General features: G+C 46.1%; 1 protein-coding gene across 1 annotated transcript; it reads left to right on the forward strand.

Moving 5' to 3' along the window:
- The first annotated feature begins 30,199 nt into the window (after nt 1–30,199).
- Nucleotides 30,200–91,351, forward strand: LOC141258294 (calpain-8-like). Its single transcript, XM_073673301.1, has 21 exons — nt 30,200–30,569; nt 32,335–32,404; nt 34,354–34,472; nt 40,050–40,183; nt 49,913–50,078; nt 51,054–51,137; nt 51,226–51,311; nt 59,529–59,603; nt 60,552–60,709; nt 60,813–60,988; nt 61,829–61,840; nt 63,078–63,283; nt 63,370–63,406; nt 65,549–65,608; nt 66,182–66,239; nt 71,730–71,794; nt 74,990–75,058; nt 76,443–76,521; nt 76,696–76,812; nt 78,014–78,072; nt 90,269–91,351. The coding sequence occupies exons 1-21, from the start codon at nt 30,333–30,335 to the stop codon at nt 90,290–90,292; spliced, it is 2,091 nt and encodes a 696-aa protein (XP_073529402.1). The 5' UTR covers nt 30,200–30,332; the 3' UTR covers nt 90,293–91,351.
- Nucleotides 91,352–144,179: the final 52,828 nt, after the last annotated feature.

Raw genomic sequence — 144,179 nt, forward strand, 5'->3', positions numbered from 1 at the left:
TATTGCCAGGGGAAAGAGACCATGCCATTCGGGGCGACTCCGAGCCAGCTCATGGCGAGACCAGAAAAGCTCAAGGCCCTCCGGTCTCACGAAGCTGACATCGAAGTAGGAGGTCCCGTAGGGATGGATCAAGGCAAAGATGTCATATGCCGCAAAGCCCATCCCCAGCAGGAGCTCAACCACCTTCGACCTATCAGGACAGGCATCCTTGCTTACCCACTGGAGACGGACCACGTTCCTACGGTTACTCCTCTGCCCCGTTGTCGGCAGAGACCAGACAGTCTCTGCCCCTCTATCTCGGAAGGCTGAAAGACCATGTCTCTCTATCCAGAAAGACAGATCAACCTCCCTCCCCTCTACAGTGATGGAGCTCTCCCCTCTCCTCAGGGCGTCCAGGAGCTGCTGTTGCAAGTCACCATCCCCAGGGCCACCAGACGAGGGCGCACTACTACCCCCAGTACTGACAGCTCCTGAATAGCTTTGGGCTGAAGCCCCTGCCAATGCTGGGGGGGCAGCAGGACCAGCGCCTACTTCCCCCCCACCAACACCAGTGCTGCTCCCACCATTCACTCAACTACTACTCACACCATTTGCAGGACCATTACTCCCATCACTCACTCCACTACTTCTCCCACCATTTGCTGCATCACTACTCCCACCATTCATTACACCACTACCCCCAACATTTGCTACACCACTACTCCCAGCATTCATTCCACCACTACCTCCACTATTTGCTGCATCATCATTCACTGCACCACTACCCCCACCATTTGCTGCATCATCATTCACTGTACCACTACTTCCACCATTCCTACTACTCTCACCATCTGCTCCACCATTACTCCCACCATCTGCTCCACCATTACTCCCATCATTCACTGCACCACTACTTCCATTCCCTTTGCTGGTCACCCCATTACCTCTGCTGTTCTCTGCACCTTCCACAGTCACCTCCATTCCTTCCTCCCTTGTGTCTGGTGTCTCTGCACTCACACCTGCTGGGCCGGGGGAGGGGAGCACTCCCAGAGACTCCTTTCCCTGCAGCACCACACCCGTTTCCCTTTGATTGCTGCTGGCTTTCTGCAGGTCGTCTGCTGGAGCGCCCCGCCCCTCTACTGCAGCATTTCGGTCCTTGTTCTGGCCAGACTGTTTTCTCGGCACCTCTGCCCGCCCCGCACCCACAGACTTTGGGGTCTTAGTGTCCTTTTTGGGCGCTGGGGCACACTGCCCCCCTGTCGCAGCAGTGTGCCCAGTGTTCTTTGTAGATGTGTTTTTCACATCCTTCCCTGCCCCCCCAGCCCCGGTGATAACCGGCTTAGCCGCAGAGGGCAGGGTGGGAAACTCCACAGAACTTCCTATGTCCGGCGCTGTGAGTACCTCCACAGCCTCGCCCCCTGCACTGTTCCCCGCACAGATGGCAGCATCGCCGGACGTCCTCCTCCTCTCCCCACCTTGCCTCTGCCTCGAGCCCACTGCAGAGCCCGTGCCTTTAGGTTTGGTGGGGTTTAAACAGAAGGTGGCAGGCGCAACATCAGACATTGGTGCATACTTGTAACTCACCACCTCCTGTGCAGCTCCTCCGGTCTTCCTCTTCCTCCTCTTGGTCTCCTCCACTGGTTTGTCCTCACCGAAGGAAAACCGCGTCAGGTCCACTGGAGACTCCAGCAGTCGGATCTCCCTCAGCAGTCCTCCTTCCTCCTCCTCCCCCGACACTCCAGCCTCTGCTGTCGGAGTCCTCTGCCCTGCAGGGAGACTACTTGAGCTCCGGCTCTGCCCCTCACTGGCTCCAGCAACTGAGACTCCAGTCACCTCTTCATCCTCCTCCTCCTCTTCACTAAGGACGCTGGCTGGCGGTTCTCCTGAGGTGTTTATCCCCTTCATTTCTGAGAACCGCCGCTGGTTCTTAAACCTCTCCAGGAAGGGACCTGCGCTTTTCTCAATCCCCTCCCGGAGGAGCACTAACCTGACCACCTCGTCTCTGAGGGCTTTAAACCTCTGGGAGGTCGCGGGTCTTTCCTTGTTGGACGCCCGGGTGTTCAGGATCCGGGCCTCCCTCAGCTCCTCTTTCAGCTGGGTTAGTGCTTTGCCGGCGTCCTCGTACTCTCACAACGTGGCGACCACTCGGGAGGAGAAGGAACTCGTGGACTCTCTGGAGCTCATCTCCCCCCAGGATCTTGCTGGGCTCTTGTTCCTGGGGCCTGGGGTGCCCCGGTCTCCCTCTCTGGGCGGGCGGTGAACAGTCTCGGGGTTGGAGCAGGTGGATGTACTCTTCCTCACCCTTCCCGATCTCCTCACTCCCTCCTGGGCCGGTTGTTGAGGCTCCTTCTCCCCCGCCGGCATAGACCGGGGGATAGGAGGCTGGGAAGCCATGCTGGCCTCCCAGTAGGCCTGCCTCTCCCTGGGGAGAAGAGAGGCAGACGACGACCCTCCTCCTGGAAGTGCTGGAGCTCAAGAGGCAGGTGCTACTCTCAGCACCACTCCTCCTGTCCTGTGTATATACACTGCACAGTACCACTTCTCCTGTCCTGTATACATACACTGCACACTACCACTTCTCCTGTCCTGTATATATACACTGCACAGTACCACTTCTCCTGTATATACACTGCACAGTACCACTTCTCCTGTCCTGTACATATGCACTGCACAGTACCACTTCTCCTGTCCTGTATATATACACTGCACAGTACCACTTCTCATGTCCTGTATATATACACACTGCACAGTACCAATCCTCCTGTCCTGTATATATACACTGCACAGTACCACTTCTCCAGTCCTGTATATATACACTGCACAGTACCACTCCTCCTGTCCTGTATATATACACTGCACAGTACCACTTCTCCTGTATATATACACTGCACAGTACTACTTCTCCTGTCCTGTATATATACACTGCACAGAACCACTCCTCCTGTATATATACACTGTACAGTACCACTTCTCCTGTCCTGTATATATGCACTGCACAGTACCACTTCTCCTGTATATACACTGCACAGTACCACTTCTCCTGTCCTATATATATGCACTGCACAGTACCACTTCTCCTGTCCTGTATATATACACTGCACAGTACCACTTCTCCTGTATATATGCACTGCACAGTACCACTTCTCCTGTCCTGTATATATGCACTGCACAGTACCACTTCTTCTGTCCTGTATATATGCACTGCACAGTACCACTTCTCCTGTCCTGTATATATACACTGCACAGTACCACTTCTCCAGTCCTGTATATATACACTGCACAGTACCACTTCTCCAGTCCTGTATATATACACTGCACAGTACCACTTATCCAATCCTGTATATATACACTACACAGTACCACTTCTCCTGTCCTGTATATACACTGCACAGTACCACTTCTCCTGTCCTGTATATATACACTGCACAGTACCACTTCTCCTGTATATATACACTGCACATTACCACTTCTCCAGTCCTGTATATATACACTGCACAGCACCACTCCTCCTGTCCTGTATATATACACTGCACAGTACCACTTCTCCAGTCCTGTATATATACACTGCACAGTACCACTCCTCCTGTCCTGTATATATACACTGCACAGTACCACTTCTCCTGTATATATACACTGCACAGTACCACTTCTCCTGTATATATACACTGCACATTACCACTTCTCCAGTCCTGTATATATACACACACTGCAGAGCACCACTTCTCCAGTCCTGTTGTCGGAGAAGCGTCAATATTGGTTTAGTATTTTCAATATTACTATGGCTAAATAAAAATAAATATTGGAAAACCTGTTTTAAATTGGATTATCCTCAGTTATCCCCTCTCTCTCCTCTGGATAGGGGATAACTGTCCAATTGCTGGAGATCCGACTGTTGGGACCCCAATGATCCCGAGAATCGGAGCTGTGGTCGCCATTCACATGCGGCTCTTCAGATAACTCCTCTTAGGAGAGTGAGGGGCACGACAAAGTAAAGCAGAATTCACTGATCGGGGGTAATGAGTGTTAGGGTACGTGCACACGATCAGTAATGGCTGCGGATTGCACCCAGCGCACTTGCGCTGCGTGCAATGCAGCGGCCAGATGTTACACCATAGTGGAAATCCCATGCCCACTATGCCTCTCCATGCACCTGCGGATCACCTCCAGATTCCGGGACTTTGATTTCCAAATGGAAATTTGAACTCTGGGACCTTGTGGAGTGTGTCAATGACTGCCTTCTGGACATCCGTGATTGTGAAGCCTACTGAAACAGCCTAAGGGACCTTTTTAAAAGTGTAGTAAGCCTTTGCAGTTTTTTTTATTAATTATTCTAATTTACTGAGATAATGACTTTTGTGTTTTCATTGGCTGTAAGACATAATCATCAACATTAACAGAAATAAACACTTGAAATAGATCACTCTGTGTGTAATGACTCTATATAATATAGGAGTTTCACTTTTTGTATTGAAGAACTGAAATAAAATAACTTTTCGATGATATTCTAATTTAATGAGTTGCACCTGTATAAGTATACACACAAAGTACTGCTGAGTGCCTGGAGGGTGCAGGTACAGGTGACAGGAGGGACCAGACTGTGAGGAAGAGTTATGAAAGGAGAAGAGTATATGCAAATTGTCTCTTCAGAGAGGAAGAGGAATTGAACTTTAGCGCCACCTATTGGAAATATCAATCCGAAAAATCAATATCAACTCTTTAAAGAGCCTTGCAATATGACTTGGCTATGTTCACACGTTGTGTTTTTGACATTAAAGAAGCAGCTTATAAAAAGCTTGTTTTGCTGAGTTTTTGCCGTGTTTTCCACTGTGTTTTTGCTGCTTTTTTTTACTACGGTTTTGTCGGTGTACATTTGCCTCGTGTGCATGTTGATAAAGTTTAGTTTAGAAAAAAATAACCTGATTTAACTTCCTCAGGTTTTTACACCCAAAATGCAGCAAAACCTGATACCTGCAAAACGCTGAAAAAACTTACATGCTGCATTTTGCAAAAACACAAGCAGCTCTTTGACAAAACAGTCAGGAGAAAAAAACCAAGATGTGTGCATGAGATTTCTGAACTCTCATGACTGAACTTGGCATTAAAAACGCATCAAAAAAATGCTGCAAAAACGCAACGTGTGAACATAGCCTTAGGCTATGTGCCCACGATGCAGAAATGCTCCGGATTTTTCCTGAGCGTTTCTGCATCTCCCTGGCAGAAAAAACGCATGTGGATTGTACATGCGGATTGTCCATGCGGATTGTACATGCGGATTGTCCATGCGGATTGTCCATGCGGATTGTACATGCGGATTGTACATGCGGATTGTACATGCGGATTGTCCATGCGGATTGTACATGCGGATTGTACATGCGTTTTCCTGCCAGGGACATGCGGATGTGAAGCGTTTTTAGCATGCAATTTCGCATGCGGGTTGACAAGCGCTTTCCAAGAGATTTTAGCATCACTTGGAAAGTGCTTGTCAACTTAGTCACACGATATAAATCCATGCAACCGGCAACCAGCATGCATTTATATAGTGTGACCGTAAAAGAATGGTTAAAAATAAAAAATAAATATTACACTTACCTTCTGATGGCCCCCGGTCTTTTCTCCGGTGCGTCTGGTCTTCCTGGTGTCTTACGGTTGTGTAAAAGGACCTGCTATGACGTTATTTAGTCATGTGACAGGTCACGCGACCGCCGATGTCAGCGGTTCCGTGACCCATCACATGACTAAATGACGTCACGGCAGGTCCTTTTAGACCATCGTGAGCTGCCGGGAAGCCAGGACGCATTGCTGAGGAGACCGGGGGCCATCAGAAGGTAAGTATAATGTATTTTTTTATTTTAATTCTTTTTTTTACATGTACTATGGTACCCGGGTCTGGAGGAGAGTCTCCTCTTCTCCAGACCTGGGTACCATCCGCACATTGAATCGCTTAATATCCACATGTGCACATGTAGTCATGTGGATATTAAGTGATTCAATGCAAGTCAATGGCGGCGAAAACGCCGCGATTACGCAAAATAATTGATGGGGTGCTGCGGATTTTTCCGCAATGATAATCGGCAGCGGAGATTTCCGCAGCATGTGCACAGCACAAGCGGATTATCATTGGGGAACATGGCAGACCTTCTACCAAGCATTTTTTAAGTGTTTCTGCAGCTTAAAAAACACATAGTGGGCAGACAGCCTTAGGGTAAAAGCGAAATCAGAATCTCAGTTTGCAAAAATAGTGTTTCAGGGTATTGCCCCTTATCAATGCAAAGTATGAGATCTGATTTGTCTGGGCGAGAGGCTTTTAGATTAGTGAGGTGAGACTCCAGTTTAAAACCCTAACCATGGCATACAAAGCCATCCACAACCTGTCTCCTCCATATATCTCTGACCTAGTCTCCCGGTACTTACCTACACACAACCTCCGATCCTCATAAGATCTCCTTCTCTACTCCCCTCTTATCTCATTTTCCCAAAATCACATACAAATTTCTCCCGTGCTTCCCCACCTACTCTGGAACTCTCTACCCCAACACATCAGACTCTCGCCTACCGTGGAAACCTTCAAAAGGAACCTGAAGACCCACCTCTTCCGACAAGCCTACAACCTTCAGTAACCCTCGGTCCACCATACCGCTGCACGACCAGCTCTACCCTTACCCTGTATCCTCACCCATCTCTTGTAGACTGTGAGCCCTCGCGGGCAGGATCCTCGCTCCTCCTGTACCAAGCGGTGACTTGTATTGTTCATGATTATTGTACTTGTTTTTTTTATTATGCATACCCCTTGCACATGTATAGAGCCATGGAATAAATGGTGCTATAATAATAAAAATAATAGGCCTGTCTAAAGAGATGTGTTTCTAAAGCATGTTTAAAACTGTTGGAATTAACTGAATTGTCCTGGGTGGTGCATTCGAGAGAACTTGTGCAGCACGAGAGAAATCTTGGAGATAGGATTGTGAGATTCAGATTGCAGTCAGTCTTAGATCTTTAGCAGAATGGGTAGGGTGGCAGACAGAGATGAGGTAAGAGATATAAGGTGGTGCAGAACTGTGGAGAGCTTTATGGTTGAGAGAGATAAGTTGAACTGTGTAGCAGATGGGTAACCAGTGTAATGACTGGCACAGGGTGGAGACATCGGTGTAGCTGCTGGACAGCAATATGATCCTGGCTGCTGCATTCAGGACAGATTGGAGAGGGGAAAGTTTAGTAAGAGGGAGGCAAATCGGTAGAGAGTTGCAGTTCTCCAGGTGGGAATGAATCAGCGACAATAAGGGTGCTTTCACACTTGTTCAAGGACTCCGTTGAGGCGTGTGTCCGAACTCCCCGCAAAATGTGATTTGGATGTATGCGTTAACGGGGCCATAGACTATAGTGATGTAAACAGAGGGAACGTACGCTCTACTGTGCATCATTTTTGGGCGTGTGCACCTACTGGAGGCGGACACCCAGACATAGTAGACTGCATATGTGTGTCCACCTCCAGTAGGCGTATACACCCAAAAATGATGCCTGGCAGAGCGCACTGTGACTCCGTCTGCATCACTGTAGTCAATGGCCCTATTGGCGAATATGCGAGAATCCCATTTTGCGACAGGTTCAGACGTAAGCCCCGACGGAGTCAATGACTGTAGGAGAAAGCGCTATGTGAACCGCGCCTTAGCTGTCAGTAGACCTTTACAGACTGGCAGCACACAGATCACAATGACTTAGCTCTTCACACACAATTCATTTGTGCATTATCAAACACTTGTAAAAGCCTCAGTGAATATCAACCATTAGTATTGCTTTTTGATGTATTTGTTGTGTTTTCCTTTTATACAGAAGCCTATGAGAAAAATGCAAGAAAACATTTGCCATCAAAATGAGTTTCATATTGCGCTATAGACGTCAAAGTAAAATCTCTCAGCCGAGGAAACAAATGCAAACTGAAAGACGATGAGAAATGACACAGAAAACTGTCACAAAGACTGAAGGGGGAACTGCAAGGGTCACCGAAGTTATCAGCATTTATGGTGTCAAACTACTGGGATCAGAGATAACTCCGACCCCAGCAATAAGACTCAGGTGCCAACTTTAAAACACAACTGGCACTCGCCGTAGAGGCGGTCACTTCCTCACCCTCCTTCTAATAATGTCTAAGGGTCTTACAGAAAGACTTCTTGCTCTATTGACTTCAATGGGGAAAAGTGACGGCTGAGCCCTAGAAGAGCGATCTGCACCTATCCAGCATTTATAGCATTTCCTCTGCTTCCCAGCAGAAGTGTTTACCTACAGTCACCACCAGGGGGAGCTCATGCTCTTACGTCTTCCTTTCAGTATAGTGGTGGTTATATTCTGTAGCTCCATATACTGTTGGCTCCCCCTAGTGGTGACTACAGGCAAATGCTAAGTGGAAGCCTGTTTGGATTTTCTATCAAGATGAAACATGACCCCTATATATAACTTCATATATACAGGCATCGGAAATATAAGGTGGGGTGGATCAGATAATCCCTACAGATTATTACATGTAATTCCTCTACAATGCAGGATTTACAATCAGGAACAATAAATGGATGTGAATAGTTGTCAAACTTCAAATAGGAATGTCATGTGGGGGGAGGGGTGATAACAAATATGGTGAAATAGGGGTCATTTCAGAGTCATCACTAGCACCAAAATTGTCAGGATCGTGTCCCTATTAATTTTATCAAAAAGTAAAGATATAGGTCACTGTTATATTAATTATATGTTTCCACTTGCAGTCTCGGAAGGGGCAGAAAGGGTGCAATACCTGCAACATGCCTCTAAGTTCTTCATGAGAAGTCAAATTATGTATTGTATTTATGTAATACATGTATTTTTGGGCAAAAATAATTTTTGCTATTGGGTTTCATTAAAAATCTTGCACTATTTGCTTTCTACAGCCTCTGACTATTGCTTGATGCCGAATGAGTCAACTGAGAATCTGTCAGTGAACTCGTTCTGATGGGCGACTTTACTACTCTTTTATCTGTGTTTTATTCAACTCTTCTCAACAGATTTATGACCACATCAAAGTTAAGCTCTGCTTTGATTTGGTTTGTGGTCTTATATAAATCAGTTGAAAGGAGCTCAATAAAAGACAAAAAAATCCCATCCTCCCCAGAATGAGCTGACTGATGCTTGGATTCTTAACTAATCTCATTCTGCAGCCAGAAATCAGCAGGGAAACAAATGGCCTAAACCAGCCAAATTGTACAAAATTATCACTAAAACACAACTACAAAAAATATTTTTTGCCCCAAATAGAAGAATGTAAGAAAAAAAAACCCTCCCCCACACCTTCCCCTCGAAGAGGTCCATATCCTTTAAAATGTAAAACTATAAAGAGCATTCTGTCACCACTAGAGGGAGCTCACTACATATAGGTTTTTGTACACAGCTCATAATAAATGCCTATGCAGTGAGCTCCCTCTAGTGGTAGTGTGGCGCCCCTGAGGGTTCAGTCGCCACAGGGGTACTGCACCTCACCCAGAGGTGTGGCATCTCCTTCTCAGGTAAGGATGGAGTGCTGCACGGGACCCAAACACCTGCATCTAACACTACACTGCTCCAGGCCGGCTGGAAGGGCATTATGCACTTCTTCTGCTGCCCCATCCCTGGCTGGAGTGGGGGGAACCAAAAGTGAGGGGGAATCATGTAGTGGGTGTGGGTAGAGGACGCAGAACAGGGGAGCACTGTCAGGAGTAGTATAAGAAGGGAAGCCATCATGTGTAGGGGTGGATTCAGTGAGAGAAGAGGAGAGGAGCAGTCTGAGGAGCAGAGTCTCTTTAGGAGCTCAGAGGGATCAGGCCGCAAGAAGGGAACCGGTCCCTGGACTAGCCAAGTTACTTCAGGTCTCGGCTAGAAAACCGGAGGCTTCTGCACTTTCAGGGTGCAGTTGCCACTTTCGCAACTAAGCCGCCGAAAAGGACACCAAGTCAGGTCCGGGAACTTCAAGTTGCCCAGAGGGATCTCAAGGTACCCGTTCGGGACTTTGTGTGGCGAGGCGCAGGGCAGGAGTGAGAGACCCAGCGCGAGAAGTCGGCTAAGAAAGGAACATACAGAAAGGGGTCCCGTTAAGTGCTCTTGAAATACTTGAGGGAGTGCTGAACCCCTGCCTGGTAAACTCAGCGCGACGTGGGAGGCCGACACCTGTACAGTGCCACCTGAAGAACTTCAATAACTGAGTAAACTCTGATGACTGCACCCCACTGTTTGTCAGTTATTTCTACCACGTTATCCCTCCTGCACTACAACGCCCAGCATCACCATCTGCACCTACACTGCCCTGGAGCTGAACTCTGCCTGTGGAGAGCCGCACCAACCAAGCTGCCCTAACATCTGCCCCAGAGGTCTGCAGCAGCGCCGGTACCCATTACCGGGAACCACAGGTGGCGTCACGAGACAAAACTGTTATTCATCCCTTCGAGTAGCAGACCCCCTTTTAAAGAGTGACCCCAGGGTACGGGCCCGGCTGTCGACTGCCGTGACATCCCACAGAAGGTCAAGGCCCGGGTACCGAGTTTCCCCCATAACCCCCTGGGCGAGTCAGTAGCTGCAGGTAAATAAAACTTTATCCCGTAACTCTATGCATGTTGAAAGAAGGGATGCAGATTTGGAACTCTGTATCAGAAAAGTCTAACCTCTATAAAGACATACTTAGATTTAATAAAATGTCATTATAATGTTTCCTACCTGCACAAACCGCAAACCACCAATAATATGTGATAGCACCTGTCCATAGATAGATTTCTGCTGATAACTCCAAGAAAAGGCTCATCTTGGACTTCATGGCGACCAGACCCAAGAGTTATTTTAATACTTCTCTATGGAAAAAAAAATATTTTTTGTGATAATGGCAGGTTACTTGTAACTTTATGTTGCTATTCGAAAACATTACATAGTAAAAAGTTTTGAAACTTTCTAATAAACTTTGTTTCAATTCTTGACAATTTACAAGATCTCTGATTTCTGTCAATGAATTGGATCATTCCTGTAATATACATAATTATTAGGCAATTTGTATTTGTGATTTATTTTATTATTGAACATCTCCAGAGCTGTCGGACAATCCAGAACAAAATGTACAAAATACATTTTTGACATTTCCAAAAACATCTCAGTGACCAATGTAGTAATATAGTAATATGGCCACCCTTCTTCTCAGTAACAGCCATAAGCTCCATCCATGGAATCTGTCTGGTTCTTCATGCTTTTGGGCTGCACCAACCCCAGCCCCAGACACTGATCATAGAGGGGACTGTTCTCCTTCACCAGAAATCTCCTGTGTGAGAAGGGCCACAAGTTCTCACTAGGGTTTAGGTCCAGTGAGGACTGGTTCGGGTCATTATTCTCCATCAGTAAGGCCTATCCTGCCCCGAGCAGTGGAGACTCCGATGCTGTGATGGAGTCTCGTCCTGCAGAACAATCCTGGTTTTCTGAAGTGATGCAGACTTGTTCCTGCTCCACTGCTGGAAGAAAGTGTCTTCTAAACACCGGCAGGAGGTTTGGGAGGAGATTTTTTGAGTCCATCTTCAATCTGAAAATGTCAACGAGCTCATCTTTAATAATCCCAGCCCATAGCAGTGCCCACCTCCACCTTGCTGGAGTCTGAGGGGAAGTGTAGGTCTGTGTCCGGTACTGATCCAGCCATGGCCTATCCATCTGCTCCATCCAGAGTTGCTCTCATCTCATCAGTCTGTGAGAGTGTGAAATGTTAGAACAGCATGAGAGCACTAGGACCCTGTGACTTTTGCCTGGCTGAGCTCAGAGGAGGGGCAGTGCAAGAAACTCTGTGTGTTCTAAGGCCATGTGCCCACGTTGCAGAAATGAAGCAGAAAATTTCTGCTTCATTTCTGCAAGTCCTCTCCCGGAAAAACGCATGTGGAATTCCGCACTCGTTTATCGTGCGTTTATCGCGCGTTTTCCACATGCGGAATTGCCTTGCGGTTTTTATTGCATTGAAATAAGACAATTCCGCTTGCGGAAACGCAAAATTAATGGACATGCTGTGGATTTTTCCACGCATCAAAAACGCTGTGGAAATTTTTTTCCGTAGCATGGGCTTAGAACTTGCGGAATCCCCTTGGGGACCATGGGGGGCGGATTACCTAGCGTTTCACAAGTGTTTACGCTGCGGAAATTCCGCAGCATATACGCTTGAAAAACGCTACGTGGGCACATAGCCTAAGACTGTCTGAGGTGTGAGAGGCCAGACAGGAAGTCTGTGAGAACGGAGCTGCAAGAAGACGCTGTCTTTACACGCTTCCCTGTGGAGTTTGTTTACCCCTTTCTCTGTTTAAGAACAAGTGCTGAGCTGGGGAAAGCCATGTGGCTCTGTGGAGTTTTGTGGAAGTCTATGCTGAGTGGATTAGAGACTTTGTGCTGAGGAATCCATTTCTGTGACGGAGCACGTGGTTGGTGTACTGGATAAGAGTGAGAGACTTCGGGAGGAAAGAAGATTTCTGGTGCCATTTCTACTGAGAGGATATTGACAAGCCTTTGTGAAGAGATCTTCCCAGACCTTAATCTGAGGCTACAGGACTAAAGTCCCCGGCGTGTGGGCTCGGCATCAGCCGACAAGACAAGGAATTTTTGCTGTTTTTGTGAACTTTGTTTTTGTTTTGGCGCCAGAGTTTTCCGGGACTAGCTGCAGCCACCGTGATTCACAGGCCTGTGATAGACTGCATCTGAGGTTAACGGTACCATAACTCTAAGAAACCCGGGTATCCTGATAATAAGGGTGTAAGAGCAATTGATATAGTTTCATTCATTATTATTGTTAATAGTGGTAGGATTGTTTTCAGTGTGCCATCTCAGGGGGTCCCCATATACCGCCCTCACTAGACTGACTTTGTGTTTAGGTAAAATTGTTCCGGATCACTAGAATAATTCACATAAGCTGGAAACCTTGAGATTGGCACATTGACTTCAGCTTTTGCTGATTGCGTGTATTTAATAGAGACAGTGTCCCAGGAAGAACCTGAGACTGATTCATTCAATACTGAATTTTAGTCTAATCCCTGTTTTTAGTAAAGAAGTGTTGTTTATTTCTGTCTCTGTCTCAGTTTGTGACTCACTGGATCTCTTTCGGACCCCCGGTCATTACATTTTTGGCGTAGTCGGCAGGATCCAGTGCTTGTCATGGACGGAGACGAGGGAAGAAATGACTCTTCCGCACTATCAGCCCCCCCGCTGGTAGCGGAACCCCTGGCAGCCGCGACGACTGTGGGAGGATATGTGCCGGTAGGAGCTTTACTCCAGCACATGCCGAAATACGACAGGCGTAACATGCCGTTGCAGGATTGGGCTGAGAGGGTCCAGAGTGTTCTGCGGATGTGCAATCTGGCTCCCGCATTGCGAGCAGAGTTGGCATTAAATGCTCTAGAGGGCGACGCTAGGCGGATGGTGATGGTACGTCCAGAGTCAGAGAGGAGCACGTTAGAGAAAATCTTGGAGCTGTTAGAGGGGGAGTTCAGGATGCCGGGCTCGCGTGGCCCAGCTTCGGTCCTTGTTTTTCAATCAGCCCCAAAGGGAATGTGAGACTTTGATGCAGTACTCAAACACTTTACAGGAAACGTTGAATGAGGTGCAGCGTCTAGACCCAGGGGCCATGGGGGCATTCCGAGAGGTAGACCGCTTACTCCGGGACCAATTCATAACGGGGTTAGCCAATAGACTCCTTCGAGACAAACTGATGGAGATGTCCCGAGCTACCCTGGAATTATCCTTCTGGAAGATTTATCGGGCTGCGGTGGAAAGGGAGGCGGAGTCTACTCTGGTGGCCGAGGGGGCAGTTGACAGTGCACAGCTGGAGGGAGGTCCGGCGCCAGTTTCAGGAGGGGGAGGACTGGTAAACGTTGTACAGGCTCTACGTGCCGAATTGAAGGAGTTAAAGCTGGAGGTGTCTAAACTCAGAGCTGGGCCGGTCCCTACTCCTACGGAAGGGCCACCCGCCCCGTCCTCTGGAATGGTGGTTCCACAGTCTGCCCGGTCGCTCTCCTCGAATTATCCAAGTTCTCGTCCACGAGGAGCGGTCACCTGCTGGAGGTGTGGGCGTCGGGGACACATCTCCCGGTACTGCCGGATGTCTGCAGCCCCGGAGCCTCCTTCACCGGCGTTAAACTCCCAGCCGCTGCCATGAGAGGGCGAGCAGCAGCGGCCCACCCCCCACAAAGCCCTCGATGGGAAGAACAAGATTTGTTCGCATGCAGTCCAGTGCTGGAAGTAGAGTTTGAAGGGCGGAAGATGAGATGTTTGGTTGACACAGGATCCGAATGTACCATAATGCCCTTAGAGATGTACGAAATACACTTCAGTCAACTCGTGGTTCCCGAGGACGGCCGAGTGATAAGGCTTACAGCCGCTAACAATGGCCAACTGACAGTGAAGGGGATCGTGTGGATGCAACTGAAAATGCTTGATCAAGAGCTGGGTCAGAAAGGGATAGTGCTGGTGGACCACCCTCCTAGAAGAGGGATGGAGGTGACGCTCGGAATGAACGTTCTACGAGATTTAAATCATCAGATGTATGCCAGTGAGGGACCCCGATACTGGGCGCGTGCTACCCACCATCGACCCACCCAGAGAATGTTACACCGTCTAGTGCTGAGTTGCGATCTCCTGAAGAGTGCGGTCCCTGGGGGTCGGATGGGCCTGGTCCGAGTGCCATCGCGGACCACGATCTCGCTAGCGCCCCGTCATGAAGAATTCTTCATGCTATCGGTGGGGGCTGCGCAGAGACTGAATGGGCTTGAAGTACTCATCGAGCCAGCCCCAGAGAAGTCATCGTTCACCAAGGCGCATGTGGCCCGGTCTCTGGCGATTGTGAAGAATGGACGGGTGCCAGTCAGATGTATCAACGTTTTAGATGAGGCTGTTACAATTCCTGCTGGGACCATTCTGGCTGAACTGTTCGTGCCAGCAGAAAAGGTGCCTGACAAGACAGTGTTCGAACTTCGCCCAGATGAACAGTCTTCCTGGACATTCACGGTCGAAGTAGGCCAGACCGAATCTCCTACCGAAGAATGGAATGGTCGTGTGATCATGGACCAGATGGGAGTGGATCGGGAGGAACTGACCCCCGTGCAATTGTAGCAGCTGGAGAAGGTCTTGTGGGAACATCAAGAGACCTTTTCGCGACATGCGGAGGATTTCGGTTGTTCCCGGACGATTGAGCATGAGATTCCCACAGGGGATACTCCTCCTATTAGGGAACGTTATCGTCAAATTCCCCCAACGCTCTATCAAGAGGTGAAGCGCATGGTGGCCAGTATGCTTGACAACCAAGTGATCCGAGAAAGCCAGAGCCCCTGGGCGGCCCCTGTGGTCTTGGTGCGGAAGAAGGATGGGACCCTTTGGTTTTGTGTGGACTATCGCAAATTGAATGCTCACACGGTGAGGGACGCATATCCATTACCTCGCATAGAAGAGTCTCTGTCGGCATTGTGTCGGGCCAAATATTTCTCGACATTGGATTTAGCAAGTGGCTATTGGCAGGTACCAATGGCCGAAAAAGATCGAGCCAAGACGGCGTTTGTCCTACCAATGGGGCTCTTTAAATTCAACCGGATGCCCTTCGGGCTCACTAACGCCCCGGGAACTTTTCAACGCCTGATGGAACATTGCTTAGGCGATCTGAATTTTGAATCAGTCCTGATATACCTAGATGACATTGTGGTGTTCGGGACCTCATTTGAAGACCATCTTGAGAAGTTACGTCAAGTTCTCCGGCGGCTCAGTTGTTATAGCCTAAAAATAAAACCAAAGAAGTGCCAACTGTTACAGAGTCAGATTGAGTATTTAGGTCACGTGGTGACTCCGGACGGGGTTCTGCCCGCGACCAGTAAGGTCATGGTTGTGCAGGAGTGGCCACCCCCCCATACCCTGCGAGAGGTTCGGGCCTTCTTAGGTTTAGCGGGGTACTATCGGCGATTTGTACCTAAGTTTTCCCAAATAGTGTGTCCCCTGAATGAGCTCTTGTTATGCACACGCCCGGACTGACTGGCGTGTGCGGGTGTTGTGGTTCCACTGGACCATGGACCGGAGAGTGCCTGGAGGGGCGTGACTAAGTATCTGGCCGATCCGACCAAGGTGGCACGACGGCATACGACGCCAGTGCACCAGGGAGAAACCGGGCAGAGGGACCAGGTGCTACTCCAGGTCAAACTCCGGACACGGGGGTTGACCCACACTGGAATTACTGGAACAGGCAGGTTAGGCTGGCACAGACTGGTGGATGTAAGCAAACACGGCAGGTATGCAGAGGGGTGGATACAGGCGAGTATGCAGGCAGGGAGGTACTGGCCGAAAGGACGGGCTGGAGCACAGAAAGGTTAAGACCCAGTACAGACTGGGTCACAGAACCGCAGATGCGGTAGACAACCACAGCAGAGAGGGAACGCCCAAAGCGGTGGGCAAGAACAGAGCAGGACGGGGCTGCAGGAGCAGCGAGCACAAGCAGGGCAGGACAGGACTGCCGGAGCAGCAGGCAGAAGCAGGGCAGGACAGGACTGCCGGAGCAGCGGGCAGAAGCAGGGCAGGACAGGACTGCCGGAGCAGCGGGCAGAAGCAGGGCAGGACAGGACTGCCGGAGCAGCGGGCAGAAGCAGGGCAGGACAGGACTGCCGGAGCAGCGGGCAGAAGCAGGGCAGGACAGGACTGCCGGAGCAGCGGGCACAAGCAGGGCAGGACAGGACTGCCGGAGCAGCGGGCAGAAGCAGGGCAGGACAGGACTGCCGGAGCAGCGGGCAGAAGCAGGGCAGGACAGGACTGCCGGAGCAGCGGGCACAAGCAGGGCAGGACAGGACTGCCGGAGCAGCGGGCAGAAGCAGGGCAGGACAGGACTGCCGGAGCAGCGGGCAGAAGCAGGGCAGGACAGGACTGCCGGAGCAGCGGGCAGAAGCAGGGCAGGACAGGACTGCCGGAGCAGCGGGCAGAAGCAGGTCAGGACAGGACTGCCGGAGCAGCGGGCAGAAGCAGGGCAGGACAGGACTGCCGGAGCAGTGAGCAAAAGGGTAAGAGCGGAGCAAGGCTGCCGGAGCAGTGAGCAAGGAGTCAGAGCAGGACGGACAGGGCTCTGTTCACACGGAACAGACAGGAAGGGAAAGGCAGAGCCAGATACCCACAGGGTACTTGCAGTGAAGTAGCGAGGGGACCACAAACTCACAAACGGGAGTACAGAGACAACAAGCAGGAGTTAGGTACGAGTTCAGACTCTGCAGAAAAAGGAAAGGAACGGACATAGAGGCAAAACAGGTAAAGGATAGGAGAGAGTTCAGACTGGAACTGAGTGTACGGAAGAGACCGACACTGCAGCGGGATACAGGAGCGGGTCTGGGAATACGGCCCCCAGAGAGGCGGGACGAACAGGCAAGGAGCGTGTTCAGACAGGACAGACAAGATACAGGAACGGATCTAGGTAATCGGCCCCTAGAAGGCGGGAGGAACAGGCTAGGAGCGTGTTCAGACAGGCCTGGAAATACAGCCTCCAGGAAAGGCAGCAGGCAAGAGTACACAGACAGGACTCCGTTCAGACACGGGAACTGATACCGCAAGGCAGGAGACATAGACAGGACTCAGTTCAGACACGGGAACAGATACTGCAAGACAGGAGAAATAGACAGGACTCAGTTCAGACAGGAACAGATACCGCAAGGCAGGGACACAAACAGGACTCTGTTCAGACGGGAACAGATACCGCAAGGCACAGACAGGCAGATCTAGGAATACGGCCCCTAGAAGGCGAAAGAACAGGCAAGAAGCGTGTTCACAAGAACAGACCACAGTTCAGACACAGAACTGGAAAACAGGCAGGAAAACAGGATAGGACCTGGCATGTCAGAGACAAAAAGCCGACTGACAGGACACAATGCTCAGGCGCCATCTTGAGGAAGAAGGTGGTATAAATACCCAAAGATGGACAGCAATAGGCTGAAGGTGCAACAGGGGCGTGTCCGCAGAAGGTACAAGAAACAGGAAGTTCAGCGGGCGTCGCCCTATGCAGCCAAAACAGACAAACAGACAGCAAGGAGGGAAGCCAGAGAGACATTCTGGACTGGAGATCAGGTGCGCGCTCTTGCACAGTGGGAGATGGACCACCATGCAAGGACGCCGCCAGGTATGTTACAGCTCTTAAGAGGGACGGCACAAGGCCCCCAAAATCGCCCCATCCCATGGGGACCCCAGCAGCAAAAGGCATTTGAGGAGGTGAAGGCCGCCCTAACGAGTGCTCCGTTGTTAGCGTGTGCCCGGTTCGACTCCCCTTTCCTGTTATATACCGATGGCAGTCTGCATGGGCTGGGGGCGGTACTAGCACAAGTGCAGGATGGTCAGGAGCGAGTAATCGCCTATGGCAGCAGGTCTTTAAGAGACACTGAACGCAACCCAGCTAACTACAGTTCGTTTCGCCTAGAGCTACTGGTGTGGGCGATGACGGAACGCTTTGCCGAATATTTAATGGGAGCTGAGGTGCTGGTCATGACTGATAATAACCCTCTGGCTCACCTAGAAAACGCTAAGCTGGGAGCGTTGGAGCAGCGATGGGTCGCTCGCCTTGCTAAGTTTAACTATCGAATTAAGTTTCGATCTGGGCGGGAAAACGGAAATGCGGATGCACTCTCAAGGGTGCCCCTTGGGTCCTCGGGGGAAAATGTTGATGACCAGCTTGAGGACACTGAAACCCCTGACTTGGGGCAGGTACCTATCTTCCGAAGTGTGGTACATTCAAGTGGGGTGGCGTCAGGGATGCCGTGTGTTCTGGAAAAAACACCCTCGGATTGGGCGAAGGACCAAAACAATTGCCCTGACATTGCACCAGTGCGCAATTGGGTACAGAAAGGGGTCTGGCTGCGTGCAGAGGAAAAGGCCCAGCTGTCCGTGGAAGGAGTGAAACTACTGCGACAGTGGGATAAGTTGTGCGTGGAACAGGGCCTCTTGTACCGTAAGGTGTACCTGCCATCTGAGCTGCAGCACTGGTACCAGCTAGTAATCCCTATGGGGATGGGTCCGGTGGTCGCTCGCGAGGCGCATAAGAAGGGGGCCCACTTTGGGAGTGAAAAGACACTCCAGTGGCTACAGCGAGTCCTCTAATGTCCTGAATTGGGGAGATGGTGACAGAGGTGTGTCGGGTCTGTGGGCTCAGTAAGAGCCCTGAGCAGCGGGCGCCCACGCAATCTATTAGGACTTCCGCTCCTTTAGAGCTGCTCATGATTGACTATGACCTGATAGGATACTCAACGTCTGGGTATCCCTATTGCTTGGTAATGACAGACCACTTCACCAAGTATGCTGTAGCAGTGCCGACAAGAGATCAGATGGCGGAGTCGGCGGCTGAAGCCGTGTGTCGATGTTTCATTCAGGTGTTTGGGTGTCCGCAAATAATACACTCGGATCAAGGGGCATGTTTCAGGGGGCATTGATGAAGGAGGTGTACCAGCTGTATGGTGTCGCACAGTCGAGAACGACACCTTACCATCCCCAAGGTAACGGAGCTTGTGAGCGCTTTAATCGGACTTTGTTGCAGATGATGAGGAAGTTGGAGGGTAAACAACAGGTACGCTGGCCTGAGTATCTTCCCGAATTGATGTGGGCCTACAATAATAGAGTGCACAGCACTACTGGCTACTCACCACACATGTTGATGTTCGGGAGGCCAGGGCAGGACATTGAGGATTTGAGCATGCCAGATCCCTCCTCCAATCCCCCTCGGACCGCATCAGAATGGGTTTGGGAACACCGGCGGCGATTGAGGGTGGTGTATCAGGTGGTGGGTGATCGACTCCGTCAGGTGACCCATAGGGACACGCGCCCCGTGCAAACCGAGCCTTTCTCCCCGGGGGATAGAGTGTTGGTGAGAATCAAATGACGGTTCGGAAAGCTGAGTGATCGGTGGGAGGCGACTCCGTACCTGGTCAAAAAACGGCTGAGCCCTGAGATTCCAGTCTACGAGGTCGAACCAGTGGGGACAGGGGGACCATCCCGTAATCTTCATCGTAACATGCTACAACGGTGCTGGTTTAAAGATGCCGTCCCCGTTTCCCCGGAACCACAGGCCGTGTCCCGAGGGTGGGCATCCCTAATGCTCTTGAATTTGATGGTGGGTCTGGAGGGAGCAGCCTCATTGGCTCCCATTGAAGAGACTTCTGCTCCCTCGGGAGCCGAGCCTGTTGGAGTGGGTCTCAGGAGCGCTATGCACAAGACGACTTTGAGTGGGGAGGTGTGTCGAGGACGCCAACCTCTAGTGGGGTGGCATGTGAGAGTGTGAAATGTGATAACAGCAGGAGAGCACTAGGACCCTGTGACTTTTGCCTGGCTGAGCTCAGAGGAGGGGCAGTGCAAGAAACTCTGTGTGTTCTAAGAGTGTCTGAGGTGTGAGAGGCCAGACAGGAAGTCTGTGAGAACGGAGCTGCAAGAAGACGCTGTCTTTACACGCTTCCCTGTGGAGTTTGTTTACCCCTTTCTCTGTTTAAGAACAAGTGCTGAGCTGGGGAAAGCCATGTGGCTCTGTGGAGTTTTGTGGAAGTCTATGCTGAGTGGATTAGAGACTTTGTGCTCAGCAATCCATTTCTGTGATGGAGCACGTGGTTGGTGTACTGGATAAGAGTGAGAGACTTCGGTAGGAAAGAAGATTTCTGGTGCCATTTCTACTGAGAGGATATTGACAAGCCTTTGTGAAGAGATCTTCCCAGACCTTAATCTGAGGCTACAGGACTAAAGTCCCCGGCGTGTGGGCTTGGCATCGGCCGACAAGACAAGGAATTTTTGCTGTTTTTGTGAACTTTGTTTTTGTTTTGGCGCCAGAGTTTTCCGGGACTAGCTGCAGCCACCGTGATTCACAGGCCTGTGATAGACTGCATCTGAGGTAAACGGTACCATAACTTTAAGATACCCGGGTATCCTGATAATAAGGGTATAAGAGCAATTGATATAGTTTCATGCATTATTATTGTTAATAGTGGTAGGATTGTATTCAGTGTGCCATCTCAGGGGGTCCCCATATACCGCCCTCACTAGACTGACTTTGTGTTTAGGTAAAATTGTTCCGGATCATTAGAATAATTCACATAAGCTGAAAACTTTGAGATTGGCACATTGACTTCAGCTTTTGCTGATTGCGTGTATTTAGTAGAGACAGTGTCCCAGGCAGACTCTGAGACTGATTCATTCATACTGAATTTTAGTCTAATCCCTGTTTTTAGTAAAGAAAGTGTTGTTTATTTCTGCCTCTGTCTCAGTTTGTGACTCACTGGATCTCTTTCGGACCCCCGGTAATTACAAGTCCATAAAACCTGTGAACAATCTATACCAGATATTTCTTGGCCCAGTCTTGACCCTTCTATGTCTTGCTCAGTGGTGGTCGGGCTTGGCCTCCTCACCTCAGCTGTGTCTCTGAGCATCTTGAACTTCTGTGTCTTGCTCAGTGGTGGTCGGGCTCAGCCTCCTCACCTCGGCCGTGTCTCTGAGCACTGAACACCTTGTACTTCTGGCCTCCAGGGAGGCTGCGGCTCTGGAATATGGCAGCACTGGAGGGGAACGGCTCCTGGTGGCTTCTCTGATTCTTCTTGTTTTGTTTTCTCTTGTTTTTTGCTCCTGGTGATTAATATTATTATTATTATTTGCTGCTCTGTCGCCCCAATATCTGAGAATCTCAGGAGCTGCGTCCTCTGGAGACTGGGAACAATCTGTGACTTCTCAGAATCACATAAATCTCTTTTTTGGTCCATTTTGCCTGATGGATACAACAAGCTGCTAGTTATTCTGTATATCACAGCTGAGTTTCTTACAATCTTTATCAATTCTTTGCTGTCAGATAGAGCCACTCACTATTAAAGTTGCTTCATTTGTTATGGGTCTGCGGCTCCAGGACTTGTAAACGCCTTTCTAGAACTGTTCCTGTTGAAACTGGCAGTTTTACAAGGAGGTGGAAAGTGCGACTCTCCCAGTCCTGGCTTTTATCTCTCCAACAGTAAATGCTTTCAGCTCCTGCGCTGATTCCGGACCAAAAACAGCAAAAAAACAGTCTGTCGCCATTCCTGACATGACTTATTTTAGTAAATACCGGTCTTCCCCAAGAAACAGCAATTCTGGAACATCCTTTCTTATACCCCTGCTTTGTGCCCATGTTATTCCTCCTGAATAAATTGACAAATGGGTGTTACCAATAGAGAGAACATCTACACAGTCTGATCCTGGCCCTTAGCATTCCTCATAGCGAGGGGCCCGAGCGTCTGATATCCCTGATTAATTGCCATTTCAATACTTTTATTGACCGGGTGGGGGAAGGACGTGTTACACAACATTAACGGACCCTTCTTGTAACTCATTGGTTCCTCCAGAGTAGCCGGGTCTGACTAATAAAGGGGACCCCCTCTGTTATGTACACAGGCACTAACAAGGTGGATGGAAAGTTTTACTGCACCCAATAATTTTCCACTACCCACAAGTGTTCAAAGGAAAAATGCAAACACCCCCCCCATCCCTTTAACTTTATGAACCTCTTTGAAGTGACCGCAGGTTTCATAAAATGTTATATAATTACTCCCATCATCTCTTCCCCCACATAAAAAATTCTCAGTCTCACCTTCTCTTGTACAGAGATCAAGATGGTTCAGAATAGGAATCCTGTAAGACCAGCTCCAAACTTCCCAAAAAAGGGTACGTGCACCCCATAAAATGAACAAGTTCCGTCTTATGTCCCTTCTTTTAACCCTGAAGTTGTTAAAAGAAGTGGTATGCTCATTCGTCCCAGCACAGAGCAAAAGATGCCGGCAGTAAAATGACGGCAGAAATGCCGGTGAATCTGCTTTAGGAAAACAAACATTTTCCTGAAACTGATTCACCTGGGAAAACAATATATAAATACAGTAAAATATATATATAAATATATAAGAATAGTCTTAGGATACTGTATGTGCGCACGGAGTATCTAGAGGTGTTTTTGGTGCAGAAACTGAGCAAAAAAATTCCAAAACCTCCTCAAAAACTCAAAACTCCTCAAACACTTGGAGGTTTTGTTCTGAAATCTCGGCATAAAGACTCCATGTGCACATAGCCTTAAGATGGAGCATTTCCTGAAGTGGTGTCCACTAGAAAACTCGAAGCAGAAGATGCTTAAGGAAACCGTTGGCTGTGTTTTTCCAGAAGCTTTTTTTTGGTGTGTATTTGGTTATTTTTGCTCCGGTTCTTGCAGAGGATCAAGAGGATCATGGAAATTGGCTGCAGAAGTGAAAATGGCAACACGATCTGCTGCAGTATTCACCATAGATATCAGTGAATTTGCTGCGGATAGTTTCTGAATATAATACCCTACAAGATGTTGCCCAGAAATGAAAATAAAAATATACTTTAGGTCAGGGGTGGGCAGACTGTGGCTCGCAGGCCACATCCGTCCCTCTGGCTGGTCCAGTCTGGCCAGTGAACAGACATCCGAAGGGCTGAAACAGTGCACTGTGTCCTCCCCGCTCTCCGTCCGCTGCCACCTTCACCGCTATATGCATCCTCGCGATGCAGACGGTGGTGAATAAATTGGTGGAGGAGTGGCAGCCCGCCCTCTATTTCTCCAATCAGCGTGTGACATAGCTGACGTGATGACGTCATTTCATCATGTGGCGCCCCTGCGGGTTCAGTCGCCCCAGAGGTACTGAATCTCACCCAAAGGTGTGGTATCCCACTCTCAGGTAAGGATGGAGTACTGCCCGGGACCCTAACACCGGCATCCAACACTACACTGCTCCAGACCAGCAGGAGGGGCAAGATGCTCTGCTACACGGCTGAGCCCTCTCCCTGGCTGGAGTGGGGGGAACCAAGAGAGGGGGAACCATGTAGTAGGTGGAGGAAGCAGTTCAGGGGAGCACTTGTGAAGGAGGATATAAAAAGAGAAGCCATCTTGTGAAGTCAGAACAGACTGTGAGGTCAGTCAAAGGAGTCCAGTCAGGGAGTTCAGTTCAGAGGAGGAAGGAGAGGGCCTAAGTTGAGAGGCCCAGGCTTGACTGAGGGAAGAGGATGGGAGCAGAGAAAGGCTCCAGGAAGAGAGAGAGGATCCCAGGGGCACGGGCAGTGCGGATGCCACCCGTGCACCCAAATTCACACTGACTAGGAGGGATCAGGTCGCAGAGGGAACCAGCCCCTAAACTAGCGGAGTTTCTTCAAGTCTCAGCTAGATAACCGGAGGGTGCAGCATTTCAGGTACTGCAGCCAGCAGCCACATCTAAATCGCCAAGAAGGTGACTATAGAGGACCCAGGGGACAGAGAAGACATCGCCCGACAAGGCTTGGGACACTGGGTGTGAGGCGCAGGACAGGAGGGCGAGAGCCAGCGCAGGGAGATGACCAGGAGGAACACACAGAAAGGTGTCCTGTTACGTACTCCGGAGGTACATGGGAGTTTGCTGAACCCCTTCTTTGGTAAACACAGAACGGCGTGGGAAGTTACCCTGGCCCTGGTAACTTGGATTCTAAAAATCGTGAATAAAACCCTGAAGACTGCACCCCACTGTCTCTGCGAATTATTACTGCGCCATCATCCCCTGAACAACCCTCCACACCTACTTCATCTATAACATCCCTGCAATGCCCTGGAGTTAAGCTCTACTCTGCTGCATTCACACCAGCTCCAGAGGATCTGCTCCGCAGCGGCGGCTCCACATAGCCGCATACCACAGGAGGCGTCACGAACATTAAACTTTAAAAATTATAATCCCCTGTAATTTCCCCTTTTATTGACCGCCCTGGGACATGGACCGGGTCACTACCACTGTGACATCTCCCCTAGCAACGACCGGCCCGGCACCGAGTACCCCACGGCCCAGGGGGCGCGTCAATCGCGTCAGCTGTGCAAAGCAGAGAGACAGAGCGCCGGAGGAACGTGAGGGAGACGAGTATGTGGTGTGTTCTTTTTTGTGTACACTACATAATGATTGCTACCAGGTATGAAGGTGAGGCAGATGTCCGTGGAATCTAATCAGCATAGGATCAAAGCCTCCTGAAGCCGCATAAAGCTGCTGGGACTTGGCCAAAGACTACAGCGACAATTAGCTACAACTATGGGTGCAACCCGACCGCTCTCTGTGCCCTAAGGCAAAGAGGAAAGAAAGACACAGTTAAGAATGGATCACTGATGGGAGGTTTGAGGAGCTTTCTTGGAGTTTAGAGACAAACTTATGGTCATGGCTAGACTGCTCTCCTGGCAAATTACAGATAGGCCGGTTTAACAGTTGCCCAAACAGTATCACTGGCCTCAAGACGTGGATACTCTTAAAAATAGTTGCAGAGCATAAAGCCATCGGCTCCCAGCTCAGCCACATACTTTGGTGGGCCCCAGGCCCCTTCCAACCTGTGATCTGCCCAAGGCCGGGGAAATGCAAAGACCATCAGGTGGCACAATCACATCACGTCATTGCACCTACTGTGACAGGCCAGAGATTGAAGAATAGAGGAGGAAGAGCGCATCACCACTCCTCGTGGGAACAGGGTGAGGTGAGTTTCAGTTTTTGTTGCCAGATACAAGAAGACTCAAATTGGGAAGGATTGTATGGGAACATTACTATTTTTACACAAAGGGGGGCACTATTACTATATGGAGGCACAGAGGGGAGAGTATTACTATTACATGGAGGCAAGGAGAGACGTTATTACTATGTGCAGGCACAAAAAGGGCACTATTACTATGTGGAGGCTCAGAGGAGGAATTACTATTATGTGGAGGCACAGAGACACATTATTAATGTGTGGAGGCACAGAGGGGAACATTATTACTATGTGGAGGCACACAGTGGGGCTTTATTACAAGATGGAGGCACAACTGTATTACTATGAGATAGTATAGAGGGACATTATTATTCTATTGAGACAGCGGGAGCATTATTTATATATAGAGGCACATAGGAGGCATTATTACTATATGGAGGTACACAGAGGACATTATTATTATTATATGGAGGCACAGAAAAGGTAGTGTCTGTCATGGATTAATGTCATTATTACTGTCTGTTATGGATGGAAGTGTGGCACCCCAGGGGTCTGGTTGCCTCAGTAATAGAAATATTATGCCTGAGAGCAAGTGGGAGGTTTCTCTGGTCAGGAGCCCTTTAGCATGCAACACTTCCTGCCTAGACCTGGGAGGGGAGGAATCTGCCCTTATTAACTGGGTCTGGGGCGGGATTAGTGAGTTGAGTCAGAGCCTGGAGACAGTTCCAGACACAGGGAGAGTTACAGCAGGAGCTCTGTAGGAGCAGTAGCTGAAGACCAGGGGCTGGAGCTGAGCAGAGCTCGCCCTGGCAAAAGAATCTGATAACCGGACACCGGAGTCCGAGGCTGTGGGGACTGATATCCACCCAGCAGCAGAAACCAGCCGGCAGGGGATTCCAGGTCCTCTGGCCATAGAAGCCCGGAGGCTCAGTCACAAGGAAGGGACCAGCACCGCCATCCAGGAGCGGAGGCTAACAGAAGGCCCCAAGTCACCAGCCATACGGGTGAGCACCACACGGTATACTCAGAGACGTGGGCTACTCCTACCCGCTTACAGCAAGGTAGCCAGAAAGAGTGCAGATAGACGGGGAGGCCTACAACTCCACCTGGCCAGGGGAACTCCTGTTTGCTCGCAGACTGACCAGGCCCCTTATGCTAGCCAGTACTCCCGGGAGGGTCTGCCTTAATATCACCAGTAAAGACCCTGAACTGCACTGCAAAGACTCTGAGTCGTTCCTGCTCATCGCCGCACCAGCACTACTAGTGCTGGGATGCCCACGCACCATCACTCCCATCATCCACATTCCCTGCCCTGAGGCCATACTCCTCCCGTGGGGAGTTATCCCATCTTTTGCTGCGCACACCACACCAGCCTCAGCGGACTGCCTCGCAGCGGCGGTACACCCTGACCGCAATCCACGGGTGGCGTAGTCGGACAATTAACCTAAAACCCCTAAAAGGCTGCCATCGGCCTGACCACCCTGAGCCACGGGACCGGGTCGCCGCCACGGAGACTACAACCCCCAGAGACCCGGCTCCGGGTAACCCACACACGTCCACACTAGGCCCAGGGGGCGCGTCAGAAGAAGTGGTCATGGTGGTCTGAGCAGAATGGAGAATAAAAGGAAAAGTGAATTATTATAATCAGTGAGACATCACCTGGGTCTATCTGTGCTTTATACACGTATATAGTGTATCTATCATTATATTGTCATTCTATGGTGGTAAACCTGGTCTTAGTTCAGTGTTTTTTGCTAGCGTTCATTATGATGGTATTTCATCACGATTGTATATGCTGGTAACATTCAAAACTCTATTTGAAACTTTCCACTCTCTCCTAAGACCTAAAGTACAGACCCCCATCACCAACCTCAGCGCTGATGATTTGGCCACTTCTTTCCAAGAAAAAAAACAACTATATCCATCAGGATATTTTCGCACAATCGCCTCAGAGCCTGGATCCCCTTCCATCTCATACCTCCAGTTCACTTTCCACCTTTGGATCTGTTATGAAAGAAGAAGTTACCAGACTCCTCGCTTCTTCTCGTCCTACTATCTTCACCAGTGACCCTATTCCCTCACATCTCCTTCATTCCCTCTTTCCTGCTGTCACTACCTACCTAACTAAAATATTTTACCTCTCTCTTTCTTCTGGTAACTTTCGCCCTTTATTTAAAACTCCGTCATAACCCCTATACTAAAAAAAAAAACATCTTTGGACCAGAACTACGCTGCTACCTACAGACTGATCTCTAATCTTCCTTTCATCTCTAAACTCCTGGAACGCTTGGTCTGCTCCCATTTCATCCACTATCTCTCAGATAACTCTTTTCTTAACCCTTTACAATCTGGTTTCCACTCTTTACACTCTACTGAAACTGCCCTCACTAAAGTCTCTAATGATCTAATAACAGATAAATCTAATGGTCACTACTCCCTGCTGATTCTCCTGGATCTCTCTGCAGCATTCGACACTGGATCACCAGCTCCTCCTCACTATGCTCCACTCTATTGGCCTCAAGGACACCGCTCTCTCCTGGTTCTCCTCCTACCTCTCTGACCGCTCCTTCACTGTATCTTTTGCCGGCTCCTCTTCCCCTCAGTCCTAGGCCCCCTTCTCTTCTCTCTATACACTGTCCCTATTTTCACAAACCATCAGCAGATTTGGTTTCCAGTATCATCTATATGTTGATGACACCAAATTATACACTTCTTCCCCTGACATCACTCCCACCTTAATACAAAATACTTGTGATTGTTTTTCTGCTGTCTTTAACATCATGTCCTCCCTCTATCTGAAACGGAAATTCTCCAAAACTGAACTTCTCGTGTTTCCTCTCTCTAGTAACATACCTATCCTCGATATTGGAATTACCTTGGGTGGTTCAACCATAACTCCCCAGCAGCGCGCTCACTGTCTTGGGGATATATTTGACACAGTACTTTCCTTTATTCCCTACATACGATTACTCACTCATGTTACCTGCATCTTAAAAACATCTCCAGAATCCGACCTTTTCTCACCTTTGAAACTGCAAAAAATTCCTACTGTCGCTTTTATTCATTTATTATTCATTCTCGTCTGGGCTACTGCAACTCTCTACTCATCGGTCTCCCTCTTACCACACTTTTTCCTCTCCAATCCATCCTGAATGCAGCAGACGGGGTCATATTTCTGTCTAGCTGCTACACCGATGCCTCCACCTTATACCAATCATTGCACTGGTTACCCATCCGATACAGCATACAATACAAACTAATCTCTCTCACCAACAAAGCTCTCTACATTTTGCACCACCACACATCTCCTCCCTCATCTCTGTCTATCACCCGTCCCGTGCTCTCCTTTCTGCCACTCATCTAAGGCTAACATCGTCTATAATCTGAACTTTGCCCCTCCGTCAGCAAGACTTCTCTTGTGCTGCGAAACATTTCTGGAATGCCCTACCTGACTTATTCATAGGCTCCACATTTTTATGTGTGCTTTAAAAGCATATCTCTTTAGACAGGGCTCTCACCTCACTTCACTAGCCTAACTCTCCCCTGTTCCCTTTTGCTAATATGTTCTTAGAATTTGCTCTCTCCTATTCATCTGTGTCCGACTCCACACCCTCCATGCACCCAATAGCACTTGGTGACTGCACCTAGCCAGACCCTATCTGATGACCGGATCATGCAGCTTTATATGAAAACCCTTATTTATTAGAATGATGGCTGGATCATACATAACAAGCACGTTCTACCTATTGTGCCCCTCTATATCCTTATAGATTGTAAGCTTGTGAGCAGGACCCTCACTACTCCTGTAACTGATAGACTATGTGTTACTTTGTGATGTCTTTATTGTCTGTACATGTCCCCACTAAATTGTAAAGTGCTGCGGAATATGTTGGCGCTATGTAAATTAAATTATTATTATTATGGTCTGGCGGTATTATTTTATCTGTCTCTAATATTGAAGTATTCATCATCATGGTAATATTGATCTTTGTACTGTGATTATCTTATTGACTAGCATAGTGGAATTATTCCATGACTATATGGTGGTATTATGTAGTCATAGTGTGGAAGTATTATTTATCCTTGTATGGCGGTATTATTTTATTATTTGTCTCTAATATTGCAGTATTCATAATCATGGTAGTATTAGTCTTTGTACTATGATTATCTTAATAATCAGTATGGTGGAATTATTCGATCACAATGCGGTGGTATTAAGTAGTCATAGTGTGGCGGTATTATTTATCCTCGTATGGCGGCATTATTGGTTATATTGGTCTTGGTCTACTGGATTAATTCAGGACCATTACGATAAAAAAGAGGTCTGATTTTGAAATTGCATTTAAATTAGTTACTTTATATTTCCTCCAGTGTCAGGCAGGGTCATATTTGTAATAGAGACCCCCATCTATGAAAGCAGGTAGGGGACAGCATGGGCTTCTGTGCTTTTAATTGCCAGGGCTGAAATTTAAGTCTCAGCCTATGGACGAGAGAAGATACCATCAGGTTAGAAGGTGGAGATGGGAGCGGAGATTACATACTGGGCTCATTCTCATTTCTGCACTTCCATTGTATATCCGCAACAGCTTACGATTTGCAGGATTGGGGACAACACGCTACTAAAGCAAGAAATGTCCTTTAGAAATCAGTTTTTCTTCATAGTAGTGACCTTCCCTCTCCTGCAGATATGTGGATATGTGACAATGACGTTACTACTACATTTACACACCCTATACCCTGCTAGTCAGGAATTCCTCCAGCTGTTTCCTCCTCCCCTATGTCCTCGGGTAATTCCTTACACCTGGTTTACTGACAATATACAGATATATTTAGATCTTCTCTATAGTCTTCAGTCTCCTTACACACAGAACCTCGGTACTATGGCAGGTGTAGCTGCTAAACTGGCCAAGGACAGGGCCACCGCTTTAGGTGTTGGGGCCAATAAGACCCCAAAGAAATACTTAAACCAAGACTTTGAGGAGCTGAGGGCGCAATGCTTGGCCTCTAGGAAGCTATTTGAGGACCCCACATTTCCTGCCACTTGGTCATCTCTCGGATTCAAGGACCTGGGTCCCAACTCGGAGAAAGTTCAAGGACTTGAATGGAAAAGACCTTCGGTGAGTAAACACTGATAAGTTTTTACTATGGAGTATTCTACTATATTGACCTCTCTTTATTTTATTGTGTACATTCATTGTATTTCCCAAGTATAATCTATTTCTTATGTGTGACTTTGTCTAAGGCTACACTGTATGTGCACACAGAGTTTTCAGAGGAGAAACTGAGTGAAAACTCTAAGTTTTTGAGGAATTTTGAGATTTGGAGGAGGATTTGGAGATTTTCCACTTAGTGGCTATATGTACACACAAAGTTTTTCTAGGAGGTTCTGGAGCAGAAACCAAGAAGAAAATGAGAGTAATCTCTTCAAATCCTCCTCAAAAATGCAAAACTTCTCAGACTTGTAGGTTCTACTCAGTTTCCTCGTGAAAAACACAGCAAAAAGACTCCATGTGCACATTTCTGCTTCTAAAACTCCTTGAAATGCTCTATGCATATAGCCTTAGGGTATGTGCACACGACATCTTGCAATCTGCCCGAAATGCGGTGCAGAATCACCCTATAAAATGAACATAGTGCTGTATGCATGTGTTCCGTCTCATGTAACTTCTTTTAACTGCTTCAAGGTTCAGATACTCAGAAGCAGTTAAAGGATGTATCGTTCATTCTTCAAGCTCTGTATTGAGTAGAAACTCCACGTTTTTGAGGAGTTTTGACATTTGGATGAGGATTTGCAGAGTTTCCGCTCAGTTTACTCTCATTATCTGCAACAAAAACGTCTGTGTACACATAGCCACGAAGCGAAAACTGAGCAGCAACTCTCCAAATCCTCCTGAAAAACTTAGACATTCTGCGCTCCGTTTCTGCTCTGAAAACACAGCAAAAGGACTGTGCACTTAGCTGGTCCAAGTTTTTCGTGGAATTTTGAGTTTTTGAGGAGGATTTGGAGAGTTTTCGGTCAGTAGTTATTTGCACACTGAGTATTTTTGGGAATTTTTGAAGCAGAAAATCTCCAAATTCTCCTGAAAAACTCAGTTTTCGATCCAAAAACTCAGGATGCTCAAAGACACTAAGTACACCCCCAAAAAAACCCCATGTGCACATAGCCTCAGCATGCTGGGAGTAGCTTTGAGACTACCGCTCTGGAGACTCATGTAGATCACAGGTTGCACCAGATCTTGGCAGTTGCCCACCAGGGGCTCCAGATTGGCGTTCTCCAATCTATGGCTATTCTCAGCTTGCCCTGTGATCGCTCTGCTGTCAGGCCATGCTGGGAATTTCAATTTTGCAACATTTGGGGTACGATGGGTTACCGGTCACTGCTGTGGATCCACCTGCAGCTCGTTGGCCACCTCCATGGTGCTCTCAAGCTGATGACAGTTGAAGATACTATTGTATATGCTGTCACCAAGACCGTCCATTTCTTCCTATAGACAAATAGTATTATTAAAGAGGTTTTCATTGTTGACCTATCCTTAGGAAAGGTCATCAATGTCTGATTGGTCCTGATCTGACACCCGGCACCCCCACCGATCAGTTCTTACCAACGACGGCCGCTGGCCGAAACTGCACGATTGCGGAGCTGGTCCGTCTTCTGATAGTGGCCATTGCAGGGTACTACACATCCGCCTCCTATTCAAATCAATAGAAGGCGGATGAGTAGTACCCTGCTGCTGCCATTATCAGAAGACGGAGCAGCTCCGCAAGTGAGCATTTCCGTGATCTAAAGGAAACTGTCAGGATGAAGCTCCTCCATCTGATGGGCTACCGGATATAGAAAGTTGTAATAAGATAATCCTCTCTTATAATATTAATCTCTTACAGGAAATAAAACCCAAACCACAGTTTATTAATGAAGGCGCGAATCGCGCAGATGTCCGGCAGGGATTGTTAGGTAAGTCGTGTTCTTCACATTAAAGACTTTCACTTCCTGCACCCAACATATCTCATTATGTGTATGTGTATATATGTGTGTATATATATATATATTTCCAGTGACTACCTCTTGAAGCTCATCAAGAGAATGCCAAGAGTGTGCAAAGCAGTCATAAAAGCAAAAGGTGGCTACTTTGAAGAACCTAGAATATAAGACATATTTTCAGTTGTTTCACACTTTTTTGTTAAGTATATAATTCCACATGTGTTAATTCATAGTTTTGATGCCTTCAGTGTGAATGTACAATTTTCAGTCAAGAAAATACAGAAATATCTTTAAATGAGAAGGTGTGTCCAAACTTTTGGTCTGTACTGTATATATGTATATATATATATATATATATATATATATATATATATATATATATATATGAGATGGGGGTATAGCGGTGACTGGAAATTTTATATTTCCCTTTTATTTGTGTTATAATTTCATTTTAATCATTATCTTAATATATAACTAATTAAAGGAAAACCACTTAGAAATGACTGATGAATGTAACACATATAGAGCTCCTCAGTGTTGTTATTTTTCAGCATATTCTCCATGATCCTGAAGCATTCAGTGTAGAAGAAATCCTGCAGAGAACTCAGGGGTTAATTTCCTGATGATTAGTTCTTGTGGGTGGAGCTTATTAGAACAGAGGGAGGAGGCTGCTGCTGCAGTCAGTTATCCCACAGCCACAGGACAGTGAGCAGGAACTCTTGTTAAACACAAAGGATTTCCATTATATATTTGTTAGTTTTAAAATGTGTGCATTTTCTGTGTTTAGTGTTCCCGTAACAGTCTCCTTCTCAGGTCGTTGACATTTAAAGGGATTGTGTTATGCTTGTACCTTTGGACTTCATTCGTTAGGAATTATTCTATACGAGGGCAATAATGGATTTTGTTTCTTGTTTTTCTTTTTTTAAATATCGCAGCTATTTATTTTTTTCATTGTAAAAATTTACCTAGCGGCAGCCATATTGGAGACCCTTTTTTTTTTGTTTTGTTTGTATAGATCATGCAGCACGGTATGTGCTTTATGAACGACACAGTGGAAGTTAATTGACAGAAATGTTGTAGACTGTAATGGTCTCCACAAATTGATGGAGGACTACCCCGCCACCACCAAAAATAGTGATGTGTGACGGGAGCTGCATACATTATCTGTGTGTATCACAATAATATCCAAGTGTACAGAAGAAACGCAGCTGCTTTAAATGATGATGAAATAACTATGCTCATTTTGTCCAAGTCTATACGGCAAAGCAGACCCAATAAAAAGCTGATATGTAATATTCTGATAATTAATTCCCTTAAAGTCCCTGATGTTTGGAACTATTTTCTCCATCATTGGCTATGATGGGCGGCTTTAAAGGTTTGATGTGACCCCATGGAATTAATATTTGAGAGGTGAAAGGTACTAAAACTAAAATTAACTGTGGTGAATGGATATGATTAGTGATGAGCGAGCATGCTCGATACTCGAGATTTAAGAGCATGCTCGGGTGTCTTCCGAGTATCTTCAGCGTGCTGGGGGTGTTATGTTTAAGTCAATCAGTGTGCATGATTTGCGACTGTTTGACAGCTTTAACACATGTGAGGAATGCATAACAGTCGAAAATCATGAGCACTGAGTGCCGAAAACATAACACCCGAGCACTCTGAAGATACTCGGCGAGCACCCAAGCATGCTCGCTTAAAGGGTTAACAGAACATACTCGCTCATCACTAATCGCAAATCATGCACACAGATTGACTAAAACATAACACCCGAGCACGCTGAAGATACTCGGAAAACACCCGAGCATGCTCGTAAATCTCGAGTAACGAGCATGCTCGCTCATCACTAGATATGATACATTATGCTCTGTATATCTGATGTCTTTGAAACTCTGCTCCATAAAAGAAGATTTTCTGTATAGGTGACTGCTGGTTTCTCTGCTCCATCGCATCTCTGACTCTGAATGAGGACTGTCTCTGCCACGTTGTCCCCGTGGATCAGAGCTTTGACACCAACTATGCAGGAATATTTCACTTTAAGGTAACATACCATGTATTGTATTTGGTTCTGCTTTAGCCCTCCCGTGTAAAAGTGGTCATCCCATTGATCAGTCGATCTGGGTCGGGGTCTATCTACTCTAGCAGCTGTTGGTCACTAGGTGAATGATAGACCACTGTTAGTAATGGAGAGGTGGGCATACAGTATCTCACAAAAGTGAGTACACCCCTTACATTTTTGTAAATATTTTATTATATCTTTTCAAGGGACAACACTGAAGATATGACACTTTGATACAATGTGAAGTAGTCCATTTACAGCTTGTATAACAGTGTAAATTTGGGGTGCACCCTAAATAACTCAGCACACAGCCATTAATGTCTAAACTGCTGCTAACAAAAGTGAGTACACCCCTAAGTGAAAATGGCCAAATTGTGCCCAATTAGCCATTTTCCGCCCCTGGTGTCTTGTGACTCATTAGTGTTACAAGATCTCAGGTGTGAATTGGGAGCAGGTGTGTAAAATTTGGTGTTATCGCTCTCACTGGTCACTGGAAGTTCAACATGGCACCTCATGGCAAAGAACTCTCTGAGGATCTGAAAAGAAAGAATTGTTGCTCTACAAAAAGATGGCCGAGGCTATAAGAAGATTGCCAACACCCTGAACCTGAGCTGCAGCACGGTGGTCAAGACCATACAGCGGTGTAACAATACCGGTTCCAATCAGAACTGGCCTTGTCATGGTCGACCGAAGGAGTTGAGTGTATTTGCTCAGCGTCACATCCAGAGGTTGTCTTTTCAAAATAGATGTATGAGTGTTGCCAGCATTGCTGCAGAGGTAAAGGAGTGGTTGGTCAGCCCAGAGCTGCAACCAACCACCAGAAATTTCAGGGCCCCATACTGGCAAAATTTTGGGCCCCCTTGAGACTCCGCCCCCACCCCTCGAACCTTTCACAGTCCCACCGCCCAGTCTTGGAGAACTCCACTTCTGCACCACGTCCTCACCAATCACACATTAACAGTTCACATTAAAAACCAGATCACATACATAGCCAGCTGTTTTTGTTTTGGCTACAAGATTTTTTAAGCTGCCATCACAACAAGGAGACTCTTCTGGCCGGGCCCTACTCTACTCTAACCTATTAAACATTTCTTAAAATATCCAGTACTCTTTTTTAGGTATATTTTTCTTTTTTTTTTTTAAGGGAGTGTGTCACATAATTTTTTAAAAATGACCATTAATATCACATACAAGGGACAAATATCGTCACACTATGGCCGGACCACATATTACCACCACATAGTGACCTAATAATACCACATACAAGGAATAAATACTGACATACCATGACCAGACCACATATTGCAACCACATTGTGACCAAATAATACCATATATAAGGAATAAAGACTAGACCACATATTACCACCACAGTGACTGAATGATACCACATAAAAGGAACAAATACCTCCATACTGTGACAAGACCACATATTGCCACCACATAGTGACCGAATACTACAATACTGATCATTAATAAAAAACCCCCCACAATACTAATATTACCATAAGTGCCATTATTCACAGGAGCTCTGTACATAGTATACGGTGTATAGTGTCAGTGTACAGGTAATATTGTGATCACCAGTGATATTATACACAGGAGCTCTGTATATAGTGTATAGTGTACAGATAACACAGGGATCATCAGTGATATTATACACACGAGCTCTGTATATAGTGTCAGTGACTCGCCCCCTGGGCCGTGGGGCACTCGGATCCGGGCAGTAGGGGAACGATGGGAGTAGTAGTGGCAACCCGGTTCCGTGGCTCAGGGTGGTCAGGCCAGTGGTAGTTCGTTATGTGCTGATGATTATGTCCGACTACGCCACCCGTGGATTGCGATTATTAGGAACCGCCGCTGCATGCAGACTGCTGGGGCTGATGAGGTGTGCAGCTAGGGTAGTGTGACTCCCCACGGGAAGAGTGCGGCCCCAGGGCAGTATAATGGATGTTGGGAGTGATGGTAGTGAGAGTCCCAGTGCTGATAGTGCTGGAGGAGCAAGGAGCACGCAGACAACAGGTTGCAGTCCAGGGTCTGTACTAGAACAGGTAAATTGACCCACAAACAGTCCCAGCTAGGAGGGGACCTGGATGTCTGAGAGCAACGGGGAAATTGGCCCTGGTCAGGGTGAGGGTGTAGGCCTACCGTGCTTTCTGTGCTCCTTCAGGCTATCTCCTCGTTATAGGGTAACAGCCCACGTTTCCGAGCTTTCCGTGTATTCTCGCCTGTATGGCCTGCGACGTGGGTTCCTTTCTGCTCCCAGCCTTGTACGGCTTTGCTGGTCCCTTCTGTTGTGGCAGGGCCTCCAGGCTTCTTAGGCCAAGGAATATACAGTCCCCTGCGGACTGGTTATCTGCTGGAGAATGTGGAATCCTCCCAGCCAAAGTCTGGTAAATTAAGTCCGTTATCTGCCAAGACAGGCTCTCTTCGCCTCTTGTCTCTGGCTTGTGGCTCTCCTCCTGCCACACTTCCTCTTAGGTGCAATACAACTGTCCCTCTCTGCTCTGGGACCTGAATCCTGAGACAGGTCGTCCAGCTCTCTCTAACCCTGCCCCCAGTACCAGCTTTTATAGGGGCAGCCTGCTCCCCCTACTGTCCTGAGACAGGAGGTACTGCATGCTAATGTTCCCCTGACTAGAGAACCTCCCCCTTGCTCTCAGACACAGCTTTATTACATTTTGTGGCATCCAGGCCAGGGTGACACATCAGCGTACAGGTAATACAGTGATGACCAGAGACATTATACACAGGGGCTTTGTATATAGTGTCAGTGTACAGATAATACAGGGATCATGAGTGATATTATACACACGAGCTCTGTATATAGTGTCAGTGTACAGGTAATACAGTGATGACCAGAGACATTATACACAGGGGCTCTGTATATAGTGTCAGTGTACAGATAATACAGGGATCATCAGTGATATTATACACAGGAGCTTTGTATATAGTGTACAGGTAATACAGTGATCACCAATGACATTATACACAGGAGCTCTGTACATAGTATACAGTGTATAGTGTACAGATAGCACACTGAGTCACCAGTGACATCTCTAGTTGAAGTCCTTCATCTTCGCTTTTCTCCTTCATCCAGCACAGACCGCCATCACTTCTTCCAGCCAGAACTCGTCTCTACATAAAATAACACAGTTATCTAGAGCACATTCTCCGACTTCTACACTACACAGCTGAATACAGACGTGCACCCACCATTAATATGTAATTAATTATACAACACACCACTCCAAATATAAATTGTAATCCACCACTGTGCCCCCACTAACTGTAAAAAGCCACTTTCCCCACCTAATAAATATATACAGTAAATTAATTAGAACCTGTACTCTTTCCCCCAATTGATTACAAGTTACACTCCGTCATCCTCAACACCCCCCATTCTCCTGATTCATTATATTTACATGCCCCCTCCACCCCAATTAATTTTGTCATGTCCTCTCTCTCCCATCCCCCCTTCATCATCAGTTACTTTCTCCACCCTAATTCATCATCATTTGTTGTCCCTCACCCTCAATTCATTTGCTTTTCCCACCCCCACCTTCAATTTGTCATTTGCTGTCCCCTGTCCCCCACCCTCAAGTCAACATTATTTGAGCTCCACCACCCTCAATTCATTATTTGCTCTCCCCATCCCCACTTTGTCATTTGCTTTTCCACCCTCCACTACCAATTCATCATTAGCTCTCCCCACCCCCACTCTCAGTTCATCATTAACTCTCCCCACCCCCCCACTCCCAATTCATCATGTGCTCTCCCCAACCCCCACTCATCATGTGCTCCCTCCACTCCCAGTTCATCATTAGCTCCCACTCCCCAGTTCATCATTAGCTCCCCCTCCACTCCCAGTTCATCATTAGCTCCCCCCCACTCCTTGTTCATTTTTAGCCCCCCCCCCACTCCCAGTTCATCATGTACTGTCCCCCAAGACCATTTAATTCTATAAAAAAATAAAGTTTTAATACTTACCTCTTATACAATCCCTGTAGCTCCACTTTTGACCTGGCAGCATCCTTGCGCTGGATGCCGACGAGTACACGATGAGTTTTGACAGTCGTGCAGCTCCAAGGCTCCCTGCACGGTGGAGATGGCTGAGCATGCAGGCACACAGCAGCAGCACACGAAACACTGAGGCCCTGTGAGCAGAAGCATAAGAGCAAGGGGGCCCTGGACCGGGCCTGGGCCCCTGTTCTTTACTGCTGTTTACCGGGCCCCATACAACAGTAAGAGCAGTAATGCCCTGATGGCATCCCTGGGTCAGCCTGTCAGTGCTCAGACCATACACATTGCTGCAGAGGTAAAGGCGTGGTGGGTCAGCCTGTCAGTGCTCAGACCATGTGCCACACACTACATCACATTGGTCTAAATGGCTGTTGTCCCAGAAGGAAGCCTCTTCTAAAGATGATGCACAAGAAAGCCCACAGTTTGCTGAAGACAAGCAGACTAAGGACATGTGTTACTGGAACTATGTCCAGTGGTCGGATGAGATCAAGATAAACTTATTTGGTTCAAATGGTGTCAAGCATCTGTGGCGGCAACCAGGTGAGGAGCACAAAGACAGATGTGTCCTGCCTACAGTCAAGCATGGTGGTGGGAGTATCATGGTTTGGAGCTGCATAAGTGCTGCTGGCTGTGGGGAACTACAGTTCATCGAGGTAACCATGAATGCCAACATGTACTGTGACATACTGAAACAAAGCATGATCCCCTCCTTTAAGAAACTGGGCGGCAGGGCAGTATTCCAACATAACGACCTCAAACACACCTCTAAGATGCCTTGCTAAAGAAAACTGAGGGGAAAGGTGGACTGTAGAAGCATGTCTCCAGACCTAAACGGAAGATGGAGGAGCGCAAGGTCTCTAACATTCACCAGCTCCGTGATGTCATCATGGAGGAGGGAAGAGGATTCCAGTGCAACCTGTGAAGCTCTTGTGACCTCCAGGCCCAAAAGAGTTAAGGCAATGCTTAAACATGATGGTGGCTGCACAATTTGGCCATTTTCACTTAGGGGTGTACTCACTTTTGTTGCCAGCGGTTTAGACATTAATAGCTGTGTGAGTTATTTAGAGGGCACATCAAATCTACACTGTTATACAAGCTGTACACTGACTACTTCACATTGCATCAAAGTGTCATATTTTCAGTGTTGTCCCATGAAAAGGTATAATAAAATATTTACAAAAATGTGAGGGGTGTACTCACTTTTGTGAGATACTGTAAATCTCTATGGGGGCTACGATAATTGCAGACTAAGTGGGTCCTGTTATTGAGAAATCCCCCCCAACCACCTGTCGAAACAGATACCATGTAACAATTGATTTTTTGGTTCTAGAGTCCATGTGCTTGAGTGACACTGATGATCTTTTCGTCATAGTTACATGAAATAATCCCATAATATAACACTTGTTGCCACAACAAGACGATCAAATATAAGATTCTTGTTCTTTGCATTGATGACGACTCCGTGACTCATAGATCAAGTGTAAGATTAGCACATTCTCTTGTATAATAACCGATAACCTGTTCTTTCCCCCCGCAGTTCTGGCAGTACGGTGAGTGGGTGGATGTAGTTGTGGATGATCGGCTTCCTACAAAGAAAAGTAAGCTGCTGTTTGTCAAGTCTACCACTGCTAATGAGTTCTGGAGCGCCCTCCTGGAGAAGGCCTACGCCAAGTAAGAACCTAAAATAATCACCTCTTGTGAATTCTACCATACACATTGATAGAGATAGTATAACATCCCTATCTGTACCTAGAGCATTAACGGGGAGACCGTACTACCTGTAACTACATCATTCCCAGTGAGTGACAGGGAGGCAGTACTATCTGTGCCTACTTCATTTAAAGTGAGAGAAAGGGAGGCAGTACTACCTGTACCTACATCATATACGGGGAGTAAGAGGCAGTATTATCTGAACCTATATCATTTACAGTACAAAATAAGGAGGCAGTGCCATCATTACCTACATAATTCATAGGACAAATTTGTCTAAAAAAACTGTACTACCCACTGGAGCTACATTTGTGATGAGAGTCATTAAAGTTGCACTGTTTGTATCTACCAGTAAGGAGAAACAGGGAGGCAGTACTATCTGTGCCTACATCACTTACAGGGAGGCTGTACTATCTGTGCCTACATCACTTACAGGGAGGCAGTACTATCTGTGCCTATGACGCGCCCCTGGGCCTGCTGTGTCGCGCAGCGTCTCGCGCACGGGGGCTTACCCGGAACCGGATCAGATGAGGGTTGTAGTCTCCGAGTGGCGGGGACGCGGTCCGTGCCCAGGGAGTCAACTCAGTGTGTGGCAGTCTTGATAGATGTTATTTGAGTGTCGACTACGCCACCCGTTGATTTGCAGCTATGGAGCTGCCGCTGCAGGGCAGACCGCTGAGGCCGGTGTAGAATTGTGCAGCGTGATAGTATAACCCCCAACGGGAGGGGTATGGCCTCAGGGCAGCCGACGTGGAAGATGAGGGTAGCAGGAACCACTCAGAGACGGTGCGGTGTAATTCAGGGTCTTTACTGGTAACAACGATAGACCCTCCCGGAGTACTTGCTAGCGAACGGGGCCTGGTCAGTCCTTGAGCAGATGGGATCTCCCCTGGCCAGGCGGAGTTGTAGGCCTCCCAAACTGACTGTACTCTTCTGGCTACCTTGCTAGAGGCGGGTATAAGTAGCCCACGTCCCTGAGTGTACCGTGTGGTGCTCACCCGTATGGCCGGTGACTCGGGGCCTTCTAATGGCTTCCGCTCCACGATGGCGGTGCTGGTCCCACGCGTGTGACCGTGCCTTCGGGTTTCTGGGCCTGAGGACCTGAAATCCCCTGCTGGTCGGCTTCTGCTGCTGGGTAAGAGTTAGTCCCCACAGCCTCGGACGCCGGGTCCGGTAAGAAAGCTTCTCAGTCAGGGCGAGCTCTGCAGCTGCCAGCCCCTGACTTGTAGTAGTATTGCTCCCACTGAGCTTCTGCTGTTTCTTCCTGTGACTGTTTCTTGTCTCTACTCTCCTTGACTGACTAACCCTGCTTCAGCCCCGGGTTTATATAGGGGAAGGTCTTCCCCTCCCAAGACTGGGCAGGAGGTGTGGCATGCACAGGATCCCTGGCCAAGAGACCTCCCACCTGCTCTCAGACATAACATTGCTTGTTACTGTGGAAACCAGACCCCTGGGGTGCCACATTCCCCCCTAGTGAAATTTAGTACTCCGGGACTAAACATATTTTAGAAAAACATAACAAGATATAACAATAACAATACAATAAAGAAACACATAAAGGTGGTCACGGCATGTCCGTAACCGGGTGCAGTCTTTGAAGAAACAAAGGTGTCCATTTCACCAAAACAGGGAGACGTAACCAGGTAGGGGTCTGTCCTACCCCGAGTCCTTAACAGTCTCTAGTCCATCCTGGGTTACGCTCCAACTAATTGTACAAGGATTCCCGGTAGATCCACCAAGGATTCCTAAAAATAACTAGAAACACAAAATTATACACAAGCAACAATACACAGGTAAACATAAATAAAACAATTTATACACTTTAAATCCTCCAGCGTGCGGGTAACTGGCCTCTAGTGGCCCTAGTGGACCTACGGAGCTGACTGCCTAGCCCTGAACTACAGGGTGTAGGAGCTGTCAAGGTCAAACTGGGCAGCTGTCTACCGGCTCTTTGGCTCACTAGGGATATGGCAGGCTTACTGCAAGCAGAGGGTTGATCCTCCTGGGTTGCGGGTGTGGGGTCTTCTGCCTCCTGGACCGGCTGTTCTTCCAGCTCTACCTGTTGCTCCGTAGGTGCTTGGGATGCTGGTTGGAGGAAGGTGAGTACGGGTACCACAACTGCACCATTGACTTGAGTCCAAGACCGAGGGAAGTCCCCGAGCACAGTACTAACCATATCTTCCCTTTCCTCTACGGGTCGATGGTCTTCTTGTTCCTCCTCAGGGTTCCTCAGTTGTTCGGGACACTTCTTCAGGTGGTCCCGGGATACAATGGCTGTGGTTTCCCCTCCGTCTTTACTGATGGTACAAACCTTCGGGTTTTCGTGGCTTGAGGGCAGTACGGTGTACGGGTCCTTCTCCCACTGGTCGTCCAACTTGTGGAGCCGTCTCTTCCTCTTCAAGACCTGCTCTCCGGGTACCAGGGGAACAGCGGGAGCATACTGGTTGTAAGTTTTCTCTTGTCTTTCCCTAGCCTGACAGAGACTTCGCTCCACGCTCTCCTGTACTCTCCGGTACTGCTGCTGCCTCTCTGTGTCCCAGTCTGTTTCTGGTGAAGTGTCCTCGGGTGTCAGGACTCCCATTTCCAGGTCAACAGGTAACTTACCAGGTCTTGCCCTCATTAGGTAAGCCGGGGTACAGTTGGTGGAACCTACCGGGATGTGGTTGTATAGGTCCACCAGATCGGGCAACTTCTCAGGCCACAGACTGCGTTCTTCCAGGGGCAACGTTTTTAGAAGATCCATTACCACCTGGTTCATTTTCTCACAAAGTCCATTAGTTTCCGGATGGTAGGGTGTCGTCCTTATCTTCCGGCAGCCATACAGATTGCAGAATTCCTGGAAGACCTCCGCTTCAAAGGCAGGTCCCTGGTCCGTCAGCACTTGGTCCGGGTACCCGTGTGGATGGCAGAAGTGCTGCTGGAAGGCTCTAGCTGCTGTTTGAGCCATTAAGTCCTTGACGGGGACGACAACCAAGAACCGGGAGTAATGATCCACGATGGTTAACGCATAGACGTAGCCACTTCTGCTTGGGGTCAGTTTTACATGATCCAAGGCTACCAGTTCCAACGGTTGCCGGGTGACGATGGACTGCAGGGGAGTCTTCTGGCTGGCACGGTCCTTCCTTCTCAGGTTGCACGGGCCACAGTCTCTGCACCACTTCTCGATGGTTCCCCTCATGCCTACCCAGTGGAACCGCTCGCGCAGCAGGAACTCCAGCTTCTTCCACCCGAAGTGTCCAGCTCCGTCGTGGTATGCCTCCATCACCATGGCTGCGTCTCTTCGTGGCACCACCACTTGCCAGAGTAATTCATGCGTCCGGGAGTTAACCATTCGGCGGCACAACTTCCCTTTGTAAAGGAACAGTCGACTCTTCTCTGCCCATAGTTGTTTGGCTTCCTCCGGAGCGTCTGGTTCAAGGCGAGCCTCCGGCCGAGTCAGCATCTCCTTCACCAGTCGGACGGCAGGGTCGCTGTCTTGCGTTTCCGCCCAGTTGTAGTGGGGTAAGGGGTTCAACGTAGCAGCCTGCTCACTCCTTACCCGGTGGGAATACTGGATAGTCCCATGACGGTGGAACGCAGGGAGTTCAACTTCTTCCAGTCCCTCCGGATCTTCTCCTCCGTCCGGCAGGTTGGGCATCCTGGACAGGGCGTCCGCATTGGTATTGGAGCGTCCTGCCCGGTATTTGATTGTGAACTCGTAGTTGGACAGACGGGCCATCCACCTCTGCTCCAGGGCACCGAGTCTTGCCGTGTCCAGGTGTGTCAACGGGTTGTTATCCGTGTATACGGTGAACCGGGAAGAAGCGAGGTAATGCTTAAAGCGCTCGGTGACTGCCCATACTACGGCCAGGAACTCCAGCTTAAATGAGCTGTAATTCTCGGGGTTCCTTTCGGTGGGTCGCAGTTTTCGGCTGGCGTAGGCGATTACTCGTTCCTTCCCCTGCTGGATCTGGGACAGTACGGCTCCTAGCCCGATGTTACTGGCGTCGGTGTAGAGGATAAAGGGCTGGCTATAATCCGGGTACGCCAGGATTTCGTCCCCCGTGAGGGCCATCTTCAGCTGGCGGAAGGACTCTTCTTCCAGCTCCTCCCATTTGAAGGGCGGCTTCTGGTTCTTGGCCTTCCGGGACTGGCCTATCAGGAGGTCCTGCATAGGTGCTGCCTTTTTGGTGAAACCGGGAATAAACCTTCGGTAGTAGCCTACCAACCCGAGGAACTGCCGCACTTCTTTTACGCTGGAGGGGCTTGGCCATTCCTTAATTGCGGTGATCTTATCAGGGTCGGGAGCCACTCCGTCAGCGCTCACCACGTGTCCCAGGTACTGCACCTTTGGTTTCAGGAGGTGACACTTGGAGGGTTTCACCTTTAGGCCGTAACTCGCCAGAGCTTCGAACACTTCCGCCAGGTGTTTCAGGTGGTCCTCATACGTCTTGGAATATACGATGACATCGTCCAGGTACAACAGGACCGTCTCGAAGTTTCTGTGGCCCAGACAACACTCCATTAGTCGTTGGAAGGTTCCTGGTGCGTTGCAGAGTCCGAACGGCATGCAGGTGAACTCGCTAAGTCCCATCGGGGTGGTGAATGCGGTCTTCTCCCGGTCCGCCTCTGCTACAGGAACCTGCCAGTACCCGCTAGTGAGATCCAAGGTAGAGAAGAAGTTAGCAGATCTTAAAGCAGCCAATGACTCCTCTATCCTTGGTAAGGGGTACGCATCCTTGTGTGTGATACGGTTGATTTTCCGGTAATCTACACACATCCTCATGGTGTTGTCTTTTTTTCTGACTAAGACTAGTGGAGCTGCCCAGGGGCTACAGCTATCCCTAATCACCCCAGCCTCCTTCATGTCTCTAAGCATCCCCTTGGCGTGTTGGTAGTGGGCAGGGGGTACGGGTCGATACCTCTCTTTTATAGGAGGATGGTCTCCCGTGGGGATGTGGTGTTCTACCCCCTTGACTCGCCCGAAGTCTAACGGGTGTTTACTGAACACTCTCTCGTACTCTTGAACCACCCGATAGACTCCTTGTTTCTGGTGTGCGGGAGTGGAGTCAGTACCCAGATGTAGTTGCTGACACCAGTCCTCCATGTTTTTCTTAGAGCCGTTACCTTCCTCCGGGTGAGATGGAGGCAAGGGTTCCACAGATTGTATAGAATTTTGGTTAATGGTATATAATTTGGCTAGCGTGGCATACCGGGGCAGGTACACTTCCCTCTCCCCGATATTTATTATGCGAACGGGCACCCTCCCATGGCGTACATCAACCACCCCCCGTGCTGTCAAAATGGTGGGCCTACTGTCCGAGTAAACTGGTTCTACCATTGCCTGGTAATCCCTACCTCTCAGACCAATAGCTGCCCGGCACCAAATCATCATTTCACTTTTTGGGGGCATGGCAATAGGAAAAGGGTCACACATTCTTACGCTACCAATCTCACCACCGGAGAGTTCCACCTGTTGCCGTCGCATCAGTGCCCGGATCTCTTTCTGGAGCACCCGCTGCTCGCCGGAGCTGGCGTTCTTGGCAACCTGCTGTAAAAGGAAAATCACCTCTGCAAGACAATTTTCAATTACATTAGTTCCTAGAGTTATTTTTGGGTGACTCTCATGTTTGTCAATATCTACAATGATCAGTCCCTGTGCTGCCAGTTCGACTCTACCGATTTTGATGGTCACCTCTTTAAATCCGATCTGTGGCACGGGCTGGCCATTGCTGGCGATGATACTCAAGTCGTCGTCAGGGTAGCGGGTAATATCCGAGTCATTCCAGTACTGCTTAAAGAGCACGTACGGGATGGTGGTGACCTGTGACCCGGTGTCCAGTAGGGCACTCATGGGAATGCCATCCAGTACCACAGGCAAGACTGGACGTCCTCCCACATATCTGTCGCGCCAGTTCGATGGGCCTGGTGATCTTTTTCCTGGGGGTTGGCCCTCTACCCCAGGTTGTGCCCGTTTAAAGAACAGTACCTTGCCATATGTCCGGGTTGATTGCAGCGGCGGCAGATGGGTCGTCCGTCCTCGCTGTATCGGTCACTGGGTCTTCCTCTGGCCGGTGGAGTCCTCCTTGGTCGACGCCACGGGATGTCCTCCGGTCCGGATGCCAGCTGGATCTTCCCTGGGGTGGAAGCCTGTAAAGACTGCACAGTTCGGGTTAGCGCAGCAACGCTCTTAGCTAGCTCTTGGACCTGATGGTGTAGGTCTGGAGCCGGGTCATTGTCCAAAGCCTGCGCATCAGCTCCCACAGGCCCTGCCGACAAAGGCGCCGCCTCCTGGTGGTAAGTGATAGCAGGGCGCCTGTGGGTCACAACGCCACCCGGTGCCGGTTCTCGGAGCACCCGGATGGCTCTGTCCTTGAACTGTGCAAAGCCCAGATGGGGATCCTGTAAGGCCATTGCCCGCAACTGGGTTCGGTGGGTATTACAATATAGTCCCTCTATAAACTGTTCGGTCAACAGCCTGTCCTCGTTTCCCACTCCATCAGGGTCGGTCTGCTTAATGGCCCTCAGGGCCTCTTGTAGGTTTAGTGCATAGTCCCTTATACTCTCATGCGCTCGCTGCTTGCACCCGTAGAATCTAAGCTTAATCTCGGCTGAGGTGCGGGTATCAAAGGTGTCCTTCAGCCGGGTTAGTATCCCTGCGACAGTCTTCCTCCCAGGTGGCCAGGATTTTACTTCCCTTTTGGCTGCCCCGGTTAGTTGGGCCACCAGGATGCTCACTTTTTGCTCTTCTGTGAGGGGGTACACCTGGAAGAGGCTATCCAGCTTTTCTCTAAAGTCATGCAGGGTATGTGACTCCCCTGAGTACTGGGGTAGCCAAGCTGCTCCCGGGATATAGGGCATGGTGAAGGGCATAACTGCAGCAGCGGTAGCGCTGGCGGGGGTTGAGGCAGTGAAGCTCTCCTCCGTATCCGACATCTTCCTCCCCCCTAGTGGACCGTGGCCTACCTTGCGATGATCCTCTTCCGTAGGCCGCGGTCCCGCAGTGGATGGTTGAGGACCTTCCGTCGCGCTCCTGTGACGTCGGCGTCTGCTGGGCTCCTTCCAGGACCTTACGCAACGTCCGGACGTGAGGCGGGGCTTCAGTTCTCGCGCGCTTTCGGAGTCCACGCCCCTCTTCTTCCCGCGCGGCGTCCTCAAGATGGCGTTCAATGGCGGGAAAACTCCACGGATGGCGGGAAGAAGGCAGAAGATGGCGCCGGATGGCGGGAAACTTCACCGATGGCGGGAAGAAGGCTGAAGATGGCGCCGGATGGCGGGAATCTTCACCACAGGTAAGTTTGAAAAGTCTCTTTTTCAGGCACGCAGTACCCGGTGGTTGCGGGCACGAAATCCTGCCGACTACGCCAAAGTTGACGCGCCCCTGGGCCTGCTGTGTCGCGCAGCGTCTCGCGCACGGGGGCTTACCCGGAACCGGATCAGATGAGGGTTGTAGTCTCCGAGTGGCGGGGACCCGGTCCGTGCCCAGGGAGTCAACTCAGTGTGTGGCAGTCTTGATAGATGTTATTTGAGTGTCGACTACGCCACCCGTTGATTTGCAGCTATGGAGCTGCCGCTGCAGGGCAGACCGCTGAGGCCGGTGTAGAATTGTGCAGCGTGATAGTATAACCCCCAACGGGAGGGGTATGGCCTCAGGGCAGCCGACGTGGAAGATGAGGGTAGCAGGAACCACTCAGAGACGGTGCGGTGTAATTCAGGGTCTTTACTGGTAACAACGATAGACCCTCCCGGAGTACTTGCTAGCGAACGGGGCCTGGTCAGTCCTTGAGCAGATGGGATCTCCCCTGGCCAGGCGGAGTTGTAGGCCTCCCAAACTGACTGTACTCTTCTGGCTACCTTGCTAGAGGCGGGTATAAGTAGCCCACGTCCCTGAGTGTACCGTGTGGTGCTCACCCGTATGGCCGGTGACTCGGGGCCTTCTAATAGCTTCCGCTCCACGATGGCGGTGCTGGTCCCACGCGTGTGACCGTGCCTTCGGGTTTCTGGGCCTGAGGACCTGAAATCCCCTGCCGGTCGGCTTCTGCTGCTGGGTAAGAGTTAGTCCCCACAGCCTCGGACGCCGGGTCCGGTAAGAAAGCTTCTCAGTCAGGGCGAGCTCTGCAGCTGCCAGCCCCTGACTTGTAGTAGTATTGCTCCCACTGAGCTTCTGCTGTTTCTTCCTGTGACTGTTTCTTGTCTCTACTCTCCTTGACTGACTAACCCTGCTTCAGCCCCGGGTTTATATAGGGGAAGGTCTTCCCCTCCCAAGACTGGGCAGGAGGTGTGGCATGCACAGGATCCCTGGCCAAGAGACCTCCCACCTGCTCTCAGACATAACATTGCTTGTTACTGTGGAAACCAGACCCCTGGGGTGCCACACCTACATCACTTACAGGGAGGCAGTACTATCTGTGCCTACATCACTTACAGGGAGGCAATACTATCTGTGTCTACATCACTTACAGGGAGGCAGTACTATCTGTGCCTATGTCACAAAGTCAGTACTATTTATACTGTACCTACGTCAAGAGAAAGGGAGGCAGTATGATCTGGACCCACATTACTTACAGAGCGAGAGAGAGGGAAGCAGTATTCAATATATACATCTTTTAAGAGAAGATATAAAAAGGTAGTACCATCTTTACCTACACAATTTTACAGAGAAAATCTGAGATGCTGCTACCTACTGGAGCTAAGCTTATAATATCTACTGATGGGGAGTAAAAGGGAACCAGTACTATCTGTGCTTACATCATTTTCTGAAAATAGCCCTGAAGCAGTACTATCTGAACCTACATATTTTACAGGGAGGCAGTACTATCTATACCTACATCATATAGAAAAGAGACAGGGAAGAAGTATTATCTACACAGTGAGTGACAGGGAGGCAGTACTATCTGTACCTACATCATTTACAGAGAGAGAAAGGAAAGCAGTATTACTTGTACCAAGTACATAAATTACAGCTAGAGAAAGTGAATACTATCTGCACCTACATCATGTGCAAGGAGAGACAGAGAGGCAGTACTATCTATACCTACATCATTTACAAAAAGAAATGGGGAAACTGTACTATCTGTACCTACATAAATCACAGTGAGATACTGTGCTATCCACTGGAGCTGCATTTATAACTAGAGTCATTGACGTAGCGCTGTTTGAATCTACATCACTAGTAGAGAGAAACAGGGATGTAGTACTATCTGTGCCTACATTATTTATAGGAAGAAGCAGACAGGCATTACTATTTGAACCTACATCATGCACAGGGAGAAACAAGGAGGCAGTACTATCTGTGCCTACATTATTTATAGGAAGAAGCAGACAGGTAGTACTATTTGAACCTACATCATGTACAGGGAGGCAGGGGACTTTCTATACCTACATTATTTACAGGAAGAGACAAGGAGGCAGTACTATCTGTACCTAGATCATGTACAGGGAGGCACTATAGGCAGATATATGGGCAGGTACAATATGGGATGCTATCATTTACAGGGAAAGGTTGATAGATTGTTGCACCTTAGCTGGTACAATCATTTACATTGAGGCAGTATTATATTTACCTGTATTTTTAACAATGCCAGGGGATCACCACATTACACGGAGAGTGAATATATCCCCCAGCATATAGAAAAGCAGCAAAAGCACAAGGAGCCTTGGGTGGGGTGGGGCGTAAGGACATAGTTCCTTTTTAATGTGTGTCTGTTGCAGGCTGAATGGGTCATATGAAGCACTCGCTGGCGGTGTGCCATTAGAGGCTCTGGAGGACTTCACCGGTGGGATTGGTGAACTCTATTATTTCGATAGCGCCCCACAGAATTTGTTTCAGATCATCCAGAGAGCCTTAGGGAAGAGATCGCTGCTGACGTGTAGCACCGTAAGTCTCCTGGGATTTGTCAGGGCTGGAAATTCTAGGAAAAGCTTGCCATACCTGTTGATTTTAATTGTATGGCAGTATTATAAGGCTATTGTATGGCAGTCTTATTAGATGACTTTATATATAGTAGTATATTTCAGCACTGTATGGTTGCTTTATTTCGGCACCATATGGTGATGTTTACATTACGTAGCATTACGTAGCATTGTTACTGTGCAGGCGGTATATATATATATTTTTTTTTCGAGGGTATGGTGGTTATAGCATTGTATGGCATTATTATTTTGTCAGCTGTATAATGGTGTATACATTGCAGTTTCAGGACTAATTTTCATTCACATAAAACAATGTTTTGGTCCACTAAAAAATATATTTTTTTTTTACCCCTATTTATAATTATTTAACATGTTCAACATTGCATGGGCAAACATAACATGAATTTACTAGTAACCTTGCAGTTCAGGAGAAATTATCAAGATAAAGAGATAATTTCTGTCACCACCAGGGGGAGCTCCCTGCATACAGATTTATTATTGACTTCAATATGAGCTACAGAAAATCTTCATGCAGTGAGCTCCCTCTAGTGGCAGCTGCAGGCGCCTAAAAAAAATATTGGTTTTGTGAATGAAAGCAGATAGTTTAGATCCTATCAATAGAACCGCAATCAACATTGTAATTCTGTACGTTAACCCCTTCATCACCCTTGGCGGACAGAAATATTGTCAGTGGCGTAACTGTAAGCCCAAAATAGGTCAAAGGGACCTATTTGGGCACGTCTAGGCTCCTGAGCCTGGGTGCGACTGAAACCCTCTACCCACTATAGTTGCTGTACATCCTTGGATATTGAGTATTAAGTAATGAGCCTTAAAGAGGAAAGGAAAATTGCTTTCTGTGTCTTGGCCACCAACTCATTTGTAAACAATAAAATCGCATATAGCTAATGAACAGACCTGATATATTTATCATTTATCACAGAAATCTGACACTGGAACAGGAGAAATAGTCGTCAGCACCAATGTGGTCAAGAACCATGCTTATTCCCTGACCGGGGCTGAAGAGGTAACATCTAGATGTAGAAAAAAGGACTTTTCTGTCACTTTTAAACCTTCAGATAAATGGATAGTGGATTGTCACTTGTCATGAACAGATTCCCTATCATGGCGATACAGTCCAAATTGTCAGAGTGAGAAACCCATGGGGTCATAAAGAATGGAACGGAGCATGGAGTGATAGGTAAGTTGGGCACACTGCATTTACGGCCTTTTCTTGCCAGATAACTCCTTCTCCAGATTTGAGTAAAGCAGACAGTACTATCTGTGCTTATGTTAATTTATAGAGCAAGAAGATGAATGTGTAACACGGGTTTAGATGCAGTGACACAGAAACACAGAGCAGCCAATACAGAGTTAATAAACAGGGGAGGTTTATGATAACAGAGTCAATCTCCACGCAATGAGTAACAGGGGAAAATATGGGGAAAAACAAGGGAAGTAGCAGGTAAAAGTCTATAACTGACAGTTCACAGTTTAACTAGATGTAGCAGAGTCGAACCGGTTGTAATCGACAGTTTTTACACTTAGCTGACTCTTATCCTCCACAAGGCAGTTGCCAGCTGATGCCGGTGTTGCTTTCTTCAGGCTTCCCCGCCCAAACAATGCTCCGTCTTCTGGCGGCAGCGGGCGGTCTATGGTTTTATTCGCTGAGCCCCTAGTCAATAACACAGCACCTCACGTGCTCGGCTCCTCAGACACTGCGTCTCTTTTCCCTCTAGTCGGCTTGACATCTCCGGTCCACTGCACTCTTATCTTGCTCCAAGTACTGGAGCCAGGAGCCTGGACCCTCTCACACTGCTCTCCTGAGTGGGACTCTCCTGCCGCTTTCCCGTGCGGGACTCTCCTGACGCTTTCCCACGCAAAAGTCCTCGTCTCCCCCTCTCTCTAGCCACGCCACCAGTTTCCCGGTCACCTGACCTCCCAGCTCTCACTCTGGACACGCCCCCAGCTTCCCAGTCACCTGACTCCTGTGCTCGCAGTCCGTCTTCCCCCTGCAACCAGGGGTCCGGCCCCGGCAGTTCCGGATCCCTTGTTCTGAAAGTACTTACACCCCGGTCTTCCCCCTCACACTCCCGCTCTCCTTTAACTCGCCATTTCACAGGCGAGAGTTCCTTCACCAAACGTTCACATTCTTTGACTTCCTGGACGATACGTTGCCATATGAATTGATCTTGTTCGTAACGGTGAGGAGGCACTCCTGCTGTTGTCCGTTCTGACCGGCCTAACTTGGTTTGACCGATGGGGAGTGCAGGGTCACTCGCATTCCCAATCTCCGCCTGCCCGGTGACTTCAACCGATGTTGTTTCCTTGCCGCCTGCACTGGGGACTGCAAGTAATCGAGTGCTGGGGCTCGGAGGTAGAATCAACAATTCTTCTTCATCCACATCGTGGCTTGGGGCAACTGTGACAGGACCCTCTCTAGAAGCAGGTGATTCTTCTCCATCCTCGTCATCTTTAGACAGACAGGGTCGCAGCATACTACGATGAACCACTCTGGTAGGGACTCCTTCAGCCCCCTCGGGTTGAACTTCATACACAGGTCCTTCAGAGCCAATCCTGCACTTCACTCGGTGCAGGGTCCGTTCCCACCGCCTACTCAATTTGCCCCGGGGCCGCCTGTCCCGCACCAACACCCGCTCCCTGGGCCTCAGAGCTGTCCTTCGAAGAGGCAATGTCTCATGATGTTTGAGCTCCTGAAACTTTTGTTGTACCAACCGTCGGAGGGTCTGCAGTCGATGCCAATGTTCCCGGACCCAGGAAGACATCCCCATCCGTGGGTAGTCCTCCTCGGGGTCCAGCTCTAACTCAGTAATCTCTCGCCCCTTTCGCCCGAACAGCAAGGTATAAGGAGTGAACCCCGTCGTACTATTCACTCGGTTGTTGTAGACCCACACCAGGTCGACCACGAACTCAGGCCATCGTACCTTCCGATCTTCCTCCAACGTGCGGAGCATTTGGATTAGTGTCCGATTAAAACGTTCACAGGCCCCATTTCCTTGAGGGTGGAAAGGAGTAGTCCGTGACTTCTCAATCTTGTACAACCGGTGCAGCTCTTCCATCACCCGGCCTTGGAAGCAGGCGCCTTGATCGGAATGGATCCTCTTTGGGCAGCCGCACACCTGAATGAAGTCTTGGGAGATGACCTGCGCAGCTGACTCGGCGGTCTTGTCTCTGCTCGGGGTCACTACCGCAAACTTTGTGAAGTGGTCTGTCATTACCAGGCAATGTTCATACCCGAGATGCGCCGGTCCAACAGTCAAATAGTCGATCATCAGCACCTCCAAGGGGGCAGAAGTCACAATGGATTGTCTGGGGACCCGTTGCTTCGGGGGCTTAACCAGCTCACAGCTCCGACATCTTCAACAAGTGTCTTCTATTGTTGCTCGCAGTCGGGGATGATACACCAGTCTCTGCAACCACTGAACCGCCTTCTCTGGTCCGAAGTGAGCCCCTCGTTCATGAGCCTCCTTAGCCACTACTCTGACCAACTTCTCTGGGATCACCACTTGCCAGGTGGTCCCGAACTCTTGCAGTAGCTGCACCCGTCGGTACAGCAGCCCGTCTCGCAAACACAGTCTCTCCCATTGTCCCAGCATTTTCAGTGCTCCCAGGGACAGGGTACTCCTCTCTTCTCGACTGGGGACTTGCCGCAAAGCCACCATTGACGTAATTGAGCAACTTCTCTGTCAGTCTGTTGAAGTCTGATCCAGTCATCTCTTGGCCGCCCTAGCACTTGTTCTTCCGACGTCTCTCCGATCTGTGCCTGCGCCACGGCCAGCGGTCCCACGAAACTTCGGAAGCTAGGGGTCTCATCCGCCTTCAAATCTTCATCGCGGTCATGATCAGGTCGTTCATATGTCACTCTGGAGAGGGCGTCGGCATGAGTATTCTTTGCCTTAGGCCGGTAGGCGATCTTATACCGGTACCTGGCCACCGCTGCTCCAGGGCCCCCAATTTCGCATTCTCCAGGTCGGCCAGCGGGTTGTTATCTGTTCTCACCAGTACTTCGGACCCAGACAAATACTCTGCAAACTTTTCAGGCATTTCCCAAACCAGAGCCAGCAACTCTAATTTGAAAGAGCTGTAATTATCTGGGTTCCTCTCGGAGTTGTGAAGGTAGCGGCTGGCGTACGCAATGACGCGCTCTTTCCCCTCCTGTACTTGGGATAACACGGCTCCCAGACCATGTAGGCTCCCATCAGTGTGGAGTATGAATGGTTGGGAGAAATCCGCATAGGCAAGTATTGGGGCCTCGGTCAGGGCCATTTTTAGGGCACGGAAGGCCTCTTCCTGGCTGCTTCCCCACCGAATCTCCTGATTCTTGGAACCTGCCGGCACTCCCTTAAGTAGCTCCAGCAATGGGTTGGCTATGCGAGTGAAGTTCTTCACGAATCTTCGGTAGTACCCGGCAAGTCCCAGGAAGGCCCGAATGTCCTTCACTGTCTTTGGGGTAGGCCACGACTGTACGGCCGTCACCTTTTCCTGGGTGGGTCTGACTCCTTCACCGGACACAGTATGACCGAGATATTCGATCTGTTTGCGGAATAGGTGTCACTTCTGGGGTTTCACCTTTAGGCCATGACTCTGTAGGCGACTCAGTACTTGCTCCAGTCGCTGGAGGTGCTCCTCGAAGGTGGCGGCATAGACAATTATGTCGTCAAGGTAAATCAGTGTCGCCTCGAAGTTCAAATCGCCCAGGCACCTTTCAATCAGACGCTGGAACATCCCGGGGGCGTTAGTCAGGCCGAAGGGCATCCGATTGAATTCGAACAGTCCCATGGGTAATATGAACGCTATCTTCGCACGGTCATGTTCGGCCACGGGCACCTGCCAGTACCCACTGGCCAGATCCAAGGAGGAGAAGTATCTTGCCTTCCCTAAGGTCGACAGGGACTCTTCGATTCGGGGTAGTGGGTAAGAATCCCATACTGTACAGGCATTCAGTCATCTATAGTCCACACAGAACCGCAGGTTCCCATCTTTCTTCCGGACCAGGATAATCGGGGCTGCCCACGGACTCTGACTCTCCCGTATCACACCATTCTGTAACATATGGACTAGCATCTCCTTAACCTCTTTATACATCTGGGCAGGTATCTGCCGGTATCTCTCCCGCACTGGGGCAGCGCTCCCCATGGGAATCTCGTGGGTAATGGCTTCGGTGCAACCAAAATCATCCTCATGGCGAGCAAAGACTTCCTGGTACCGCTCCAGTACCTCCTCAAACTGCTGCACCTGTCGAGGTGTAAGTCCCTTCAGTTCAGCCCGCATTCGTTCTAGCATTCTTCGTCCCCCCTTCGCACTAGCCCGGTGGGATTCCGGCGGCACGGTAACCGCCAGAGTCCAGGGGTCTCCTCGTACTTCTCTGGCATTCCCAGAATCTGGGCTATTTCCGCCCTGGGAGGGAGTGTGAGATCATCTTCTCCCAGATTAACACACCGCACTATAACATTGCCACCCTGAACGGTGGCCAGTGTCTGAGCCACCAAGAGTCCGGGGGGTACTTTGTCCATCGATGTTGGTTCTATCTGAACTTCGACCCCCTTAAGAGGTGTGCAGGCCCGTGCGGATAACGTGAGTACAGTTTGTCCGGGCGGTAAGGTGAGCACCGTAACTGATGGTACTATTATTTTCCCCAGGATCTTCCCTTCACTCGACGTCTCCTGAGCCTGGGCAGCTTGGATTAGTTGTTGAAAGACCCTCCTTTGGGGGGTTTGCGGGTCCCACTGGTCTAGAAGAATCTCCTTCAGCTCACTAAGCAGAATTTGCCCGATCTCTTTCAGCACATTCATTCCGAGGGTCACCGGGGGTCTACTTCCGGTTCCCCCTGTGACCAGAACGACTCCTTTTTTTCCCACATCTTTTCCACACACTCGGATCTTCATCCACACCACCCCTGCGACCGGGATGGGTAATTGATTAGCCGTCGTGAGTCTAATTACTGGTCCCCATTCAGGCTGCGCTATCTCTGGAAATAGCTGTTGAAAGTAATCTTCTGTCATCGTAGTCACCTGGGATCCCGTGTCAATCAGGCAGTGAACAGCCCGACCGTTTATTTCGGCCCAGACAGTCGGGCTGGTGGAAACCAGATCCTTGGGACTTCCTCTTTTTCTTTCCCCTTCCTCAGACTCCGGGCTGTGTCCCCCAAACATGGAGCCCACTAGTTTAACGGCTGCCGTGACGGGGGCCGCCCTCGGCTAGCACAGCCCCTGGCGTAATGTCCTGCGCCTCCACACTTCCAGAACGTCGTGTTTCTGTCTGTGTAGGGCAGCCTCACTCCTCTACGGAACTCTCCTGCAGGGGGGGGGCCTGAATTCAATTCTTTCCATAACTGGAGCAATCGATCTGGGTATCTCTGGTGTCAGGGCAGGGGTCTTCTTGAGACTGACCATTCATCCCGCATCTCCTGTATCTCCTTTCGCATCTCTCGAGCCCATTCCGGTTCAGCTGCAGGTGGGGTGGGTACCTCGTTACTCCGGACCATCCCTGCCAGGGCCATCACCCCCATCTCCTGCTCTCTCACACGTGCCTCTGCCCCCACTTCTAGAAAAGTCATACGTGGGTTGGCGCGCAGGCGTTCCCTGAGGCCTGCTTCAGCTGCACATCCCTGAGGCCTGCCACAAACTGGTCCCTTAAGATCACGTCAGGGGGCCCATTCCCGAATTCCCCATGTCATCTTTTCTAGTGATATAGGCATGCACCCACTGTAAGGCATTAACATACTGCATCACAGTTTCCCCCTCCTGCTGCACTTGGTGAAACAGTCGTATCCTCAGCTCTCCTACATTGGTGGGATCCCCATGCATCTCCTACAGTATCCGCACCACTTTTTCTACAGTATCCCGGTCATGGAGAGGGCGGTACATCACGGATTGTCGGGCTCGCCGTCCAGGGCCAGTAAGGCTATTTCGGCTTGCATAGCTGGGGTCATCGGATGCATACGTAACATACTCCTAACTCTCTGAATCGAGTCCCACAGCATCATATTGTCCCCGGTGAACTTTGGGAGATTGCTGAGCATGGCCCCCAGCGACAAGCTAGATTTAGGGGCTCCCAGGATGGACTGCTCTGCAGTGTCTGTGTCTAACGACTGCATCCTGCCGACTATGCCAAATGTAACACGGGTACTTTAGATGCAGTGACACAGAAACACAGAGCAGCCAATACAGGGTTAATAAACAGGGGATGTTTATGATAACAGGGTCAATCTCCACGCAGGGAGTAACAGGGGAAAATATGGGGAAAAACAAGGGAAGTAGTAGGTAAAAGTCTATAACTGACAGTTCACAGTTTAACTAGATGTAGCGGTGTCGAACCAGTTGTAATCGACAGTTTTTACACTTAGCTGACTCTTATCCTCCACAAGGCAGTTGCCAGCTGATGCCGGTGTTGCTTTCTTCAGGCTTCCGCGCCCAAACAATGCTCCGTCTTCTGGCGGCAGCGGGCGGTCTCCGGTTTTACCCGCTGAGCCCCTAGTTCATAACACAGCACCTCACGTGCTCGGTTCCTCAGACCCTGCATCTCTTTTCCCTCTAGTCGGCTTGACATCTCCAGTCCACTGCACTCGGATCTTGCTCCAAGTACTGGAGCCAGGAGCCTGGACCCTCTCACACTGCTCCCCTGAGCGGGACTCTCCTGCAGCTTTCCCACGCAAAAGTCCTCGTCTCCCCCTCTCTCTAGCCATGCCACCAGTTTCCCAGTCACCTGACCTCCCAGCTCTCACTCTGGACACGCCCCCAGCTTCCCAGTTACCTGACTCCTGTGCTCGCAGTCTGTCTTCCCCCTGCAACCAGAGGTCCGGCCCCGGCAGTTCCGGATCCCTTGTTCTGAAAGTACTTACACCCCGGTCTTCCCCCTTACAAATGCGCTAGTATTTTTGCCTACCTCACTTGCAGGAAGAGACAACCAGGCAGTACTTTCTTTATCTGCATAATTTACAGGAAGAGACAGGGATGCAGTACTACATTTATCTACAAAATTTACAGGAAGAGGAAGGGATGCAGTACTATCTGTACCTACTCCATTTACAGGAAGACAGGGAGGCAGTACTATCTGTACCTACACATGTGGACAAAATTGTTAGTACCCTTCTTGTAAAGTAAGAAAAACCCACAATGGTCGCTAAAATAACTTTTTACTGAGTAAAGTAATTTCAGTTTAAATCTACTAAATATCAACTAATGAAAATAAAACTGTGCTTTTGAATTGTGGTTCAACAGAAAAATAATAATAAAAAAATGAATAAAAATGGCCTGGAAAAAAAGATTGAATAGATTGATAATTTGATGATAGGGACATGTTAAACTAAGGTGTGTCTTTTAATTAGCATCACAGATGTCAGTGACTGTTGCCTAATTACAGGGTGAAAAGTAGTCATTGTGCTGTTTGGTATCATGGTGTGCACCATGATACAAAATAGACCAAAGAAATCTATGCAGAGAGGTGTCTCCGGAGTTGTTTCATTAGTTTATTTTTTAAAATGTTTCTGCTGAGTCACAATTCAAGCAGAAAAATCAGATTTTCATTAGTTGATATTCAGTAAAATTAAATAAAAAAATAATTTTGTCAGTTTCAAATTATTTCAGAGACCATTGTAGGTTTTCTTGTTTTTAACAGAAGGTACCAACAGTTTTGTCCATGTCTGTACCTACATCATTTACATGGAGAGACAGGTAGACAGTACTATCTGTACCCACATAATTTACATGAAGAGATAAGGAGACAGTACTATCTGTACCCACATAATTTACATGGAGAGATAAAGTGACAGCACTATCTGTACCCACATAATTTACATGAAGAGATAAGGAGACAGCACTATCTGTACCCACATAATTTACATGAAGAGATAAGGAGACAGTACTATCTGTACCCACATAATTTACATGGAGAGATAAGGAGACAGTACTATCTGTACCCACATAATTTATGTGGAGAGATAAGGAGATAGCACTATCTGTGCATGCATCATTTACAGGGAGAGAGAGGGAGGCAGTATAATCTGAACCTAGATAATTTCGGTGCAGAGACAGGTAGACAGCACTATCTGTACTCACATAATTTACGTGGAGACAGGGTGGCAGGATTTGTTTTCCACTCAATAGTTATCCTACATTATTGTTTAAAAAAAACATTTAAATAATTTTCAAAGAAGTTTGGAAGAGCGGGAAAGGTGGCACTCTCTGTCCCATAAAACGCTTTTTATTTAGCAGTCTATTAAAACATGAATGCAGGAGGATGCAGGTAGAGTAGACGAACGATGGCCGTTTTGGGCACAATGGCACTTTAACGGGTCTTTAACGGGTTTGGACCGTTTCGAAACTTCATGCACGTCTTACATTCCCGGGGCAATCACTGAGGCTGAATTTGTATAAACTCGGCTTCTGTCATCTCACAGAGCACCAGAATGGGATGACGTTGACCCAAGAGTAAAGGCGGATCTTAAAACTGATTGTGATGATGGAGAAACCTGGTGAGTAAATTGTTTTGAGTTATGAGCGGTGCAAAAATGTACAAAACCTACGGAAGATGCCACAAAAACCAAATAATATATGTTCTTGGTTCTGATTGCTCAAGTGGTGGTGATTTTTATTATACTCACACCCTTCATATTGTCTGGTCTCATTGAAACAATTCTGCATTAAGCTTACAGCTATCCTGATATGACTACTGGGGGGATGTAGAGAGAGAGGGGAAGGTCTGCTGTGAGTACTGGGGAGGAGGAATCCCAGCTGTGACTACTTGAGACAGGGTCAGAGACCTCCTGTGACTACTAGTAAAATAAAGGGTCCAGCAATGAGTAGTGGGCGAGGGGAAAGCTCAGCTGTGACCATTGGGGGAGGGTTGAAAAAGGAAGTGCTGTTGTGAATAATGGGAGAACAGAAAAAGCTCTGCAGTGACTACAGGGAAAAAGGGGTAGATGCCCTTTGTTACTAAGGAGAAATTATTCTCCCTGTTGAGGGTACTGGGGGGAAGGGGAAAAGAAGAGAGTCCCTTCGTGAGACCTAAGGGAGAATGAAGGACCCTGCTATGAATATTGGGGAAAAAAGAAGCCCAGATATGACCACATGGGGGGGGGGAGGGAGATGGCCTTCTGTGACTAGTAGGGGAATGTGGGGCCCTGTGATGAATATTGAAGAGATGAGAAAGAGCAGCTATGGCCAATGCGGCAAGGGGGTAGATGCCCCTCTGTGATCACTGAAGGAATGAGGGTCCCTGCTGTGATTACTAGGGAGGTAAGAAGCCCAGCTTCAACTACTGGGGAAAAGTGAAGTGGCCCCACTGTAACTACAAGGGAATGAGGGGTCCTGCTGGTAATACTGAGCAAAGGAGACACGGGTGTGGTTACTGGGGAAGAGGGGCTACTGTCATCACTACAAACCTCTGGACGGATTTATTATATTTTCTGCACTTTTTTCAGGATGCCGTTTTCTTCCTTTCTGGTCGAATTTTTTCGAGTAGAAATATGTCATCTTAATCTGGACAACGTGAGCTGCAAAGAAAAACATAAGTGGTGCCAAACAGAATTCACAGGAAACTGGACGGCCGGATGCACCGCCGGAGGGTGCAGGGGAAACCGTAAGAGATGCCTTATTCTGGGTCACCGAGTGCCAGATTAAAGGGATTTTGGGGGCATATGCAGATCTTTCTCAGCCTTATAATATCTTTCTTTCACAAACAGCAACTTTTTGGACCAATCCTCAATTCCTGATCACATTGGAGGAACCTGACCAGGATGGCGCAGAGGGCACGGGCACATCCTTGTGCACGGTCATTGTGAGCCTGATGCAAAAGGAACGAAGACGGAAAAAAGCAGAGGGCGGCAATTTATATAATATTGGCTTCTATATATACCAGGTCAGAAGGATTATACGGGTATTCGACCACAGACAGTTGCACATAGTTTGCCCTCTGCTGGCCCCCACAGCTGCCTATAATGGGGTACCCAAACGCCTAATCTCTAAACTGATCCCAGAGACATGATAACATTTTAGCTTCCTGCAGCCACCACTAGGGGGAGCTAACCGAATACAGGTTGATTAAAGGGATATTCCATCTTTAAAAGTTATTCTGTGGATAGATGACAGCTTGTTGATCAGTGGGGGTCTGACTGCTAGGAATTCCACAAAATCCCAAGCACATGGCTCAGGAATGTGTCTATGGCCTTCACATATGTGCCACCCACTCCATTTTTCAAGGGACTCTCGGAGAAAGTGTTGTACTCTGCAGTTCCATTACTGGAGTGGTAACACGCGGGTATTTCTAAGCCTTTGATCAGTTGGGGTCCGAGTGGTCAGACTCCCGCCTATTCTCTGAATAGATCATCTCTTTTAATGATGGAACAACCCTTTAAGTTCAATGGGAGCTGGTGTAAGTAAGGATGACCTGAGGTGGCATTTGCACCTGGGTGTTAGAGAAGGTCCAAAAGTCACTAAAGAATATGTCAGTATTATATATTTACGGTAGGTGGGGGCCATATTGCAGATTTTGCATTGGGACTGCATGAAATGATGCTTTATGGGTCATTTTGGGAGTGAAACATCCAAATACTTGTCCGATAAACTAAGTCAAGTTCCCAAGTTGTAGCTGCATCTAGAATGTCATCATTTCTTGCCTTGCATAGAAGAAGCCTGTGCACCATGTATAAGATAGGACACTGCTTGGAGATTTATGATTTCTTCATCTTTTCTCTTGCAGATCCCCAAGGAGGTACGATTGATAACGGAAGACCCGGCGCTCCGGGCACACGTGTCTCCCCATCCTTTCCTCTTTCCCCCTCTATATATGCAGACTATCGGATTGGTGTTATTTCTACTCACTGCAGGCACAATGTCTGAAATTGATTGGTGTTAGAGGGGTGTGCATACTTTTCCATTCTAAGGATTGGTGGAGGTCCCAACAGTTGGACACTAGTGATGAGCGAGTATGTTCGGTTAACCCTTTCGGCGACTATGCTCGGGCGAATACCGAGTATCTTCAGCGTGCTCGGTGATATGTTTGAATCACTCCCGTAGGCATGATTTACGACTGTTTGACAGCTTTAATACATGTAAGAAACAAGCATTCCTCACATATATTAAAGCTGTCAAACAGTTGCAAATCATGCACACGGGAGTGATTCAAACATATCACCGAGCACGCTGAAGATACTCGATGCTCGCCCGAGCATACTCGCCGAAGGGGTTAACCGAACATACTCACTCATAACTATTGGACACCCATCACAAAATTATGGGATAACTTTTAGGCTTATTTTGCACACGGCCCGAGTACCTACCGCGTTCAACGGACCGGCTGACCTGAACTCAACAGTCTCATATATGTCTATGAGTATGGGTTAGGAGACCCGTGGCCTGTCCGGACATCTATGCTCAGGCCATGAATCTCGAAGTCACTGATTGACTGGGTTTCATAGGAGATCATCAGTTATGCAATATATAACCATACTGTGATGTTGCAGTATATGGTACGATATCTGGTTAATGTTCCCTAATTGGGGTTTCCAGGTGTTTTCGTCCGATTCATCAATTGGGACTTTTTAAAAATTCGCAATTGAGGAATCTGAAATGAATATGTATGGGAAAAAATACGTGACACGAAATGTCTTCCGGTTCTCTTCCGGAGTGATTTTATGTACATCAGCTATTTTGGCGCAAATTCAGCAAAACTTGAGACTTTTTACGATATAAAAAGTTGCAAAAAATGTCAAAGACAAAAATAAAGAACATTTGTTTTTGCACAAAATTCATGAACCTTGCGCCCAATTTAAAGAATTTGACAAAGTAAAAAAAAAAAGTCAAACACAACAAGACAAAAAAAAAAGAAAAGTGACTTAAAATAAAATGCAAATGATGAATCCGGCCCCAGACTGAGGAAGATGTGGCTACAACTTATGTAGAGGGACCATATGTCTGCAATAATCTGTATTATCAATGGTTCCTTTAAGACTTCATTCAGTGTTCAAATGGGGAAAGATTTCTTCAAGAAGTACAAGGACGTTGCTCGTACGGACAACTACAAGAACCTCCGCGAGGTGTCCAAGCGTTTCCAGCTCCCGATAGGAAAATACCTGATTGTCCCTGCAACCTTCTATCCGGCTCAGGAGGCAGATTTCTGCCTGCGCGTCTTCACGGAGAGAGATGCCGAAGCTCTGTAAGACCCCTTTTTTTTTTATCAATGTATTATTTTTTTTTTACTAATATTTGTGTTTTTTAATATATTTATTTCTTTTATTTTAGAGAAATTGGCAACGTGGTGGACGCTAATGTCATTGAGGTAAAGGTGAAGTCAAAATAATTCTTGTTTGTTTAAAGTGGATGTCCACTACTAAGATCTTAATGACCTCTCCTAAAGATAGGAGAAAGATAGATTAATATCCAATCAAATGAGGTCCAACCCCTGATACATCGATGCTCTCATCAATCAGCGGAATACACACAGTGTACTGAGCTGAAATAGAACAGCTCCATACACCATCTAGTGGCCGTTCTTGGGTACTGTGGCTCAACTGCTATTGAAATTAATGCAGTCTTAGCTGCAATACGATGAATGGCCACTACACAGTATATGGCGCTGTTCTGTATCGGCTCTGTACACTGTTGTCATCCAGCAACCGTGGGAGCTGCTAACAGTTGATTGGTTGGGGTGTTAAGCAGAGGTGTATCTAGGTTTTCTGCCACCTGGGGCAAGAATTCAGGTTGGTGCCCCCCACCCGCCACTTAGTCACGTGCCAACGAGCTGCTCTCCCTAATTATCTCAATGTTCAGTGAAAAACTGAGAGAAGCAGGAAGAGAAGCTCGTTGTCACGTGAGCGTAAGTATGAAGTGGACATGTGATGACTGATGGAACCTGCAAGCAGAGCTGAATCCTGACAGTGAGGATATTACACGCTGTTAGGATTGGCTACAAGGCTTCATTTTATAATTAAAGGGCTTGTCTATGTTTGAGATGAAAGTCTGCAGTCACTACGTATGTGACTGCAGGCTTCTGAATTCTCACAATGCATGCACTGCACACTTTTAGGATTCTCCCTTGCGGGTGGCACGAGTGGACTTTCAAGTCAGCACAAGTATGCGATCTGTATACTTCTGGCCACGTTCCGACTAGATGTGTCCGGCCTTGCTCAATTCATTTTCATTGAGTGAGGCCATGCATGTCTAGTCAGCATGTGACCGCATGTATGTAAATCGCCACCACCAGAGAATCCTGACAGTGTGCAGTCCGCACTGTGAGAATTCAGAAGTCTGCAGTCACATAGAATGATTGCAGACTCATCACAACCTTGGACAACATCTTTAATACTCCTAACATAAATAAAAATATGAGAATTAGTCAGTATCATAAATAACATTCACATCCAGGTACCTGATAGATGACGTTGTCTCTGGAGTCGTTCTCTTTCTTTTCTTCTTCATCTTGTCCAGACTCCATTATGACTTTTCTCATCCACAGCCGTCTCTACAGATTTCCATCTTCTCCGGTCTTCTGCAGCACATCCCGACATGATGCCCTTAAAAATAGCAGATTCATTATAATGCTCCTGAATAAAAATATCTGACCTACACCGAGCCCCTAAATAAATAATTGTCCCCTACCTATATTCCCTGCACAAAATATAACCCACACTCTCCCTCTTATGGTACATGCTCTCCACACTGTCCTCTCCTTTCCATACTTGGCCCCCTCTTCACACTGTGTCCCCCCTATAGGGCCCAGTCTCTATACTGTGCCCCCTCATCACACTCCCCCTCCTTAGCATACTGTCCCCTCCTGACTGTGCCCTTACACTGTCCCCCCATGCAACCCCCCCACTACTCAGTCTTTATTCTGTGCCCACTCACACTTTTCTTCCCCCTCACTACTCAGTCTTTATTCTGTGCCCACTCACACTTTTCTTCCCCCCATATTGTCTCCTCACACTATTCCCCTCAATAGTCTCACACATTTCCTCCTCCCTCCTCATGCTGTCTCCTCTCATGGCCCCCTTGCTAGCCATACTGTCTCCTCACATATTTACCCTCACGCTCTCCATACTTCCTCCTCACACATCCCCCTGACTCCGCATACTGTGTCTGCACACATTCCATCACCCTCGATCCCCATACTGTGCCCGCATACATTTTTCCCCTCACTACTCATACTGTGTCTGCACTCATCTCCCCACTTACCATACTATGTCTGCAACCACCCCCCCACTCGCTCCCTATACTGTGTCTGCATACATTCCTCAGCTTGACAGCCGGCTCAGAGAACGGTCGATTCCCTGTCGGGGAGACTCCTGGGACCACCGCATTAAAACTCAGTGTGATTGCTACCTCTCTCCCTCAACAGCTACACTCCTGTCCTTGAGTCTTTTGTCTATTACAAGTTAAACATCAGTAATGTTTTCTACTAATTCTTCTTTTCTGCCTTTACAAGCCCTTGAGTGTAAGCCCCCATGCAGAATGTCAGAACGGAGCAGCTGAGCCTTGTGAAGAGGTAACCACTATTTATTGTAATAAGCCAATATCATACAGGGGTAATATGGACACATAGTATGCATATTATTGTATAAATATCCAGACGTCCTGCAAATCTATTGATATAGATCACCAACATTCTGCATCTTCCACTAGAGGCGCAGAATTCATAAAGATGAATTCAGATTTCACCTAGTGCAATACTCCATTTATATATAGTTGTATGTAACGAGCACATCCTAGCAGTGGCTGCATAAAACTGTGTAGTGAGCTCCCCTAGTGGTAATAGTATAAATCTGTATGTAGTGAGCTCCCCCTAGTGTTGTCTGTATAAATCTGTATGTTCCTATCTCGCCCTAGTGATGGCTACAGGCAACAAGATTTATATAATGTTTTAAATAATAGTAAAAAAACACCTACTGCTATACAGATGTGTTATAAAAGCTAATCAGAATAATGAATGTTAGACAAATGGAATTTTGGACCTAAAAGCATAAATATGGATATTAATGTTAATGCATGCAGAGTAAGCTAGTGGGGTCTATTCTGAATCACACCAATATTAACACCCATTTTCTCCACATATTCCTAGAAATCTGAATTAAATGCAGAGGATCTAAAAAGTGTCCTAAACAAGTTATTGTCCAATCGTAAGTTATTTTCTTTAACCCCTTTAACCCTTTTACCCCCGAAGGCTGTTTGCACGTTAATGACCAGGCCAATTTTTACAATTTTGACCACTGTCACTTTATGAGGCAATAACTTTGGATTCCACTAATTCTGAGATTATTTTTTCGTGACATATTGTACTTCATGATACTGGTAAAATTTCTTCGATATGACTTGGGTTTATTTGTGAAAAAATCGGAAATTTGGCAAAAATTTTGAAAATTTTGCAATTTTCAAAATTTGAATTTTCAAGCCCTTAAATCAGAGAGATACAGTGGGTACGGAAAGTATTCAGACCCCTGTAAATTTTTCACTCTTTGTTTCATTGCAGTCATTTGGCAAATTCTAAAAAATTCATTTTTTTTCTCATTAATGTACACTCTGCACCCCATCTTGACTGAAAAAAAACAAAAATGTAGAAATTTTTGCAAATTTATTAAAAAAGAAAAACTGAAATATCACATGGTCATAAGTATTCAGACCATTTGCTCAGTATTGAGTAGAAGCACCCTTTTGAGCTAGTAAAGTCAGGAGTCTTCTTAGGAATGATGCAACAAGTTTTTCACACCTGGATTTGGGGATCCTCTGCCATTCTTCCTTGCAGATCCTCTCCAGTTCCGTCAGATTGGATGGTGAACGTTGGTGGACAGCCATTTTCAGGTCTCTCCAGAGATGCTCAATTGGGTTTAGGTCAGGGCTCTGGCTGGGCGAGTCAAGAATGGTCGCAGAGTTGTTGTGAAGCCACTCCTTTGTTATTTTAGCTGTGTGCTTAGGGTCATTGTCTTGTTGGAAGGTGAACCTTTGACCAAGTCTGATGTCCAGAGCACTCGAAAAGATTTTCCTCCAGGATATCTCTGTACTTGGCCGCATTCATGTTTCCTTCAATTGCAGCCGGACATCCTGTTCCTGCATCTGAAAAACACCCCCATAGCATGATGCTGCCACCACCATGTTTCACTGTTGGGATTGTATTGGGTAGGAGATGAGCAGTGCCTGGTTTTCTCTACACATACCGCTTAGAATTATCACCAAAAGGTTCTATTTTCCTCTCATCAGACCAGGGAATCTTATTTCTCATAGTCTGGGAGATCCTTCATGTGTTTTTGAGCAAACTCTATGCGGGCTTTCACATGTCTTGCACTGAGAAGAGGCTTCCGTCGGGCCACTCTGCCATAAAGGCCAACTGGTGGAGGGCTGTAGTGATAGTTGACTTTGTTGAACTTTCTCCAATCTCCCTACTGCATCTCTGGAGCTCAGCCACAGTGATCTTGGGGTTCTTCTTTACCTCTCTCACCAAGGCTCTTCTCCCACGATTGCTCAGTTTGCCTGAATGGCCAGGTCTAGGAAGATTTCTGGTGGTCCCAAATTTCTTCCATTTATAGATTATGGAGGCCACTGTGCTCTTTTGAACCTTGAGTACTGCAGAAATTCTTTTATAACCTTGACCAGATCTGTGCCTTGCCACAATTCTGCCTCTGAGCTCCTTGGGCAGTTCCTTTGAGCTCATAAGTCCCATTTTGTCTGACATGCACTGTTAGCTGAGAGGTCTTATATAGACAGGTGTGTGCCTTTCCAAGTCAAGTCCTATCAGTTTAATTAAACACAGCTGGACTCCAATGAAGGAGTAGGCGCATTTCAAGGAGCATCACAAGGAAATGGACAGCATGTGACTTTAATATGAGTGTCTGAGCAAAGGGTCTGAATACTTATGACCATGTGATATTTCAGTTTTTCTTTTTTAATAAATTTGCAAAAAAATTCTACATTTCTGGTTTTCTTCAGTCAAGATGGGGTGCAGAGTGTACATTAATGAGAAAAAAAATAAACTTTTTAGAATTTACCAAATGGCTTCAATGAAACAAAGATTGAAAAATTTAAAGGGGTCTGAATATTTTCCGTACCCACTGTATGTCACACAAAATAGTTAATAAATAACATTTAAAGCATGTCTACTTTACATCAGCACAATTTTGGAACCAACATTTTTTTTCGAGCACATGAAAAAGATATTCTCCAGCGATGGATAAAATGAAAAGCAATGCTTCCTTTATTAAATCCAGGTTAAGACTCATAGGAATCGAAACGCATCGATTTGACTGATGTAAATCGTCACTGGAGTGAATATATGGCGGCACAATGTTACGGATCAGGGTGGTGGAACCTCTGTGCTGCGGTTCAAGGAGGGACCAGAGGTGCATAACTAGGTATCAACTCGGACTGACCAAGGTCGCACGGCGGCTCAATCTACTCCGTGAACCAGGGAAGGATCGAGCAGAGGGACCAGGTGTTACTCTGGACCAGTCCTTGTATGAGAGCAGGTGACTCCCACGGGTCAGAAGGCAGGGACTGACCGGTACAGCAGATGAGCACGGCAGGCAGGCTGACGGGTGATCCGGGAAGACGGACTAGCAGACACCACGGGTAACTGGCAGGAGCCTCCAGGTAGGCTGGCTGGTAGGCACGGCAGGTAACTGGTACGTTCTCCGGGTAGGCAGGCGAGCCTGGCCCATAGACAGACTGGCTGGTTTGGACCATAGGCAGACCGTCGGGCTGGAGAGTGTACTTGGCTGGCAGAGACAGGTAGTCAGGCTGGCGGACTGGACTGGTAGTCAGGCTGGTGGACTGGACTGGTAGTCAGACTAGCCGCGGGACCTGAGGGCTGAAGCAGAGTTAGAACACAGAGCTACAACCTTACACGGACACCTCCATTTTGGAGGAGGTGCCTTTTATATGAGAGGTCCTCTGGCCATTGGCCGGGGACTCCTTAGGACGGCGCGTGCGGCCCCTTTAAGAGGGAGGGAGCACGCGCGCCCTAAGCACAGTCCTCGGGAAGCTGCGTGCGCCGGCAGCAGCAGCAACAGGAGGGCCGGAAGACGCCGGGCCAGGAGCGCGGCGTTAAGGGGGACGGCGTCTCTGCCTGTCAGGGGGCAGAGACGCCGATGCTACACACAACTTGTCTATCTCGGACTTACTTTCTTATTTTAACCTGGATTTAATAAAGGAAGCATTGCTTTTAATTTTATTCATCGCTGGAGAATATCTTTTTCGTGTGCTCGCTATACATCGACCCGAGGGCGGCTCCCTGCGAAGATTTGGTGGACTTAATGTTGGTGAGCTGACTCTCCCTTTTCCTTTCCCTGCTTTGTAACTTTTTTTTGTTAGGAAGTTAGAAGGGTAAAAAGTTGACCAGCGATTTCTCATTTTTCCAACAAAATTTACAAAACCATTTTTTTAGGGACCACATCACATTTGAAGTGATTTTGAGGGGTCTTTATGACAGAAAATACCCCAAAGTGACACCATTCTAAAAACTGCACCCCTCAAGGTGCTCAAAACCACATTCAAGAACTTTATTAACCCTTCAGGTTCTTCACAGGAATTTTTGGAATGTGGAAGAAAACAATAAACATTTAACTTTTTTCACAAAAATGTTACTTTGAACCCCAATTTTTTATTTTCGCAAGGGTAACAAGAAAAAATGGACCCCAAAATTTGTTGTGCAATTTCTCCTGAGTAAACCGATACTTCATATATGGAGGAAAAGCACAGCTTGGGCGCACGACAGGGTTCGGAAGGGAAGGAGCGCCATTTGACTTTGTGAATGTAAAATTTGCTTGAATAATTAGCGGACGCTATGTCGCCTTTGGAAAACCCCTAATGTGTCTAAACGGTGGAAACCCCCCACAAGTGACACCATTTTGGAAACTAGACCCCTCAGGGAACTTATCTAGATGTATAGTGAGCACCTTGAACCCCCAGGTGCTTCACAGACGTTTATAATATTTAGCCGTAAAAATAAAATTTTCACATTTTTCCCACAAAAATGTTTTTCAGCCCCCAATTTTGTATTTTCATAAGGGTAACAGGAGAAATTGCACCATGCAATTTGTTTTGCAATTTCTCCTGAGTACGCCGATACCCAAAATGTGGCAAAAATACAGTATTTGGGCGCATGGCAGGGTTCAGAAGGTAAGGAGCACTGTGTGACTTTTTGAACGCAAAATTGGCTGGAATCGAGAGCGGAAGCCATGTCGCGTTTGGAGAGCCCCTGATGTGCCTAAACAGTGGAAACCCCCCACAAGTGACCCCATTTTGGAAACTAGACACCTCAAGGATTTTATCAAGGGGTATAGTGAACATTTTGAACCCAGAGGTACGACACAGAATTTGATAACATTAGGTCATCATATTGAATAAGTTGTCATTAGTCTTGAACGCAAGTGCTCGCTACTTGAGTTTGCATCGGGTACTCGGGTATGCACCATGTATTGCGGATGCTCGAGTCCCTGCCTCGCATGTTTCACAGTTGTTAGACAGTTTTTTTTTTATGCCGTTCCACGTGTGATAAAATTGTAAGGTAGCTTTATTTTTCAGTCAGTATGTTTACAGCGGTACCACATTTATATAGTTTTTTTATGTTTTGGCACTTTTACACAATAAATACTATTTTATAGAAAAAATAATTTTTTTTGCATCGCTTTATTCTGATAGCTATAACTTTTTTATTTTTCGGCTGATGAAGCTGTATGGCGGCTTGTTTTTTGCGGGACATTTTTATTTACATTCGTCTTTTTGATCGCATTTTATTCAATTTTTTGTTTGGCGGTATGATGATAAAGCATAGTTTTTTGCTTCATTTTTCATTTTTTTTACCGTGTTCATTAAAGGGGTTAACTAGTGGGACAGTTTTACAGGTCAGGTCGTTACGGATGCGGTGATACCAAATATGTGTACTTTTTATTATTATTATTTTTTTTTCATTATAATATTTATTTACGGGTACAGTATATTTTTATTTTTTTGGATTATTTTTTCATTTTTTAAAAAATGTTTTTACAATTTTTTTTCTATTTCACTTTCTGAGACTTTTTTTTTTTTTTTGTAACTTTTACAGTTTGTCCCACTATGGGACTTTCAGTTTTTGCGGGCTGATTGCTTGCACAGCATAAGGATGCAGCATCATTCCCTATGCTGTGCAGGCTGCAGCCCTTGGACACACAAGCTAGGTAGATTGTGCTCAGTGTACAATCTATCTAACATGCTGATGCCTGGTGACCCAGATGTCATCATGACGACATCGGGTCACCATCGCAACTATCCGGACCCGGCATACACAGCGCAGGACGCCAGAGAAAAGGTAAGAGGTGCTCTCTTACCAGTGCCTGCACCGGAAATGCTGCGATCGACTTCGTTCGCTGCATTTTGGGGGTTAATGTGCCGGGAGTGGTGAGACCCCGCTCCTGGCACATAGTACCGAGTGTCAGTGACAATCAGTGGACACCCAGCAGCAATCGTGCCAGCACAGCCTCTGTGCGGGCGCGATCGCCAGGGCATAATAATACGTATCTGGTCCAATAGGCCCAGGGCGCAGGTACATATTATCTATCTATCTATCTATCTATCATCTATCTATCTATCTATCTATCTATCTATCTATCTATCTATCTAATCCTATCATCCCACTGTTGCAGGTGATGACATCAAGTCAGATATCTTCAGTCTGAAAACCTGTAAAGAAATGATCAATCTCCTGGATGTATCCTTCGATAATTGCATTAAATATTCAGTAACTACCTATTAATACTGTGTATTTCAGCTTCAAAGGGATTAACAGTCTTCCCCTTTGGTGTCTGTTTTTTTTTCCCTCAGTTGTCTTCCCTTAAAGTGATGTACCTAACACAGACAGCAGGGGGAGCACACTGTCACATTAGCCTCTCTGATGTGTGCAGTTTTGGGATTCGTTATCACCAGCCGTGTGTTCAGAGGTCCATCTCCAACTATCCGATACGCTCCTGGAATCACGACAAACTATTTCCCGATGTTCCATTTTTTTTAAAATATTTATATTGCGGGAACTTTGTGTGTAATTGGAGGGGGGACGAGGCTCATCATGACAGAAAGCTTGGCCACCATGCCGCAGATTATAAATCTCTCTTTGCTGTACACCACATGAGGTTATCGCATATGCAGTGAGCTCCCCCTATTGGTGGCTACCTGTAGCCAGATATACTCTATATCATTTAAATCATACCCATCAGCTCTGATAGAGAAGGGGGCTGGTTTAGTAAATGGTCTGAGTCAAAGAGACAGCCCTCTATAGACATCGCTGGAACACTGAGAGGGTGAGGCAGCTCCCTGCCATGATGGTGCATTACCGGTCAGGGTGCTTTCACATTGCGTTTTGTCACCCGGTGGCCCCGTCAGGGCTTATGTCCGAACCCTGATTCGGACATATGCGCCAATGAGCCATACGTAGTAGACTTTGTCTGAGTGTCTGCCTCTAGTAGGTGTATACGCCCGAAAATGATGCATGGTAGAGCAGAGCACACTGCACTCTGCCGGCAACATTATAGTCTATGGCCCCATCAGTGCATACGCTCGAATCCTGTTTAGCGGGAGGGTTCGGACATAAGCCCCAACTGGACCAACGGACGAGTGGCAAAACGCAATGTGAAAACACCCTTACAGAAAATTCTACAAGCTTCCAGAACTACATGACCAGATATGTGAAAGCTGGTGTATATTAACTGAGTACAGTGGTGTGAAAAAATGTTTGCCCCCTTCCTGATTTATTATTCCTTTGCATGTTTGTCACTTAAATGTTTCAGATCAGAAAACAAATTTAAATATTAGACAAAGGTAACACAAATAAACACATGAAGTTTTTAAATGAAGGTTATTATTATTAAGGGGAAAAGAAATCCAAACCTACAGGGCCCTGTGTGAAAAAGTGATTGCCCTCTAAACCTAATAACTGGTTGGGCCCTTAGCAGCAACAACTGCAATCAAGCGTTTGCAATAACTGGCATTGAGTCTTTTACAAGGCTCTGTAGGAATTTAGGCCGCTCATCTTTGCAAAATTGTTGTAATTCAGCCACATTGGAGGGTTTCCAAGTGTGAACCGCCTTTTTAAGGTCTTGCCACAGCATCTCAATCAGATTAAGGTCAGGACTTTGACTAGGCCACTCCAAAATCTTAATTTTGTTTTTCTTAAGCCATTCAGAGGTGGACTTGCTGGTGTGTTTTGGATCATTGTCCTGCTGCATAACCCAAGTACGCTTCAGCTTGAGGTCACGATCAGATGGCCGGACGTTCTCCTTTTTTGGTAGACAGCAGAATTCACGGTTCCATTTACTACAGCAAGTCATCCAGGTCCTGGAGCAGCAAAACAGACCCAGACCTTCACACTACCACCACCATATTTTACTGTCGGTATGATGTTCCTTTTCTGAAATGCTGTGTTACTTCTACGCCAGATGTAATGGGACATACACATTCCAAAAAGTTCAACTTTTGTCTCGTCAGTCCACATAGTATTCTCCCAAAAGTCTTGGCGATCATCAAGATGTTTTCTGGCATCACTGAGACGAGCCTTTATGTTCTTTTTGCTCAGCAGTGGTGTTAATCTTGGAACTCTGCCATGCATGCCATTTTTGCCTAGTCTCTTTCTTATGGTGGAATCATGAACACTGACCTTAACTGAGGCAAGTGAGGCCTGCAGTTCTTTGGATGTTGTTGTGACCTCTTGGATGAGTCGTAACTGCGCTCTTGGGGTAATTTTGGTCGGCCGGCCACTCTTGGAAAGGTTTACCACTGTTCCATGTTTTCACCATTTGTGAAATGGCTTTATGACCTTTTCCAGACTTATAGATCTTAATTACTTTGTTTCTCATTTGTTCCTGAATTTCTTTGGGTTGCAGCATGATGTCTAGCTTTGAGGATCTTTTGGTCTACTTCACTTTGTCAGGCTGGTCCTATTTTAGTGATTTCTTGATTGAGAACAGGCGTGGCAGTAATCAGGCCTGTGTGTGGCTAGGGCAATTGTACTCAGCTTCCCAAAGATGTGATAAACCACAGTTAATTCATGTTTTAAGGAGGGGGGGCAATCACTTTTTCACACAGGGCCCTGTAGGTTTGGATTTCTTTTTCCTTTAATAATAAAGACCTTCATTTAAAAACTGCATTTTGTGTTTACTTGTGTTATCTTTGTCTAATATTTTTTAAATTTGTTTTGTAATCTGAAACATTTAAGTGTGACAACCATGCAAAAGAATAAGGAATCAGGAAGGGGGAAAACACTTTTTCACACCACTATATTGTAAGGCGGCGGTGTTCACACCGTGCAGTAACTGAGGCAGTGACCCAAGCAAGTCCAACATAAGCAGCTTTTATTCAGCAAAACTTACAGGTAAACAGAAAGTTCTCCGGTTTGCAGACGGGTTAACACAAGTCCATGACAATGTTTGCCGTGGGCAACGACCGCGCCGGGCCGCTCAGAGCCTGATGGGTGCAGAGCCTTCCCAGGCGTGGGTTCAGCTACACACAGGCCCGCCGAGCTTTCCTGCTATGCTCCTAGCAGGTCCCAACACTGAACAACACTAATCCTTAATGCAGGGTTTTTAAAGGACTTGTGGCAAGAGCCACTGGAAAACCCGGGTTGGAGGGAGGAGGCCGCCCCACTGCCTTCCTGTAGCCTCCTCCAAGAAATTAAGGCCCTGCCATTCTGGCGGATATATAACGTCCCTCGTATGCGATCCCAGTCACTGCCTCACAATATATATATATTAATATTAACTTTTTCTGGCCTCTGACATAAGTTATTTGCAATTGCCATTGCAATTGTTGGAATACAAAAGTGAAAGTTTGTGCCTTGGTGTCTCTGTGATCGCCTTGCTCATTCACCACGGGGGGGCGACCAGACATGAAGACAACCTTAACTCTGGAATCACAGGTGGACAACACCGGGACACTGAGCAGCAAAGAGTATAACATCCTGTGGAGGAAGCTCGAGCGCTACATGGTATTTCTATACTGTTAAGTCTTTATGTGGCCGAGAATTCAAGTTGTCTTATCAGGAATACAAGGACAACCTCCTCAATCATCTGATTATTGTGGATCCAACTCCTACCATCCATGAGAGTGGGCAGGCATGTAATTGTCGAGTTATGTCCCTAAGACATGGGACTTAGGAGCTGACTGATATAAATTATAAAGGGATGTCCCAAGCGGAAGACCCCTTGTATGACATCCATATTCCCTAATGAAACATATGGGCATGTCCTAATATTTTATAAGGGGGAATCTCCTCCCCCATTAATGGTAATACAATAGTTCTCATGACCATCCTTAAGTTCATTCGATCTTTAAAGAAGACGTTGTCACCCCATCAAATGTGGCCAGTTTTTGCCCGCATTTTATCCTTGCTGCTTCCTTGACTATTTTTTTTTCCCTTAAAAATCCACCATACGGTTCCAGAGATATAGGCCTTTTTATTTAGTGATATAAATAAAAATGTTTTTTTTTTTCAAGGGGCATGGCACCCATATTTTCTGGGGGCATGTCTTTAGGTTGTCAGCAACGCCCCATTGTAAAGACTATAAAAAATAGCGTTTTGTCCCCAATAAATAAATAGGCCTATATCTTTGGATCAGTATAGAGGATTTTAAAGGAAAAAGAAACAACGTAACACTAGGGAGCAGCGGGAATAAAACAAGAGCAAATACTGTAAAACTTTTGACCTGGCGACGGGTCCTCTTTAAGAACCTCGCTCACATTGTATGAAAGTCAGCTGAACCTGCTGTTTTTGGGATAGGCCAACCATCAGATGTGTATGGGGGTCCCCAACTCTCCCCCAACAGAAGATGTTGGGGGAGAGAAGGATCGGTTGTTGGAATTTTGGCTCCTGATCCTTTATTTCTCGGAGAAATAAGAGTCTGGCAGCGGTTTTCTCCTCTCTCCCTGTTGAAAACACATTAACGCTTCTCAAAGCACTTTTGTATATGGGGAGTCGGGAATGAGAGCTTTCTGCCAACAGTAATCTTACGTGACTTGCCAGTTTTAGTACCGCCCTATTGTCCAGTGACAATCTGTCCATAGTTACGTGACTGCTGTGATCGGCATCACCGGATATTTTCCCAGTAAGTAGGACCCAATACACAGGGGCAACATAACATTGTGATGTTATGATGATGTGATGATGACGATGTGATGATTTTGTCCTCTTTGATGTCACCTGCCATTACTTATGATGAAAAAAAATAAAATTTTTACAAAATTTTTGCAACTAACCATTGGGCACCAAACCCTCATTCTGTTACTTTGGCTATCTTGTTACTAAAACTAAAAATAAAATAGATAGCACCAACCTATTCTAGTTGTAAGTTTACTAGTAATTTGTATCACAGAAAATCTTCCTGGAAGCCGACGTCAACTTCTCCGGAACCATCGATGCCCATGAAATGCGGAGCGCCCTACACAAAGCAGGTGACTGCAAAACTTTGTGAAATAATAAAAAGATGAAGGAACAAACTGAGTAATGCCGAGAGCAGGGCCCGAGGGTGTGGGGGCAAGCGAATGAAGAACAGCTAGAGAGAATCATACACCGACTGTAGAGCTCCAGATACATTGATGACAACATAATCCAGGATTTCTTTTTAGGTTTTAACCTTAATAACCGGATTCAGGAAGTTATTGTCCAGCGTTGCGTCTCCGGTGAACTGACTATCAACTTTGAAGACTTCATTGCATGCATGATCCGCTTGGAGACCTTGTTTAGTAAGTAGTGACACCATCGGTGACGTAACTAGAGTCCGATGGGCCCCGGTGCAAAATTTGGACCTGCCCCTCAAGTTGGTCAGATGTATGGACCCTTGTAGAGTTCTAAATCCTACAAGGACATACGTGTTGCCGTCCCCCCGTTATGTAGTAATGTCCCCCATCATGGGCCCTTTCAATGTACCTCATCCTGGTATGTATGCCCCTCATTCTGGGCCCTTTCCTGGTATATATGTCCCCCATCCTGGAATGTATGACACCCATCCTGAAATATATGTCTACCATCCTGGGCCCACCCTGGTATATGTATGCCCCTGATCCTGGTATATATGTGCTGCATCCTAGTATATATGTCCCCCATCCTGGTATATATGTCCCTGTTCTGCTGCTGTTCTTTAACACATAAAAACTATAAATGATTCTACTCGCCTTCCCCCATTCCCCCGCTGTGCGGCGTCCTCTTCTGAAGTCGGCAGCTGACGTCAGCGTGCAAGTGATGGGCAGTGCATGGCGTCACTGCCATGCGCAGCCAGTGACTTGCATGCCAACGTCAGCTGCCGACCTCTGATTGGCCAGTGGTGTGTATTGCCATGCAGGGACCCGGCTGGTCTCTGCCCTGCAATGCATTTCGGCTGGATGTGTGTCCTTGGCTCAAATCCAGCCGAAATATGTGCTGGCGTCAGGGGCCCCCTCCATCTCCGGATGCACACTCTGCAACTGTGAATGTTACATTCCTGGACACCATGTTATTCATGTCTTCATTGCATTTTCATTACGGTTTTTACCTTCATGTTTATTGCGATTTTTTTTTTTCCGCTGCTGTTCTTTACTCTTTTTTTTGGTGCGTAATGTTTTAAATAACTGCTTCATTTTGGAAACTTCTTGTTACATAGTACAATAAAACCTTATTGACAAAGTCATGTGCAAATTACATACCTTCATATTGCTTTTTCGCTAGTGGAAACACACTAAAAACGCATATGTGTTATTCATCTGCGATTTTTTTCTCATCACATTGGACAGTAAAAAAAAATCTCTTAAGCAGCCCAGATGTCAGCGATAAATGATGAAAATTAGACATAATATTGCATTTTTATTTAATTTCTATGAAGCCTTTACCTCAGGTAGCTGCAGACTGGCATTGAGTATCATCACCTTTTTATTATGATTTTAATTTTTTACTGTTTTCCTTTCTCTTCAGAAATGTTTAACATCCTGGACACTGATAAGGATGGAGACATCAGTCTATCGTTATCTGAGGTAATTTTATGCATTTAGGGTCATTTTATAAACATTACTTCTTACATGTTTTGGCCACATACAAAAATTTTTTTTCAAAACATTTTCTTTAATGCCCTTTTGCCTTAGCTTTCATTTTTTTTGTCCCCATCTTCCAAGAGCCACAACTTTTCTTTCTCTTCCATTGTCATAGCCTTATAAGCACTTGGACTTTTACAATTCCAAATTTGTTTTGTATTTGGAGATTGAAAATAAAATGGGGGTTTTAAATTTTTTTCCTTTTTTTTCACTTTTCAACAGTTTTTGTCTCCTTGTTTTTCACATTTTAATTAGTCCCCTAGACTTGAGCCTGGTGTAAGTGTCATAACTTGATCATAGGTGAAATACACTGCACTACTTCTGTACTGCAGTGTATTGTAGATTTACAGTGGGTACGGAAAGTATTCAGACCCCTTTAAATTTTTCACACTGTTTCATTGCAGCCATTTGGTAAATTCTAAAAAGTTAATTTTTTTTCTCATTAATGTACACTCTGCACCCCATCTTGACTGAAAAAAAACAGAAATGTAGAAATGTTTGCAAATTTATTAAAGAAAAACTGAAATATCACATGGTCATAAGTATTCAGACCCTTTGCTCAGTATTGAGTAGAAGCACCCTTTTGAGCTAGTACAGCCATGAGTCTTCTTGGGAATGATGCAACAAGTTTCTCACACCTGGATTTGGGGATCCTCTGCCATTCTTCCTTGCAGATCATCTCCAGTTCTATCAGGTTGGATGATGAACGTTGGTGGACAGCCATTTTCAGGTCTCTTCAGAGATGCTCAATTGGGTTTAGGTCAGGGCTCTGGCTGGGCCAGTCAAGAATGGTCACAGAGTTGTTCTGAAGCCACTCCTTTGACCCTAAGCACACAGCTAATATAACATTGTCTTGTTGGAAGGTGAACCTTCGACCAAGTCTGAGGTCCAGAGCACTCTGGAAGAGGTTTCATCAAGGATATCTCTGTACTTAGCTGCAGTCATGTTTCCTTCAATTGCAACCAGTCGTCCTGTCCCTGCAGCTGAAAAACACCCACATAGCATGATGCTGCCACCACCATGTTTCACTGTTGGGAATGTATTGGGAAGGTAATGAGCAGTGCCTGGTTTTCTCCACACATATCACTTAGAGTTATCATCAAAAGTTCTATCTTCGTCTCATCAGACCAGAGAATCTTAATTCTCATAGTCTGGGAGTCATGTGTTTTTGAGCAAACTCTATGCGGGCTTTCATATGTCTTGCACTGAGGAGAGGCTTCCGTCGGGCCACTCTGCCATAAATTCTTGACTGGTGGAGGGCTGCAGTGATAGTTGACTTTGTGGAACTTTCTCCCATCTCCCTACTGCATCTCTGGAGCTCAGCCACAGTGATCTTGGGGTTCTTCTTTACCTTTCTCACCAAGGCTCTTCTCCCACGATTGCTCAGTTTGGCTGGACGGCCAGATCTAGGAAGACTTCTGGTGGTCCCAAACTTCTTCCATTTAAGCATTATGGAGGCCACTGTGCTCTTAGGAACCTTGAGTAATGCAGAAATTCTTTTGTAACCTTGGACGGATCTCTGCCTTGACACAATTCTGTCTCTGAGCTCCTTGGGCAGTTCCTTTTGAGCTCATGATTCTTATTTGGTCTGACGTGCACTGTGAGCTGTGAGGTCTTATATAGACAGGTGTGTGCCTTTCCAAACCAAGTCCTATCAGTTTAATTAAACACAGCTGGACTCCAATGAAGGAGTAGAACCATCTCAAGGAGGATCACAAGGATATGGACAGCATGTGACTGTGCAGAGTGTAGTTTAATGAGAAAAAAATGAACTTTTTAGAATTTACCAAATGGCTGCAATGAAACAAAGAGTGAAAAATTTAAAGGGGTCTGAATACTTTCCGTACCCACTGTAGGTAGCTCTTATAAAGCTTTGCCAGTGCTTCATAGGAGGACAAAGTTGGTAGATATTAGGTCACTAGCTGTGATGAAAGCACATTGTCACCCTGTTATCATGTCAGAAAAACATGGCGGGAAGTGGTATTGCCATTTAGCCCCATTCACTTCAGTGGGGCTTAGCTGCAATACCAGATAATACCTGTGGAAAGATGTGGCACTGTTGTTGGAAAAAAACAGCCATGTCTTTTTAATTTTGGCCAAAAATAGGACCCACTTTTTTTAGTTAGAAATTGTGTCACTGTTGTCCACTGTCCAAAGGCCACAGCCACACGTTCAGTATTTGGTCAACTTTTTACATCAGTGTTTGGGAGGGGCTGGTGAGGACCCAGCGGTCATGGTGCACATTGGCACAAATGACAAAGTTAGAGGTAGGTGGAAGATCCTTAAAGATGATTTCAGGGAATTAGGCTGCAAGCTTAAAGCAAGGACCTCCAAGGTGGTATTCTCTGAAATACTACCTGTGCCATGCCAGAGAGGCAATGGGAGATTAGGGAGATAAATAAGTGGCTCAGGAACTGGTGTAAGAAGGAGGGGTTTGGGTTCCTGGAGAACTGGTCTGACTTCTCAGTTTTCTACAGATTCTACGCTAGGGACGGGCTGCACTTCAATGGGGAGGGTGCAGCTGTGCTGGGAGAGAAAATGGCTAGAAGGTTGGAGGAGTGTTTAAACTAGGGATTGGGGGGGGAGGTATTTATTTTATAGGTGGGGAAGATAGTGCAGATAGTGATCTGGGCACAAATAAAGAAATTGGGGGTGGGGTTAGAACAGTCAATATAGTAAAAAGGAATAGAGGTACATAGAGATACATAAAATGCATGTACACTAATAGCAGAAGCCTCACCAACAAAATGGAGGAATTAGAATTAATTTTGTTGGAAAATAATTATGACATGGTGGGGATATCTGAGACATAGCTGGACGAGAGCCATGACTGGGCAGTTAATTTACAGGGCTATAGTCTGTTCAGAAATGACCGTACAAAACAAGCAAGGGGGGAGGTGTGTGTTTATATGTGAAATCATCCTTAAAACCCTTGCGTGAGAATATATGTGACTCTAATGAAAATGTAGAGTCCCTGTGGGTGGAGATAAGGGAAGGGGGAAAAAAATAATAAATAATAAATAACTGATAGGGGTTTGTTATAAGTCTCCAAGAATAATGGAAGCAGCGGAGAATATCCTCATAAAGCAAATAGATGAAGCAGCGACTCAAGGAGAAGTCATTATTATGTAGGACTTCAACTACCCTGAAATACATTGAGGAACAGAAACCTGTAGTTCAAGCAAAGGTAATAGGTTTTTGACAACTATGAGAGACAATTACCTTTCACAACTGGTTCAGGACCCAACAAGAAGGGGGGCACTGCTAGACCTAATATTATCCAACAGGCCAGACCGCATATCAAATATACGAGTTGGGGGTCACTTGGGTAATAGTGATCACAAAATAATACGTTTTCATGTAACCTTTAATAAGATGTGTAGTAGAGGGGTTACAAGGACACTAAACTTCAGGAAGGTAAATTTCCTACGGTTGAGAGATGATCTTAGTGCAATAAACTGGGACAATATCCTGAAACATAAAACTACACAAAGCAAATGGGAGACATTTATTAGCATCCTGAATAGGACCTGTGCACAATATATACCCTATGGGAATAAACATGCTAGAAATAGGAGGAAACCACTATGGCTAAATAGAGCTGTAATGGGTGCAATAAGTGACAAAAAAAGCATTTAGAGAACTAAAGCAAGTAGGTAGAGATGAGGCATTAAATAAATATAGAAAATTAAATAAATTCTGTAAAAAACAAATCAAGGCAGCAAAGATTGAGACAGAGTCTCATTGCCAGAGAAAGTAAAAATAACCCCAAAATATTCTTTAACTACATAAATAGTAAAAAACTAAAAAATTATAGTGTTGGACCCGTTAAAAATAGTCTGGTTGAAATGGTGGATGAGGGTGAGGAAAAAGCCAATATGCTAAATGATTTTTTTTCAACAGTATTTACACAAGAAAATCACATGACAGAAAACATGATAACAAAAATTCTCCATTAAATGTCACTTGCTTAACCCAGCAGGAAGTACGGCGGCGTCTAAAAATCACTAAAGTTGACAAATCCCCGGGCCGGATGGAATACACCCGCGAGTACTGCAGGAATTAAGTAACGTCATAGATAGACCATTATTTTTAATCTTTAAAGATTCCATAATAACAGGGTCTGTACCAAAGGACTGGCGTATAGCAAATGTGGTGCCAATATTCAAAAAGGGGACAATAACTGAACTTGGAAATTATAGGCCAGTAAGCTTAACCTCTACTGTGGGTAAAATCCTGGAGGGTTTCCTAAGAGATGCTATAATAGAGTATCTGAAGAAGAATAACTTCATGACCCAATATCAACATGAGTTTACGAAGGACCGTTCCTTTCAAAGTAATCTGATCAGTTTTTATGAAGAGGTAAGTTCCGGACTGGACCAAGGAAATGCAGTGGATGTTGTGTATATGGACTTTTCAAAAGCTTTTGATACGGTTCCACACAAAAGGTTGATACATAAAATGAGAAGAATGGGGATAGGGGAAAATATATGCATGTGGGTTAAGAACTGGCTCAGTGATAGGAAACAAAGGGTGGTTATTAATGGAAAACACTCAGACTGGGTCTCAGTTAACAGTGGGGTACCACAGGGGTACCACAGGGGTCAGTATTGGGACCGCTTCTTTTTAACATATTTATTAATGACCTTGTAGGGGGCATACAGAGCAGTATTTCAATATTTGCAGATGACACTAAACTCTGCAGGGTAATCAATACAGAGGAGGACAATTTTATATTACAGGAGGATCTATGTAAACTAGAAGCTTGGGCTGATAAATGGCAAATGAGCTTTAATGGATATAAATGTAAGGTAATGCACTTGGGCAGAGGAAATAAAATATATAATTATATGCTTAATTGTTAAACACTGGGCAAAACTGTCACTGAAAAAGACCTGGGTGTATTGGTGGATGACAAGCTCACGTTTAGTGGCCAGTGTCAGGCAGCTGCTGCAAAGGCAAATAAAATAATGGGATGCATTAAAAGAGGTATAGATGCTCATGAGGAGAACATAATTTTACCTCTATACAAGTCATTAGTGCGACCACACTTAGAATACTGTGTACAGTTCTGGTCTCCGGTGTATAAGAAAGACATAGCTGAACTAGAGCGGGTGCAGAGAAGAGCGACCAAGGTTATTAGAGGACTGGGGGGTCTGCAATACCAAGACCGGTTATTACACTTGGGGTTATTTACTGTGGAAAAAAGAAGGCTTAGGGGTGATCTTATTACTATGTACAAGTATATGAGGGGACAGTACAAAGACCTTTCTACTGATCTTTTTACTCTGAGGCCAGAGACGGGGACAAGGGGGCATCTTCTATGTCTGGAGGAAAGAAGGTTTAACCGGTTCCCGACCGCCCACTGTACATAAACGTCGGCGCTTGCTGGGCTCTGTGCAGTGCCGACGTTTAAAAACGGTGGGTGGTCCCGCAGCGCTCAGGACCCCCAGGGTCCTGCTAGCGCTGCAGTACCGGTTCAGAGCGATAGCTCTGACATGTGGCATCAGGTCTCGATGATGTCAGCGTCACACCAGCCAATCAGAGAGATCACCAGGGAAGTTTGTTTTAGCAACAAACTTTCCCGGGCGATCTGGCTGATAAATACATTTTCTCCTCCGATCTCAGTGAGAGAGCAGAGGAGAAACACTGTGACAAGAGCTGTGTCAGCCTTGCCACTGGGAAAGTGAAAAAAAAAATCAAAAAGAAAGTAAGGTTAGGGTTAGTGAGTCTGTCAGATTAGTCAGTCCTGTCAGATCAGTCAGTCCTGTCAGTCAGTCAGTCCTGTCAGATCAGTCAGTCCTGTCAGTCAGTCAGCCCTGTCAGATCAGTCAGTCCTGTCAGATCATTCAGTCCTGTCAGTCAGTCCTGTCAGATCAGTCTGTCCTGTCAGATCAGTCAGCCCTGTCAGATCAGTCAGCCCTGTCAGATCAGTCAGTCCTGTCAGTCAGTCAGTCCTGTCAGTCAGTCAGTCCTGTCAGATAAGTCAGTCCTGTCAGTCCGTGAGTCCGGTCAGTCAGTGAGTCCGGTCAGTCCAGTCCGGTCCTGTCCGTTCAGTCCGGTCCGTTCAGTCCAGTTAAAAAATATAAAAATAAAATGGCCCGTCAGACTTATACTGCAGAAGAGGTGTATGCCCTGCTGTGTTCTGATAGTGATGACAGTGCAATCTCAGATGGAGATATGGATTTTGAGGGCTTTAGTAGCGGTGACACTGAGAGCTCAGAAATGAGCAGTGATTCTTGTCCATCCTCAAGCCCAAGGACCAGTACAGCAATAGGGGCAAATAGCGCTACTGGAGAAACGTCTCCAAATCAGAGAACACTGCCCAGTACAAGCGCTGTCCCTGCTACTAGTGAATTGGCGCACGCCAGTGTACAAGGGGTTTTGCCACATGATCTAGCATTTCCCAGATGGGAGGCTTCGGATTCGGCTGCTCCATTCAGCCCTGATTTCAACGCCATTCCTGGTATAAATGTGGAGGTGGAAGATTTTGGACCAATTCATTTTTTTAATTTGTTTTTTACAGACAGCTTGCTAGAGCATATTGTCATGCAAACAAATTTATATGCATCCCAATTCATAAGCCAGAATCCCCGATCTTACTATGCTAGGGCAAATTTATGGACACGAACTAATGTCCCGGAAATAAAACAATTTTTAGGACTTACATTTGCCATGGGGCTTGTTAAAAAACGAGCATTCGATCCTACTGGTCCAACCACCCTGTTCAAGCCACCCCTATGTTTTCAGTCGTTCTGCCTAGGACCCGTTATGAAATGCTCATGCGGTTTTGGCATTTTAACGACAATAGTCAATGCCTGCCCAGAAATGCCCCAGAACATGACAGGTTATATAAAATTAGACCCATCATTGAAAATTTGTCAGAAAAATTCTTAAGGCTCTACACCCCAACACAAAATATTTCTATAGATGAGTCCCTTGTAAAATTCAAAGGAAGACTGCACCTCAAGCAATTTATCCCATCTAAAAGGGCAAGGTTTGGAATAAAGATCTATAAAATGTGCGAAAGTTCAACCGGATACACATCCGCTTTTCGCATATACGAGGGGAAAGATAGCCAACTAAACCCACCAGGATGCCTTACTTATCTGGGGACATCTGGAAAAATTGTTTGGGAGCTGATAAGTCCATTTTTTCAAAAAGGCTACAATCTATATGTGGACAATTATTACACCAGCATACCCCTATTTAAAAGTCTGGTTGAACACAACATCGGGGCTTGTGGGACCATTCGTAAAAACCGTCAGGGGTTTCCACAACCATTGGTCAACCAAAAGTTCCAAAAGGGGCAGTCAGGGGCTGTACGCAACGGAGAGCTGCTTGCCCTGAAATATAGGGATAAGAGGGATATTTTTGTCCTCAGCTCGATCCACACAGATGCCACAAGGGCCATTGTAGAACTAGGATCCACCACTCCGAAGCAAAAACCTGTGTCAGTCATTGACTACAACAAACACATGGGGGGTGTGGACCTTGCAGACCAGGTTCTACAGCCATACCAGGTATCAAGAAAGTCCTATACCTGGTATAAAAAGTTGGTTATTTATTTGTTTCAGGTGGCCACATACAATTCTTTTGTGTTGTACAAAAAAGCAGGAAATTCAGATCATTTTCTTGATTATCAATAAAAGGTAATTGAAAATCTTGTCTTTCAAAGTGTTAGCCCCGCTCATCCATTAGAATCTGAGGATGTGAAAAGACTCACTGAGCGACATTTTATTGCACTTATTCCAGCAACGGAAACAAGAAGGAACCCCCAGAAAAGATGTCGTGTATGTACTAAGACAGGAATGAGGCGTGATACCCGCTACTATTGCCCACAATGCCCATCATTGCCAGCCTTATGCGTCACTGACTGCTTTAAAATCTTCCACACAGAACCACGTTTTTAAACTGTAAAAATGTATCCCAATTTGTCATTCAAACATTTGGTTCATTTAGTGAATGACACATTCGAGTAGAGCTCACTTAATTTTCAGGGGGGGTTCTCCAGAATCTAAACCTTCCATTGCGTGCTTGTTTCTGGAAATCATCCATTGAGTTAAAATGGTCACTAAACCCATAGATGAATTCCCAGAGGGGTGTCAACATGGCGTCCGCTATCGATTCCAGCCAAATTTCCATTCCAAAAGTCAAATGGCGCTCCTTACCTTCCGAGCCATGCCGTGCGCCCAAACAGTGGTTTTGCACCACATATGGGGTATCAGCGTGCTCAGGAGAAATTGCACAACACATTTTGGGGTCCATTTTTTCTGGCTGCCCTTGTGAAAATTAAAAATTTGAGGCTAAAGTAGCAGTTTTGTGTTAAAAATGTGTTTTTTTATTTTCACACTTCAACATTATAAAATTCTGTGAAGCCCCTGGGGGTTCAAGGTGCTTACCACACATCTAGATAAGTTCCTTGAGGGGTCTAGTTTCCAAAATGGGGTCACTTGTTGGGGGTTTCCACTGTTTAGGCATCTCAGGGGCTCTCCAAATGCAACATGGCGTCCGCTATCGATTCCAGCCAAATTTCCATTCCAAAAGTCAAATGGCGCTCCTTACCTTCCGAGCCATGCCGTGCGCCCAAACAGTGGTTTTGCACCACATATGGGGTATCAGCGTGCTCAGGAGAAATTGCACAACACATTTTGCGGTCCACTTTTTCTGGCTGCCCTTGTGAAAATTAAAAATTTGAGGCTAAAGTAGCAGTTTTGTGTTAAAAATGTGTTTTTTTATTTTCACACTTCAACATTATAAAATTCTGTGAAGCCCCTGGGGGTTCAAGGTGCTCACCACACATCTAGATAAGTTCCTTGAGGGGTCTAGTTTCCAAAATGGGGTCACTTGTTGGGGGTTTCCACTGTTTAGGCACCTCAGGGGCTCTCCAAATGCAACATGGCGTCCGCTATCCATTCCAGTCAAATTTCCATTCCAAAAGTCAAATGGCGCTCCTTACCTTCCAAGCCATGCCGTGCGCCCAAACAGTGGCTTTGCACCACATATGGGATATCAGGGTGCACAGGAGAAATTGCACAACACATTTTGGGGTCCATTTTTTCTGGCTGCCCTTGTGAAAATTAAAAATTTGAGGTTAAAATAGCAGTTTTGTGAAAAAAAGTTAAATGTTCATTGTTTTCTTCCACATTCCAAAAATTCCTGTGAAGCACCTGAAGGGTTAATAAACTTCTTGAATGTGGTTTTGAGCACCTTGAGGGGTAACGTTTTTAGAATGGTATCACTTTTGGGTATTTTCTGTCATAAAGGCCCCTCAAAGTCACTTCAAATAAGATGTGGTCCCTAAAAAAATGTTTTTGTAAATTTTGTTGTAAAAATGAGAAATCGCTGGTCAACTTTTAACCCTTAGAACTTCCTAACAAAAAAAAATGTTGGTTCCAAAATTGTGCTGATGTGAAGTAGACATGTGGGAAATGTTATTTATTAACTATTTTGTGTGACATATCTCTCTGATTTAAGGGCATGAAAATTCAAAGTTTGAAAATTGCAAAATTTTCAAAATTTTCACCAAATTTCCGATTTTTTCACAAATAAACACAAGTGATATCGAAGAAATTTTACCAGTATCATGAAGTACAATATGTCACAAAAAAACATTCTCAGAATCAGGGGAATCCGTTGACGCATTCCAGAGTAATTACCTCATAAAGTGACAGTGGTCATAATTGAAAAAATTGGCCCGGTCACGAAGGCAAAAACAGGCTCTGGTGCGAAGTGGTTAATCATAATCACAGACGGGGATTCTTTACTGTAAGAGCAGTGAGACTATGAAACTCTCTGCCGCATGATGTTGTAATGAGTGATTCACTACTAAAATTTAAGAAGGGCATGGATGCCTTTCTTGAAAAGTATAATATTACAGGTTATATATACTAGATCCTTGATAGGGCATTGATCCGAGGAACTAGTCTGATTGTCGTATGGAGTCAGGAAGGAATTTTTTCCCCCAATGTGGAGCTTAGTGTTTGCCACATGTTTTTTTTTTGGCTTCCTCTGGATCAACATGTTAGGCTATGGGTTGAACTAGATGGACTTAGTCTTCCTTCAACCTTAAAAACTATGTTACTATTGTAAGCCAAAACCAGGAGAGGAACAATCAGGAAAAGTATAATAGAAACACATCACCACTTCTGCATTTATCATCCACTCCTGGTTTTGGCTTACAAATACAGTACAGACCAAAAGTTTGGACACACCTTCTCATTTAAAGTTTTTTCTGTATTTTCATGACTTTGAAAATTGTACATTCACACTGAAGGCATCAAAACTATGAATTAACACATGTGGAATTATATACTTAACAAAAAAGTGTGAAACAACTGAAAATATGTCTTATATTCTAGGTTCTTCAAAGTAGCCACCTTTTGCTTTGATGACTGCTTTGCACACTCTTGGCATTCTCTTGATGAGCTTCAAGAGGTAGTCACCGGAAATGGTTTTCACTTCACAGGTGTGCCCTGTCAGGTTTAATAAGTGGGATTTCTTGCCTTATAAATGGGGTTGGGACCATCAGTTGTGTTGTGCAGAAGTCAGGTGGATACACAGCTGATAGTCCTACTGAATAGACTGTTAGAATTTGTATTATGGCAAGAAAAAAGCAGCTAAGTAAAGAAAAACGAGTAGCCAACATTAAGAAATGAAGGTCAGTCAGTCCGAAAAATTGGGCAAACTTTGAAAGTGTCCCCAAGTGCAGTTGCAAAAACCATCAAGCGCTACAAAGAAACTGGCTCACATGAGGACCGCCCCAGGAAAGGAAGACCAAGAGTCACCTCTGCTTCTGAGGATAAGTTTATCCGAGTCACCAGCCTCAGAAATCGCAGGTTAACAGCAGCTCAGATTAGAGACCAGGTCAATGCCACACAGAGTTCTAGCAGCAGACACATCTCTTCAACAACTGTTAAGAGGAGACTTTGTGCAGCAGGCCTTCATGGTAAAATAGCTGCTAGGAAACCACTGCTAAGGACAGGCAACAAGCAGAATAGACTTGTTTGGGCTAAAGAACACAAGGAATGGACATTAGACCAGTGGAAATCTGTGCTTTGGTCTGATGAGTCCAAATTTGAGATCTTTGGTTCCAACCACCGTCTCTTTGTGCGACGCAGAAAAGGTGAATGGATGGACTCTACATGCCTGGTTCCCACTGTGAAGCATGGAGGAGGAGGTATGATGGTGTGGGGGTGCTTTTCTGGTGACACTGTTGGGGGTTTATTCAAAATTGAAGGCATACTGAACCAGCATGGCTACCACAGCATCTTGCAGCGGCATGCTATTCCATCCGGTTTGCGTTTAGTTGGACCATCATTTATTTTTCAACAGAACAATGACCCCAACCACACCTCCAGGCTGTGTAAGGGCTATTTGACCAAGAAGTAGAGTGATGGGGTGCTACGCCAGATGACCTGACCTCCACAGTCACCAGACCTGAACCCAATCGAGATGGTTTGGGGTGAGCTTGACCGCAGAGTGAAGGCAAAAGGGCCAACAAGTGCTAAGCATCTCTGGGAACTCCTTCAAGATTGTTGGAAGATCATTTCCGGTGACTACCTCTTGAAGCTCATCAAGAGAATGCCAAGAGTGTGCAAAGCAGTCATCAAAGCAAAAGGTGGCTACTTTGAAGAACCTAGATTATAAGACATATTTTCAGTTGTTTCACACTTTTTTGTTAAGTATATAATTCCACATGTGTTAATTCATAGTTTTGATGCCTTCAGTGTGAATGTACAATTTTCATAGTCATGAAAATACAGAAAAATCTTTAAATGAGAAGGTGTGTCCAAACTTTTGGTCTGTACTGTACATAGGTGTAAAATACTGACCAAACTACTGCCGTGTGAACGTGGCCATAGGCTGTGACCGGTATTCAAGTAAATGATTAGCTGCAATACCAGACATAGCCTAAGAACAAGAGTGGTGCTGTTTAGGCCTATATTAGTGGATAATAATGGCTTAGTTCTACAAGATTTTTACCAGTGAGTGGAAGAAATATCATATTTCCTTCATGACTAATGTAATGTCTAATTACTAATGTAATGTCATGGATGAACCACACGAGGCAATGTCTTTATTGCAAGAAATTACTGCCCCCGACCATTGACTGTTATCGTCTCTTTTTTCTCGACAGTGGATCTGTACTGGACTGATTTGAAGGAGAAAGGGGAAAAAAAGCATGAAGAATTTCAATCTCTCAGACATAGGGCCCCATCCACACACAAATACAGCTACACATGTAGAAATACAGGAGTACCCACTAGAGATGAGCGAATCTTTAACAATTCTGATTTACTAGCTGAACTGAACTTGTCCTGGAAATTAAAAGTGCTCCAAATTCTCCAAGGATGTTTATAGAACTGAGGTCTCCTAGCATGGTATTCAACCCCTTTCAAGCTCTTTAACGCAAACATAACCTTAGTAATGATCGTAATCGGTAACGCAGCGACTCTCCTATAAATTAAATCTGCATTATTCTTTTTCCTCAACCACTAATCTTCACTGCTGTGCTGTCACACTATCTGTACAGTTTCTCCAGTGTTTTATAGCTTTCTCTCCCTATTTCTATGGCTATGCTTCAAGCTGTGACGTCCTCTCACTATCCAGATTCACCAGAAAATGGCTGCTGCACTCCTTGCCTCTGCTTTTATACAGGCTGTGGTAGTCTGTCCTGATTGACTGTGTTATATCATGTGATGTCATAGCTGTAAAGTATTATGGGTAAGCATGCCCAGCCACACCTGAGGTCCTGTGATCCTTCTCTCGCTGATGCAATCTTCTGCAAAGTGTAAAATTGTGGCCGACTTAGTTGATTCACGCAAAGCCAATATTAAATTGTTTAAATTTGATGGGTTCAGAAAATTTTTAAAAATACAACAATAATTTGATTCGCTTCTCTCTAGCACACACATACACCATGTCGCACGGACACTCGAAGAAGCAGTCATCTGCACAAAAATTGTCCTGCGGGGTCTACAGAAATAAACTGCAGAACTCCCTCCTATTATGTTCCGTCTGTTATATTGGTGTCTTATGTGGCTTTCAGCCCTTCTGTCACCTCCAGGCAACAGGATGTGACTTCTTCCTTTGCACCCCTTATATCTACCCCCTGGGCAGCAGAGACCTGTGATATAACCGCATAATATACTGTAGTGTGACACATCTGTATGTTATAAAGCTGTCCAAATATTTCAATAAATGCGTAGCATGGTCTGTATCTATTATGAAGATGAAACAATCACTTATTATTGAATATTCCCTTAAAGGGAAGCGGTTATGTTTTAAAGGACTCCTTTGAGGAATTTTTTTTACTTAAATGCCTGTATTTTGGGCTAAAGATAATTTTTGTAATGGGGAGTCATTACAAATTTGCAATCATTTGGCCTCTACATATCACGGTACACGAGTTGTAATTCTTATTTCTCTTGATATAATCCATTCCCAAAAGAGATCGTACAGCTATGTCCTATGCCAGTAATGGGTGTATGGAGCCAGCTCAGGAGTTGTGCCCACTAGAGATGAGCAAACCGGAACTGCAAAGTTCGGGGTTCGTACTAGACATCTAGTGTCTGGTGCTGAACTTCGCACATGGAGAGAGAAAGAGAGAGTGAGAGATTTTCCAGCTCCAAAGTCGGGTCTCCATTGATTTCAATGGGGTTCAAGTACAGTTCTGGTACACAAACCAAGCTTTGGACTAAAGTTAGGTCGGGTACCAGAACCCAAACATCCACGGGTCCGCTCATCTCTAGTGCCCACTCCATACAGCCTTCTGAAGACTCCCATTGACGCCATAATGGGGCTCCTATGATTCACAGCTTGTGGCTCTTAGGATAGGTCATCAATGTGTGGTCGGCTGGGGTCTGACACCTGGCACCCCTGCCGATCAGCTGTCATCGGTGGTGGCAGCGGCCAGTTGGAAGTACTCACTTGCCAAGCTGCTCCATATTCTGGTAGTGGCCGATGCAGGGTACTGCACATACACCTCCTATTCAAATCAATAGGAGGCGGATGTGTAGTACCCTGCAGCGGTAACTATCAGAAGACGGAGCAGCGCTGCAAGTGAATACTTCCGGGCGGCTGCTGCCGACACCAATAACAGCTGATTGGCGGGGGTGCCGGCTTTTGGACCCCGGCCGATCACAAATGAATGACTTAACCCTAAGGATAGATCATTAATGTTAAAGTAGTCTTTAAGTATTGCATAGAATAGTGCAATTGATAAAGCAATTGCGGGTTCATGACTAGTGATCAGCGAGTACTAAAATGCTCGGGTCGAGCAAATTGGAATGCTCGAGTGCTCGGTCCGAGTAACAAGCCCAATGTAAGTCTATGGGAAACTCGAGCATTTTTCCAGCGGCCCTCCCGGCGGTCTGCAGAGGGCCTAAAAATTGCCCAAATCGATGGGAACGGTGTTCACATGACATGGGAACAGCATGGGGAAGACCCCTGGAAGCAGCTCTGACATCCAGGTCAATGCTGTCAACAACGTTGTCAGAGGTATTAAGCCACTTTTATGGACTCACAATAAAACATACAAAACCAAAACCAAAATGGATTTTCCTGGGAAATATGTTAAGGAACATCCTCTCCAGGGTAATGACTTGTATATAAGGCAAAATAAATATGCAAAAACAAAAATGTTCCTCCACACCTTGGGCTATGATCACTCGTAGCGTTTTTGATGTGTTTGTACACTTTTGCATTGCTTTCAACGATGAAAAATGTCATTTTAACATTTTACTACCTTATCTGGCCATGTGGTGTGTGAGACATGATCAGACACATCCTGTTTCATTTATGAAGGAGGAACTCTGAAAGTCACAAACACTATTTTTAGAGGGCCATCAGATGGCCCTTACTATTCTTAAAGGGCCAGCAGTCGGCTATGCTTTGTTTTTTCCCATTATTGAAGAGTGGGTCTCCTATACTGTTATTGCATATGCAGTGACTGCAAGGGCTGCCAAAAATTTGGACGCACCCCGATACCCCGTGGAAGAGGCATAGAGGAGGATCTCAGTAAAAAAAAATGTTCCCATTATAAAGAAGTGGGTCTCCTACAATGGTAATCCCCAAGCAGTGACTGCAAGGGCTGCCAAAATTTGGGAAAGCCCCCAATAACAATTTAAAGACACATAGAGCTGGGCCACAGTAACGACATGTTCCCATTAGAAAGGAGAGGGTCTGCCATACAGTTATAGGGTATGTAGTGAGTCCAACAGCTACCAAAATGTAGGAAAAACCCCACTAACAATTTAAAGACACAGAGCTGAGTCACAGTAATGACATATTCCCATTGAAAAGGAGTGGGTCTCCCATACTGTTTGCCTATGCAGTGAATGCAACAGCTGCCAAAAATTTGGAGGAACTCCAATGCCCCTTGTAAGAGACGTAGAGGTCGGAGCGCCTCATGAAAACAATGTTCCCATTATTAGGAAGTGGGTCTCCCATACTGTTAGCCTATGCAGTGAATGCAATGACTGCTAACAATTTGGAGGCACTCCAATGTCCCTTGCAAGAGACGTAAATATGGTGATATTGTAGATATGGTGGTGATATGGTGGTTGAGGATGAGGAGAAGGAGGAGGACAAGAGCAAATAGACAAAATCAGGAAGCATATACCCATGTCTGGGTGTGAAGATAGAGGTGCATGTTAGACCTCCCAAAAAAAAGACACTGTATTTGAATTTATGTTACGCTGCTATCATTCGGTGGTGTTGCGAAGTTTCCCAATCCAGCCCTTGTTCATTTTTATAAGAGTCAGCCTGTAAGCATTTTCAGTTGACAGGCGGATGCGCCTATCGGTTATAATTCCACCAGCGGTACTAACAACCCGCTCTGACAAAACGCTATCAGCGGGGCAGGCCAGGACCTCCAAGGTGTAGAGAGCCAGTTCATGCCACGTGTCAAGCTTGGATACCCAATAATTATAAGACACAGAGGAATCATGGAGGACGTTAGTACGGTCGGCAGGGTACTCCCTTGTCATCTTCTGAAACTTTTCCCTCCTTGTGAGAGTACCCCGCACCTCACGGCCTGTGCGATGGGAGGGTCTGAGAAAACTGTCCCAGAACTTTGACAGTGTTCCCCTGACTCTGCTGGATTGCATTTGTGTCTCTCTCGCCTGTACTCCTTGGTTGTCCAACGAACTGTGACCTCTGCCGCCAGCGTTTTCAGATGGGAATTTTTTTAATAATTCCACAACAAGGGCATTCTGGTTCTGCCCCATTTTATTAGGCCTGTCTGGCTTGGGAATAAGAGACAGAAAGTAGCATGGGTCTAGAAGTGTCACCAACCAGTAATAACTGTCACCCAAAATTTGGAGAACGCAAGGGTCACGGGAAAGGCAGCGTAATAGAAACTCAGCCATGTATGCCAGACTGCTAACAGGCAAGACTTACGTGTACTCACCAAGAGGAAAACTGACCATGCTCTCCTCCTCATCCTCCTCCTCCTCCCTGTCCTCAGCCCATCCATGCTGAACAGACGGTATGACAGTTGTGCAGGTAGTACCACCTATAGCGCAGGAAACTAGCTCCTGTTTTTCCTCCTCCTCTTCCTCATTGTCATAAAATCCACGTTGGGATGAGATGAATCTGGGCTGTGTGGAATCACCCTGTATGGTTCCTTGCTCCATCTCATCGTGCTACGTCTGCAATGCATCCTCTTTAATTGTGAGCAGAGAGCGTTTCAGAAGACAGAGAAGACGAATGGTGATGCTAATTATGGCGTCATCGCCGCTCACCATCTTGATGGAGTCCTCAAAGTTTTGGAGGATGGTACAGATGTCTGACATCCATGTCCACTCCTGAGGTCTTATGTGTGGAGTCTGACCTGAATACCGACAGCCTTGTCGATTCTGGTAGTCAACAACTGCCCTCTTTTGCTCACAAATCCTCCCCAACATCTGCAATGTAGAGTTCCAATGCGTGGGGACATCGCACACCAGTCGGTGAGCTGGAAGGTGCAAACGCTGCTGAAGCACGACAAGGGTGGCAGAAGATGTAGCTGACCTTATAAGATGGGCACACATGCAGCGTACTTTGACAAGCAGATCCAGCAGATCCGGGGAGGTTTTGAGAAACCGCTGAACCACGATGTTAAGCACATGGGCCAGGCATGGTACGTGTGTGAGCTCACCTCGCTTCAGAGCCGCCACTGTCACAGATGACCATGCCTGGCTGTAGGGTCAGCGGTGTCAGCCACAGATCTGCCTGCTCTATCAGAGCTGTCCACAACTCTTCAGCGTTGTGCGGTTTTTCACCTAAGCATATTAGCTTCAGCACAGCCTGTTGCCGCTTGGCCGAGGCAGTGCTTCCAGCTTGTGATTGATGTAGTCATTTTGGAGATGGAGGCTGAAGAGGAGGAGGAGGTGCAGGAACTGTAGAATGTGTGTGCAACCATGACTGACCCAGGGCCCGCAATCCTCGGCGTTGGAAGGACGTGTACTGTCCCAAGGTCTGACTGGGTCCTGGCTTCCACTATATTAGCCCAGTGCGCCGTCAGCGAGATGTACCGTTCCTGCCCACAAGCACTTGTTCACGCATCCGTGGTTAGATGGACTTTTCCAGTAATTGCGTTGTTGATGGCACGGCTAATGTGGGACACATGCTCGTATAATGCGGGGACGGCACACTGGGAGAAATAGTGGCAGCTGGGGACCGAGTACCAAGGGACAGCCGCCGCCATCAGGTTGCGGAAAGCTTACATCTCCACGAGCCTAAAAGGCACCATTTCGAGCGCAAGCATTCGTGAATTTAGTAATGTGGCCGGTGCGGCGTTGGCTGCTTGCTGGTGGTGCTAGTTGACAGTGTGCAACGACAGGTGCAGAGCAGGAGGCATCTTCGCAAACACCGTGGACAGGGGATTGGCTTGCATGCACAACAGTGGAAGATGCAGTGTTGTCACCCACAGACACTGTTTCTGGACCCTGAGGTTTGGCCCACTTAGTCGGGTGCTTTGCTGCCATGTGCCTGATCATGCTGGTGGTGGTCAGGCTGCTAGTTTTCCTACCCCTGCTGATGCTGGCCTAGCAGGTGGTGCAAATGGCCTTTTTGGGGTTATTGGCAGGGTCTTTAAACAACAACCAGACTAGGGAAGACCTAACAGTTGTACTGGCAACTTCCATCGTGTTGGCGTTATGGGGAATGCCTTCCCTCCTTCTGTCTAAGACCACTACACTGCTTCTTCCTGACTGTTGTGGTGCTATGACTCCCTCCCCATGTGTGCTGCTGTCCTCACTCTGCATGTCCCCCTGCCAGGTTGGGTCAGTTACTATATCATCCACCACCTCATTTTCCACTTCTGCACCCTGGTCCTCCTCCTGACTTACTGTCAATTGTGTCTCATCATCATCATCCACTTCTTGCGACAGTAATTGCACTTTCCCACCGTCGCCTTCATGTGACAGTGGCAGCGCAAATATTTGGTCATCACTACACGTGTTCTCCTCTTGACTTCGTTGAAGCTGGCCGGTCAAGAGGCCCGAATTTACAAATGGAAAAGTGAACAGCTCTTCTGTGTGTCCAAGTGTAGGATCAGTTGTCTCCGGGCACTCGGCATGGTGGGAGGAAGGAGGATCAGGGTGAGGAATATGTGGTCCAGACTCACGGCTACTGAGACTTGGCCGTGTGGAAGACAGGGTGGTGGTGGTGGTGGCAAAGTGACTGAAAGCATTATCTGCTATCCAACCAACAACCTTTTGACACTGCTCTGGGTTCAATAGTGGTGTGCTGCGGTCCCCTAGTAATTGGTACAGGAAGCTCGAGCGACAAGATGTGGGTGTTTGTTGTGGCACAATTTCAGCTTGCCCACGGCCACGTCCTCGGCCTCTGCATGCATCATCACCATCACGTCCACTTTCCCGTCCCTTGCCACGCACCTTGCCCATTTTAAATGGACGACAATATTTTCCATGTTCACGACAAATGGCTGATTTTGGAGTGCAGTTGTATGTGATATGTCTGACAGAGAATCACGGTTTTAAATAGCAGGCCTGTAATTTACTAATACTATTCTTCACAGAGACCTAGTGCGAAAAGCTTAACCAACACACTGCAACAGAATGGAAGGCAGAAATGGCTAATTTTGGAACGCTGTTATATGTGATATGTCTGACAGAGATCCACGGTTTTAAATAGCAGGCCTGTAGTTTACTAATGCTATTCTTCACAGAGACCTAGTGTGAATAGCTTGACCGACACACTGCAACAGAATGGAAGGCAGAAATAGCTGATTTTGGAACGCTGTTATATGTGATATGTCTGATAGAGAACCATGGTTTTAAATAGCAGGCCTGTAATTTACTAATACTATTCTTCACAGAGACCTGTGTGAATAGCTTGACCGACACACTGTAACAAAATGGAAGGCAGAAATAGCTGATTTTGGAACACTGTTATTTGTGATATGTCTGACAGAGAACCATGGTTTTAAATAGCAGGCCTGTAATTTATTATTACTATTCTTCACAGAGACCTAGTGTGAATAGCTTGACCGACACACTGCAACAGAATGGAAGGCAGAAATGGCTGATTTTGGAATGCTTCTATATGTGATACGTCTGACAGAGAACCATGGTTTTAAATAGCAGGCCTGTAGTTTACTAATACTATTCTTCACAGAGACCTAGTGTGAATAGCTTGACCGACACACTGCAATGAAATGGAAGGCAGAAATGACTGATTTTAGAACGCTGTTATATGTGATACGCCTGACAGAACACCACGGTTTTAAATAGCAGGCCTGTAATATACTAATACTATTCTTCACAGAGACCTAATGGGAATAGCTTGACCGACACACTGCAATGAAATGGAAGGCAAAAATGGCTGATTTTGGAATGCTTTTATATGTGATATGTCTGACAGAGAACCACGGTTTTAAATAGCAGGCCTGTAATTTACTAATGCTATTCTTCACAGAGACCTAGTGTGAATAGCTTGACCGACACACTGCAACAGAATGGAAAAGGAAGCCAATATTTTCCTCATTCAGTTCAAATTTCTGGATTTTTATTACTGAAATATGGAACAGATTTGGCTGTATTCTGCAGTGCTAACAAGAAAATGGAGTGAAAAATAGTGTACTCTGGGTTACTTTTTAAGCAAATAAACAGGATTAAGATAAAAAAATTTTTTGCCCTGGTCCCTGATATATGAGGCTATGTCTACAAATATCTGTAAGAACAGCAGCAGCAGGAACGTGCTATGAACCCTCTTGCACTATATGCACTGCAGTCTGCCACATACACTGCCTGCCTGCCTAACTCCTGCTATCACCACTGAATATATGCAGCTGGATTAGTCCTCAGAAGGACTGTTAGTTCAGATGGATATATAGACATGCTGTGGAATGCTTTTACTAACTATAAACAAGCAAATCTCTCCCTGACTCAGCAGCAGCTCTCCCTACCCTGCCTGTTTTCAGGGTCGATTGTGACAAGCATAGCGGTGCCATGTCTTATATAGACCTGATGACGCTATGCATCCAGCCAATCACTGTAATGCCCACAACCAACATGGCTACGACATTACAGTGCGTGGCAACCAATCCCTGCATGTTCATTGGCTCTCTAAAGAGCACCAAACATGCAGGGCACAGACCCGAGTTCCGGCCCGAGCAACCCGGAAATACTCGCCAAGCTTGTTGAGTACCGTGATGCTCGGGCAAGTACTGAGCAGTGGTGAGCACGTTCGCTCATTACTACAACCCCTGGCAAAAATTATGGAATCACCAGGCTCGGAGGATGTTCATTCAGTTGTTTAATGTTGTTGTAAAAAAGCAGATCACAGACATGGCACAAAACTAAAGTCATTTCAAATGGCAACTTTAGGGCTTTAAGAAACACTAAAATAAATCAAGATTAAAAATGTGGTACTCAGTAAGGGTAATTTTTTTCAGACCAAGCAGAGGGAAAAAATTATGGAATCACTCAATTCTGAGGAATAAATTATGGAATCACCCTGTAAATTTTCATTTCCAAAACTATCACCTGCATAAAATTAGATCTGCTCATTAGTCTGCATCTAAAAAGGAGTGATCACACCTTGGAGAGCTGTTGCACCAAGTGGACTGACATGAATCATGGCTCCAACATGAGAGATATCAATTGAAGTAAAGGAGAGGATTATCAAACTCTTAAAATAAGATAAATTATCAAGCAATGTTGCAAAAGATGTTGGTTGTTCACAGTCAGCTGTGTCTAAAATCTGGACCAAATACAAACAACAATGGAAGGTTGTTAAAGGCAAACAAACTGGTAGACCAAGGAAGACATTAAAGCGTCAAGACCGGAAATTTAAAGCAATATGTCTCCAAAACAGGAAATGCACAACAAAACAAATGAGGGACGAATGGGAGGAAACTGGAGTCAATGTCTGTGACCAAACTGTAAGAAATCGCCTAAAGGAAATGGGATTTACATACAGAAAAGATAAACAAAAGCCATCATTAACACCTAAACAGGAAAAAACAAGGTTACAATGGGCTAAGGAAAAGCAATCGTGGACTGTGGATGACTGGATGAAAGTCATATTCAGTGATGAATCGCAAATCTTCATTGGGCAAGGTGATGATGCTGGAACTTTTGTTTGGTGCCGTTCCAATGAGATTTATAAAGATGACTGCATGAAGAGAACATGCAAATGTCCACAGTCATTGATGATATGGGGCTGCATGTCAGGTAAAGGCACTGGGGAGATGGCTGTCATTACATCTTCAATAAATGCCCAAGTTTACATTGATATTTTGGACAGTTTTCTTATCCCATTAATTGAAAGGATGTTTGGGGATGACGACATCATTTTTCAAGATGATAATGCATCCTGCCATAGAGCAAAAACTGTGAAAACATTCCTTGAAAGAAGACGCAGAAGGTCAATGTCATGGCCTGCAAATAGTCCGGATCTCAATCCAATTGAAAATCTTTGGTGGAAGTTGAAGAAAATGGTCCATGACAAGGCTCCAACCTGCAAAGCAAAGCTGATCTGGCAACAGCAATCAGAGAAAGTTGGAGCCAGATTGATGAACACTACTGTTTGTCACTCATTGAGTCCATGCCTCAGAGACTGCAAGCTGTTATTAAAGCCAGAGGTGCTGCAACAAAATACTAGTGATGTATTGGAGTGTTCTTTTGTGTGTTTGTTTTTCATGATTCCATAATTTTTTCCTCAGAATTGAGTGATTCCATAATTTTTTCCCTCTGCTTGGTCTGAAAAAATTACCCTTACTGAGTACCACATTTTTTATCTTGATTTCCTTTAGTGTTTCTTAAAATTGCCATTTGAAATGACTTTAGTTTTGTGCCATGTCTGTGATCTGCTTTTTTTCAACAACATTAAACAACTGAATGAACATCCTCCGAGCGCGGTGATTCCATAATTTTTGCCAGGGGTTGTATTCATGACCCATCTGGGGATTAAACTGATAGATAACAAATAAAAAAACTAAAACAACTATATATATATATATATATATATATATATATATATACATACAGTTAGGTCCATATATATTTGGACAGAGACAACATTTTTCTAATTTTGGTTCTAGACATTACCACAATGAATTTTAAACAAAACAATTCAGATACAGTTGAAGTTCAGACTTTCAGCTTTCATTTGAGGGTATCCACATTAAAATTGGATGAAGGGTTTAGGAGTTTCAGCTCCTTAACATGTGCCACCCTGTTTTTAAAGGGACCAAAAGTAATTGGACAGATTAAATAATTGTAAATAAAATGTTCATTTCTAGTACTTGGTTGAAAACCCTTTGTTGGCAATGACTGCCTGAAGTCTTGAACTCATGGACATCACCAGATGCTGTGTTTCCTCCTTTTTGATGCTCTGCAGGCCTTCACTGCGGTGGTTTTCAGTTGCTGTTTGTTTGTGGGCCTTTCTGTCTGAAGTTTAGTCTTTAACAAGTGAAATGCATGCTCAATTGGGTTGATATCAGGTGACTGACTTGGCCATTCAAGAATATTCCACTTCTTTGCTTTAATAAACTCCTGGGTTGCTTTGGCTTTATGTTTTGGGTCATTGTCCATCTGTAGTATGAAACGACGACCAATCAGTTTGGCTGCATTTGGCTGGATCTGATCACACAGTATGGCTCTGAATACATCAGAATTCATTCGGCTGCTTCTGTCCTGCATCACATCATCAATAAACACTAGTGACCCAGTGCCACTGGCAGTCATGCATGCCCAAGCCATCACACTGCCTCCGCCGTGTTTTACAGATGATGTGGTATGCTTTGGATCATGAGCTGTACCACGCCTTCGCCATACTTTTCTCTTTCCATCATTCTGGTAGAGGTTGATCTTGGTTTCATCTGTCCAAAGAATGTTCTTCCAGAACTGTGCTGGCTTTTTTAGATGTTTTTTAGCAAAGTCCAGCCTAGCCTTTTTATTCTTGATGCTTATGAGTGGCTTGCACCGTGCAGTGAACCCTCTGTATTTACTTTCATGCAGTCTTCTCTTTATGGAAGATTTGGATATTGATACGCCTACCTCCTGGAGAGTGTTGTTCACTTGGTTGGCTGTTGTGAAGGGGTCTCTCCTCACCATGGAGATTATTCTGCGATTAACCACCACTGTTGTCTTCCGTGGGTGCCCAGGTCTTTTTGCATTGATGAGTTCACCAGTGCTTTCTTTCTTTCTCAGGATGTACCAAGCTGTAGATTTTGCCACTCCTAATATTGTAGCAATTTCTCGGATGGGTTTTTTCTGTTTTTGCAGCTTAAGGATGGCTTGTTTCACCTGCATGGAGAGCTCCTTTGACCGCATGTTTACTTCACAGCAAAACCTTCCAAATGCAAGCACCACACCTCAAATCAACTCCAGGCCTTTTATCTGCTTAATTGAGAAAGACATACCGAAGGGATTGCCCACACCTGTCCATGAAATAGCCTTGGAGTCAATTGTCCAATTACTTTTGGTCCCTTTAAAAACAGGGTGGCATATGATAAGGAGCTGAATGAAACTCTTAAACCCTTCATCCAATTATAATGTGGATACCCTCAAATGAAAGCTGAAAGTCTGAACTTCAACTGCATCTGAATTGTTTTGTTTAAAATTCATTGTGGTAATGTCTAGAACCAAAATTAGAAAAATGTTGTCTCTGTCCAAATATATATGGACCTAACTGTATATATATATATATATACATATATATATATATATATATATATTTATATATATATATATCTATATATATATATATATATATATATATACAGTACAGACCAAAAGTTTGGACACACCTTCTCATTTAAAGATTTTTCTGTATTTTCATGACTATGAAAATTGTACATTCACACTGAAGGCATCAAAACTATGAATTAACAAATGTGGAAATATATACTTAACAAAAAAGTGTGAAACAACTGAAAATATGTCCTATATTCTAGGTTCTTCAAATTAGCCACCTTTTGCTTTGATGACTGCTTTGCACACTCTTGGCATTCTCTTGATGAGCTTCAAGAGGTAGTCACCGATAATGGTCTTCCAACAATCTTGAAGGAGTTCCCAGAGATGCTTAGCACTTGTTGGCCCTTTTGCCTTCACTCTGCGGTCCAGCTCACCCCAAACCATCTCGATTGGGTTCAGGTCTGATGACTGTGGAGGCCAGGTCATCTGGCATAGCACCCCATTACTCTCCTCCTTGGTCAAATAGCCCTTACACAGCCTGTAGGTGTGTTTGGGGTCATTGTCCTGTTGAAAAATAAATGATGGTCCAACTAAACGCAAACCAGATGCAATAGCAGACCGCTGCAAGATGCTGCGGTAGCCATGCTGGTTCAGTATGCCTTCAATTTTGAACAATATTGGAATCTGAGAGTCCTCAGTGGTTGATACCTTTTAATGGCTAACTGAAAAGATGGTAAACATAGCAAGCTTTCGAGACAGCTCAGGTCTCTTCTTCAGGCTAATAATGACACCAAATCTGAAAAGACATACATATATACATATGGTCAAAAAAAGAGGAAAAAAAAAAAATCAGTGCTATGTGCTGTCGTAAATACGACAGGTGACGTAAAGCAGAGTCAGGCTAGGGAGGGGGAGAGGAGCTGGGAAAGTGAAAGCAAGATTCTAAGATAGGTGGAACAAATTGTATTATTGGTATATGGTTAGTAACCTGTGGAGATCTGAAAATACTTAAGTGAGTTGTGGAAAATGATAAATCAAAGCAAGAGAGTTCACATACATGTCAAAAGTTCGTTGTCCTCAAAATGGAGTCTCTTGGAGATGTGATATCACCAGTTGTCCTTTAAATTTATATAACAACACATGAATATATGATATCCCTAAATGCCCATTTATTTTGTATAAAAGCTCATGAATCCATGTGATACATTTAATCCTGTTTTGAATGTGTCAAAGGTTGTTATCAGTTTGTATTCCCAAATTCTTCTCTCTCTCCGAGATTTGAAGTTGCTTTTTAAGATGAGCAGATTCATATCTTTTAATCTGTTGTCAGGGCTGGAAAATTGCTTTGCTACAGGTAGGTGCATATGCTTTTCTTTTCTTGTGTGGCGATGAGAATTCATTCTTGTTCTGAATTTCTGCCCAGTCTCCCCTATGTACATGCCACCTGTAGGACATCTGGTACATATAATTAAATACACCACATTGCTTGTGATGCAACTGAAGTTACCTGGGATCTTGTAGTCCTGATCTGTCCCAGGAATCTTTATCTTGTCTGTTGTCATTATAGATGGACAGGTTTTGCACCTGTTCTGGTTGCAGGGAAAGGTTCCTGTAACTGCTGGAGAGGACAGGGCGCTTCTGACAATGATGCTTTTTAGATTCGGAGGTTGTCTAAAACACAAGAGTGGGGGATCCGGAAATATTGATTTTAGTCGGGCATCTTTTTGTAGGAGTGATTGCAGTATCCGTGCAGCTCCTCTTAGCACCTCCAGACTAGGGTTGTAGGTGACTACGAGAGGAACCCGGTTGTTGTCTTCTCTAGTTTTGTAGAGTAGGAGATGATTCCTTGATATTCTGGTGGCTCTTGTAATCTGGTTCTCAATTGCTCTTGGATGGTAGCCCTGGTTCAAAAAAGTCTTTCTGAGGTCCTCAAGGTGATTGTCTCTATCTGTAGGGTTGGAACATATCCGATTGTATCTGATAGCCTGGCTATACACAATAGAGTTTTTTATGTGCTTTGGATGGAAACTGTCCCATCGGAGGTATGTTGGACGGTCAATTGGTTTCCGGTACAGAGATGTCTCTATGTCATTGTTCCGTAGCTTGATGATGGTATCCAGAAAGCTGATTTCAGTGCGTGAGTAGTTGAGTGTTAAGTTGATGGTGGGATGAAACTGATTAAAGTGTTCATGGAACGTCTTCAGCTGCTGCTCAGACTCCGTCCAGATAATTAAAATGTCATCGATATAGCGGTAGTAGGCCTGAGGTCTGATAGGACAAGAGGATAAAAAGTCACCTTCAAGCTTGGCCATGAAAAGATTTGCATATTGTGGTGCCATTTTGCTTCCCATTGCTGTGCCGGTCTCCTGTAGATATATGTTGTCATCAAACGTGAAGTAGTTGTCGGTAAGGATGAAATTAGTACGTTTCACCACAGAGTCAGCATCAATTTCTGTGTTTTCCAGGAAGGTTCTGCAGGCATTCAATCCATCCTCGTGTGGGATGTTACTGTACAGAGATTCCACACAATAAAAGAAAAGCATATGCACCTACCTGTAGCAAAGCACTTTTCCAGCCCTGACCACAGTTTAACAGATATGAATCTGCTCATCTTAAAAAGCAACTTCAAATCTCGGAGAGAGAGAAGAATTTGGGAATACAAACTGATAACAACCTTTGACACATTCAAAACAGGATTAAATGTATCACATGGATTCATGAGCTTTTATACAAAATAAATGGGCATTTGGGGATATCATATATTCATGTGTTGTTATATAAATTTAAAGGACAACTGGTGATATCACATCTCCAAGAGACTCCATTTTGAGGACAACGAACTTTTGACATGTATGTGAACTCTCTTGCTTTGATTTATCGCTTTCCACAACTCACTTAAGTATTTTCAGATCTCCACAGGTTACTAACCATATACCAATAAAACAATTTGTTCCGCCTATCTTAGAATCTTGCTTTCACTTTCCCAGCTCCTCTCCCCCTCCCTAGCCTGACTCTGCTTTATGTCACCTGTCCTATTTACGACAGCACATAGCGCTGATTTTTTTTTTTTTTTTTTTTTTTTCCCTCTTTTTTTGCCTATGTATATATGTATGTCTTTTCAGATTTGGTGTCATTATTAGCCTGAAGAAGAGACCTGAGCTGTCTCGAAAGCTTGCTATGTTTACCATCTTTTCAGTTAGCCATTAAAAGGTATCAACCACTGAGGACTCTCAGATTCCAATATTGTTCTATCTACTGGCTAACACGGTACAAATATTCTTTACCTTTTCAATTTTGAATAAATCCCCAACAGTGTCACCAGCAAAGCACCCCCACACCATCACACCTCCTCCTCCATGCTTCACGGTGGGAACCAGGCATGTAGAGTCCATCCGTTCACCTTTTCTGCGTCGCACAAAGACACGTTGGTTGGAACCAAAGATCTCAAATTTGGACTCATCAGACCAAAGCACAGATTTCCACTGGTCTAATGTCCATTCCTTGTGTTCTTTAGCCCAAACAAGTCTCTTCTGCTTGTTGCCTGTCCTTAGCAGTGGTTTCGTAGCAGCTATTTTACCATGAAGGCCTGCTGCACAAAGTCTCCGTTTAACAGTTGTTGTAGAGATGTGTCTGCTGCTAGAACTCTGTGTGGCATTGACCTGGTCTCTAATCTGAGCTGCTGTTAACCTGCGATTTCTGAGGCTGGTGACTCGGATAATATCCTCAGAAACAGAGGTGACTCTTGGTCTTCCTTTCCTGGGGCGGTCCTCATGTGAGCCAGTTTCTTTGTAGCGCTTGATGGTTTTTGCAACTGCACTTGGGGACACTTTCAAAGTTTTCCCAATTTTTCGCACTGACTGACCTTAATTTCTTAAAGTAATGATGGTCACTCGTTTTTCTTTACTTAGCTGCTTTTTTCTTGCCATAATACCAATTCTAACAGTCTATTCAGTAGGACTATCAGCTCTGTATCCACCAGACTTCGGCACAACACAACTGATGGTCCCAACCCCATTTATAAGACAAGAAATCCCACTTATTAAACCTGACAGGGCACTCCTGTGAAGTGAAAACCATTTCCGGTGACTACCTCTTGAAACTCATCAAGAGAATGCCAAGAGTGTGCAAAGCAGTCATCAAAGCAAAAGGTGGCTACTTTGAAGAACCTAGAATGTAAGACATATTTTCAGTTGTTTCACACTTTTTTGTTAAGTATATAATTCCACATGTGTTAATTCATAGTTTTGATGCCTTCAGTGTGAATGTACAATTTTCAAAGTCATGAAAATACAGAAAAATCTTTATATATATAGTGCAGACCAAAAGTTTGGACACACCTTCTCATATAAAGATTCCTCTGTATTTTCATGAGTATGAAAATTGTACATTCACACTGAAGGCATCAAAACTATGAATTAACACATGTGGAGCAAAAAATGGTTTTCACTTCACAGATGTGCCCTGTCAGGTTTAATAAGTGGGATTTCTTGCCTTATAAATGGGGTTGGGACCATCAGTTGTGTTGTGCAGAAGTCTGGTGGATACACAGCTGATAGTCCTTCTGAATAGACTGTTAGCTGCTTTTTTCTTGACATAATACAAATTCTAAGTAAAGAAAAGTGAGTGGCCATCATTACTTTAAGAAATGAAGGTCAGTCAGTGCGAAAAATTGGGAAAACTTTGAAAGTGTCCCCAAGTGCAGTTGCAAAAACCATCAAGCGCTACAAAGAAACTGGCTCACATGTGGACCACCTCTTGAAGCTCATCAAGAGAATGCCAAGAATGTGCAAAGCAGTCATCAAAGCAAAAGGTGGCTACTTTGAAGAACCTAGAATATAAGACATATTTTCAGTTGTTTCACACTTTTTTGTTAAGTATATAATTCCACATGTGTTAATTCATAGTTTTGATGCCTTCAGTGTGAATGTACAATTTTCATAGTCATGAAAATACAGAAAAATCTTTAAATGAGAAGGTGTGTCCAAACTTTTGGTCTGTACTGTATTGCTAGATACTGGGAATTTGTACATAACACCTCTGTGAGGGTACTTGTGAAAAATAAAACCTGGATTCTTTTTTTTTCATAACGCATTCAATATGGGAAAGGGTGACGTTAAGAAACGTGGATGTCGATGTGGTGGTGCCCGCCAAGGCCGTGTGACAGATCAAAAGGTGACTGTATCTCATTCTATTCATGTCAAAATTTGGTCAGCGCACTACACCACTGTCGAATCCAGACAAGTGTGAGGAAGTTGTGGAATGAATGGCAGACAAAGGCTCCATATCTTGGCAAGCAGCACCACCAAGTCTTCCGCACAATCCAGTCTGAGTAGCCAAGAGGCTGGGCCTCACAATCCTCAACCTGGTCCTCCTTCCTCCCCCCATCAAGAGTCCCAGGAGACATATGACCCCAACCCTGGCCAATCCGAGGAACTGTTTATGTTCCCTTGTAATTATTCAGGCCTCTCAATGTGCACCATTAAAGAGGGCCATGAGAAGGTGGAGTGCAGTGATGCACAAAAATGTGAGCACCCACGACCATGAGAAAGCCATGTTGGTGAAGGTAAATTCATGTCTGAAGAGGTGGAAGATAATCAAGACGCACAATTGCCATCAGATCAGCCTAAAATTGCAACTCAGAAGGAGGATCAGATTGATGAATTGGAAGATGACGTTGTCGATGATGAGTCCACTGATCCAACTTGGCACAGTGGCACGCGTAGCGAGCACAGCAGTGCAGAGAGGGATGGATCCGTAGCACGAAAGCAGGCAAGAAGAGGTAGTGGTTTCACCAGAGGGTGAACTCGGTCAACTGTTCCACAGAGCCCCCCCACTCGGCTAGATAACAGGCCAAGTGTATGTTGTTCCCCTCTATGGCAGTTTTTTTCTGAAAGCCATTCAGACAAAAAAACTGTAATTTGCAGAATCTGCCATATCAAGCTGAGAAAAGGCAAGAACACTGCCAACCTGAGCATCACCAGCATGCAGAAGCACATGGCAGCCAAGCACTCCAGTAGGTGGGTGGAACGCCTGGGTACAAAATCTGTGTCTGAGGGTGAAACCACTGCTCCTTCCTCTGTGTTACGGCCTTCCCAATCTGCTGTCCAGGCAGCAGGCGCTGTTGCCTCCTACCCACAACCTGCGGTTGCACAGACACAACAGTCAGCAACCACATCCAGTTCGTGGTCCCAGCACAGCATTCAGTTGTCCCTGCCCCAGACGTTTCACAGGAAACAGAAATATTCACCCACCCACAGGCCCAAATGCTAAACGCCCACATTGCCAGATTACTGTTAGAACCTTGCTGTTAGGTTTTTTTTCCTTTGCTGGTCACATGACCTTGTTGGCCTATTTAGTCCTGCTCCGCCCTTCTGGCTTTGCTGGACTTCATTGTATATCTACTTTCTAGCTAGCCTGTGCTCTGTATCTAACTCTGTTAGTTTGCTTGGTCTACGGACCTCTATGTTCTATCTATTTTGTTTGTTCGTCTGTCTGCTACTTTTTCTGTTAGGAGGTGTCCCATATTCCTCCCAGTCCTTAGTACTTGTAGGGATTCCCTCCCCACATCTATAGGTCTTCGTACAGACTAGATTAGGACTTTAGCAGGTCTGATCGCAGGATCAGGTTCCCTGTTACATCGTAGGGATTCAGCTGAGTCCTATAGTAGGGACAGATCTCCTCTCTTTCCTTAGCTTTGGTAGCAGAACATAACAGTAAGTCCAGCCAGCAAATTCTCTAAGGAAAGATTTTTCTGTTCCATCATGGTGTCGGTTCAGGATTTGGCTCATCGCCTGCAGGGACTCTCTCTGGAGGTGGCTGAGCTCCGTCAGCACGTGAGTAACTGTCCTGGAGCACATTTCTTGGAGCCTAAGGTATGTTTGCCGGATTTATTTTTTGGTGAACACCGAGAATTTTTTTCATTTAAAAATGCTTGCTTATTGTATTTTCGTTTGAGACCTAAGTCCTCTGGGGATGAATCCCAGCGCGTAGGGTTCATAATGTCACTTTTGCGCAAAGAGCCTCAGGAGTGGGCCTTTTCTTTGCAACCTAGTGATTCATGCTTCAGATCAGTGGATAGTTTTTTTTCTGCTTTGGGACTATTATATGATGATCCTGACCGTGTCGCATCAGCTGAGACTGAGTTGAGACGTCTAAAACAAGGATCGGGTAATGTGGAAAAATATTGTACACATTTTCGTCGTTGGTCCACTCAAACAGGGTGGAACGATTCTGCTCTGAAAAGTCTATTTCTTGCTGGGCTCAGTGAAAGGGTTAAAGACCTGCTAATTGCTTATCCTACACCTGAAGATTTGCAACAGGCTATGCAATTAGCTATACGGGTGGATAGAAGACTGCGTGCTAGGGTTAATGAGAGCAAATCCTCTGCTATGTCAGTTTCTGGTTATGATAATGTGTGTACTAACAGTGGTGAACCGATGGAGATTGGATCGGTGGCACCTCACTCTCAAGAAAAAGACCGTCGTTTTTCGCATGGCTTGTGTTTCTATTGCGGAAAATCTGGTCATTTGATTAAAGGCTGTGAGCTTCGTATGAAGAAAGAAAAAAAAATGGTCAGTCACGCCCGTATTGCCTGTTTAAATTCCAAGGGTATATTTTTAGCTGCTTCCACGATTGCTCAGGAAAAATTTATGGAATTTTGGGTTTTTGTTGATTGCGGGTCTACACTGAATGTAATTGATGGGGGATTCGTGGAAAAACTCAATTTAAAACCTGAACCTTTGTCATTCCCCATTGCTGTGGTTTCTGTGGATGGCTCCCCTTTGAAGAATATTACTCTCAAGGTCAGTGAATTTCCTCTCACTATTAATGGTGTTCACCATGAGAAATTGGATTTGGTAGTGTTGAATAACTTGCCTTCTCCAGTAATATTGGGTTTGCCCTGGTTAAAATTTCACAATCCTGTACTGGATTGGTCTACCAGTGAAATTAAATCCTGGAGCCATAAATGTTATGACAAGTGTTGTAACGGGCGTATTGCAGCTTTGGATAGGGGAGAATTGCCTGTTCCTATTCAGGATTTTTGGAGAGTTTTTTCTGAGAAGGAATCGCAGGTTTTGCCTCCCCATAGAGACTATGATTGTTCTATTGAATTTGTCCCTGGAGCGACTCTTCCTAAGAGTCGTTTATTTAACCTTACTATTCCTGAGAGGAAGGCTTTGGAGGAATACATACAGACAAGCTTGGCCGCCGGTCACATTAGGCCCTCTAAGTCTCCTGTGGCGGTTGGATTTTTTTTTGTAAAAAAAAAGGACGGCGGTTTGCGTCCTTGTCTGGATTTTCGTGAGATTAACAAAATTACGGTACGCAATCCTTACCCACTGCCATTGATTCCTGATCTGTTTAACCAGTTATTGGGGGCCAAGTGGTTCTCTAAAATTGACCTTAAGGGGGCATACAATCTGTTGCGCATGAAGGAGGGTGACGAATGGAAGACTGCTTTTAACACTCCTGTGGGTCATTTTGAGAATCTGGTTATGCCTTTTGGTCTTACTAATGCTCCTGCATTTTTTCAGAATCTGATTAATGACATCCTTAGACCTTTGATCGGTAAAAATGTGGTTGTGTATTTGGATGACATTTTGATTTATTCGCCGGATCTGGAGTCTCATTGGCGGAGCGTGCGTGAGGTATTACAGTTATTAATGGACAATTCGCTTTTTGCTAAGCTGGAGAAATGTGAGTTCGCTGTACAGAGAATTAGTTTTTTGGGCTACATTATCTCCAGCAAAGGTTTTGAGATGGATCCGGTTAAGGTTCAGGCTGTGCAGGAATGGCCTAGGCCTATTGGTTTGAAATCGATACAGAGGTTTTTGGGTTTCGCCAATTACTATAGAAAGTTCATAAAAAATTTTTCTAGTATTGTCAAACCTCTGACTGATCTCACCAGGAAAGGTGCTGATGCGGTTCAGTGGTCTTCTGAGGCCATTGAAGCTTTTGTGTATCTCAAGGAGAGGTTCACCTCTGCTCCCATCCTTATGCAGCCTGATGTTACTAGGCCGTTTTTGGTTGAGGTTGATGCTTCCTCTGTGGGGGTTGGCGCAGTATTGTCTCAGGATAACGGGGATGGATTACATCCCTGTGCCTTTTTTTCAAAAAAATTTTCGGAGACTGAATTGAATTACGATATTGGTAATCGGGAATTATTGGCTATTAAACTCGCATTTGAACACTGGCGCCACTTCTTGGAAGGTGCGGAATTTCCCGTTCAGGTTCTTACGGATCATAAAAATCTGATATATCTTGATGCTGCCAAGCGCCTGAATGCCCGTCAGGCTAGGTGGGCACTGTTTTTCTCGCGGTTTAATTTCTCCGTTACTTACATCCCTGGTACTAAGAATGTTAAGGCGGATGCCTTGTCTCGCAGTTTTTCTCCCATAGTCGGTGCTGAGAAAGAGGAAAACATTTTACAAGAAGGTGTTGTGATAGCTGCTTTAGACTCCGTTTTGGAAGATGAGATTCTTAAAGCTCAGGAGAATGCCCCATCTAACACTCCTCATGGGAGGTTGTTTGTGCCTGAGACCTTTAGGAGAGATTTGTTTGTTGAGTGTCACGAATCTCGGTTGGCAGGTCATCCCGGAATCTCTGAGACCAAGAGACTGGTGGGTCGCAGTTTTTGGTGGCCTGGATGGCAGAAGGAAGTCATTAAGTGGGTGCGCCAATGTACTATATGTGCTAGATCTAAGTCCTCACATACTCCTGCTGCGGGGTTGCTTTGTCCTTTGGAGGTCCCCAGTGCTCCTTGGACACATTTGGCTATGGACTTTATAACTGACCTTCCCCCCTCTGAGGGTTTTACTGTCATCTGGGTGGTCGTGGACCGTTTTAGCAAGATGTGTCACTTGGTTCCCTTCGTCAAACTGCCCTGCGCTAAAACTCTCGCTAAGGCCTTTGTCAAGGAAATTGTCAGACTTCATGGCGTTCCTACTGACATTGTTTCTGATAGGGGTCCTCAGTTCGTGGCTCGTTTTTGGCGTGCCTTTTGTGACAGGTTGGGAATTCATTTGTCGTTTTCGTCCGGATATCATCCTGAATCTAATGGCCAGACAGAAAGGAAAAACCAGGATGTTGAGCAGTTCTTGCGTTGTTTTGTGGCAGACAATCAAGAGGGGTGGTCTGAGTTTCTGCCACTTGCCGAATTTGCTCTGAACAATCATACATCTTCTTCTGCTGGTTGTTCGCCTTTTTTTTGTTGTTCTGGGAGACATCCGTCGTTTGGGTCGTTCTCCAAGTTGGGATCTGCCGTGCCTGAGGAGGAGAATTTTTCCGGTGATTTGGAAAGAGTTTGGACGGATGTGCGTGGTAATCTTCAGGAGGCCAACAGAAAATCTAAAGACTACTTTGATAGGAAAAAACAGGAGGTTTTGTTCGCTGTTGGTGACATGGTTTGGTTGTCCTCTAGGAATCTGCGGTTGAGGATTCCTTCTAAGAAATTGGGTCCCAAGTTTGTAGGGCCCTTTAAGGTGCTTCAGGTTGTCAACCAATCTGCTGTTAGGTTGGAGGTTCCTACCTCCTGGAGAATTAATCCGGTCTTTCATGTCTCTCTGTTAAAAAAAGCTGTTGTGTCGGATGGTGACGCCTCTGCCTCTGTTCCTCCGGTGGTGGAGGACGGGGAATATGAAATTTCTCGCATCCTTGACTCTAGACGGTATAGAGGTAGTTTGCAGTATCTTGTGGCCTGGAAAGGTTTCGGACCCGAGGATAACTCTTGGGTGAGGTCAGATGATGTTTCCGCGTCCAGACTTATCAGAGCGTTTCACAGGAGATTTCCTGATAAGCCTGGTCCTAGGGGATCCGGAGGATCCTCTTAGAAGGGGGGGGTACTGTTAGAACCTTGCTGTTAGGTTTTTTTTCCTTTGCTGGTCACATGACCTTGTTGGCCTATTTAGTCCTGCTCCGCCCTTCTGGCTTTGCTGGACTTCATTGTATATCTACTTTCTAGCTAGCCTGTGCTCTGTATCTAACTCTGTTAGTTTGCTTGGTCTACGGACCTCTATGTTCTATCTATTTTGTTTGTTCGTCTGTCTGCTACTTTTTCTGTTAGGAGGTGTCCCATATTCCTCCCAGTCCTTAGTACTTGTAGGGATTCCCTCCCCACATCTATAGGTCTTCGTACAGACTAGATTAGGACTTTAGCAGGTCTGATCGCAGGATCAGGTTCCCTGTTACATCGTAGGGATTCAGCTGAGTCCTATAGTAGGGACAGATCTCCTCTCTTTCCTTAGCTTTGGTAGCAGAACATAACAATTACTAGCCCTGGAAATGTTGCCATTTTGGCGTGTGGGAACTGAGTTTTTCCGCGACCTCTTGGCGATGGCAGCCCAACGGTACTCAATTCCCAGTCGCCACTATTTTTCCCGGTGTGCCGTCCCCGCATTACAGAAGCACGTTTTACACAATATCAGCCAATGCAGTCACAGGGAAGGTCCACCTAACCACAGACACGTGGACAAGTTATTGTGGACAGGGATTCTACATTTCTCTGACGGCACACTGGGTGAACCTGGTGGAGTCTGGGACATTTTCAGAGGGCCAGCAAGTGACATTAAACCTGAGTTTGAAAAGGTCCTTCAAGTGGCCCTGTATTATACATTTGGGAGAGCTCTCACTCCTACATTTGGGAGGTCCCTCCCTCATTCAAAATTGTTAGCTAGATAGTGGAATACATATTCCCTAGCACTTTACAATGCCAGCTAAAACATGCCTATTTAAATTTTGTGCTTCGTCTGCCACCACCACCACCACGTCCACCGCCATGTCATTATGCAGCCCTCGCCTCACACTTCCAGTGGGCCAGCACAAAACCTGAGTTTTGTGAGTTCCACAGTTCATTTTGGCCACCGGATCCCAATGGAGCCACTGTCATAGCTGGTGAAGCCACTGTAAGGTGAATATAATACAGGAGTTGGGGGGAGCTGTATGATCAATGTCAGTAAATTGGATTCTACCAGACACCAAAAGCATTTGAATTAAATTCTAAATACAGTGTATACAAGGGAGGGCCTGTATTGTGGTCAGTCTGTCAGGCCTGAAACCCATGTCAGGAACATGTACAAGCCTCGTTTTACTTTAAAGCAGCCTCCTCAAGGGAAAGAGACAGGAGTGCCATTGACCAATCTGCACAAGCCTAAGCACTTCTTCTAGAAACTACCCAACCAGGCAGAATGTATCTTTTGCATGGCTTTGAGCAACAACGAAGTAATTGCAGGATATGACCCAGAGAGTGACGAGGTCTGTGGAGTGTATTACTCAGGTGACAGGCGGTGCTACAGAGCTCAGGTAAAGGCCTTAGCGTGGCAATGACCATGTTCCAATATGTGTAAGGCTGGGCCTGAATAAGTCTGTGGAGCGTATTAACCCAGTCTCTTAGACCTGCTTGAAATGCACAGAACTGGCCAATACCCCACCACCATTTTTTTTTTACCAATATTTAGAAATTTTAAGGGAAGCAGCAGTTTAATAAAGAGACACAAGTCTCATTTATGAGCCTGGAAAATCCAGGAATGGTCTATGTCCAGCACCGGACAATGTAAAGTGCTAACGAATATGTATGCCCTATCTAACTAACAATTTGGGAAGAGACATATATGCTGACAAGGGAAAACTGAACACTGCGCTGGGACCAAAAAGTGGACGAGGTTGCTGAATGTTCTTACTGTATGTGCAACTGCAGGTTGTGGGCAAGAGGCATCAGCGCCTGCTTCCTGGACAGCAGATTGGGACGGCTGTAACACAGGGGAAGGGCCAGTGGTTTCACCCTCAGACACAGATTTTGTACCCAGGCGTTCCGCCCACCTACTGGGGTGCTGCGTATGTCAGAAGTATATGGCGTATGCTAACAGAGGTATTCTGTCGACTTTCCCTTTATAAAGAGATGTGTGTGTAAGATTTTCGACCTAGCAGCATATATATATACAGTTATATGAAAAAGTTTGGGCCCCCCTATTAATCTTAAGCATAATGGTTTATAAAAATTGGTATTTTTGCAACAGCTATTTCAGTTTGATATATGTAATAACTGTTTGAGACAGTAATGTTTCTGCCTTGAAATGAGGTTTATTGTACTAACAGAAAATGTGCAATCTGCATTCAAACAAAATTTGACAGGTGCATAAGTATGGGCACCTCACCAGAAAAGTGACATTAATATTTAGTAGATCCTCCTTTTGCAAAAATAACAGCCTCTAGTCGCTTCCTGTAGCTTTTAATGAGTTCCTGGATCCTGGATGAAGTTATTTTTGACCATTCCTCTTTACAAAACAATTCCAGTTCAGTTAAGTTTGATGGTCGCCGAGCAGCCCTCTTCAAATGATCCCACAGATGTTCAATGATATTCAGGTCTGGGGACTGGGATGGCCATTCCAGAACATTGTAATTGTTCCTCTGCATGAATGCCTGAGTAGATTTGGAGCGGTGTTTTGGATCATTGTCTTGCTGAAAGATCCATCCCCTGCGTAACTTCAACTTTATCACTGATTCTTGAACATTATTGTCAAGAATCTGCTGATACTGAGTGGAATCCATGCGTCCCTCAACTTTAACAAGATTCCCGGTGCCGGCATTGGCCACACAGCCCCAAAGCATGATGGAACCTCCACCAAATTTTACTGTGGGTAGCAAGTGTTTTTCTTGGAATGCTGTGTTTTTTTACCGCCATGCATAACGCCTTTTTGTATGACCAAACAACTCAATCTTGGTTTCATCAGTCCACAGGACCTTCTTCCAAAAAGAAATTGGCTTCTCCAAATGTGCTTTTGCATACCTCAGCCGACTCTGTTTGTGGCGTGCTTGCAGAAGCGGCTTCTTTCGCATCACTCTCCCATACAGCTTCTCCTTGTGCAAAGTACGTTGTATAGTTGACCGATGCACAGTGACACCATCTGCAACAAGTTGATGCTGCAGCTCTCTGGAGGTGGTCTGAGGATTGTCCTTGACTGATCTCACCATTCTTCTTCTCTGCCTTTCTGATGTTTTTCTTGGCCTGCCACTTCTGGCCTTAACAAGAACTGTCCCTGTGTTCTTCCATTTCCTTACTATGTTCCTCACAGTGGAAACTGACAGGTTAAATCTCTGAGACAGCTTTTTGTATCCTTCCCCTGAACAACTATGTTGAATAATCTTTGTTTTCAGATCATTTGACAGTTGTTTTGAGGAGCCCATGATGCCACTCTTCAGAGGAGATTCAAACAGGAGAACAACTTGCAAGTGGCCACTTTAAGTAGCTTTTCTCATGATTGCATACACCTGGCTATGAAGTTCAAAGCTCAATGAGGTTACAAAACCAAAAAAAATGCTTTAGTAAGTCAGTAAAAAGTAGGTAGGAGTATTTAAAACAAGAAAATGATAAGGGTGCCCATACTTATGCACCTGTCAATTTTGTTTGAATGCAGATTGCACATTTTCTGTTAGTACACTAAACCTCATTTCCAGGCAGAAACATGATTGTGTCCAACAGTTATTACATATATCAAACTGAAATAGCTGTTGCAAAAACACCAATTTTAAGAAAACATTAAGCTTAAGATTAATAGGGGTGCCCAAACTTTTTCATATAACTGTATATATATAGAGAGAGAGAGAGAGAGAGAGAGAGAGAGAGAGAGAGAGAGAGAGAGAGAGAGAGAGAGAGAGAGAGAGAGAGAGAGAGAGAGAGAGAGAGAGAGAGAGAAAGAGAGAGCATGTTTCATTACTCATGTTATTATTCTGTGTAAGGCTGAAACCTGAAGAAGTGGGTGAAGCATATTAATGCATTGATGTTCCACAATATCCAAGTGCAGACCAAAAATCAACATCAGGCTCCCAGATACACACTGAAAAATGAGAAGTGAGAAGGGCAACCCAATAAAAAAATTATAATAATATAATATATAGAGATTGGGAGTAGAAATATGACCATTGCACAATGTGCAAAGGTTTCCAAAAATTACCCATTACCTCTTTATCATGCACGCTGAAAGAGACTGTGATGGGGACCTAACAATAAATTTTGCAGTTATTATAATTGCTAGAGATAGGTAGTACAAGTTTCACCATTTCACAATGTACAAAGGTTTACAAATTTAAAAACATTACCCACTTGTGGTATACATATAAGACCACTAAGTACTTGTTGCAGAAGCAGGAGGAGTAGGACGTCATTTCCAGAACAAAATGGGTTTGGATGGTAAGGGATGGACGTTAAGATAACTTCCAAAAAAGAACATTTCGGTAGCATTTACGTTGGGTTGCTGTCATCTGTAGGGCTTACAAAGTCGGAGGAAATCCAGCCCTTGTTCAATTTTAGAAGAGTCAGCCTGTCTGCATTTTCCGTTGACAGGTGTGTGTGTGTGTAGCGCCCCGGGGGCTCGGTCGCTACAGAGGTATTGCACCTCTGCCAGAGGTGTGATATTCCACTCCCAGGTAAGGATAGAGTATGGACCAGGGCTCAGGTAGCTGCATACATCACACACACCCCATTTCCGGGGGACAGTTCAACGGTGCTCCCATTAGACAGTAATGCAGGCACGGCAGACCATGTCCCTGGCTGGAGTGCGGAGGGGGGAGGAAAACCCGGTGATGTAGGAGCAGGAGGGGACGGTTCCTGAGCGTAGGTAGGAGCTCATTGGTTGCTGGTCACCTGAGCTCACACACTAAGGGAAGTATAAAAGGTGGGCACCATCTTAGATCTGGGTGGAGTCGAGTACAGTCAGTGGGAGAAGAAGACAGGGAGCGGAGGCTCTGTAGGAGCTCTGCTCAGGAGTGGGCCTAGAGAAGAGGCCGAGGAAGGAGGAGGAGAAGGAACAGTAAAGAAGGAGAAGAGACAGAGAAACAGTAGGGCTCAGGAACAAGAAGGTGGAAGGGACCCTAAGAACACATGAGAATACCGGGTGAAGGGTCAGGCAGATTAAGGGTACCGGATCCCAAGTTGGTGGAGGAGAAAGTACCCTCAGCCAAAGACCGGAGGTTGTGATCATTTATTGGTGCGACACCTCATCAAACCTGCTAGGAAGGCACCATATAGGACAGCGGGGAACGGGGCCCACGTTTACCCGCGCAGATCCGCGGCAGCTGGACAAAAGTTGGTCACTGGTGGGGCAGGCCAGAGAAGGGATAGTAGCAGGTCCTGTGCCATGTTCCTGAACTGCCTGGGAGTTGACCGAGCCCCTCACCTGGTGGACGCAGCACTGCTCGGGCAGTCACTACTGGTGCCGCAGTGACCCGGAGTATATGAACTGTGAGTAAAAGACATTGGACTGCAGTACGTTGTCTGTGTGCTCCTTGCTCCTCCAGCACTAACGGTATTGGGACTCACTTCACCATCACCCCCAACATCCACTACATTGCCCTGAGGCTACACTCCTCCCGTGGGGAGTTATACTAACTCGGCTGCACACACCATCAGCCTCGGGGGACTGCCTTGCAGCGGCGGTTCATAATAACCGCAATCCATGGGTGGCGTAGTCGGACATCATTTAAAACATCTAAAGGACTGCCACTGGTCTGACCACCCTGAGCCACGGGACCGGGTCGCCACTACTACCCCCATCGTCTCCCTATTGCCCGATTCCGAGTGCCCCAAGGCCCAGGGGGCGAGTAATGTGCCTATCTGTTATGATTGCACCGGCCGAACTAAATACCCACTCAGACAACACACTTGCGGCAGAGCATGGCAGCACCTCCAAGGCTTACAAGGAGAGGTTAGGCCAAGTGTGCAGCTTGGACAACCAACAGTTAAAGGACACTGAAGAATCAAGAAGGACGCTGGTATGGTCACTTAAGTACTCCTTCACCATCTTGGTCAACTTCTCCCTCCTTGTCATACTTACACCCACAGATAGCTCTTGCTGATGTGACAGTTTCATGAAAATGTCCCAGTTGGTGGACATTCCCACCCCCTGAGTTACACCTGATGTGCGTGTCCCTCCCTTGTAATCTTTGTGGGTGAAAAGAGCCGGTACCTCTACCAGCAGCGTTGTCTGAGGGTAAGCTTTTCAGCAACTCTTCAACAACGGCCCTCTTGTATGCATGCACTGAATATGGCACTTCTGCCTCCGACATGAGAGAAGGAAATTTCTCTTTGTAACCAGGGGAGGAGTCCTGAGGAGACAATTTGCATATTCTCACTGCATTTTGGGATAAGTGAAGAGTCTCCGCGAGCTCAAAGAACACTGGATTTTGGCCATTGGAGCTGAAAGGAGGACATCGGTGAACCAGGGGAGGAGTCCTGAGGAGACAATTTGCATATTTTTTCACTGCATTTTGGGATAAGTGAAGAGTCTCCGCGAGCTCAAAGAACACTGGATTTTGGCCGTTGGAGCTGAAAGGAGGACATTGGTGAACCAGGGGAGGAGTCAATTGCATATTCTCACTGCATTTTGGGATAAGTGAAGAGTCTCCGCGAGCTCAAAGAACACTGGATTTTGGCCGTTGGAGCTGAAAAGAGGACATCGGTGAACCAGGGGAGGAATCCTGAGGAGAAAATTTGCATACTCTCACTGCATTTTGACATAAGTGAAGAGTCTCTGCGAGCTCAAAGAACACTGGATTTTGGCCGTTGGAGCTGAAAGGAGGACATTGGTGAACCGCGCGCCAGTAGGCGCGCGAATTTTGGAGCATTTTTCACTGTTTTTATAACATATCAACAGTAAGAACATGGGAGAGTCCAGGAGCCATTTGATGAGCTGCATATCCTGCTACATGTTCACAGACTTGCCAGTGGAAAAGCCAAACTTCACATGCCAGAAATGCAAGCTTGTGTCCCTGTTGGAGGAAAAGTTGCAAAATCTAGAAGAGAGGTTAACTATCTTGAAAATCATTAAGAAAGGTGAAGAGTTCTTAGACAGAGCAGAATTATCTCTTCATGATACAGAAAGAGAAGAAATTCAAACTGCACCAGACAAAACAGAGGAATGGAAGCATGTGACCCAGAGAAGCTGGAGGATCGAGAGGCAGTCAGCACCCATACTGCTCAGGAATAGTGTTGAGCCACCCCCGTAGTGTTCGAGTTCGGTTCGGTTCGTCGAACACCCGTGTGTTCGCCGAACTGTTCGTCGAACTGTTCGTCGAACACCTTCGAACACCGTTAAAACCAATGGCAGGCAAACAAAAACACATAGAAACACATAGAAAACACCTTCAAAGGTGTCCAAAAGCTGACAAACTGCTCAGAAGACACAACTAACACATGGAAAAGTGACAAGTACATATAGTCATGTGAAAAGAAAAGAGGTGGAGGAGTAAAAGGAGGGGGAGACACAGATATAGGCATGTCATGCCCTTCTAAAATCCAAAAAGTGAGAAGCCGACACGCTCAGTCCGCTCCTGCCCGTGCCACCTCCGTGTCGCCGGGTTTGTGCCAGAGCCGCGGTGAACCCTGACGGCCAGCCCCCCTCTCCCAATACTGGTGCCTGTCCGCTGGTGGGTCGAGCGAGCCCCCCTGTGGTGGAGGCAGCTCTAAGCTTTTTAATTTAAATTGTCTCTCTAATTTGAATAAATACACTTTAAATCCATTTACAAGGATCTATTGGAGGGCAAGTCTCATGCCAGCAGCTGCGTAATTCCAGCTCCAGTAGCGTCCACTAAAGCTGCTGCAGTTAAAAAGCTTTTATAAGGATCGAGCTCGGCTGTCCACCGCAAGGCATCCTACTGCCAGTCCGAGCCCCTATGCCTTGGGGTGCCTCCTGATGCTCTTCACTGAGTATCCCGTGGTCCCGAAGCATTTCCTTTGAAAAAATGAAGTGTCCAAACTACAGGTGATGTAGCTTGCTTAACAGCCGGGATAATCCGCTGACTAGCAGACCCTGCTACTAGGCACAAAGTATTTCCTGGGCTAGATGCAGTTAAAAATTTGTAATTAGATACTCTCGTTGGATGCTGAGAAAGCATTCCATAGAGTCTCCTGGCACGCCATATATGATTCTCTTAAAAAGCTTGGGGTAGGGGTCTAGGGGACCCTTTTATAGCCAAAATCACGGCCCTGTATCGCAATACGTCACCTAGGCTGAAGATAAATGGAACTGTAGCACCCTGAGGGCTCGGTTGCTACAGAGGTATTGCACCTCACCCAGAGGTGTGATATCTCACTCTCAGGTAAGGATGTAGTGTGGATCAGGACCCGACACCTGCATGCATTACACCACATTGCCGTGGGGCAGGGCGACCAATATGCCCCTGAGATGGGCACGACAGTCCCTGTCCCTGGCTGGAGTGGGGGGAGGGAACACTGAGGAAGGGGAACCCTGTAGTGCAGGAGCAGGGAGGAAGCAGTTCCTGGGTGCATTAAGAAGGGAGTATAAAAGGTGGGCACCATCTTAGTTCAGTGCAGAGAAGTCTGAGCAGAAGTGACAGGGAGCAGGGGCTCTGCATGAGCTCTGCTCCGGAGGCGGGCCTAGTAACAGAGGCCCAGGCCTGGAAGAGGGAGAAGGAAGGAAGAGGAGCGGAGAAGGCTCCAGGAACGAGGAACGAAGGGATCTCAGGGGTGCGGACGGGCGAGTCGCCACCGCACGCCCGAATCCACCTGCGTGGAGGGGTCAGGCCAAAGGGGGAGACCGGTCCCCGAAACTAGTGGAGGCAGGAAACGACCCTCAGCTAGAAACAGGAGGCTGTGACATTTTATGTGGCGCAGCCCCTCGCTACACCCGCTAGGAAGGCACCACATAGGGTCAGGGAAACTGGCGCCAAGTTTACCAAGAGGAGGCCCGAGGCAGCCGGACAGAAGGGTTGGTAAGAAAGGCCAGACAAAGGACACACAAAGGGGGTCCTGTGAAGCACTCCAAAGTTATCTGGGAGTTGTCTGAGCCCCTCACCTGGTGAGCACAGTACGACGTGGGCAGCCGTTACCTGCAGACGTGGTCTGGATAATAAGAACTGTGAGTAAAGGCCCTGGACTGCATCACTGACTCCGTGTCATTACTGCTGCTGCCCTGCACCATCACCCCCATCCTCCTCATACACTGCACTGAGGCTATACTCCTCCCGTGGGGAGTTATGCTACGCTCTGCTGCACCCACAACACCAGCCTCAGCGGTCTGCCCTGGAGCGGCGGTTCACTCTGACCGCAATCCACGGGTGGCGTAGTCGGACATTTAAACATCAAAACCACATAAATAGTTCCGCCACTGGTTTGACCGCCCTGAGCCACGGAACCGGGTTGCCGCCACGGAGACTACAACCACCAGCATCCACCAAAAAGGGTCCGGTCCGGGTGTCCCAAGGCCCAGGGGGCGCGTCAGAACATTTTCATCACCTTTCACAATCACCAATGGGACAAGGCAGGGATGTTCTCTGTCCCCTCTCTTATACATCCTAGTGACGGAGCACCTGCTCTCATCAATTCGCCATAACCCCAATATTAGGTGGATTGAGGTGGGAGGCACCGAGTACAAGTGCTCTCTATTTGCTGATGATGTCCTAGTATATATCACTCAATCACATATATCCATCCATGCTGTTATGGCTGAAATAGATCACTTTGTTACATGGTCAAATTTTAAAATCAATGCAGCGAAGTCTGAGGCCCTCGATGTCTCCCTCCCCAAATCCATATAGGATTCCATCCAGTCCAACTTTCCCTTTGCCTGGCCCTCACAGGGTATCAAATACTTAGGAATTCCTATTCATAGAGACCTCTCCCATCTATGTTATCTTAATTTTGGGCCCTTTATTGAACAACTCCATACAGACCACGGTTGGCAAGTTAGAACTGTAAGATTCACTACGTGAACCACTGGTGTTTTGTGGAAAAGCACATGTACACTGTGTTCCAAATTATTATGCAAAAAGTGTTTAGGAGTGATAAGGGAAGAATTTGTTTGTTTGTCAGTTAAACTCATTGATGGTGATGTGTGTCAGGGCTCTTTATATCACTGTAAGCAATTGCAGACACCTGTGCTAATTAGTTTGGCAGGTGTGTCCAATGAAAGGCAAGACTACTTAAGAAGGCTGTCTCACATTATTAAGCAGCCTACATTTTCTGCCAAAATGGGAAAGAAAAAGGATGTGTCGGCTGCTGAGAAGCAACAAATTGTGGAGTGTTTAGGTCAAGGCATGACTACAATCAACATTGTGCGATGATCAGGATGAAGTGTCTTGGCAATCAAGAAGTATGTAGCTGATTCACAGTACACACGTGTGCGTGCTGATAAATGGGCAAATTGAGGACTCTTTCCTACAGGCAATTACGTCAGGTTGAAAGAGCAGCGGCAAAAAAGCCTTGTCATAGCAGCAGACAAGTTTTTGAAGCTGCTTGCGCCTCCAACGTCCCCCGAACAACAAGATGCAGGGTCCTTCAGAGGTTTGCAGCTGTGCATACGCCATCCTGTCGACCTCCTCTATCCACTTCACACAAGCAGAAACGGCTCCAGTGGGCCAAACATTACATGAAGACTGATTTCAAAACTGTTTTGTTCACGGATGAGTGCCGTGCAGCGCTCGATGGTCCAGATGGATGGAGTGGAGGATGGCTGGTTGATGGACACCCCACGCAAACACGGCTACAGCGCCAACAAGGAGGAGGTGGAGTAATGTTTTGGGCTGGAATCATGGGGAGAGAGATTGTCGGCCCCTTTAGGATCCCTGAAGGCGCTAAAGATGAACTCCATAATGTATGTGGATTTTCTCAAACAGCACTTCCTGCCATGGTTCAAGAAGAAGAACCGTGTATTTCACAGCAAGATCATTTTTCTGCATGATAATGCACCATCTCATGCTGCACATAAAACATCTGCATCTCTGGCTGATATGGGCATAAAAGGGGACAAACTTATGGTGTGACCCCCCATGCTCCCCTGACCTCTACCCCATTCAGAACCTTTGGAGCATCATTAAAAGGAGTGTCTATGATGGCGGGAGGCAGTTCACATCTAAGCAACAGCTCTGGGAGGGTATTCTGTCCTCATGCATAACAATTGAAGCAGAAACCATCCAAAACCTGACAAATTCAATGGACGAAAGAGTTCAGAAGCTCCTTTCGAACAAGGGGTCCTATGTGAAAATGTAACATCACCTAGAATAAAGTTTTGAGTTGAAAACTGTTTGATTTCAGTTTCTAACAACCTGCTAATGCTTATAATTTCAAAAATGACTATTTTTTTGGTCTTTATTAAAATGAAAAGGTTGATCGAAAAGTTTGGGGGATCTAAGAGTGTGGCAACCCAGTAGTCATGATTACTTCGAATTCTGACAATATGAGGGTCATGCTGCAGGTAGTGCAGCAAGAAGGCACTTATGTGTCTTGCGCATCTCGGAGCCCCAAAATTATTTTCCGGGCTAGATGCAGCTAAAAATTATTATTAATTTTAAATCTGGTGAAGCTTTAGTATAGATGGCCTAATAGGATCAGAGCTGCACACTGCTACAAAGCCCAAATTATTTTCCAGTCAAGATACAGATAAACATGATTAGTAATTTTAAATCTGGTGGAGCTTATTATAGATGGCCTAATAGAATCAGTGCTGCACACTGCTACAAAGCCCAAATTATTTTCCAGCCAAGATACAGATAAACATGATTAGTAATTTGAAAGCTTAAAACGGTTGGTAGGGTGATTTTAACCAATCATCAAGCTTTTACTCTCCCCAGGATGACACAGGGGTAGAAAAGTCGTTTCGGATCCATGATTTGTTCATCTTTATGAACGTGAGTCTGTCTACATTATCAGTGGAGAGCCGCGTGCGCTTATCTGTCAGCACACCACCAGCAGCGCTGAACACACGTTCAGACAGAACGCTGGCTGCGGGGCATGACAAGATCTCCAAGGCGTAAGTGGCTAGCTCCGGCCATTTATCCAGATTGGAAGCCCAAAAAGAGCAAGGGTCCAGTGACACAGTCGTGGCTTCAATGTTTACTTGGAGATACTCCTGTACCATCGTCTCTAGGCGTTGACTATGTGTCAGACTTCTTGTCTCCTGTGGCCTTGCAAAGGATGGGCTAAAAAAGTGGTGAAATGATTCCGCAAAATTGATGTTACCAGCAGATACTGTGGTTCTGTTACGGTTTGAGTGCTGAACACTTGACGGTCCCACGGTTGGCAAGTTGGAACTGTGAAATTCACTACGTGCACCACTGGTATTTTGTGGAAAAGCACATGTAAGATTCTGCAACAGTCTCTGCTGATACTCCTGCATGCGTGCATCCCTTTCTATGGCAGGAATAATTTCTGCAAATTTACTTTTGTACCGGGGATCTAACAGTGTGGCAACCCAGTAGTCAGGATTATTTCTAATTCTCACAATTCGAGGGTCATGTTGCAGGTAGTGCAGCAAGAAGGCACTCATGTGTGTTGCGCATCCAGGAGCACCAAGTCCCTGTTGTGTTGGTGGCGAGGTAACAATCATGCTTCCTTCCTCTGTCCTCTCCCCCCAACCTCGCACAACAGAAATGTGATCAAGGTCTCCCTCATCTGATGAGTCTTCCATCAGTTCGTCCTCCACTTCTTCCTGGGCTCCTGCACCTTCCTCACTAGTTTGGCTGCTACCATGCGCCCTGGTAAAACCATCTCCCCCACCCTCACATGCCTGCCGCCTTGGTGCTGCCGACCGTCTGGACCTTGCAGATGTTAGCCCTTCCGCATACAACTCCTCCTCCTCTACTTCCTCCACCTCCTCTTGTGCCACCACCTGACTCCGAATTCTGTTTAACATGTGCTCCAGCATGTAAATCACCGGAATAGTCATGCTGATAATGGCATCGTCAGCACTAAACATCTTCGTCGCCATTTCAAAACTGTGCAGAAGGGTGCATAGGTCCCTGATCTGAGACCACTCCTCCAGCGTGATTTGCCCCACCTCTGGATCTCGTTGGCCCAGGCTATATGTCAGAACGTATTGCACCAGGGCTTGTCGGTGCTGCCACAGTCGCTGCAACATGTGCAGAGTTGAATTCCACCGGGTAGGCACATCGCATTTTAGCCGGTGAAGTGGCAGGCCCAACGACTTCTGTAGAGATGTAAGTCGCTGAGCTGCGGGATGCGAACGGCGAAAGTGAGCACACAGCGACCGTGCCCTCTGCAGAAGGCCATCTAGTCTGGGATAGTGGGCTAAAAATTGCTGGACAACCAGGTTCAACACGTGAGCCATACAAGGCACGTGTGTGACATTGTCCCGGCGAAGGGCCGCACCCAGGTTTGCAGCATTGTCGCACACGGCCTTCCCTGGTTTCAGGTCCAGTGGAGACAACCATTCATGAAATTGGTTCTCCAGAGCTGACCACAACTCCTCAGCTGTGTGACTCACATTTCCCAGACATTTCAATGTAAAAACCGCCTGATGACGTTGAGCCCTACTGCCAGCATAGTAAGGAGGTGTGCAGGATCCCTTCTGCGCAGTTAGAAAGCTTGTGGCATGACCAGACAGGCTTTGGGTGCAGGTGGAAGACCGAGAGGAGGTTGAGGAGGCAGAAGCAGTGGAGGAACTTTGACATAAAGAGGATTGATGCACAACTCGTGGGGACGGCAAGACTTGGATAGCAGCCCCTTGTCCTGCTGTCACCATAGTTACCCAGTGCCCAGTCAGCGACATGTAACGCCCCTGTCCATGCCTACTCATCCAAGTGTCTGTGGTGAAATGCACCCTGTCACACACAGAGTTTCTCAAAGAAGCGGTGATGTTGTGTGCGACATGCTGGTGGAGCGCAGGCACACCTTTCTTTGAGAAGTAGTGCCGACTGGGCATCTGGTACTGGGGCACTGCGACGGACATAAGGTCTCGAAAATCCTCTGTGTCCACCAGGCGGAAAGGCAGCATTTCTGTAGCCAAGAACTTGCAGATGGTGAAATTCAACCTCTTAGCTTTCTCATGGCTAGGAGGAAATGGTCTTTTACTTGTCCACATCTGAGGGACCAAGGGCTGGCTATTGTGCTTAGACGGGGTTGATAAGGGTGTCCCCGGCAAACTGCCGGTCTGTGAGGAAGATGCAGGCGGACATGTTAGGTTGCCTTGATCCAAAGGTGGTGCTATCGATGTCGGACAGCGCTCAACACCAGCTGGTGTTACCACCTCCAAAGAAAATGATGACCTGCCAATCACGCTGGCTGTTGCGGGTAAAGAGGTGGCAGGTCTGCGCCCCAAAACAGGTGTGACTGCTGTCCCCCCAGTCACAGAGGATGAAGAGGCCACGGATGCACAAGATATGGCAGACGGTGGTTGGCCCGGCCGGCTAGGCCGCATTGTAGCACACTGAGCTTCCCACTGCAACTTATGCTTCATGTCCATGTGCCGGTTCATGCATGAAGTACTCAAACTATGTATTTTTTGGCCTCTACTTAGCTTTTGCTGACAAATGTTACAGATAACACGAGTTGGGTCATCTTTATCGATCTGAAAAAATGCCCAGGCTATGCAAGGCTTAGCACCCATGCGACCTGAAGAGCCACCACGACTTGTGGTGAGAGGCAGAGTTGTGTTTGAGGATGCAGTTGTTGACGTGCTTCCAGTACTACGTCTCTGTCCAGGAAGGCGCAACCTGACCTCGTCGTCACTAGCATCTTCCTCCACCTCCTCTGCTGACCTCATCTCTTGGCTGACTGTGGGTTGACAGTAAGTGGGATCTCCAACCTCATCATCATCACCCTGTGCGTTATCACACCCGTCGTCCTCAGAGCCAACCTGTTCCTGCCCTGACAAAAAACTAAAGTTGTCGCTCCAATCAGGTATTTGAGTCTTATCATCGTCTTCCTCATTGTCTCCACCAACAGGAGTTACAGTTTGGGAATGAGGGTCTACATTATAGTCAGAACCTTCTGCGTCTGGTCCTGGATCCGACTCATAAAGATTCTGGGCATCAGTGCAGATCATTTCCTCGTCTGGATTCACAGAAGCGCTGGAGTCGACCTCTGATTCCCAGGCTATAGTATGAGTAAACAGCTCTGCAGACTCAACCATCTGTTCTACCTCATACTCAGACGAGCAGCTGGAGATTTGGGAGCTGTGAGGAAGCAAGTGCGATTGGGGTGACACCTTTGAGGACTGGAGTATTTGTGATGTTGAAGTTGATGTGGAGGAGAGCCCACTTAAAGGAGCACTTGATATCCGTTGAAGCACCTGCTGTTTTTGTGCCTCATCTGGAATTTGTAGCGATTGGCGTGGCCGTAAGAAAGGGATCTTATCACATTGTCCGCTAAAAGAAGTAGACATTTTAGTTTGGCTGGAAGATGGTCTTTCTTTTGCAGATGTTACTGTTGCTTTAACACCTACCCCACGGACACAACCTTTTTTCCCCTTCCCAACACGCCTATTCCCCTTTCCACCAGCAGCAGGCCTTTTTCCACTCATTTTGGTGGTTAACTAATTAACAACTCTGGAGTTGTTTGCACAAAAAAACAATGGATGGGAACCGAGCAGAGCTGAGTGGCCAAACTGTGGTATTAGGCGAAAACTATTGGCTGGGTTAGATGCAGAAAAAAATTATATTCAATTTGCAACCTGATGGAGGTCAGTATAGATGGACTAATAGAGAAAGTCCCACACACTGCTAGAAGGCCAAATATTTTTTCAGAGCTAGATGCAGATAAAAATTATTTTTAATTTGCAACCTGATGGAGGTCAGTATAGATGGACTAATAGAGAAAGTCCCACACACTGCTAGAAGGACAAATATTTTTTCAGAGCTAGATGCAGATAAAAATTATTTTTAATTTGCAACCTGATGGAGGTCAGTATAGATGGACTAATAGAGAAAGTCCCACACACTGCTAGAAGGCCAAATATTTTTTCAGAGGTAGATGCAGAAAAAAATATATTCAGTTTGCAACCTGATGGAGGTCTGTATAGATGGATTAATAGAACAAGTCCCACACACAGGTAGAAGCCCAATATTTTTTCAGAGGTAGATGCAGAAAAAAATATATTCAGTTTGCAACCTGATGGAGGTCAGTATAGATGGATTAATACAACAAGTCCCACACACAGCTAGAAGCCCAATATTTTTTCAGAGGTAGATGCAGAAAAAAATATATTCAGTTTGCAACCTGATGGAGGTCTGTATAGATAGATTAATACAACAAGTCCCACACACAGCTAGAAGCCCAATATTTTTTCAGAGGTAGATGCAGAAAAAAATATATTCAGTTTGCAACCTGATGGAGGTCAGTATAGATGGACTAATACAACAAGTCCCACACACAGCTAGAAGCCCAATATTTTTTCAGAGGTAGATGCAGAAAAAAATATATTCAGTTTGCAACCTGATGGAGGTCTGTATAGATGGATTAATAGAACAAGTCCCACACACAGCTAGAAGCCCAATATTTTTTCAGAGGTAGATGCAGAAAAAAATATATTCAGTTTGCAACCTGATGGAGGTCAGTATAGATGGACTAATACAACAAGTCCCACACACAGCTAGAAGCCCAATATTTTTTCAGAGGTAGATGCAGAAAAAAATATATTCAGTTTGCAACCTGATGGAGGTCTGTATAGATGGATTAATAGAACAAGTCCCACACACAGCTAGAAGCCCAATATTTTTTCAGAGGTAGATGCAGAAAAAAATATATTCAGTTTGCAACCTGATGGAGGTGAGTATAGATGGACTAATACAACAAGTCCCACACACAGCTAGAAGTCCAATATTTTTTCAGAGGTAGATGCAGAAAAAAATATATTCAGTTTGCAACCTGATGGAGGTCTGTATAGATGGATTAATAGAACAAGTCCCACACACAGCTAGAAGCCCAATATTTTTTCAGAGGTAGATGCAGAAAAAAATATATTCAGTTTGCAACCTGATGGAGGTCAGTATAGATGGACTAATACAACAAGTCCCACACACAGCTAGAAGCCCAATATTTTTTCAGAGGTAGATGCAGAAAAAAATATATTCAGTTTGCAACCTGATGGAGGTCTGTATAGATGGACTAATACAACAAGTCCCACACACAGCTAGAAGCCCAATATTTTTTCAGAGGTAGATGCAGAAAAAAATATATTCAGTTTGCAACCTGATGGAGGTCAGTATAGATGGACTAATACAACAAGTCCCACACACAGCTAGAAGCCCAATATTTTTTCAGAGGTAGATGCAGAAAAAAATATATTCAGTTTGCAACCTGATGGAGGTCTGTATAGATGGATTAATAGAACAAGTCCCACACACAGCTAGAAGCCCAATATTTTTTCAGAGGTAGATGAAGAAAAAAATATATGCAGTTTGCAACCTGATGGAGGTCAGTATAGATGGACTAATACAACAAGTCCCACACACAGCTAGAAGCCCAATATTTTTTCAGAGGTAGATGCAGAAAAAAATATATTCAGTTTGCAACCTGATGGAGGTCTGTATAGATGGATTAATAGAACAAGTCCCACACACAGCTAGAAGCCCAATATTTTTTCAGAGGTAGATGAAGAAAAAAATATATGCAGTTTGCAACCTGATGGAGGTCAGTATAGATGGACTAATACAACAAGTCCGACACACAGCTAGAAGCCCAATATTTTTTCAGAGCTAGATGCAGAAAAAAATTATATTCAATTTGCAACCTGATGGAGGTCAGTATAGATGGACTAATAGAATGATGCTATGCCCAAAAGATTTTACTTCACTAGGTGCAGTAAAAAAATTGGTATTCTATACACAGGTGGTATATCTTGCAACACAGATAGGCTACTCCACTGACTAACACACTCTGCAATAGGCCAAAAAGGATTAGCTTTGCTAGATTTAGCCAAATGCTGTGAAAAAAACTTGCACAGCACTGGCACAGACCTGCCTGGCAAAAACTGATAGGAACTGATGTAACCTAGTCCTGAAAAGGACTGCAATTACAATTAGTCTTTACTCCCACAATCTATCTATTTAAGAGCACAGACCTGCCTGATAAAAGTCGTAGGAAATGCTGTAACCTAGTCCTTAGAAGGACTGCAATCACAACTATTCCCTACTCCCAAGCTATCTGTAGATTTGTGCGAAAATTGGCTTGAAATTAACAAGGTATAGCGCACACAGCAACAGCGGTGCCGTCTAACACGCAGCTGCAGCAGTGAGAAAATGGTGGCGACGGGGAAAATGGCTTGGTCTTATAGGGCAAGGACATGTGACATACACTGCCAATGACACATGCCCTTGCTTGTGTGAAAAAAAGCACTTCGCTCCGTGTGTGCGCTGCTGATAGGCTGACAGATTGCACCTCCCCACTGTAAATGCGGGAAAGAGAAAAAAAAAATGGAGATCTTCATTGTTCCTGCAGAGATCCATCCCCTGCCCCTCCCCCCACCCCTCTGTACACTCAAACTGCGTATTAACATTAATTTTCATCATTACTGAGAAAAAATCCAGTTATGATTTTGGTGCACGAACAGTTATCGAACATAACCTCAAACAGCCGAATTTTTCTCAAATTGTTCGTGTTCGCCGAACGGCTCGAACACCGCCCAAAACAGCTCGAATTTGAGATTGGCGAACAGTTCGAGTAGAACAACGCTCATCTCTACTCAGGAACCAGTACCAGGCTCTCACGCAGGAGAACCATGAAGAAATGCAGCAAGATAAGACTTTGCCCACAATGAATAACCTTGTAAGCCCTCAGAATCCTCCTGGATGGAGAAAGAAAAATGTTGGGAAGAAAAAACGGAGAGGTGGTCATCGGGGATTCCCTGTTGAAAGGAACAGAGGCCGCTATCTGCAGACCAGACATAACCTCAAGAGAAATGTGCGGTCTTCCAGGAGCAAAAATTAAAGATGTGTCTGACAGGATATCAAGACTCTTCAGACCTACAGATCACTACCCATTCCTGCTAATACATGTGGAGACAAATGACACCACAAGAAAGGACCTGGAAACCATCTGCAGTGACTTTGAAGACTTAGGCAAGAAAGTAAAAGAATTGGGAATGCAGGTGGTCTTCTCATCCGTCCTCCCAGTGGATGGCCATGGAACAATGAGGTGGAATAAGATTCTACAGGTGAACAACTGGCTACGTCAATGGTGCCGTCAACAAGGATTTAGATTTCTGGATCATGGAATGAATTACCTATATGATGGACTACTTGCTAGAGATGGGGTGCACCTTACGAAGACTGGAAAACATGTATTTGGAAGTCGCCTTGCTACACTCATCAGGAGAGCTTTAAACTAGAACAATGTGGGAAGGGAAGCAAAAGGCCAGAAAAAGCTATACAGCTGACAAATACTATTGAGATCTCTGCTATTGGAAGTGGAAAGGAAGAACAAAGACAAAAAAAATTTAAATAGTAAAAATATGGGAGGAAGAGAAACCAATCACAAACTACAATGTTTTTATACAAATGCACAAAGCATGGGCAACAAACAAGGAAAATTGGAACTACTAACGCAGGAAAAGGAATATGATGTCATTGGAATCACTGAAACTTGGTGGGACGATACACATGATTGGAATACAAGGTTAAAAGGATACAACTTATTTGCAAGAAACAGACTTGATAAACGAGGAGGAGGTGTCGCATTGTATGTTAGAAAAGCGTATATCTGCACAGAGATTGAAGCTTCAGAGATTGGGAGTTCTGTGGAAACTGTTTGGGTAAGAATACAAGGAGAGAACAACGGAAAGGACACCATTGTAGGCATTTACTACAGGCCACCTGGGCAAGCTGAAGATATGAATGAACTCATTATGTATCAAATGACCAAGTTCTCCAAAAATTATGACGTAGTGGTCATGGGAGATTTCAACTATCCAGACATTTGTTGGGAATCTCTCTCAAGTAAAGCTAACAGGTCAAGCAAATTCTTATCCTCTCTTGCTGACAACTTTATCTTCCAAAAGGTAGGGGAGAAAACTAGGGGATCTGCTACTTTGGATCTAATCCTTATAAACTTGGAGGAAATGGTTGGCGAGGTAAAAGTGGCTGGGACCCTAGGAGGCAGCGATCATGCTATTATAGAATTTTGGATAACTAGAGGAGGAAGACATACGAAGACTCAAACTTCAAGGTTAGATTTCAGAAAGGCAGATTTTAAGCGACTCAGAAAGAGAATAGGAGGGATCCAATGGCTGGATGTCCTTAAGGACAAAAATGTCCAGGAAGGATGGGAAATTTTTAAAAATGAGATTCTCAAAGCACAATCGTTAACAATCCCGAAAAGTAGGAAGAATGGGAAGCATTTAAGGAAACCAGGATGGATGAACACAGAACTTAAACACATGTTAAAAAGAAAGAAAGAAATGTTTATCAAATGGAAAGAGGGAAACCTGTAGGGCACGTATCAGGTTAGCTAAAGCTGACAATGAATTAAGGCTTGCAAGAAATGTCAAAAGCAATAAAAAAGGATTTTGGGGGTATGTCAAAAGTAAAAGAAAAGTCAAAGATGCTATAGGATTTTTACAGGATGAAATGGTGAAATGGTAATAAAGGATGTTGAGAAGGCAGAACTTTTTAATTCCTATTTTGCATCAGTTTTCTCTCAGAAAGAAAATGTAACATCAACTGATCTTCACTGTCCTATTAAAGGAATAGAACAATCCAAGTTATCTGTAAACAGAGAGATTGTGACGGAATATTTAGCTAACATAAATGAGTTCAAGTCTCCAGGTCCAGATGAATTACACCCCAGAGTACTGAAGGAGATCGTAGAAGAAATTTTAGAACCACTCTCCGTAATCTTTGAAAATTCTTGGAGAACAGGAGAAGTCCCAGAAGACTGCAGAAGAGTATATGTTGTTCCTATCTTCAAAAAGGGGAAGAAGGTGGACCCAGGGAACTATAGGCCGGTGAGTCTGACTTCTATACCAGGAAAGATCTTTGAACAAATTACTAAACAACATGTATGTAAGTACCTGGATAAGAATGAAGTGATTAACCAGAGTCAGCATGGGTTTGTAACTAACAAGTCATGTCTAGAGATGAGCAGTGTTCGAATCGAACTGTTTGCCAATCTCAAATTCGAGCTGTTTTGGGCGGTGTTCGAGCCGTTCGGCGAACACGAACGATTTGAAAAAAATTCGGCTGTTCGAGGTTATGTTCGATAACTGTTCGTGCACCAAAATCTTAACTGGATTTTTTCTCAGTAATGCTGAAAATTAATGTTAATACGCAGTTTGAGTGTACAGCAGGGCGGGGGGAGGGGCAGGGGATGGATCTCTGCAGAAATAATGAAGATCTCCATTTTTTTTCTCTTTCCCGCATTTACAGTGCGGAGGTGCAATCTGTCAGCCTATCAGCAGCGCAGACACGGAGCGAACTGCTTTTTTTCACACAAGCAAGGGCATGTGTCATTGGCAGTGTATGTCACATGTCCTTGCCCTATAAGACCCACCATTTTCCCCGTCGCCACCATTTTCTCACTGCTGCAGCTGCATGTTAGACGGCACTGTGCGCTATACTTTGTTAATTTCAAGCCAATTTTCGCACAAATCTACAGATAGCTTGGGAGTAGAGAATAGTTGTGATTGCAGTCCTTTTAAGGACTAGGTTACATCATTTCCTACGACTTTTATCAGGCAGGTCTGTGCTCTTAAATAGATAGGTTGGGAGTAAAGACTAATTGTAATTGCAGTCCTTTTGAGGGCTAGGTTACATCAGTTCCTATCACTTTTTGTCAGCCAGGTCTGTGCCAGTGCTGTGCAAGTTTTTTTCACAGCATTTGGCTAAATCTAGCAAAGCAAATCCTTTTTGGCCTCTTGCAGTGTGTGTTAGTCAGTGGAGTAGCCTATCTGTGTTGCAAGCTACACCACCTGTGTATAGAATACCAATTTTTTACTGCACCTAGTGAAGTAAAACCTTTTGGGCATAGCATCATTCCATTAGTCCATCTATATATACCAAGCTCCACCAGGTTGCAAATTAAAAATAATTTTTATCTGCATCTAGCTCTGAAAAAGTATTTCGGTTTGTAGCAGTGTGTGGGACTTGTTCTATTAGTCAATCTATACCAAGCTCCACCAGGTTGCAAATTAAAAATAATTTTTATCTGCATCTAGCTCTGAAAAAATATTTCGGCTTGTAGCAGTGTGTGGAACTTGTTCTATTAGTCCATCTATACCAAGCTCCACCAGGTTGCAAATTAAAAATAATTTTTATCTGCATCTAGCTCTGAAAAAATATTTCGGCTTGTAGCAGTGTGTGGGACTTGTTCTATTAGTCCATCTATACCAAGCTCCACCAGGTTGCAAATTAAAAATAATTTTTATCTGCATCTAGCTCTGAAAAAATATTTCGGCTTGTAGCAGTGTGTGGGACTTGTTCTATTAGTCCATCTATACCAAGCTCCACCAGGTTGCAAATTAAAAATAATTTTTATCTGCATCTAGCTCTGAAAAAATATTTTGGCTTGTAGCAGTGTGTGGGACTTGTTCTATTAGTCCATCTATACCAAGATCCACCAGGTTGCAAATTAAAAATAATTTTTATCTGCATCTAGCTCTGAAAAAATATTTAGGCTTGTAGCAGTGTGTGGGACTTATTCTATTAGTCCATCTATACTAACCTCAACCAGGTTGCAAATTCAATATATTTTTTTTCTGCATCTAGCTCTGAAAAAATATTTTGGCTTGTAGCAGTGTGTGGGACTTGTTCTATTAGTCCATCTATACTAACATCCACCAGGTTGCAAATTCCATATAATTTTTTTCTGCATCTAGCTCTGAAAAAATATTTCGTCTTGTAGCAGTGTGTGGGACTTGTTCTATTAGTCCATCTATACCAAGCTCCACCAGGTTGCAAATTAAAAATAATTTTTATCTTCATCTAACCCAGCCAATACTTTTGGGCTAATACCACTGTTTGGCCACTCAGCTCTGCTCGGTTCCCATCCATTGATTTTTGTGCAAACAACTCCAGAGTTGTGAATTAGTTAACCACCAAAATGAGTGGAAAAAGGCCTGCTGCTGGTGGAAAGGGGAATAGGCATGTTGGGAAGGGAAAAAAAGGTTGTGTCCGTGGGGTAGGTGTTAAAGCAACAGTAACATCTGCAGAAGAAAGACCATCTTCCAGCCAAACAAAGATGTCTACTTCTTTTAGTGGACAATGTGATAAGATCCCTTTCTTAAGGCCATGCCAATCGTTACAAATTCCAGATGAGGCACAAAAACAGCAGGTGCTTCAACGGATATCAAGTGCTCCTTTAAGTGGGCTCTCCTCCACCTCAACTTCAACATCACAAATACTCCAGTCCTCAGAGGTGTCACCCCAATCGCACTTGCTTCCTCACAGCTCCCAAGTCTCCAGCTGCCCGTCTGAGTATGGGGTAGAACAGATGGTTGAGTCTGCAGAGCTGTTTACTCATAATATAGCCTGGGAATCAGAGGTCGGCTCCAGAGCTTCTGTGAATCCAGACGAGGAAATGATCTGCACTGATGCCCAGAATCTTTATGAGTCGGATCCAGGGCCAGACGCAGAAGGTTCTGACCATAATGTCGACCTAAGTTCCCAAACTGTAACTCCTGTTGGTGGAGACAATGAGGAAGACGATGATGAGACTCAAATACCTGATTGGAGCGACAACTTTAGTTTTTTGTCAGGGCAGGAAGAGGTTGGCTCTGAGGACGACGGGTGTGATAACACACAGGGTGATGATGACGAGATTGGAGATCCCACTTACTGTCAACCCACAGTCAGCCAAGAGATGAGGTCAGCAGAGGAGGTGGAGGAGGATGCTAGTGACGACGAGGTCAGGTTGCGCCTTCCTGGACAGAGACGTAGTACTGGAAGCACGTCAACAACTGCATCCTCAAACAAAACTCTGCCTCTGACCACAAGTCGTGGTGGTTCTTCAGGTCGCAAGGGTGCTAAGCCTTGCATAGCCTGGGCATTTTTTTCAAATCGATAAAGATGACCCAACTCGTGTTATCTGTAACATTTGTCAGCAAAAGCTAAGTAGAGGCCAAAAAATCCATAGCTTGAGTACTTCATGCATGAACCGGCACATGGATGTGAAGCATAAGTTGCAGTGGGAAGCTCACTGTGCTACAATGCGGCCTAGCCGGCCGGGCCAACCACCGTCTGCCACATCTTGTGCATCCACGGCCTCTTCATCCTCTGTGACTGGGGGGACAGCAGTCACACCTGTTTTGGGGCGCAGACCTGCCACCTCTTTACCCGCAACAGCCAGCGTGATTGGCAGGTCATCATTTTCTTTGGAGGTGGTAACACCAGCTGGTGTTGAGCGCTGTCCGACATCGATAGCACCACCTTTGGATCAAGGAAACCTAACATGTCCGCCTGCATCTTCCTCACAGACCGGCAGTTTGCCGGGGACACCCTTATCAACCCCGTCTAAGCACAATAGCCAGCCCTCGGTCCCTCAGATGTGGACAAGTAAAAGACCATTACCTCCTAGCCATGAGAAAGCTAAGAGGTTGAATTTCACCATCTGCAAGCTCTTGGCTACAGAAAGGCCTTTCCGCCTGGTGGACACAGAGGATTTTCGAGACCTTATGTCCGTCGCAGTGCCCCAGTACCAGATGCCCAGTCGGCACTACTTCTCAAAGAATGGTGTGCCTGCGCTCCACCAGCATGTCGCACACAACATCACCGCTTCTTTGAGAAACTCTGTGTGTGACAGGGTGCATTTCACCACAGACACTTGGACGAGTAGGCATGGACAGGGGCGTTACATGTCACTGACTGGGCACTGGGTAACTATGGCGACAGCAGGACAAGGGGCTGCTGTCCAAGTCTTGCCGTCCCCATGAGTTGTGCGTCAATCCTCTTTATCTCAAAGTTCCTCCACTGCTTCTGCCTCCTCAACCTCCTCTCGGTCCTCCACCTGCACCCAAAGCCTGTCTGGTCATGCCACAAGCTTTCTAACTGCGCAGAAGGGATCCTGCACACCTCCTTACTATGCTGGCAGTAGGGCTCAACGTCATCAGGCGGTTTTTACTTTGAAATGTCTGGGAAATGTGAGTCACACAGCTGAGGAGTTGTGGTCAGCTCTGGAGAACCAATTTCATGAATGGTTGTCTCCACTGGACCTGAAACCAGGGAAGGCCGTGTGCGACAATGCTGCAAACCTGGGTGCGGCCCTTCGCCGGGACAATGTCACACACGTGCCTTGTATGGCTCACGTGTTGAACCTGGTTGTCCAGCAATTTTTAGCCCACTATCCCGGACTAGATGGCCTTCTGCAGAGGGCACAGTCGCTGTGTGCTCATTTACGCCGTTCGCATCCCGCAGCTCAGCGACTTACATCTCTACAGAAGTCGTTGGGCCTGCCACTTCACCGGCTAAAATGTGATGTGCCTACCCGGTGGAATTCAACTCTGCACATGTTGCAGCGACTGTGGCAGCACCGACAAGCCCTGGTGCAATACGTTCTGACGTATAGCCTGGTCCAACAAGATCCAGAGGTGGGGCAAATCACGCTGGAGGAGTGGTCTCAGATCAGAGACCTATGCACCCTTCTGCACAGTTTTGAAATGGTGACGAAGATGTTTAGTGCTGACGATGCCATTATCAGCATGACTATTCCGGTGATTTACATGCTGGAGCACATGTTAAACAGAATTCGGAGTCAGGTGGTGGCACAAGAGGAGGTGGAGGAAGTAGAGGAGGAGTTGTATGCGGAAGGGCTAACATCTGCAAGGTCCAGACGGTCGGCAGCACCAAGGCGGCAGGCATGTGAGGGTGGAGTAGATGGTTTTACCAGGGCGCATGGTAGCAGCCAAACTAGTGAGGAAGGTGCAGGAGCCCAGGAAGAAGTGGAGGACGAACTGATGGAAGACTCATCAGATGAGGGAGACCTTGATCACATTTCTGTTGTGCGAGGTTGGGGGGAGAGGACAGAGGAAGGAAGCATGATTGTTACCTCGCCACCAACACAACAGGGACTTGGTGCTCCTGGATGCGCAACACACATGAGTGCCTTCTTGCTGCACTACCTGCAACATGACCCTCGAATTGTGAGAATTAGAAATAATCCTGACTACTGGGTTGCCACACTGTTAGATCCCCGGTACAAAAGTAAATTTGCAGAAATTATTCCTGCCATAGAAAGGGATGCACGCATGCAGGAGTATCAGCAGAGACTGTTGCAGAATCTTACATGTGCTTTTCCACAAAACACCAGTGGTGCACGTAGTGAATCTCACAGTTCCAACTTGCCAACCGTGGGACCGTCGAGTGTTCAGCACTCAAACCGTAACAGAACCACAGTATCTGCTGGTAACATCAATTTTGCGGAATCATTTCACCACTTTTTTAGCCCATCCTTTGCAAGGCCACAGGAGACAAGAAGTCTGACACATAGTCAACGCCTAGAGACGATGGTACAGGAGTATCTCCAAGTAAACATTGAAACCATGACTGTGTCACTGGACCCTTGCTCTTTTTGGGCTTCCAATTTGGATAAATGGCCGGAGCTAGCCACTTACGCCTTGGAGATCTTGTCATGCCCCGCAGCCAGCGTTCTGTCTGAACGTGTGTTCAGCGCTGCTGGTGGCGTGCTGACAGATAAGCGCACGCGGCTCTCCACTGATAATGTAGACAGACTCACGTTCATAAAGATGAACAAATCATGGATCCGAAACGACTTTTCTACCCCTGTGTCATCCTGGGGAGAGTAAAAGCTTGATGATTGGTTAAAATCACCTCACCAACCGTTTTAAGCTTTCAAATTACTAATCATGTTTATCTGTATCTTGGCTGGAAACAAATTTGGGCTTTGTAGCAGTGTGCAGCACTGATTCTATTAGGCCATCTATAATAAGCTCCACCAGATTTAAAATTACTAATCATGTTTATCTGTATCTTGGCTGGAAAATAATTTGGGCTTTGTAGCAGTGTGCAGTACTGATTCTATTAGGCCATCTATACTAAGCTCCACCAGATTTAAAATTACTAATCATGTTTATCTGTACCTTGGCTGGAAAATAATTTGGGCTTTGTAGCAGTGTGCAGCACTGATTCTATTAGGCCATCTATACTAAGCTCCACCAGATTTAAAATTAATAATAATTTTTAGCTGCATCTAGCCCGGAAAATAATTTTGGGGCTCCGAGATGCGCAAGACACGTAAGTGCCTTCTTGCTGCACTACCTGCAACATGACCCTCATATTGTCAGAATTCGAAGTAATCCTGACTACTGGGTTGCCACACTCTTAGATCCCCCAAACTTTTCGATCAACCTTTTCATTTTAATAAAGACCAAAAAAATGGTCATTTTTGAAATTATAAGCATTAGCAGGTTATTAGAAACTGAAATCAAACAGTTTTCAACTCAAAACTTTATTCTAGGTGATTTTACATTTTCACATAGGACCCCTTGTTCGAAAGGAGCTTCTGAACTCTCTCGTCCATTGAATTTGTCAGGTTTTGGATGGTTTCTGCTTCAATTGTTTTGCATGAGGACAGAATACCCTCCCAGAGCTGTTGCTTAGATGTGAACTGTCTCCCACCATCATAGACACTCCTTTTGATGATGCTCCAGAGGTTCTGAATGGGGTAGAGGTCAGGGGAGCATGGGGGTCACACCATAAGTTTGTCCCCTTTTATGCCCATATCAGCCAGAGATGCAGATGTTTTATGTGCAGCATGAGATGGTGCATTATCATGCATAAAAATGATCTTGCTGTGGAATACACGGTTCTTCTTCTTGAACCATGGCAGGAAGTGCTGTTTGAGAAACTCCACATACATTATGGAGTTCATCTTTACCCCGTCATGGATCCTAAAGGGGCCGACAATCTCTTTCCCCATGATTCCAGCCCAAAATATTACTCCACCTCCTCCTTGTTGGCGCTGTAGTTTGCGTGGGGTGTCCATCAACCAGCCATCCTCCACTCCATCCATCTGGACCATCCAGCGTTGCAAGGCACTCATCCGTGAACAAAACAGTTTTGAAATCAGTCTTCATGTAATGTTTGGCCCACTGGAGCCGTTTCTGCTTGTGTGAAGTGGATAGAGGAGGTCGACAGGATGGCGTATGCACAGCTGCAAACCTCTGAAGGACCCTGCATCTTGTTGTTCGGGGGACGTTGGAGGCACCAGCCGCTTCAAAAACTTGTCTGCTGCTATGACAAGGCTTTTTTGCCGCTGCTCTTTTAACCTGACGTAATTGCCTGTAGGAAACAGTCCTCAATTTGCCCTTATCAGCACGCACACGTGTGTACCGTGAATCAGCTACATACTTCTTGATTGCCAAGACACTTCATCCTGATCATCGCACAATGTTGATTGTAGTCATGCCTTGACCTAAACACTCAACAATTTGTTGTTTCTCAGCAGCTGACACATCCTTTTTCTTTCCCATTTTGGCAGAAAATGTAGGCTGCTTAATAATGTGGGACAGCCTTCTTAAGTAGTCTTGCCTTTCATTGGACACACCTGCCAAACTAATTAGCACAGGTGTCTGCAATTGCTTACAGTGATATAAAGAGCCCTGACACACATCACCATCAATGAGTTTAACTGACAAACAAACAAATTCTTCCCTTATCACTCCTAAACACTTTTTGCATAATAATTTGTAACACAGTGTACATGTGCTTTTCCACAAAACACCAGTGGTTCACGTAGTGAATCTTACAGTTCTAACTTGCCAACCGTGGTCTGTATGGAGTTGTTCAATAAAGGGCCCAAAATTAAGATAACATAGATGGGAGAGGTCTCTATGAATAGGAATTCCTAAGTATTTGATACCCTGTGAGGGCCAGGCAAAGGGAAAGTTGGACTGGATGGAATCCTGTATGGATTTGGGGAGGGAGACATCGAGGGCCTCAGACTTCGCTACATTGATTTTAAAATTTGACCATGTAACAAAGTGATCTATTTCAGCCATAACAGCATGGATGGATATATGTGATTGAGTGATATATACTAGGACATCATCAGCAAATAGAGAGCACTTGTACTCGGTGCCTCCCACCTCAATCCACCTAATATTGGGGTTATGGCGAATTGATGAGAGCAGGTGCTCCGTCACTAGGATGTATAAGAGAGGGGACAGAGGACATCCCTGCCTTGTCCCATTGGTGATTGTGAAAGGTGATGAAAATGTTCTGATGCACCCCCTGGGCCTTGGGACACCCGGAGCCGGACCCTTTTTGGTGGATGCTGGTGGTTGTAGTCTTCGTGGCGGCAACCCGGTTCCGTGGCTCAGGGTGGTCAAACCAGTGGCGGAACTATTTATGTGGTTTTGATGTTTAAATGTCCGACTACGCCACCCGTGGATTGCAGTCAGAGTGAACCGCCGCTGCAGGGCAGCCCGCTGAGGCTGGTGCTGTGGGTGCAGCAGAGCGTAGCATAACTCCCCACAGGAGGAGTATAGCCTCAGGGCAGTGTATGCGGAGGATGGGGGTGATGGTGCAGGGCAGCAGCAGTAACGACACGGAGTCAGTGATGCAGTCCAGGGCCTTTACTCACAGTTCTTATTATCCAGACCACGTCTGCTGGTAACGGCTGCCCACGTCGTACTGTGCTCAGCAGGTGAGGGGCTCAGACAACTCCTAGATAACTTTGGAGCGCTTCACAGGACCCCCTTTGTGTGTCCTTTGTCTGGCCTTTCTTACCAACCCTTCTGTCCGGCTGCCTCGGGCCTCCTCTTGGTAAACTTGGCGCCAGTTTCCCTGACCCTATGTGGTGCCTTCCTAGCGGGTGTAGTGAGGGGCTGCGCCACATAAAATGTCACAGCCTCCGGTTTCTAGCTGAGGGTCGTTTCCTGCCTCCACTAGTTTCGGGGACCGGTCTCCCCCTTTGGCCTGACCCCTCCACGCAGGTGGATTCGGGCATGCGGTGGCGACTCGCCCGTCCGCACCCCTGGGATCCCTTCGTTCCTCGTTCCTGGAGCCTTCTCCGCTCCTCTTCCTTCCTTCTCCCTCTTCCAGGCCTGGGCCTCTGTTACTAGGCCCGCCTCCGGAGCAGAGCTCATGCAGAGCCCCTGCTCCCTGTCACTTCTGCTCAGACTTCTCTGCACTGAACTAAGATGGTGCCCACCTTTTATACTCCCTTCTCAATGCACCCAGGAACTGCTTCCTCCCTGCTCCTGCACTACAGGGTTCCCCTTCCTCAGTGTTCCCTCCCCCCACTCCAGCCAGGGACAGGGACTGTCGTGCCCATCTCAGGGGCATATTGGTCGCCCTGCCCCACGGCAATGTGGTGTAATGCATGCAGGTGTCGGGTCCTGATCCACACTCCATCCTTACCTGAGAGTGAGATATCACACCTCTGGGTGAGGTGCAATACCTCTGTAGCAACCGAGCCCTCAGGGTGCTACAGTTCCATTTATCTTCAGCCTAGGTGACATATTGCGATACAGGGCCGTGATTTTGGCTATAAAAGGGTCCCCTAGACCCCTACCCCAAGCTTTTTAAGAGAATCATATATGGCGTGCCAGGAGACTCTATGTAATGCTTTCTCAGCATCCAACGAGAGTATCTAATTACTAATTTTTAACTGCATCTAGCCCAGGAAATACTTTGTGCCTAGTAGCAGTGTCTGCTAGTCAGCGGATTATCCTGGCTGTTAAGCAAGCTACACCACCTGTAGTTTGGACACTTAATTTTTTCAAAGGAAATGCTTCGGGACCACGGGATACTCAGTGAAGAGCATCAGGAGGCACCCCAAGGCATAGGGGCTGGGACTGGCAGTAGGATGCCTTGCGGTGGACAGCCGAGCTCGATCCTTATAAAAGCTTTTTAACTGCAGCAGCTTTAGTGGACGCTACTGGAGCTGGAATTACGCGGCTGCTGGCATGAGACTTGCCCTCCAATAGATCCTTGTAAATGGATTTAAAGTGTATTCATTCAAATTAGAGAGACAATTTAAATTAAAAAGCTTAGAGCTGCCTCCACCACAGGGGGGCTCGCTCGACCCACCAGCGGACAGGCACCAGTATTGGGAGAGGGGGGCTGGCCGTCAGGGTTCACTGCGGCTCTGGCACAAACCCGGCGACACGGAGGTGGCACGGGCAGAAGCGGACTGGCCGTGTCGGCTTCTCACTTTTTGGATTTTAGAAGGGCATGACATGCCTATATCTGTGTCTCCCCCTTCTT

This window comes from Phyllobates terribilis, unplaced genomic scaffold (assembly GCF_046119375.1).
Source record: "Phyllobates terribilis strain yellow unplaced genomic scaffold, ASM4611937v1 Scaffold_3__8_contigs__length_932513732, whole genome shotgun sequence".
Taxonomy (NCBI): domain Eukaryota; kingdom Metazoa; phylum Chordata; class Amphibia; order Anura; family Dendrobatidae; genus Phyllobates; species Phyllobates terribilis.

Bases quoted from the DNA above. Each gene is read 5' to 3' on its own strand.
- LOC141258294 (XM_073673301.1), top strand. From the start codon at position 30,333: ATGGCAGGTGTAGCTGCTAAACTGGCCAAGGACAGGGCCACCGCTTTA. The intron at 50,079-51,053 runs GTAAGTCTCCTG...CATTTATCACAG, and splicing joins CGCTGCTGACGTGTAGCACC to AAATCTGACACTGGAACAGG. The intron at 75,059-76,442 runs GTATTTCTATAC...TTTGTATCACAG, and splicing joins GGAAGCTCGAGCGCTACATG to AAAATCTTCCTGGAAGCCGA.